Raw genomic sequence first — 121,896 nt, 5'->3', positions numbered from 1 at the left:
ACGGGAACACGGGGTTCGCATCCTGAACTGTCTCGTCGACTGGCTGATCCTAGCTCACTCTCGAGACCAGGTTTGCGAACACAGGGACCTAGTGCTCCGGCACCTAGCTCGTCTGGGCCTTCGGGTCAACTGGGAGAAGAGCAAACTCTGCCCCGTGCAGAGGATCTCTTTTCTCGGTATGGATATCGACTCGGTCGCCATGTGCGCGCAGCTTACGAGCGAGCGCGCGTAGTCACTGCTGACTTGCCTTCGTCAATTCGAGGGCAAGAGTGCGGTCCCACTGAAACTTTTTCAGAGGCTCCTGGGGCATATGGCATCCGCAGCCGCAGTAACGCCGCTCGGATTGCTTCATATGAGACTGCTTCAGCTTTGGCTTCGCGATCGAGTCCCGAGGTGGGCATGGCAACACGGCACGCTCCGAGTCCCAGTGACTCCGACCTGCCGTCAGACCTTCACCCCGTGGTTGAACCTCAGTTTTCTTCGGGCTGGTGTGCCCTTAAAACGAGCTTCCAGGCATGTTGTTGTATCAACAGATGCCTCCACCGCGGGCTGGGGCGCCATGTGCAGTGGACATGCTGCCGCGGGCTCCTGGACAGGTCCCCAACGCCTTTGGCATGTCAATTGCCTCGAGTTGCTGGCTGTACGCCTTGCCCTGCACCGCTTCCGGGCGTTGCTCAGGGGTCAACACGTACTAGTCCGATCAGACAATACCGCCACAGTAGCGTACATCAACCGTCAAGGTGGTCTACGCTCCCGCCGTATGTCGCAACTCGCCCGCCACCTCCTCATATGGAGTCAGAAGCATCTGAGGTCGCTTCGAGCCATTTATATCCCGGGAGAGCTGAACCGCGCGGCCGACGAGCTGTCTCGGCTTCGGCCTCTCGCTGGAGAATGGAGACTCCATCCCCAGTCGGTCCAGCTGATTTGGGATCAGTTAGGGGACGCTCAGATAGATCTGTTTGCCTCCCACGACTCGTCCCATTGCGACCTGTTTTATTCCCTGACGAGGGCACGCTCGGCACGGATGCACTGGCGCACAGCTGGCCGCGGGGCCTACGCAAGTATGCGTTTCCCCCAGTGAGCCTTCTTGCGCAGACCTTGCGCAAGATCAGGGAGGACGAGGAGCAGGTGATATTGGTTGCCCCGTATTGGCCCAACCGCACCTGGTTCCCAGAACTAGTACTCCTCGCGACAGCACCTCCCTGGCCTATTCCTCTGAGGAAGGACCTGCTTTCTCAGGGACGGGGCACCCTGTGGCACCCTCATCCTGATCTTTGGAACCTCCACGTGTGGCTCCTGGACGGGACGAGGTAGGTTTGAGTACCCTACCACCAGCGGTGGTGGCTACCATCACTTCCGCTAGAGCATTGTCCACGAGACATGCCTATGCGTTGAAGTGGAACCTCTTCGTCAACTGGTGTTCTTCTAAACATCAAGAACCCACGAAATGCCCGATCAGTGTCGTGCTTTCCTTCCTGCAAGAAGGGTTGGAGCGAAGGCTGTCTCCCCCCACCCTGAAAGTGTATGTTGCCGCCATTGCCGCACATCACAACGCAGTCGAAGGTAAGTCCGTTGGAAAGCACGACCTGATCATCAGGTTCCTGAGAGGAGCGAGGAGACTGAATCCTCCTCGCCCTCCTCTCGTTCCCTCTTGGGACCTCTCAGTGGTTTTAACTGCCCTGCAGAGTGCTCCCTTCGAGCCTCTGCAATCAGTGGAGCTTAAGTTCCTGTCGATGAAGACAGCGCTCCTGGTTGCATTGGCCTCCATCAAGAGGGTAGGGGACCTGCAGGCATTCTCGGTTGACGAAGCGTGCCTGGAGTTCGGGCCGGCTAACTCTCACGTGATCCTGAGACCCCGGCCTGGATATGTGCCCAAGGTTCCCACCACACCCTTTCGAGACCAGGTGGTGAACCTGCAAGCGCTGCCTTTGGAGGAGGCAGACCCAGCCTTGGCACTGCTCTGTCCAGTACGCACCCTTCGTGCTTACGTAGACAGAACGCAGTGTTTCAGGACCTCTGACCAGCTCTTTGTCTGTCATGGTGGGAAGCTGAAGGGAAAGGCTCTCTCCAAGCAAAGGTTGTCTCACTGGATAGTGGACGCCATTGCTTTGGCTTACCAGCAGCAAGGTCGACCATGCCCCCTTGGTGTGACGGCCCACTCCACCCGGAGTGTGGCATCCTCTTGGGCTCTAGCGCATGGCGCCACGCTAACAGACATCTGCAGAGCTGCAGGCTGGGCGACACCTAACACATTCGTGAGATTCTATAATCTCCGAGTAGAGCCAGTTTCTTCTCATGTACTCGCTTCAACTAGCCGGTATAGATTCTGCTCAGGTGTCTTCGCTTGCTCGCCATTCCTCTCCACGGACGGGATTCGTGCGATGTTTTCTCAGGTGAGCCTAATAAGCCCTGAGTCTCCTCCAGCACTGACGACGTCAACGCCAGAGTCATGCCACCGGCAGCTTTCGCGCTTGGCTAGGTGCCTCCATGTGCATGGTTCCCCCTCTGGGCGACCCCCACATGTGTATTTCCACTGTAAGCCTCTTCGAGCATGTGTCTTTCCCTTGGCAAGCCACCTTGCCACCCCTGGGGTTGAAATATTCCACCTGCGGTTGGACACCCCAGTGTTTCTCCGTATGTGTATTCCAATTTCATTGCCATAGGCTCGTTTTATATACTCGAAGATGACAGGCTTTCTAAGCGAAACCCCATTCGTCGTCATCCGACGTAACGTCTCCGTTCCCTACTCAGGGAACGAGGGTTACATACGTAACCGAGACATTGTGCTTTTCAAGGATAGTGCCAAGGGGCAGCATGTATAGGGAGAAATAGCAGGGGGCCAAGAACTGATCCTTGAGGGACGCCATATTTAATATCTACTGGAGGGGATGATTTAACTCCCAGTTTGACAGAGAATGATCTCTCTGTCAGATACGATATAAACCAGCGTAAGACAGGGCCCTGTAGTCCAACACTATTTTCCAAACGATCAATAAGAATACCATGATCGATAGTGTCGAAGGCAGCGCTGAGGTCAAGGAGGATAAGTAATGCACTTGATCCAGAGTCAATAGTAAGAAGGATGTCATTATAAACTTTAAGTAGTGCGGATTCTGTGCTATGGAGGGCTCTAAAACCAGATTGGAATTTATCCAATATGTTAAAACTCGTCAAGAAAGAGGAGATCTGCTGGAAAACTGCTTTTTCCAGAATTTTAGAAATAAAAGATAATTTAGAAATGGGTCTAAAATTTCTAGGGTCGTTGGGGTTAAGATTGGGTTTTTTCAACAGTGGTTGTACCACTGCGTGCTTAAAACCAGAGGGAACAACAACTGCTTGGATAGGATATCTCTGCTCTGAATTGCTTTTTCTACTGGCAATTGCCATAGGTTGCAGACCGGAAGAATGCTCCTGATATAATACAGCACCATAGCCCTTTTAGATGGGCATCTACATGGAAGATGTAGGATTTGTTGGGGTCTGCAAAAGCTAGGACTGGGGTTTTAGTGAGACTCTGAATGATCTGCTGAAAGGCAACCGTGCATGACTGGTTTCATCTGTCTCCGAAGGGCTCAGACTGTTTCAGGTACAGTAGGTTTTGGATTTATCTTTGTCCAACTTTTTACCTCGCTGGGTAGGTTTATAACCCTTTGTGAGCTCAGTAAGAGGTTAGACAATTGCAGCGTAGTTGGGTTTGAACCTACGGTAATACCCACAGAAGCCAAGAAAATATCTCAATGTCTTAAGATCCGTAGGCTGTGGCCAGGCGCTCATTGCCTTGACCTTGTCAGGGTCTGTTGCAATGCCATCAGCAGATATTATATGTCCATACTTTACTTTGGTCTGGCAGAATTTACACTTGTCCAATGACACTTTTAGCCCCAATTATTCGAATCTGTCCAGGACCTATAGAAGTTTTTCCCTGTGCTCTTCCAACGACTTTCAAAAAGACAATCGGGTTATCCAGGCAGACAAGGACCTCAATCCAAGCAGGATTGCAGACTCATATCACCAACAGCTTTTTCCATCAAGCACTGGAAAGTCACAGGGACCCCAGTAATGCCCTGTGGCATACACTCAAACTAATAGAATCCTAAAGGGCATATAAAGACTTTTTTTTTCATTATCCTCTTCAGACAGAGCTATTTGGTAATTGCCACTTCAGAGGTCAAGGACGAAAAAAAAAAACCATATACTCCTTGACAAACAGTCCAATGCATCGTCAATGTAGGGAGTAGTATACTGGTCAGGCACTGTTTGAGCATTAAGTGTGCGATAGTCTGTGCACATTCTTACGCTTTCCTTTTTCTTCTGGGCTATTACAATATGGGAGGCGTAGGGGCTTTGTGATTCCTTGATGATGCTGACTTTCATAATCTCCTGAATGCATCTTCGAACATCATCAATATCTGTGGGAGCCAAACGCTTGGAACGCTCATGAAAGGGCCTAGAATCAGACAGCTGAATATATTGTTCTACTATATCCCACCAAACCCACGTCCCACTTGTGTAGAGAGAACGCAGAAGCTCTTTCCGACAATGCCTGCTTAAAGGCTGATTTATACTTCTGCGTCGGACCTACGCCGGAGCCTCTACGCTGTAGGCAACGCGTTGGTTTTCATTTATACTTCTGCGTTGTTGTCCGCGTTGACGCGCAATTACACTTGCAGAGGGAGCATGTGAAACCCGAGGGAGTGGTCCCAGCAGACCAATCACAGCGCTTGCGTCCGCGTAGAGTTGACGCGTTGTTACATTTTTGGAGAGGTGCACGTCAGGGTACGCCGAAGGGTACGCACGCTACACACAGCCTACGACGTAGCTACGGCGTAAGTTCGACGCAGAAGTATAAATTGGGCTAAAGTCTCTGTTTCCATGTCTCAGGAATAGAAGAGTCTCCCAAGTTAATTTTGGTTTTGTATCAATCTCTCATCTTTGAGGCTAGGGATAACGGATCTGTTGGATATAAGTGACCAACCACTGTTCCTACCGGAATCACTGTGTCCTTCAAAGATTAATTATGCTTCAGTAGCAGGAAATGGTTGACATCCATTTCAGAATGTGGCACTACCATGAGCTGTAGTAACACTCTTATTAGCATGGTTACAAGATCAGCAGTTTAAGACATTCAATTTGTAAGCACATAACACAAGAATGAATTTGAAGAAATAATGTGTTTTAAAAGAGTGAGATGATGAAATTTAATAGAAATATATGCACTTTATAAGACCTGACCTAAACAAGCCATCAACAATTAATTTAACCCTTCTGTTGTTTCTTAGGCGGGGTTATTACATTTTATATCAATGCACAAGTTCAGCTAGAATCTGGAGGCACACTTGCTTTTGTTGTTGTCTTTGATTCGCTACCTGTCTCGTCGTGTCTGGAGTGACGTCTTGGGAAGCCAATCACGTTCGGGAGTGTCGGTGGATAAATGTCTCATGGCTGAAGTTTGAAATTTGAGGCTAGCAAAACTGTAAAGTCGTTGACTGAAGCTTTGCTGCAAAAACCTAACTTAGAAAACAAGTCTCTAAACGGAAAAGAAAAGAAACTAAGTAAAAGAAAGAAAAGTAAATGAGACGAGAGTAGTTAGATGACTTGCATGAAGCTGTTCGGTCTTAACCCATTTTCAGGTCTGATCTCAACTCTTTCTCGTCATCTCATCTTCTCGTCTTATACTGAGGTGTTTGACCAACCCTTCGGAGGAATTCTGACCAATTAGACATTGTCTTTAGTTCAGGGTGTTACTGTTTCTCCTCCCCTCACATTACATGGTTACATCTCTTAACTTTCCTGCTCTAGCAGAGTACAATTCAGACATGAATACATCTATAATACACCAAGTACAATACATTTGACAAAGATTTGATTCACACAATAATTTGAGAAATGAGAAATCAATCACGCACATAGTAAACAAGACACACTTCCAATCAACCATTCAATAATTATAACGATTGCATGTGTAACACATTTAAATTAAGGCAGTTAACAGACTCTTAATTTGAAACAAATGTAGTACAAGTACAAACTTTCCTGTAGCTCAAACAGTATAGTGTTGGTGCTTGCAACGCCAAGGTCATGGGTTCGATTCCCAGGGAAAGCAAGAACTGATAAGAATGTAAATGTGTACCTTGAAATGCAATGTAAGTCGCTTTGGATATAAGCGTCTACCAAATGCGTAAATGTAAGTCCGTCTAGAATTGTTTTGGAATTATCTGATGCATTTTGATATGTGACGGCAGTCTCTGTGGTTTTTAAGAGATTTTTACATCTCCGAAACGATCTGTCTTGTCAAAGTTGACATCTTAAGTGTCTCTTCTCTAGTTGGGATTATCTTTTACATGTGTTCTCTGTCTTATATGTAGAAGAGTCAGTTAGTTTCGAAACTGAATGGTGCCCAATTGACAAATCATCTGATTTAGGGTCCTGAGTGTTGATTTGGAATTTGGCTCTTTTTTACAGTCTGAAGGAGTCATTTCTGTTTGATTCGTTCAGTTACTACATAAACGCTTGAAAAGGTTAGTATTGGTGTCCAAAATAACAGTTTTTTTGGTCTGGGCTACATGGTCATGGATAGATCAAGGCTAAGACTGAAAGTATTTCCTGAGCTCCTGTGATTTTGGCAGGGAATTCAACGTCTACCATCACATAACTGGAAGCCCCAAATGGCCAATCCGGAGATGGGGTAAATGGAAACTTCTGACAGATACTATTTGTACCAGGCTTCGAAGATGTTGGTTACTTGCGAGCCACTGTCTAGTAAGGCATCACATGCCTGTCTGTTGACTTTCAGCTGGACAACAGACATTGTGCCAACCAACCCTTCTGGAACGGAAGTTGCCGTTGTTTTTGTATGTCTACTGCACTCCACTTGACTGAAGAGTCAGTTCGTGAGCTTAGAATTATAAGGTTCTATCTCCGTTTAGGGTAGTTCTGAGATATTGAGCATCAAAGTTTTTACATCCCAGCTGGCAAAACTGTTATGTAGTATAATCTACTATTATAGCTCAACAAGACCATCACCCTACAGGTACTTTGAGGATAGAATATCAAAATCCTGGCACATTTGGAAATGGGATTTTTTAAGATGGCCCAAATGGAGATAGAACCTTATAATTCTGAGAGCTCTGATTCTGTTTGGAATTATAAGGTTCTATCTCCACTTTTACAAATAAAACCCCACATTTCAAAGAATAAATGTATATAACCATTGATTTTAATAAATTTATATATTTATAATACAAGCACACAGCTTGATTGGATTTTTGATTTTGATTGGATATTGAATCTACTGGAGATAGAACCTTATAATCCCAACTCGGTTTATGTTTTTGTGATTTTTTTTACAAAAATAACACCACACAGGCATTAATAAACACCTAATGGATCAGATTATGTCAAAAACTCAATTTCGACCAAAAGTGGAGATAGAACCTTATAATTCTAAGCTCACTGAGCCTTTGGCTCAGGTGAAAGCAAATCTCTACCTTTTGTTTTTTTTAGTAACTGGATTAATCTTCGAATGACTTTGGCTTGATTTTCAGAATTGTCCACTTTCTCCACAGTGGTAGGAGTAATATTCATTCGCATCACTGGACGTAGTCTTCTTATATATATGCGTGTGTGAGTATATATATACCGGGACAATTTCCGGAAGTCTCCACAGGTAAGGAGGCAACAGGAGCAATGGGCTTTTTACTTTGATCTTTCTGCTGTAATCTTTTGATCTTTTTTTTTTCTTTTTCTTTTTTCAGTACTGTCACTACAGGGTCAGGACAACTTTCTAATGTTGTAGCTTTCATGACTGGACCTGCAAACACCTCTACTTATTTCACATCTCCATGAGGGGTAGATGCCATGTAAAAAGTTTGTCAACAAGAGTAAGTTTGAAACTCAAAAAAACCCCTGCTGTCTGTTTCAGAAAAACGCCTGACAACATTTACAACATTTTACATATTGACCTTTTGTAAATAGTCCACTTTTTCAGTCTTTTTGGGTATATACCTGTACATTGGAGTGCTCAAACTCTTTCTTATATTATCAAACTGAACCTATGTGTAAAACACTTAACGATAAGTTAGTGCTCCACTAGCCAATTCTTTTGGCAGATTTGTATCGTCATTTACATACAGTAGTTGTTTGAGAATCCGTGGAAGTTAGTGAGTGGCTACTGGAAAAGTACTTTCTGACAAGATCAATTGTTTCTGAAATTGTCGCCGGGAGTTGCAGTTCACAATATCACAAAAGTATAAACTTTGCAAATTGCCCTTAAGTTAATCCTGAACAGATGACCAGACTGTCTAGAACTTAAAGACTTAGATTCAAATATATCAAAACTCAAATACACTTGCTAATGCACTTGAAACACTTGACTTAGCAGATATTCTAAAGCCGAAATCGAATATATTTGTGTAGTTATACAGTAAATACACTGAAATTTACAGTAAAATGAACACCAATTCCTGAAAGAAAGAGAGCACAGAAATTAATTGTTAACAGGTTTATTGGAATCCCTTGATGTTTCTGCAAACACAGTTATGGCAAGATTTGCAACAAGATATACAGTTTAGAGGAACTAATTGCATCTGTCTTTTGCTCACGTTGAATATTTCTGTACTGAGGAGATTTGCTAACAAATATTGTACAAAGCACTGATTTAAAAAAGGGAAAAATCAAAATATGAACAGGAAATGCTCTTTTGTCACAAAAGAGATATGGCTTTGTCACTTCAAACAAATGTATAGCACACAGATTCAGGTTTATCCCCCCCAAAAAAGAAAAGTCAAAATCCATTAACACATGAGTGTTAATGTTCAAACAAACAAAATGAGATCTGTGGGTTTTCACTAGTAAGCTGCATTTTATTCTGTTTCAACATATTGGTTACCTTGACCATGCTTTGCCCTCATTTTGCACAAAGGTGCTGCTTGGTGGTAATGTGATTTGTACAAATGCATAGTTTTACATGTTAGACTCCCCAAAAACACATCTAAAATGTCTTATGTAGACTGTCAAAGCTGAAGTAACAAGCAACCCAAAAGCATCCAGTGGATCCACACTAACTTTTAGTATTTCAAGCTTCATCATTTGGTGATGGAGTAACGCAAATTGCAAACATGCTGCAACAAGCATGGCATTCTATATTCTCTTTAAGTTGCAGATAGACATCTGAATTAATATCAGGCTGTTCAGGTTCAGTTGTGCTCCCTGCCCTAGTTCTGTCTTTAGGTTTTTCTTACATAAATGTTTAATTTTTTGTATACTTTTTTAAAAATTCCATATACTGTTTAAATAATAATAATAATATAGAGCATTGCTAGTTCACAAGACATCAATGACTTGTGAAACACAGAAGAAAAAATATATATTTTCTAACAGTGCAAAACTAAAGAGTTAATTTTCAATGTTTTCTTGCTTGGTTTGATTTTTCTGTATATATTTATTTTAAAAATTCTGGGAAACATTTTTTTTTGGCAACCACAAGTACTTTTCCTTTCCGCTAAATGAAGCTAACCTCTGAAGTGAGCACTGTGTTGTGTTTTTTTGTTTGTTTGTTTGTTTGTTTGTTTGTTTTTTGTTTGTTTTTTTGTTTTGTTTGTTTTTTTAGATTTGTATGCGAAGCGATGGGTAAAAAAAACACAAACACATACAATTAGTTCACATTACTACAGACCAAAATGACAAGTTTAAAGTTAGTGACATTCAGGGAGTAAACAAGTCTCTCTTGCTGTGAAAAGTAAATAAATGATGTGAAAAATAAAATAAAAATGTGTATCCATCATGCTCTCTGGGTCTTGCTCTGGATTCTGATTGACTACGGTCAGTCAGTAACTGTTAAGGGGGAAATGTGTGACATCCCGATGGCCGACAAATATGTAATATAGAAATGTTCCATACAACTCAACATAATAATTCTCTGATTTATTTACAATAGATACTGTAAAATGGTAACTTTTGTGAGAAAAAAGGCACAAGTTTCCCTTCTTAAATACACTGTAAACATCTTTTCAAAAAGCATGCATAAACATTTCACTTTACAAAAGATCTCATATACTCTTTTTAGACAAATTACTAATATATTGTGTCCAGCAAAATAGAATCTCTCAAAAATACTTCACATCCTATGAGCCTTTTAACATCTATTCTTTTATATTTATATATCTGTGTATTTAAAAAAGGGAAAGGTTGGTTGGGGTTGGGGGGGAGAGACTACTGTAAATACCTTTGCAACATCTAGTTTGAGGTCCATAAAAAACTTTCAACATACAGTGTATTGACAGGTTGGTGAAAATAGGGTTTGCCTGGGTACCACAGATTGATTGATTTGTTCTTTTTGAACTATTATAATTATGATTTTTGTCCTCCAACAGTCGCTTACCACCAACCAGCTACATCACAAAAGCAAACATCAAAAGTTATTGGACCTTTCCAGTTCACAACCCTTCCATACTGACCCCCACCCCCCACCCAGAGCACATTACATAACCAACACAATAGCAGAACATCAAATATACCAATTATCACATTATCGTGTCTGTGCAAATCAAAATCAGCCAATAGCATCATACTAATCCTATCACAGAGAAAACCAACAATGCCCTCTCAAAAATGAAGCTTTCTTGTGGATTTAGGGAATTTTAGAGAAACAGAAAAACAAATACACACACACACACAAATGCACAAAACGCACACAAACCTTCATTGTCCTCAGACTCACAGCATTTCAGAACAAGCAGTACCTCTTTTGATTCCATCAGTAGCACAGTGGGGTTATGAAACATGAAACAGTGGTCCAAATTCCTTTTTTAGTTATAATTCACTCAAGTACTCTCAAGTCGACTGGTATTTTCCAAAAATAGCCAGGTTTTAATTGCAAGGTGGTTTAAATCAGAAACTTCCTATGTACAACGTTTGAAAAATATGCCTACAAGCCACAATTATAATCATAAGATACACATATATTGTGTTTATGAGCAGGTTACTGTTATTGTTGTTTACTAATATGAAAGCTGTATGCTTCAAAAAAGCTGATTAATCACATACTGTATCTAACTGTACATGTGCTGCTACTGAAAATCGTCTACTTTTTACGTTAAGAAAACAGAAGCACCTTGTTAGAAAATGGCTTCTAGCTGGATTGATTCTTTGAAACAAAACAAAAACTTTACAATCGTATAAAATGCCTTTCTCCTCTGGAACTGTAAATTAGTACTGCGTTTTCCTTAACGTCAAAAGGGAGCTGGTTTAGTAACAGCTTAGGTACAATTTACTAAATTTGCTACAGTCCTAGCTCGCACACAAAATGTGGCATGTGTGTCTGCGTGATCTTAATTTTTTTTACAAGACGAGCTATAATATTTGCTGTATTGCAAATGTAAAAAATCAAATAAAATTCTCCTATCCAATAGCATTTTTGTCGAGCTGCCATTTTTCAGCTTATCAATTATCGGGCCACCACAGCACTCCATCAGCGTGGCCAGGTCTCTCCATGTAAACACTTCAAGTCATCAAAATATACATTGATGCCATTTTTGCAGATAAATTTAGATTTGATTCTTTCTACAATAACTTTTATGCACCAATTAGTCACAATTCAGCTTAATTTTATGTATTGTAGCCCTTGATTATGTCCTTTCTCATTGCGTCTTTGCAAACACCCCAATTTAATCTTCTGTTTCTTGAAAGTGATACGGTGGTGGAGATATTTCTGTCTTAACCAGCTATAACGAGCAGTTTTGTTACTGAATCTCTCATTTTATGAGCGCCAAAATTTGAGAGAGTTACATAAGAATGCAATGGCATTTACTGGCAGATTGACAGGTCTGGGAGTCAAGGATATGTCTAGTATGTGGGCCCATATTACTGTGTGTGTGTGTGTGTGTGTGTGTGTGTGTGTGTGTGTGTGTGTGTGTGTGTGTGATGTATTCACATGTGACTGTGCACTATAGCTTTACCAAAGAATATGGCTTCATATCCATATAGAACATTGTCAGCATTGTCTTTGGGGGTAAGAAACGCTCAGTCACATGAAATATGAGTTCTTCTCTGTTGGCCGGGTACAGAGATCACTCTTTGCCTTCCCTCACTATGCAAGCCTTATATGGCTTTAAACCAAGCCTCACGTTACGCCTTGCTTTGTGCATAGCGGGCTTGCTCTTTTTCGCTCTCTGAGGGCTGGGAGTCCTCTGTTTTTCCTCTCATTTGATCCTTCATTTTTCCCTCCTTTTGCAAGCTTTCAGTCATTTCTTGTGAAAGTAGAGGGTGTTTGTTAGGCCTGACTCCACCTTTGGTATCTGGTCACTGATAATTTCCACCAACATCTCGGGAAACTCGACTTTTAGAGCCTGGGATTCACGGAAAGTGTAGAAACAAAAGTCCAACAGGCTCCCCACAAGCTGTAAAGAGAGAGAGGACACTTCAGTCAAGGGAACTGTCATATTTAATTCAAGATGACAGTGCTTATCATTAATGCTCTGGTGAAACATGAGTCTGGATAAACATGTATTGATGTATTAGAAAAGAAAAGACGGCTGAGCTCATTTATGGATGCTCCGTCTAACTGACCAAAGCGCTTTTAGGCAGAACTTGTTTCTCTTCATCTTACAAATTAATAAATCAACACTGCTGTCAAGTGTTCTTCGCCCTCAAGTGCAATTCAAAACGTCTTTTCCAGTACTTTTGTGTGCTATTACAAAATGTTGAGCTGGCAGCAATGCAGAAAGTGATTAGAAATGAACAGCTCTCAGAAATGAACTGCGGCTCTCATCTCTCAGTGGCATCATGAAGGATGGCAGTTTTTCATTTGAATGCACACTTGACATAACTCTTTAATAATCTGTAATATTAATATTAAAATAAATATCTGGAATATACTGTAATAAAGCTGTAATATTTTAACATCCAATGATTTTAAACATTAATGTTTTTCAGCTTCTATTGTGAGTCACTTCTTGAGGATGCATAAATATCAGCTCATTCTGATTTGTATTGATTTTTATTTTGTTGGACAAATATTTGAGGTATTTGATTTAAATAAGAACAGATTCATGTATTTAGATGTCTTTTTTTTTTTGTCAGAATGGGGTCTGCACTTACTACAGACACTATTAAAATAAAGCTGATGATTTCTACTACTAGAAACAAATTCTATAAACTATGTCCCTTTTATTTACAGTACATCTGGAGTTGTCAAACTGAGGTCCAGGGACCCCAAGGATGTTAACTTAGGATATTAAATAAGTTTAGTGCAAAGAATGTATCTTGTCATAAATCATGAGCTTAATGACAGCCTTAAAAACAAAGCTGAAATATCTTACATTTAATAGTGGGTAGAAAAAGGATAGTCAACTTAATACAAAGTATTCAGGATAATGATTTAATTTCTTTAGTGCAATGACAATACAAAAGCTGATTATTTAGTTTTGGCAACAATTATTATAATTTTTTTTTTTATATATATAATCTCTTGCTTAGTATTTTTCTCATACAGATCTTTTTTAAAAAAAATTTAAGAACCTTTAAACTGCTTTGCTTGAACGTTATTTAAAATTAAAATGAGCATAATTATGACAGACCTTCTGGAAATCAGATGAGGTATTGTACATGACAGGGATTAGTTTAGGGAGGTATAGTTAGGATTTTTAGATGTGTATGAATGCCTCTTAAGGGAACCGTTGTGAGAAACCAATGAGCTTAATAAATTACTCTGGATAATTAGAGCAGATTTGCATCTGACTTTGATCTATTAGCCGTTAACAGGGGAAAGTGTTTCGACTTACTTCATGCATGGCGTCCAATAGCTTGGTGAGCTGGAAGAAGCGCTGCCATGTCTGGCCGGAATTGTTAGTGGCTTTCCCAACTGAGCGGCGGAGCTCCTTGATGTAATTCACCCGCATCTCCTCAAATGCCCCTTGGTTCTTCAGACCATCTTTGGGCACTGTCAATAAAAAAAGGATGTCACTTTATTACAGTGGCCAGTACTCGCTATATGAAAGTGAAAGTGACATATGAAGGCCAAGTATGGTAACCCACTGAATAAGTCATTTAACCCATCCAAGTTAGTGCACACACATTAGGAGCAGTGAGTAGTGAACACACACACACACACACTGCAAACCGAGGACACACACACCCGGAGCAGTGGGCAGCCATTTTTGCTTTTGGGGGTTAGGTGCCTTGCTCCAGTCATTTCCTGCCGGTATTGAGAATCGAACCCGCAACCTTTGGGTTAACAGTCCGACTCTAACCATTAGGTTGGAGAGTTTAGGTTAGTAGAGAGTAAAACAACACTATTTCCTTTAAGATGCATCTGTCTCTATGTCAGTCTCTTTATTCATCCTTCCATCTAATCTGTCTGTCTCGCAGTCTACCTTCTCAGGTGATTAATGTCCCCTTGTGTAAAGTTATTCAGGATTAACTCAAAGTACTAAAAGCTACTTTCACTTTTGGCAGATGAGAGATAGAATCTCATTCAGGTTGAAGGGAGTAATTCTCTCCTATCGTGTAGAGAACAAGTGCACTTATGGCCAACAGCCAACCACGTGAAATGACATTCAGCTTCTGGACAGCTGAAAAAGAAACAGCTCGTCCTCACCCTCTTTCTACCCATCTTTCATCCACATGCAAATAACGTCTATTCTGATGAAATTAGTAGATTTGTTGCACCCCATTCTTTCATTTCTGTTTGTCTCAAAGTGATTTTGATAATAACAATAAGTTTTTGCAGACAAACCAGTATATGCTAAAAAAGCAATTACCCAGCAGCACCGTAAGGTTGTAGTGATAATTATGGAAATTATAAAAATGCAAGAACCAACATCATTTAATAATATTCAGTGTTGCCTTAAGGCACAAACATGTTCCCTATTCTTAGCACGGAACTAACAAAAATTCTGGCCAGTTGATAATACCTAGAATATCAAAATCAACTGCTGGCGGTATTTAACACCAAAACTTTGGAACAGTCTCCCTAACTTTGTCCGGGAAGCAGGCACACTGTCAGTTTAAATCTAGACTAAAACCGCATCTCTTTTACCTGGCATTCATATAGAACATTATATATTTATATTATTCAAATCAGTTAAATGATTATTAGGCTGCATAGATTAGGTCAGCCGGAACTGGGGACACTTCCTATAACACCCGATGTACTCGTTACAGCATAAGAAGAATGGCATCTACGCTAATGTTAGTCTTCTGCTTCCCTTCTGTCAGCCGGATCCGGGCCGTATCCAGATCAGATGGAGGACCTGCGCCTGGACACGACCACAACTCATCCCTGAAGTGCCAGCCTCATCAGCCCTGTGAAGGTCTCATCGACACCTCAACAAACCCATCTCCATACCGGCGTAATGACTCCAACCTCCAACCAGATGGAACTGGATAAATATTGTGAATGTTCTGATCCAATCTGACTTCTGACTTGTAATGCTGCCTGAATCATAATCATACACAGTTCGTTCGTTGGCCAGAGGAGAACTGGCTCCCGACTGAGCCTGGTTTCTCCCAAGGTTTTTTTTTCCTCCATTCTGTTTAGGGTTGGGTACCGAAACCCGGTTCCAATAGAGAACCGGTTCCGACGTAAACGGTAGTATCGAGACCGAATAAGAACGCAACTTTCTGTGCCTGATTTCGGTGCCTGACTTTTTTCACCGCCCCCTATAAAACATCTCGCTGCACAAATGATCCAATAACAAAACATATCCAGTTAACCAGCAGAGCATTCATTTAGTTCGTTTGTTAAATAAGAGACGATCTAGCGCTGAACTGTGTTTTTTTTTAATGATCAAAGTGCTCGTTGCCGCTGCGATCAGTGGCGCTGATACAGTGTTTTCTCTTGTGGCTCGCGCACACCGCACTTTCTTCACTCGGACGCGCGCTTCAATACGTTGCAGAGATCGATCTATTTATGAGGCGTCGTCTATATGAGTATGTGCGCGGAGAGTTTGTGTGTGCGTGCTCGCGTCTCAGATGAGTATGTGCGCGAGTTTGTGTGTGTGTGTGTGCTCGCGTCTCAGATGAGTATGTGCGTGAGTTTGTGTGTGTGTGTGTGTGTGTGTGTGTGTGTGCTCGCGTCTCAGATGAGTATGTGCGCGAGTTTGTGTGTGTGTGTGTGTGTGTGTGTGTGTGTGTGTGTGTGTGTGTGTGCTCGCGTCTCAGATGAGTATGTGCGCGAGTTTGTGTGTGTGTGTGTGTGCTCGCGTCTCAGCTGAGTATGTGCGCGAGTTTGTGTGTGTGTGTGTGTGTGTGCTCGCGTCTCAGATGAGTATGTGCGCGAGTTTGTGTGTGTGTGTGTGTGTGTGCTCGCGTCTCAGATGAGTATGTGCGCGAGTTTGTGTGTGTGTGTGTGTGTGTGTGTGTGTGTGTGTGTGCTCGCGTCTCAGATGAGTATGTGCGCGAGTTTGTGTGTGTGTGTGTGTGCTCGCGTCTCAGCTGAGTATGTGCGCGGAGAGTTCCGTGCGTCTCGTGTGTGTAGAGTTTGTGTGTGTGTGCGAGAGCGACTTTAAATGTGACGTTGTGCATTTCATATAGTTGGAGCATTCAGCAGTATATGTATGTATGACTACTTAGTATATGTGTATGCAAGCGTTTTATGTGTCTGTGAATGAAGTTCGATTTAGGCCCTAGACAGCGCCTCATAGCCTATATTAGTTCTGGTGAAATAAAAAATATATAGCCTAATGCACATAAAGTGTCCCTGCTTGATATACAACCACTGATGAGCATAATCGGTTTAAAAAAAACAACAACAAACAAACAAACAAAAAACTACGAATGCGGATTAGAACCCAAAACCTCTGACACTCTTGACTAAAGTTCAAGTTCAGCTGCAGTGTTCCTCTTCGGGTAAGTCTAGTATTTTAATGCCAACTGCAAATCTTGCATATCAAGTATGAAGTATATCAAGTATATTTATTTGAGGCTATACTATGTGTGTTAAATATTTCTGCTCAGTGTCAGATATTTCTCTGTTTTGTAAAAGTCTATAATATATAATACGTAATATAATATATAATATATATAAATAATATGAGAAGACAAAATTTTGATCTTAAGTGTTTTCGGCTACATCAGTAGCCTTTTAAACGGCACAATTTTTTATTTAATCAGAAATCAGAAAATCTTTTTCAGAAAACACACACAGGTATTATTTTTTTGATAAAGTGTGTGCAGTTTCGTTTTCTTAAGTACCGGTTTAAGAACCGTTTAAGCACCGGAACCGTTTGAAAAATACCGAGTAGGTACTGGTATCGGATAAAACCCAACCAATACCCAACCCTAATTCTGTTACTGATGGAGTTTTGATTCCTTGCCACTGTTGCCTTGGCTTTTGGCTTGCTTAGTTGGAGACATTTATTATTCAACAATATTACTGATCTGCCTTACTTCAGGTGGACGATGACGCAATTTTCTTCTAGAAACAAACTTTGTTGTATTATTTTCATGTTATCAGTGTGAAGCTGCTTTGATACAATCTGTATTGTAAAAAGCGCTATATAAATAAAGGAGATTTGACTTGACTTGACTTAAAAAGATTACACATTTTGTTAACATTACCAAATTACAACAAGAAGTCCTTCAGGATGGTTCAAGCTCTCGACTCTAGTGTGTTGGATGAAAAGCACCATCGTTCATCAGCAGGTGTGTGTTAAATCTACGGTCACCTCCCCCTGTTTTCTTCTCTCCCACTGACCCACATCCAGCCTCTTTAGCCACAGGCTGCCATTTAGAGCCCCACTGAATACAATGTGGGGTGATTACGCCACGCTAATTGGGGTCTTGTCAAAAGAAATACATTCTTCTGCCAGTAGAATCTGTCATTTTGTTGACATATCTGACAGGAAGAGTCAGTTAATAAGGCGACGATGAGTCAGTACACTGATTAATACACTGTGCTGTAGATGAACATATAACGGATGCTATTGATAGTAACAAATTTGGATGTGGAGATACAATCAAATTAAGGTCAATCAACAACACTTGTGGCATTATGTTGAATACCACAACAAATATCTTTGATTTGTCCCTTTTTTTACTTAAAAAAAAATCAAGGTAATGGTGAGGCACTTAAAATCGAAAAAAAATGTTTGTTTTTTTTGAGGTTTTAAAAACAGAAATGTAAAGCTTACAATATTATAACAAATACTTTGGATTTTTTCATGGCAACACTAAATTTGCGCATATGTCTTTACACAGAAGATTAGTACGCTTTTTTTTTTTTTCTTACTAAAACTATGTGCATATTGACTTGCTTATTGTTTATGTCTTGATATACTATTACACAAGTGAGTATTTTAACGTTCACGGATTGGCCACATTAACTGTAAACGTTTTTTTATTATTAATATTAATTATTATATTAATTTGTCAAAATAAAAAATTAAGTGTTGTCAAGTGAGCTAAACTTATATTAATTTAACTTAAAATTTGTAATTTTATCATTTAAAAGCTTAAACAAGTTGCCTGTCCTATCTCTTTCAAATGAATGCTACTTTTTGTTGTATAATGCAAAGACATAACATAAAATAAATAGCTGTCCAAATACTTTGACGTACACGGTGTAATTGCTGATGAAAAAGAATGTAAGATTCACTCAACAAAAGACTTCTGTCAAGGAAATTAACACTGATAATAATACCATCACAATGACACCTTGAATTTTAGACGTATTGCTTTTTGCACAAAAGCAGCATCTGTGAGAATATTTCTTTCCTAATGTCTGGGTCAACCACAAGCCAAAAAACAAAAAAAGCTTAACTGGACTTTATTGCAAAAAAAAAAAAGAGCCAAAAAACAAGAGAGGATTTAGTTTAGTGACTTACTCTTTAGCAGGTCAACACTACCATTGCAAATAAGGTCATGTGAGAGCCTGCAGGGCTTCTGAAACCTTAGCCAAGGTCAAAGAGGAATAACAGTCTCTCTCTCTCTCTCTCTCTCTCTCTCTCTCTCTCTCTCTCTCCTAAAACTACAGCAGCCCTGGAGCCCCACAGTACGAGGCATGACACAATAGCTATAGCAAAAAGGTTGATAACACATTACAAAGAACCAAAATAAAACATTTCTTAAAATGCTGCAATATTAAAATCAAAACATTAAGCTGTAATCATACCATAATATAACGTACACAATACAACAACATTAGTAGAAACAAAACATTTGCATATAAAGTAGATCATAATGATGTGCTCTAATCCACAATGATTTGTGTAATGGGTTGATTTTCCAGTGAAATTCAAATACCAGTTTATTTATAAAACAAAACAGCTCTTCCCAGCAGATCTCCTACATGTTGGACAGCACAGCATATGTCATTACCCCTTAAAACTGTAATGACATACATAAGCTCCATCAAGGGTGTAGTCCGCAAAGGACATCTAAGTTTTATTTTTTATGTTGATTTTGTATCAGGAAAGCTTAAAAAAAAAAAAAAGAATTACTCCATCAAAACCCTCAGCTCTTCAATTATGTACCATCCCTGACTACACTTCTCCCGTTCTCTCTTCTTCCATGAAGCTCTCTTTTTGGAGAGAAAAACACCAGCTCTTGGAGCAATGCCCATCTCCTGACTGGATTTTATTAAGTACAGCAGGGCTTTCTGGAAAGGCTCCAAGGGATCAGCAAGTGGTTGTGGATCCTAAAATCAGATCTCAAACTTTACCTCAGTTTCATATGCTGTAAGCCATGGGTGCGTCTACCTGATCTGAGTGTGTGTGTGTTAGGTGTGTGTACACTATATGAGAGCTAAACCGATCTAGCATCCAAAAGGCTGTATATTATATTATATGATATTATATTATAATCTATTAGCCTAGAAATCTAGACGCACCCTAGCAGCAGCAAATTTTATTTTGCAGCCAGTGTTGTCTAGCAACTCTCCGTTGGCTTGCGAGCTGGAAAAAACAAACTCTAGTCAGGCCAATCACATCGTGTATAGAGTTGGTGGGCGGGCTTAACATAATGACGGCAGAGTTGCGACGGTTCCGCGTGAATTCCCTGCTACTTGAAAACAAAGAAGATGGGTCTTTCGAATCGGCTTTGGGCCGCGACTCTGGAAAACTTGGAGTTAAGCTTTTCTATGAGAAAAGAACAAAGAACGGCACTGAAGTCATTCTTAAAAAAGGAAGATGTGTTCGGAGTTTTGCCGACCGGATACGGCAAAAGTTTAATATATCAACTAGCTCTGCTGGTGGGAAAACGCTCTGGTTGGTTGTAGCGCTATCCTATCCAGGGGGAATATGAAAGACAACCGTTTATCCCGCCCCTCGGATTGAGCCCTGCCAATGGTGAGTTCCCAGACCCAACATCTTGATTTGGGTCTGGCTTGTCAGGCTAATAATCTATTATATTATTAAATAATAATTAGCAATAATATAAGTAATAATAATAATTATTATTATTATTATCATTATAATTAATGAATTGATTAATTATACTTACTCTTACTATGTCCTCGTTATATATTGTCAATTATAGTATATCTCATAAGTACGGAACACTTTTTATACAGTATTAATTATGAATATACCTAAATATGATTTCAGCCACCCACGCTATAAGGAAAGAGAACTGTTTACAATTTGTTGTCTCAATTAATGTGATCCATCAAATGTCTCTTACCTCACACACCCACGTACTCAGTTCGGGTTAAAGGTAAACGTGGCGAGAGAAGACATCCATTCATTCATGCATTTGCTTATTTCCTTCTATTGTTGGCTGGCTCTCGGTATGTTGTGGCTCTTTTTGAAACACATGTGTAAGATGCACATCTGTGCGCACTATCTCACCTGTGCTGAGCAGCAACAGAACCTTCATGGCAAGGAACTCCTCGTAAGTTAGCTGTAGACGGACAAACTCCTGGCTCACCTGCCGCATGCCCACACACAGATCGTACATGGCTGACTGCCGCATACGTTCCCTGGGAGAGAATTTGAGAGGATCTGTAGTAAACAACCTCATTGTCACATTGTCAAAAATTGCTATGAAAATAGTTATATACCTAATACATAAAAGCTAATATGGATAATAATAAAAAATGTTTCTTGAACACCAAAACAGCATATCAGAATGATTTCTGAAGTGAGGAGCATAGCATTGTAATGCCAAGGTCATGGGTTTGATTCCCAGGCAATGCTTTATACCTTGAACACAATGTAAGTCACTTTGGATTAAAGCCTCTTCCTAATTCATAAATGTAACGAATTCTATCTTTGTGGCCTGAAATAAAGAAAACTATGTTCACAAAGGCTTAAATAGATCGCAGGATGAATCCATCACAATCTATTTTACTTACAACTTTTGGTTTCATCTTGACACTTTCTTGGCTGGTTAATAATTTACTTGATAAGATTTGCTGATCTGCCAGTTTGTTTGGCTCTAGGTGTGTATCTGTCTGCATACCTGACTAGGTGAATGCACGTACAATATCTGTCTTCCAAAGCCGTCTAACCAGCAGTCATTCTGTGATCAGGTTTGTCTGCCAGAACTGATTCTGTCTTCCCATTCTTCCAGTCCAGAGAGATTTTTATTTAATATTCTAACCTTCTGTTTTCAGATGGAATGAGAAAAGAGTTCAATTCCTTGTTTCAGCAGCTGTAAGAATCTCAGTTTATGGTTTCGTTACAATTGCTTTTCTTATTATTCATTTTATTTACACCATACACATTCTCTCATAAATGATCGATTTTGTTGAGAACAACAGAAGAAAAATGGCTTTTATCGTGACTCTTCTTTAAGTTGCTATGGAGAGTTTTTTATTTTATTTTAAGTGATGTTAATGAATATTATGAGAGGTGTGAAAGTTGGAAGCAGTGTGCATACACAGCAGATCACCATACATATGTGAACTTATATTTCTGGCTCCTTTTGACATACTTTTAGAGGACAGTGAAAAGTGTTGCAACTCGACACCTGGAAACTTTTGTTTAAAGGTAGACATACAATGTTTTCAATCAATATATTTTAAGGGCACTGCTGCGCTAGTCCTGCAGTGCTTCTCAACTGGTTTTGATTCAGGACCTAGATTTTACATTGGACATTTGGCGACCAACATGTCTTTAAAACCAAATATAAAAATGAACTTCATATATATATATATATATATATATATATATGCATGGTATATACATGGTATATACAAACCATGAATCTGTTTATAAATGGCATATATATATATCGTTATTTTTTTTTATTTTTTTTTTTGCAAATATTGTGGAGGGCTACACTCTGCTGCCTGCAGTGCATAGCTTAAATTACCTGGAGAACAACCCTTAGATTGTTGTCACAATCCCATATATAAACAGATTCATGTCAGGAGGTTAAAATGAGTTAAAATGCAAGTCTTTGGGACTGTGCTGAAGGACTGCTAATTGTTCAAGATTTAAAGCAACAGAGCTCGTTCAGAACTGTGTCAGCGTGCCAGAAAATATGCGTGACTGTTTGTCATCAGGATGTGTGGAAGTCGCACATAAGGTGCTGAGCATATATTAATATGTATTCATGCCAATTAATTCAGTAAAGACAACTTTTGCCCAAGTTCTTTCCAAGTCATTTGGCAGATACAATGAAGTACTCCAATTTACCTGCAGGGGTCACTGTGCTCTATTTTTCCTCTTCTCACACTGCACTCAATAAATGGACATTTAGCTTTGAAAAGCACACAATCACACTCTTTCCACTCAACACTTCTTGTCGATTGTGCTGATTATGTGCCCCATTGACCTAACTCTGCCCTGATAAAATGTTATCAAGAAGCGTTTATAGGGAAAATGTATTTCCTAGAGGAGTAATTGAAGTGACAGGTTTGAGGTCACAGTCGTAGGCTTGCTGGGAACATGCTTATTGAGTTTATCATTTTGTTTCATTATCTTAACTTGTGTAACTTGAAGCACCAAATTACATAGACAGGGTTAATCTAAAGCCAATGCTTGTCTGTGTGTTGTAGTTTATTGAAAATAAGTTTTTATTTATTTATTTGGTTCCATTTACTTAAAATGTTTGGATGGATTTTGAATATTATGGAAATCAACATCTCTAAATGAAGTAAACATGCATTGTGTGAGTTAGCTTACTCGTTGAAGACGAGGTCAGGGGCGAAGTAGAGCATTTGGGCGTTGGTGTGTTTGTAGGATCTCCAGCTGAGGGAGAAGGAGGAGAGACACATCCAGGAATACTGGATCAGCGTGATTTGGTCCTCAATGGGTAGACTGCGGAAACCTGGGGTGGGGGGGAAAGGGCAAGTTAACACAGAGCAAAGAGACATATGGGATACTCGAGGGCATGACTTGCCCTGAAGCAGAGCTATTGAGCCATAACTGTAGGCTCTAAGAAACAAAATAGAATCTACTATCCTGTGCTTTTGTTCACACAAAAAAACAGCTCTTGTTATATGGCAAAAGCCGCTTCAAAAATTGTAATTGTTGTGTTCCACAGAAAAATTACAGCATAAGGGTTCAGAATGATATGAAGATGAGTAAATAATGATAGAACATTCATACTGTTATTTTAAAAGAGACCTAGTGGATGTGGATAGTAACATTATGTTTGGAAAGAGCAAGTAAAGTCTTATTTACTTATTTAGTTAATGTACTGCGTGTGGCTGTTGCGAATTTAACAGTGTAAGGTTGATTCTAGAGCTGCTGAAATTTGTTCACAAATGAAAAAGTCTCGCAGTGCGCTCGGCACAATCAGATTTACATGAATCACTGAAGGTTTCCACTCATTGTCCTGTTGTCAAAGACCGTTACCAATACAGCAGACTGGAGTCTTGCCAAGACTCACATTGAGAGCTGTGAAGTCCCCCACAAGCTATAATTTTAGCCACACGAGGACACACTACAGTTTAAACTTATCGGTGAAGCATAGACTATTTTTGGCTTGCCTGCAATATGCAAATTCAATGTAATATTTCTTCCAGGCAATCTCTAATCCAGGCAATCCTTGTGTTATCCTTTCTTATAAATGATAATTTTCTTACATTATCCTTTTATAAACTGAAATTATTGTCAATGAAATTTGCACAAACTTACAAAACTTAAACTTAAGTGTTGAAATACACCCTATTTTTCCCCATCAAATTCTCATCCTTATCAGCGGTTTTTGACTCCTAAAGTGGATTAAAATCACATGTGAATCACAGAACAATGTGGATATAGAACAAAATAACTAATAATGAACATCTGCAAGTCATCACTTGTAGATTGGTTGAGCGTGTGATGCATTGACTGCCCAAAGCCTGACTGGGAAGTCTTTGAAAGTCAGTGAGCCAGTTTGCCCTGGTGTGTTTTCAGCCTTCTATTTATATATCCGGATATAGCAAGCAGACACCCTGGTATCAAATAATTGCAATACAGCAAATGACCGTCTTGTAGCAAGGTACCTTGAAAACTTAATTTGGAAAGGCAAAAACAGATTTTTATAAAATATTTAATATGAGTTGCGTGGGATGTTTTGTTGCATAATATAGTGCGATTTATGCAACATATGCTAGTGATTCTCAATCGGTTACTGTTACCACAGACAAAATCAACCTTTGATTCCTCTATATGATAAGGCAACCTACTTTTGACATGGTTTTAAAAATTAACTCGGAAGCTTGTGGCCATACACTACCATTCAAAAGTTTGGAGTCAGTAAGATTTTTTTACAAATAAATTCATATTATTATTATTATTATTCAGAAAGGATGCATTAAATTGACCAAAAGTGACAGTAAAGATGTTATTAAAAGATTTCAAATAAATGAGGTTCTTTCTAGCTTTCTGTTCATCAGAGAATCCTGGAGTAAATGTTTTCAACATTGATAAAAATAAGAAATGTTTCTTGAGCACCAAATCAGCGTATTGGAATGATGATGGAATAACGGCCAGCTTTGCCATCACAGGAATAATTACATAAAAAAAAAAAAAAAAAAAGTTATTTTAGACTGTAATTATATTTCACAATATAATGACCGGATTCTTGATAAAATTATCACAGCCTTGGTGAGCATAAGAGACTTTCAAAAGCATGAACAAATCTGACTGACCCCAAACTTTTGAATGGTGAATATAAAGGTCAACCCTTTCATTTTTCTCAAGTGAATTAAGCATGGGCTCAAGATATAGAACTTCATGATTTATGTAAATTGTCTTTTGAATTTGAAGATGACCACCTTACTAAACTATACCAAAGCACCTGACAGGTCAAGGATTGTGATAATGGTTTCTAAGCACATTTCAGAGACTAACAGCTCAACGAATACTTCACCTTGAATAACCCTGGCAATCTGAAAGTGCGGAAGACGGAATATGAGAAACAACCAAAATTTGCCTTGGAATCGTACCTGGAAGTACTTTGGCCCATTTGACCACTCGGATCATCTGTTTGCCGGCGAGCTGGTTGAGGCTGGTGAGCAGGTGGTCGGTTGTGTCGGGCTGTGTGTTGTCGTATCCAGCGAACACAACTTCAGGCTCTATGAGCTCCAGGACGCTACACACGGTTGGGGACAGAAACGGTGCTACCGTGGGGACGTGGGGGACGAGAGCGGTGGATGAGCTCAACTCTTTCTCCGAGGTCAGAAACGGAGGCCCTTCCTTTGAGTTCTGCAGGGAAGAATCCTCGCTAATGCTTTTCATCTTTCCCAACTTCTTCGACTTCCGCGCTGAGAAATAACAAACGTGTATTATTAAAGCTGTTCGCTTCAGCAGCCTGATCCATTTTATGAATAATTACAATTAATGTTAAACACTGAAGGTTCTTAAAATGATTTATAAGAGAGATAAATAATTTGAAATGAACAAGATATTAATGAAAAGACCCCCAGTGTAGTCTGGGAGCAGGTTTCTTGCAGTTTTTCATATCTGAAAGGAGCTGGAGCTGATAGAAGTAATTATTGAAGTAGAGATGGATCTTATAGCAGGGATCACAGTTTAAATCCCTGCTGTATAGATGTGACCTGTTATGTAGTTCAGCAGGATGCTGTTAATTGACTGTGTGTGTGTTCCAATTTGATATTAATTGCAAGATTCCTGTGCCAACAGATTTCATATCACATCAGTAAGTGAGACTGAAGGTGGCATATGTGCTAGTCCCAATAAATGCTCAAATTTTGGAACTTCAATAAACATTATTAACTAATGTTTTCAAATAATATGCTTGTATAAGAAAAAAAATGAAATGTGTCAGTAAACTCCATAGGGGTATATATATATATATATATATATATATATATATATATATATATATATATATATATATATATATATATATATATATATATATATATATATAGTGTCATTAAACTGGTTGAAAACCCTGTATTTAAATAAAGTTAATGCCCATGTTATTTGTCATCTATCCAAATAGGTAAAAAAGCAGAATGACCTCTCTCAAGTAATGACATCAAAGAAACACCATAATTCTCATTCTATATTGGAACTTTATGTAATTTCAGGTAGGTGAATATTTGTTTGTATTGTTTTCAAGATGCTCTTAAAGGAAAGAATGGACAGAACATAGATTGCAGGAAATCTTGTTTACTGAACTAAAGCTATTTACTCTGTTATTCAGTGATGATAGCTGGTTTAAGATAAACTATTTATGAGACATTTTTTAAACTTTATTTGTATTTGTATTTTATTTATTTAAGAAACTTTCCCCCAACAAACTGACATTTAGCAACCCAACCATGTAGACACGTGGCTTTGATCAGAGCTGGCCAAATGACTCTACTTAAAACTTTTTGTTTCTCCTGGTCTTTGTGCTTGTGTGTTTGTCCGTTTCTAAATTTGGAATCACTAGTTAATCTTTACCTAATGTGTCGTTTTCAGGAGTTTACATGGCCGTAGTGATGTACACAGGAAAACCCATAGTTTGTTGGGTTTAATAATAAGGTGGCTCTAAGTTTTCAATAATGTTCCAATAATCAGTGTGACCCTTGCCTAGCATTTGTTACACCAACAACCAAAATCTTTTTGAAATCAACCACACTATCAAAGTTTTAAACAGCTCCCCAAGTACACACTCATATTGTGTTGCAATTATATTGAAAACACAGATGTATGTGAAGTACTTTTCAATATGTTCTTTTAAGTCACTTACCTTTTATTAAAAAAACGTTTCTGTGGAACATTGTAAAGGCAAAGGCAGTGCCTCTTATTATAACATTCACAATAATATATATATATATATATATATTTTTAATCTCTTGGATATGTTTTATATATTTTAAGATTTATGATCTCAGGTGTGACGGTATAATTGTTTCATATCATTTCACAACAGCTTTTAGTCCCATAGTAAGTAAATTCAGTTACCCCCAAGATTCATCCCAGCTTGTAGACACTTCCGTACTCTGCAGGCTGGGCAGTTTTTCCGCCGAATCTTGTCAATGATACAGTCATTCCTCCCAGCACACAGGTAGTTGTGCTGACCTGCAAGAAGAAATAGAAAGTGTTCAAGATCTCTGTATAAATCTCTTTGTCTGTATCCTCTTTTTCTGTCGGAATTATTACAGAAATTAAGAATAAGTTCTATCATGGTCAGATGAATAATGAGCTGTCAATTTAACACCCATTTAGTACATTAAACATGTTTTTCTGTGGGGGCTTTTAAAAAAAAACTAACAAAAAAAATCTATATATTTTGGTTAATTTGAATAATTCATCAATATAATATGAATTTAATTACATTTATTATGGAACACAAAAAGAAAGATGTCAGTTACATGCATTAGTCAAAGTGGGACCTTCACAAGGACACAGTGATGCATTCTGGTCATCTCTATGTAAGTATCAGATGAAAAGAAGACAGCTGTCCTACACTTTACGCCCCTCACTATTATCATAGAGCACAAATGAGCCATCCCAAATAGTGTTTTTGAGTGTGTCATGGGTTGGCTGATGTCTTGGCGCGGGATACTACGACAGAGACCGTAACAGCCTGAGAATCCCTCATGCGCTGCCTTCATCAGCCAAGGCCACAGCTCTCGTTTCAGAGCACCATTCCGCTCCACTGGCTCGCCGCACACCCACGCGCTCCACGGGCCGGAGCAGTGCGCCGCAGGGCCGCATCCAGGCACTGTGGCCATGTACATCTCTCTTTCATTCTCTTACCCATATTCCACCCCCTCTTTCACTCGTGCATCATGGGAAGGACGTGCTACCTACATGAGGGCACTTTCCTTTAGCGCTTATGGACCGTGTGGCTGCAGACAGGCACGATGAGTGTTTTCGGTGGTGGGGAAAATGCTCAGCGAGTCTGTCTAAAAGCTGCCAAAAAAGCCCAGGATCTGCAAACGGAGCAACAGCAGCTGTAGCCTCGCCACTATTTCTGGCTAAATCACATGACCCCTTACATAAGCCCATTTTTCTTGCTCTAAAAAACCGTAAACTGCGACACAGGAAACACAACGAAGCCCTCCTCCGCCTCACCACCCAAATACAGACGCAAATCAGACCTGAAATCTGTTCGGCTGACTCTCTGACCACTCTCCACAGCTGCCCCACAAATCCTGTTAATCATTATCCCAACAGAAGCACTTACATAGACTGTATCGTGCTCTGTGTGTCTGTATCAGCGCACGTGTGTTCGTAAAGGTGTTTATGGACAAAGGTAGCAGAGAAACTGTTTGTGCGCGCCTGAGGACAAAAGAGGAACGTCAAGCATTGTAGTGTTTCAGCACACTGTAGGTTGTGGATCTATATCTGTGTGGTGTTTATGTTCATTGCCTTAAAGAATCACAGCAAGTGCATATTATGGTCTATCACAGTAGTATGTCATTGTTTAGCTATTGTTTTCTCAAAGTTTAGTTTTTTGGTTTCTGATTGTGTGCCTTTAGTGTTGAAAGTTTTAAGTTCTGTTTCCTTGGTGAGATAATACTAAAATTCAAATTGAGTTTAAAGGAATAGTTAACCGAAAAATATCATATCATATAATTGACTCACCCTCATATCATTCCAAACCAAACTTTTTTTCTTTCTTCTGCTGGACATAAAAGGAAATATTTTAATGACTATCCGTTTGGGTGAATTTAAGACAATGACAGTACACTGCGCCATAAGATTGCCTGTGTGTCAATTATCTTTTCACACTCCAGTCCAGTAAGTGGCGGAAATGCTCACCTGCTTCTTCTGGTGTTTCTGCACACCAGGGTTTTTTTTTTTTTTTTTACTGTTAAAATTGCTTACATATTGGGCTGTTTTTCACCGAAACAATCGGAGCAATTGGAAAATGTTTGGCGAGCCACATACACTTTTCCTGAAATTCTTGGGTGCTTTATTAAGGGTTAAAGTGAGTCACAATGTACTATATTTGTATTGAATTAACCCAACTTTTTTCTTTTCTTTTTTCCTCCTTTGTGTGTGTTCCCCCAGAAGAAATGAATGCAGGTTTGAAACGACGTAAGGTTGAGAAAAGTTTTACTGCTGATTTATTTAGCCACTTCCAGCCTGAAATGTTGTGGATCCAACAAATTCAACTCCTCATACCTGTACACATTGTACCAAATGTCATTAGTTTCCACAAAAGTGAGTTTAATAATCATTTGTTAACAAACAAGTATTCATTTTTTTCTGCATTAAATTATTACATTTCTGAAATGCATAACTTAGACAGTTGCCTCTAAATTGTAATGTCGATACATGCATTTTCTGTAAAGCTGCTTTGAAACGATGTGTATTGTGAAAAGTGCTATACAAATAAATGTGAATTGAATTAAATTGAATTAATATTAAGGCTGAATTTGGAATACTATTTCAATCATTTCAAATCAGCCTAAGTGTGTGCATGTGAAGTGCTAACATGGGGGTTCCTGTACAAGCTTGTCTACTTTTAGCCAGTTACGTCATTCATGATAGAGCGATGCACGGAAACCCTAGCCTGTCAGCTTATAAATGAAGCAGACATTTCAAAAAGTAAATCCATGTGAGACGCATATAGTGCAGTATTCACAACTTTTTATTTTTATTTTTTTTTTTAGCTTTCGTGTCCTTTCTGGCTTTAACTTGGACACATTAACTTCTCCTTCAAAGTCAAGCTTTCAGATCTAAATGTAGGTTAGATATGTGACACTGTATAACCATGAAAACTCATGGTAATACAGTGTCATATACCTAACCTACATTTAGATCAAGATGAATAAGCCGCCCCTTTTCACATTAGCCGTTAGCTACAACATGTAGCATAGAAAAACACAGGCCAATGAATCAGCATCTGTCTAGTTCTTTCACCATGTACTTCAAATCTCTTCCAAACATGTGACTCGCTGCATCATTAAAGGGATACTTCACCGTTTTTTCATATTAAACTATGTTATTCCCTTAACTAAGACGAGTTGATACATACCTCTCTCGTCTCAGTGCGTGCACTAAATCCCTCTGTCTTGCGGCGAAACTTTGTTAGCCCAGTTCATTTAATATGGGCCAAGCAGAGAAGATACCAAACACCTCCACGTTTTCCCTATTTAAATACAGTTACTCGCGAAGTGTAACTCGACCTAGGACGGTGACACAAAACAAAACGTTGCGCTTTTCTAAGCGTGTACAATGGATAACTATTTTGTATGGCGGAATACCATAGCAAGTGCTTGTAAGCACTTCGACTTGGCGCAGTAATATCTTCACTAGAGGGAGCGGGGGCCGGTGAGAGGATTTTTCACGAGTGAAGATATTACTGCGCCAAGTCGAAGTGCTTACAAGCACTTGCTATGGTATTCCGCCATACAAAATAGTTATCCATTTTACACGCTTAGAAAAGCGCAACGTTTTGTTTTGTGTCACCGTCCTAGGTCGAGTTACACTTCGCGAGTAACTGTATTTAAATAGGGAAAACGTGGAGGTGTTTGGTAGCTTCTCTGCTTGGCCCATATTAAATGAACTGGGCTAACAAAGTTTCGCCGCAAGACAGAGAGATTTAGTGCACGCACTGAGACGAGAGAGGTATGTATCAACTCGTCTTAGTTAAGGGAATAACATAGTTTAATATGAAAAAACGGTGAAGTATCCCTTTAAGGAAATCAGAGGTGTTCAGACAGCCATTTTCAATGTGACTCAGTGACCTCTGACCTTTAACAACCATCAGTGATGCGAAAAAAGTTGAGCTGAGCTTGACTAGCAAAGGGAGTTAAGAAAATGATCCACCACCCAATGCAGCACTTGCTTTAGTAGCTTATAGCAACCAACAGCTCCATGACCTCCACGATTAAATAACAGTGTGAATCCCCTTTCAGTATATGGCATTACCAATTTCAATTTATCAAGTAAGAGACTGATTTATTTCTGCTAAATGTTTATTTTTAATTTTTTTATGTAAACTGCAGTTAATAACTCTTGTTTTCTGTGTTCTTCCAGCACGACCAGATTCAGTCTTCAGAGGGATTATTGTATGAACAGACACATGAGAGTTAAATTACAGACCATAGCGCAGCTGTAATCATTTATGAAAATACTTTTTTCCAGTTTCCTCTCATCATTTGTTATTTCCACACGTGTACTTCCTGCACTTTGCAGTCCTCTGCTTTCCTGTTAGAAATTGTATCTGGTCCAAGGTTGAAAAGCTACAGCTTTATCTGTGTAGAACGTCAAACAGTGCTTTAATTTCCAGTGGAAAAACGTGCTATATATTTGTACTGTACATGGAAATTTATATTTGTTGCTGTGCATTAGGCTTAGAGCTGCCTTGAGGGCAACATACAGATTAATAAACTAAGATTGTTCAGAATCAGAATTAGTTGTTGTGGTTATAATGCTAAATCGAAACAGTAAGAAGCAGCTGTCATCGACTGACCAGAAAACAGCCTTTTGTAACCTCAGACATATAAAAAATACAGGGTCATGACCTATGTCCTAAAATATATTGATGTTGGAAACACAGATGCCAATATGTGATAGCCGTCATCCGATTTGCTTAAACACAAAGGGTGTCTCATTTTGCATTGATGTCAAAGAACAAAGGTATCACCCAGAAGACGGAAGAGATGGCAGATACTGAAAGCAGCGGTGCATAGGCAAACACAGAGGGTTATTTGAGGTGAGGAAAAAATGACACGTATGACCTGTTTAGTGGACTGTATTGTTGTTCGACCTGTTAACACTACAGTGCACGTCACTGACCAATGAAAGCACTCTGAATTCTGTCATATTTCAGTATGTATGTCTGTCAAACTCAAGCAAGACAAAGTGGAGTTTCAATTTTTGTCATTAAAAGCTTATTTCAAATGCATCCTTAGGGCTGTAAATTATGGAAGCCATTTCTGCTTTAAAAAAAACTATATCTCACAATTGTGACTTTATATGTGACTACAATATATTTATATACATGTACAAAAGTTTGATTGATAAAACAATGTATACTCTTCTATTTCAAATAAATGCTGTTCTTTTGACATTTTCTATTTATCAAAGAACCTTGAAATGTATCTCACATTTTCCCCAGAAATATTAAGCAGCATAACTTTTAAATATTGATAATAATAAAGCATGTTATTTGAGCACCAAATCAGCATATTAGAATGATTTCTGAAGGATCATGTGACACTGAAGACTGGAGTAATGATGCTGAAAATTCAGCATTGCCATCAGAGGAATAAATTACATTTTATAAAATGAAATAGAAAACAATTATTTTAAATTGTACTAATATTTATGTTTTTTTCTGTATTTATTTTGAACAAAAACAAACAAACAGTAAAAACAGAAATATATTAAAATAATGTATGTTTCTATAGTATATATATATATATATATATATATATATATATATATATATATATATATATATATATATATATATATATGAAAACTATAATGTGACTTATCTTAATATTTATTTCACAATTCACTTTTTTTATTTAATTTGTTTTTTTTATTCGAATATGGAAATATTTAGTTTTTCCCTTGCAAAGAAATCATTAAGGATCCTGGTAATTTGTACTTATTGGCATCATCAGATGCTGTGTTTTGCTGTTGTTGTATTTCCATGAGTTTCTCACTCACATAATGATGCATGTTTCTGTTCCAAATACAAAATACAAAATACACAAATAACTGTCATATATAGACCCATACATCATGTTAAAACCTCTGCAGTAGATCGGTGCAATTTCCATCAGTATTATAATTACAAAGTCACAGAAAAGTTTCAAAAACTCCTCTGAAATTAGGTCTCTTGTTTCATTATGGTCTAGCACAGTGTTTCTCAAACCTGTCCACCCACCACCACTGGGACCCCCTTTAATGGTCTAGCAAGTTCAATATAAGCCTATAAATGGTGAGTTGTGCAGGACTGACACTGAATATCATTAAACATGATGACATGCCAAGACACTGATGGCTTTTGAATAATAAGCATCTGCTGAGCTGTCAGAAAAATAATCACTGCACAACCCATATGGAAAAGAATCACTACACAACCCATATGGAAATCACAGCCATGCTACAGACTGTGGTTTGCATGGGAGTTTGAAAATGGACAAGTGATGAGGAAGTGTGTTGATGGGAAAACTGTAGATAGAAAAACTGCCTCATACTTTTTTTTTTTTTTTTTTTTTTTCGAGTAAGGACATCTCAAACATAAAAAACCTTGATGGTGTGGCATCACCTATGTTTATATATATGCCAATAATCTGATTATTGACAATAATCAGAATAAGAAATTACTCGCATTAAGATTTTACATGACTTGAGCAAACCTCTTTAAATCTGTTTACATGCCATTATTTTGATTATACTCAAATAAATGTGGTTGTTTTATTGGCATTGTACTGCAACTGTGATACATTTCACATCCCACAATACAAAATGTTAAATTGAAATGCAATAGACCGATTTGCTGCAAAACTCGCTTTCCTTGCTTTTTGTCCGTGCTAGGATATTGGGCCTCCCTAATTTTGTAGAAAATGCTTAAAGTGTATCCATTCTAAACGTTTTTGATCATCAATAATACACATGATGTCCAGTAAAACTCTAAGCATAAACTTTATTTCCTGAGCTCCCCAGTTTTCAAAGCAGTGCATGAGTGCTGTTCCCCTAACACTAGCATGTGCATTTCGTTTTTTTTCACAGAATGGTTCCAAATTGGGTACCAGCTCTGACACCAGCACAGTCAAAAAGGGTTGGAAACATGCCTTTATAAAGACGTCTAACACCAGGAACAGCTAAAACACTATAAACATTGTATGTGGATTCCTTTCATTTAGCGGTTGTCCCTCTCCATGCCGGAGGTCCCAAACCAGCTAAACCAACACAGTGAAACTCGTCTATCCCTAGTGCCAAATGTAATTACAAATTCTTATAATAAAGGAACAAATATTTTAGTGCTCAGACTGAACAGCTGTAGTGCTCCTAATAAAAGTCTGTTGAGAATTAGCTAGTACCATATGGCCACTTCACACTATTCCCACAGAAACAAGTGTTTATGATGGTATTAGTTATTATCTGAACAACTCAGCAACTACACAACAGAGGTTGTTAAGTGTTGACTGCAATATTTTCCTTTTGCGGTTTTCTTTCGTACCAGAGAGAGCACTTCAGAACTTTTCACACTTCAAAAAAGTGTGAAGAGTGAAAAAAAAGGTCTATCTACTTCCTCCCAATAGGAAGGTTATTCCAAAAGGTAGCATCTTAATTATGCTGCATTTGATAATTAATTGATAATCTTAATTATGATACATTGCTTTGGCCAAATTCTAAAGGTGTGGTCACATTTAACATTGTTAGTTAAATTTTACCGGTGAAATCCAGTCATTTCGAAAGAAATCCATGTGATCTGGAATTTCATGTGAGGGGATTTCAGATTTCAGAACAGGCTGCCATTGGTCATGCACATAATCTCTTTGTTGACCAACAGAAAAACTGCTTGGTTTAAAAGTGACCTCATACATTGCTACCACCATTGATACACAGTGACAATAAATGAAAATCGGTCACAGTTTTTTTAATTTTTTGTATTACAGAAATTTCACCAAAAGTTTTCTAATGTAACCACACTTTTAGAAAGCATCACATTTATACTTTGTGGCAAATGAGGCAAGAGAAACTCGTTAAATACTAAAGTGAATTGTTAAAAATTACAGAGTAAATAAGATCTTTTTTCTTTTCTTTTTTTTGCCAGTATTTGTGTTAGCTGAGTATTTAGAGTATGTTTTTTTGAGGCACACCAACAGTACACATTTTCGAACAATTCCTAACAAAAAAATGTATAAAATAACTCATCAGCTCTATAGTAGAGACTCCCAGGACCTGAAATGGCTGGCCCAGATAGGTGAGACATCCATAATGTGTACTGCTGGTGTGCCTCCAGGAACAGGGCTTGAAAACCTTGTGCTGTTAGCTTAGCAACATGCTAATGACAAATTCCACTGAAATCAATTGCCTGTCGAGTCTCCCTTGTGTGGAGCGTTATTTGTGTTAAATTACAGCCTATGTAAAGCATTCAAAATCTTTCTCTTATAACAGTTAGGATACTGCCTTAGAAGGCAGCTGCCCATTTAGGCATCAGGCAGCAAGGCTAGGTTTTAAAACAGACCTGTCTCTGTCTATTCCCTCACTGTGTCTAACGTTTTATCCGTTTCCAATCTTACTGCTCACTCTCCTTCTTCCCCTGGCTCACTCTTCACAATCTCTCTCTCTCTCTCTCTGCCTCCTCCCTCCACCCCCACTCTCTCTCTCTCTCAGATGGTAACTAGGCTGAGGTCAGGTAAGGTAATGGAGCGCACACTCTTACACAGCACTACCTCTGCTGTGGTGTCGGGAAAGCGGCTGCACTTCTGAATGCCCTTGAGGTGTGACCTCATTCAGGGCTCTTAGGAACAATCATGACATGAGAAAATGCATGATATAAACACACACGCTTTTCAAACGTTTAATAACTTCATCTATTACTATCATTAACTAATAAATTACTAAATGTATGTAATAGTGAATGTTACAGCATAATGTACATTCAGCTGGTCATTATCTCTGAATAAACCCTGACAGGATGAACAAGACACGACATGAAGAGTAAGGGTCTCGTATCACCCTGAAATGTTTATTTTGCAATTATGACTGTATTCATGCAGCAAGTTTTCATGCTGATTTACAAATAATAAATAAATGGACATGAAATGTGTCTCACAGGTAATGTGAAACTAGGTCATTATAAAAAACTATTTGACCCATCACCAGAGAGCCATGTATTGACATAAAGGAATAGTGAATTCCCCTATCCCCGCCCCCAAAGGAAAATTTATTTACTGATCCTCATGTCATTCCAAGCCCTTCAAACTTTTGATAATCTTCAAAACACAAGATATTTTGAATGAAACGTGAAATTTCTGTCCCTCCATTGAAAGTCCATGCAACCAAAATGTTGACACGTAAAAAAGTTCAGAGAGAAGTTGCAAAAGTAATCCATATGAATCATGCAGTTTAACTGAAATCTTCTGAAGAGACATGATCGCTTTATGTGATGAACAGATTTCATTTTTATTCACATATAAATATTAGTTAACACACATACAAATATGGAGCACTGTACTGGAACTGTACTTGCTTGATGTACGAGAACAAACCTCATTGGTTATTGCAGAATTAAACTGCTTGATTTATATGGCTTACTTTTGCAATGTCTTTATGAAATTTCTGAAGCATGACCGTTTTGGTTTGCATAACCATTCAATGGACGGACTGAAATATCTCAGGTTTCATTAAAAATACCTTTGGTGTTTCGAAGATGATGGTGGTTTTGGAACAACATGATGGCGAGTAATTGATGACAGAATTTTCTGCAAGATATAGCTTACTGTCTACTATATGAAAAACATGGAATATTCAGGGTTATTTTCAAATTAACATCTAGCTGTTGTTGTCTGTGTAATCGGCAGCATGCCATGGATGCTGTCTTAATTTACACTTCAAATTAAAAAAGTTTTGAAGTTTTGACAAGGTTTTTACAAGTTTTCTTCAGCAACAATATCTAGAGTACATACAGGTGTTTCTTTGAATAGACTCTAAAGATCTCTCTAGTCTGTTTGGCTGTTATAGATGCTCTGTGGAGTTTGGATGTGTCTGTTTGCTTAATCAGCAATTTGCACCTTTCTGAAGAGGCTGTGATAACAATGTGTTGGTGCTAATAAACTGAAAAGTCCACTGTAAGTTTCCTGATAACTGATTAACGCTATTTCACTCCTCTTATCAGATGTGAATTATCCCATAGGACATTGTTACCTGGATTTAGAGGGATAAAAATCCAGGCCTGGGTCTACTTTACCAAGTATTGTGCACAGTGCCGTCGCAGGTGGGGTGCGAGGCCCTGTGCGATCTTGAAGAGCCCTGCTCTTTGATGTGGATGCTCAATTGCGCATGAATAACAGTCACACGGACGTAGCTGTTGTAGTTCTATTGCACGCATAATCTCGCTGCAATACGTTTTTATCAAGTAGAATAATACAGCATAATCATGCACATAGTCTCAACTATGACTTTTTGCTATTTATATCAGAGGGGAAAAAAATCAACTGTGTAACGAGTGGCTTTACATCAAGTCAGCTCGAGAATTTTCATATGAATACATGCATAGATCCGCCTACTTAACCAGCGTGTGTCTTAATGGTCCAGTGGTAGAACTTTCGCAAACCGTGTCAGAGGTTTTGGGTTCTAATCCGCACTCGTATTTAATTTTTTTTTCTCATCAAAACCGATTATGTTCATCAGTGGTTGTATATCAAGTGATTTCACCAGAACGAATAGAGCAGGGGTCGGCAAGTAACTTTGGCCGCGGGCCAATATTTTTTTTAGCCAGTAGATGGCGGGCCAGCTACACAGAGTAGGCCTATGGATACAAATTAAATACTTTTATATAGGCCTATAATCGCGGAATATGATGGGTCCGTCACCGTCCATGGATCATTCGTTCAATCGTTTTTTCAAATTAAAACCAAAAATAAAAAGATGAAAAACGACTTGTTTTTCCATTATTTATTTCCTGAACTAAAATGAAAAAACGAATAACAATGGGTTTTCTGATTTTCTGATTGTGCTCAGATCAAAAATAGAAAAAAATAATTACTGGATTAGACAAATTTTAATTTTGATTTTTAATTTAACACCTTAGGCATATATCAAGGAAATCATTTTACACAGATCAAGTACTATTGTGGTAACAGATTACAGCCATTTTAATAAAGGTGTGAATAGCAATCATACTCATTCGCTTACAGTCCGACTTTTGAACTTTATTCCTTTTTTTTGTATTATTATTTATTCGGGACACACACATACACACCTAAGGTTTAAGGAGTTCTGCGCGGGACTGTTTTTTTTCTGTCCCGCTCCCACAAGGTTCTATTCAGCAACCGCTTAAAATACACTCGGTGTTCACCCGCTTTATTTCCCGACCTGACGGTTCCGCAAAATTTAGATCTCGTTTCCATAATCTCACATTCAAATGTCTCTAACGGCAAGAATGAGATTAAGTAGCCTATAATAAATGCTATACAAAAATTGTGTTCGTGTCAATATAAATATTAGGCTATTTTAACATTGTACTGTCAGCAGAGGAAAAAAATGCCACAGAAAAAAATTATGAAATATAAATAGCCTAACATAAATTAAATAGGACAAAGCCTATCACTCAAATTTCTAAGCAACATAAACGAAAATCATATTGCCCTACTGACAAATGAAGTAGGCTATTTTCTGCCGAACTATTTCAAACATCCTTGCAAAAAAAGAATGTTGTTGACTGACAATGGTTTCAGTACCAAACAGCTCCTCAGAGCTAGGTGTACAGGTGGTCAGAATTAAGTGCGGATACGCTGTCAAAAGATGTCGGGAGTGGGCTATTGTCAGTCAGACCGCCCGCTCCGTCCAAAGTACACCAGAGTTCTGACCGCTAACGTCTTTTGACGCGCGAATGGACACAAAGTGGTCAAGCGTATAACTAGACGCGGCAGGCGCGAATTTGACGCGCTATTCGCGTCCGGTGTGAACGCACAGTTATACTTTAAAATGTAATCCCGCCGCATACTGTGTGAAACACCCATAGGGAATCATGCGGCGGTGAAATCGCCGCGCGACTACGGCTTTTCTCAAGTAGTGGAAGAGTTTTGTGCAGCATTTAGGACTTCCAAAATAATCCGGCGGGCCAGAAAATATTGCTGGCGGGCCAGTTTTGGCCCGCGGGCCGCCAGTTGTCGTTCCCTGGAATAGAGTATCCGCAACGGATTGAAGCGCGCGTCCGAGTGAATACAGTGCGGCGTGTGCGCGAGCCACACGAGAAAACACTGTATCCGCGCCTCTGATCGCAGCGGCGACGAGCACTTTGATCACTTGATTTAAAAAACACATTTCAGCACTAGATCGTCTCTTATTTAAAAAACGAACGAAATGAATGCGCTGCCAGTTAACTGGAGATGTTTTATTTATTTGTAGAATTGTTACATTCGTGCCGCGAGATGTTTTAAAAAGTGGTGGGGAAAAAACCCCCCAAAAAACAGCAGGATTGCGAGGCCCCTTAGTGGCGCGAGGCCCTGTGCGGTTGCACCGTTCGCACAGTCTATGCGACGGCTCTGATTGTGCAGCAGTATAAGGTTAATATTAGTTTATCTCTACAGTATATGGGATTTTTCCCCCAGATATCCTTATTTTCATTTAGATTAACTATTAAAGAGTTGTATAGTACACTTGTATAGAGTTGTAATTAAATGCATCTCTTATAGATCTAACATATATATACACGATTATTTACGATTTAATTGAATTACGATTCAATTATATACAGTAAATATATATAATTGAATATATATATATATATATATATATATATATATAATTGAATTAAAACGCATATCTCGCCATCCAGAATGATTGCAATCTCTAGAACTCTATGAAATATTATGCATAAACCAACCAGGAATTCATACTGCTTTAAACTGGCCTTTTCAGCAAGGATTCATCCTGTTAATTTGACATAAAGACATTTCTCAACAGCAAGAGAGAAATATAAGTGAGAATACAGATGAGAGTCTTACCTTCTACTGCTCTTTTGAAGAAGACTTTGCAGCTTCCACATGTAACAACCCCATAGTGACATCCTGACGCCTCGTCTCCACACACCAGACACACTTTGGCTGTTGAAGACGTGTGTCTCAAAGACGCACTGAAATAAGAGAAAATAAAATGATACCTGTAAATTGTACTTGAGACATTAAGTGACAAACCACATTAATGATATAACGCAATGTTCTCATTATTAAAAATACAGTAGTTATGTCGTATGTGTTGCAGTGGCAGTTCATGGGTAACTGTAGAAATAACCAAAACAACTTAAAGCATTTGACATTTGAAAATATCTGGAAAATCCTAAATAAGATAAATAGAAGTAAATCAACACACATTTAATCAATGAACTGCCTATTTTATTTCAGACACGGGTAAAAAAAAAAAAGAAGAGGTTTCCAAGATAAAAAAGGGAAAATATATATTTTTTTTTTCTAGTTTTTGTAAAACCTTTATACCATTGTAAAGATTCAATTTAATAACTCTAAAAGGTCTTGTGATAAGTATATGATAAACATTTTATTTGACACTGAATACATGGGAGGGTAGACATCTTAATCATTATTTTCAATTATTAAAAATATTGCAAATTTCAAGGTATTTTTTCTGCAGGTTGGTTGCACAGAAAATATTCAATTATTATTATTACAAGTAGCCTAGTAGTAGTAGAAGTAACAGTAATAAACAATAAATTACTGTATTTATATAATTGCATAATTATAATTAATAGATTAAATTCATAAATTAACAGACCCAGGACAAAAAATAAATACCGCCATGTCATTGACCTGCCTATTTCAATAAAATAACCCATAAATAACACCCCAGGTTTGAGCTAAGTTTGTCCTGCTCTACAGGGCGGTTTGAGCCTAACTATTTTAGCACTGCAGAAATCACGTAATTCCCACATTGTTACTGGGCACCCAAAGGGCACGGCATATGTCACTGACTCATAACGTATGTCTCACAATTTTGCTCCAGATCATTCAGGAAGTCAGACTGTACAATATCTAACACAATTGCACCCATTTATAATATTCCGCTTTCAAAATAGTCAAATTATACCTAATCTATTGGAGTCTTAAAATACAGAAATAAATACTGAACAACATTAAGTGGCAGAAAATGGGACAATGTTGGAATCTCAAAAAGAGAGATTTTTATATCCACTGCCCTCCAAAATGAAATTGAAACATTGAAAATGAAGCACATACTCCAAATAGTCTGGCTGACTTGGCAGAAATCTGATTAAATTGCCCAGTGAAACCTGACATAGCCTGAGTGGGCAGAGCCTCTTATAAGGATGCCCTGCGGAGCAGGTGAAAGTCACCCTTTGAAAGACTCCTATGGCGTGCATAAAAAAACACACATAGCAGAGCTCATTTAAAATGAACAGTAAGGCTCTAACAATACGTTAACGACAAGATAGGCTTAGCACGTACCTCCCCCCGCCCCAACTTTGATAATGAGTGTGCTCTCGTTTTAATCAGTAGTGCACGGTAATTGTCTGGTTAGCATTCTGACAACATCCTTGAGTCTTAACAAGCCTCTGGGTCTCAGAGGCACGGCCCCTCTCAAGGCCTGGTGCGGGTAGTAACTTCACAGCGTCTTTCTGACACAGTCGAGAGAGTTGATCTAATTCTCCCTCGTCCATCTAAACACACATTCAATTTGTTAGCCGGTTAGCAGGGGTCTCCTGCGAGGGAGTCGATTGGCAGGCCCCGGTGAGCTAATCGCCCCGGCAGCACCGCAACGCTCGCTGTGCATGATGTGGAGAGGTCTAGCTTTATTAAACTGTTCAGCGAGCCCCTCTTTCTCTTGTTCTGCACCAAACGTTCTTTGCCATGGAGCAAAAAAGAAAAAGACAAAGCAAAGAGCTGACAAGGTGACTGCTTTTGCAGGAAGTAGGTCAGTGTTCATTGTTATAAAACAGAGCGCCCTTATGACCGGCATACTGCGAGACTGCTGCTGTTGTGTTTAGTGCTTAAAAGAAAAACACCAATTAATGATGACAAGTACTTTAGCTGGTGGCTATTACATTGGTATAGATAATGAAGTGAATGCCTGACCTGCCTCCCCTCTCTTAGAAGAAGTTAGAGAAGTTTGATTCCAAACTTCACTTCCGTTTTCGCCGTCTACTCAAGTGTGACTGTGTGTTATTGAAGTAACCCTTGTCTATGTGGTCAGTGAGTGAGTTTACATGTAGAACAAATGCTGATAACTATCAAAAACCTGCTCGATTAAGAAAACCTGACAAACAGAGTTTACGTTAGATGTTGAATGCTTTGAAGAATTCTTCAAAACATGAACATATTGGCCTTTCTTTGATAAAATAATCAAATGTCTTATATGTTATGTAAGATGGTGCATGTAAACAATGCTTGAAGTGATTCTCTGGAAACAGACAGGTAATAAGGAAGGTAATACAAAAAAGGTCTGGGGTAAAGTGAGGACAGATGCAACTATCAGATGTTTACATTTCTCATCCATCGTATCTGCAATTGCAGTCTAACTAGAGTGAATCATGAATTGAGATCATATGGCAATTTTTCTAGCTTTAGGTTTGATGTGTTTTTGCTTGTTTGTTTTTGCAAGAAAAACAAACAAAAAGCAGTAGATATGCCTTTTCATCTTCAGATTTCACAAATAATATTCAGAGATACCACTGTAAGCGAGTGGTTTACTCAAAATACTCAAGGATTCCGAAGCCCTGTTTTGATTGCATTAACAAAAATGCCCTGCATTAATATGACAATTGGGTCATTCCTGTTATGCAATGCCTTTTGAACACTGTAAACTGAATATATATAATAAAAAAAAATATGGCCATGTTTTGCAATTTAAGGAAGGGGGGGGGGGGCAATATATATATACAGTATATATATATATATATATATATATATATATATATATATATAAACAAAATGATTTGCACAAATTATTTAGGAACTGCCTTTTTGGAATGCAGAATAACCTATCAATTAATAACAAAATAAAACAAATGAGGGGAAATTAAGAGATACTTGGAATATTTGCATAATAGTTAATGCAAAGCCTGAAGGGACACAACAAAAATAACAACATCCACTCAAAACAAGTTTTATTTCATGTTAATTTAATTATGATGTAATGATAAGAGATTAATCTAGAACTTTCTATCTTTTAAAATTGTAAATTTCATATATAAATAAACTGCACAGTAGGAATGACCCAATTGCATTCGTTCAGCAGAAACTGTAGTTTATGTAAATGTCAGTGCAAGAGTCATAATACAGTACTTAATAACCAAGTTTCAAGGACAGACAGGAAGGATTTTCTTTTATTTTTTTATTTTTTTACGATGCTACACCCTTATTGTTCCCTGAGCAATTATACAATCCAAATTATTTCGAAGGAAGTAATTGTGAATTGAAACTGTAGTGACCACTTAACGGTCATGTACGGAAATAAGCATAATAATAATTCAACATGTTCAAGCCCAACTTGAAAACTACAAGAAGAAATGGAGTGCAAGGTTTTGGCATTTGCTATATTTTTTGGATTGTGAATATTTATTGCTGCTTACGTGCTGCAGCATCAGCTGAGATCTGCAGAAAGATACTGGCAGGGTTGAGAAAGAAGACTGACAGATGGATCAGGAATGCAAAAATAACAAACCATATAACTGCTCGAATGCACAGCGCTGGAGCTGTCACGTATCAATCTCAACAGAGCGATAAAGCAGCAGTCTTTCTCCTGGCTCTATGCAGAGCAATGGGCAGAAATAGAACATGCAGCGATAGTTACGCTGAATCTCTATCAGTTAAGGTGGGTGTTAAGTTATCAGACTTCACAGCACACAGATGTACAGATGTTAACCAAAGCCAGAGAAAATGAGTCCTGCTCAGCTTCAAGAGGATCACCATTCATTGTGCAAACAGTGACCGCTCTTACAGACAGCCACCTCCTCTTCGGGTCTAGAGTATTTATGTAACAAAACTTGGAATGCGGCAAAAGCTAAAGGTAGATTAGGTAAAACAAACAGGATAGAGGACAAACGGCTTACATAACCAAAGTGAGACAGCCTAAACATTATCACCGCACCCACTCCACGCACTACGCAGAGCGGCCTGCAGAGAATTATGGGTCCCCAGAGTGCTATTAAGACCTGGACCTACCAAAGGGTCAACTGCAACGTCAGTGAGTGCGTGTAAAATGCATTTACATTCTCTTAATATACCATGACCTGAATTCATATATTCTTCATCTGAAATGAGTTGCCCAATATGGCTGCCGCACTAATTGTGTTGAAGCTGTAAATTATGAAGAAGTGGGGGGGAAAAAGAATCTGTGAAACAATTCTTGCAAAAAGAAAAAGAAAAAAAGAAGCTAATTCAGGCATCCAAAAGAGCAAGTGATTTCTTTTAGGATTTTTTTTTTTTAAATGAAAATGAATACAATTTTGAAAATAAATACATTGTAATATATAGTAGGCCTATACTAGTTTGTGCACACACAATTAGGAATTATATAATATTAATTATGCAAATCATTAATTACAGCAGGCAAATAGCACTGCCTTGTGAATCATAAACATCATCCTTAAGAACAGAATTCTTATTAATTGCTATTTTCTTAAATATAAGTGAAGAATATTTTATATTCCCCAAAAACAATGATCATTTGGGGGTGATCAAAAAGGTAAATAACCTCTTAAATTTTGGATATCACACACACACACACATGTTGTGTTTTAATGTTTTAAGGGGACTTTCAATAGACATAACGATTTTTATACTGTACATACTGTATATCATATCCCCTTACACTAACCCTACCCCTAACCCTACCCATTACAGAAAACATTATGCATTTTTACATTTTCAAAAAACATCACTTAGTATAATTTATAATCTGTTTTTCTCATGGTGACCAAAAAATGTCCCCACAAGGACAAGGATTTCGTATATTGCCATCTTTGCCATTTTGTCCCCATAATGTAGGGTTTACCAGGCACACACACACACACACACACACACACACACACACACACACACACACACACACACACACACGGGCAATACACAAATGAATGCAACAGACCGCTTCATCTTCAGACAGGCTCTTAAAACATACCTATTTAAAATGCATGGTACATTAAAAAACACAACACAGAGTGCTGAACTCTCGTCAAGCCAGCAGCAACGAAAATAGTGTGCATGCTTATTATGATTATTACGGTAATCTGCAGGCAGAGCAGAAAAAAAGGACTTTGATGTGTTTTTCATTGAGTTGATCAGCAAGTCTTCCGCAAGAACCACCAGATAACATCAAAGACAATAATTTTCTCCTTGAGAAAAACAAAAAGATGTTTCTAAGAAAATATTTGAGAACGTCTTAAGACTTTTTCAAGAACTGCACTTAGAATTTCTCTCATGTACTTCAATGTGCCTCATTAGAACAGAAAGAGTGTAGAAGCTGTTATTGCTACTATAGCACATTGATTATTTAAATGCATGTGCTGTGTAAGATGTTCAGAAAGATTTGAGAAATAATTTTATAATATATTACTCCTAACCCAAACAGTATAAAACAGTGTTCATTTACAGTTAGTCAGATGCACAGTGCAAGTGATTTTCAAGGCATGAATATTCACCAAAATATGAAGCACACTTGATCTGACATTGGGTGGAGAAACATTTGGAAACATACCGTTTCCTTTACAATTACCGTCTGTCCACATGAGCTCTGCAGGTATGGCAAGACTGACAAAAAACAAGTAAACTATGAATCTGACAGTTGCACTTGGACGCCAATTATTAAGTTGTGTACTTTTTATTAATGTAAAAAAAAAAATGAAGAGAATATAGAAGAACTGCATAGACAAGGATTGTTGACTGTTGACATTGCCACATGTTTTATCTTCCCTAGGGCAGACAGCCTCAGTGAACTCAGTTTTATAACTTTGCTGATATCCAGTCTTCTTTTTATTCCCATCAGACACAACAGTGTAATTATTTGGTTTTGCGTCCTTAAGTGAGTGGTCCATATAATTAAACTATATAATGGATTATTTGAATAGAAAAAAAGTGATTGCTTTGAGCTAATCTTGTGCTTGTTTCCAGATGCTGTACACTGGTTATTAATGCCCTCTATAACAAAAAAAGGTTTTGAGATGTCCTGATCAATGACTTAGGGCAAGTTTATCTTGTGTTACTCACCTAACTAGTTCATCTAAATCAATTGATGTTCATTAGCATGAATATTATTTCCCTAGGCGTGACGAAGCCTGACAGAGAATGAACAGCCATCTATTAGCAGAGCCACGGAGACAGAATCTCATATAATACCCCAGTGGTCAACACCAGATGTGACAGTCTGAAAACATCAACAATGATGCAATGATGTTTTCTGCTGCCAACTTTATCTGTCATTATCTCTATTATCACTACGGGCAACGTTCAGTATATTAACTAAGACAACCACACAAATTTTAATCTTATATGCAAATAAAAAGAATTAGATAAAAAATCTTTTTAAAAGATTTGTGCCTTTTAGTCCATGTCTAGCATTAGATTTAAGGTAACCTACATGACAGTTTTATCCAATCAGATGCTCAATAGAATCACAATGCTCCTCCCACTAATACCACCAGTAGCCATGAAGTAAATCATTTTCAGTTTTTTTTTTTATAGACTAGCCCTTCAATATATATATATATATTCCAAACGTCTTGTTTCAAAAGGAAGTACATACACAGAGAAGAAAATAAAAAAGATCTTTCTTCATCTATATGAAAGCCCACTTTATAAGAAATAAAAATGTCATGCTTGGACATAAAAAGTTTAAATTATGAGACGCTAAATCATAATTATAACCATAAAAAATGGTTGAAATGATGACATACTTAGTAGTACATACTTGTAGCATACTAACTACAATCTTGAGCTAAAAAGTTATGATATAAAAAGTAATAATGATTACTTTTAATTTCATCATTTCAACTGTCATAATTTTGACTTTTTAACTGTGACCTAGTATCTCATCATTTTGACATCTTATGTCACGATTATGATTTAACTAAGCCTGTTTTTGTAGAAAAAGGCAGAAATGGGCTTCCATACTTCACCAGAAAGATTAAAAAAAGATAATCAGTGTTATAAAACTAGTGTTAAACAAAGCAATGATAACGTTTAAAATAATCAGATTTCTGTCTGATTCAGATAGGGGTTTACACAAATGTTAGGATCTTTCTAATATTTAGTTTTTTTTTCCGGCAAATAGCAACAACCAGCCGTAGCACCTAATTCATGTATTAAAACCCATGAGGTCCTGTTTTCAGCACCTTTGGAATGATATGCAGCACAATTTACACTAATCTGGCTTATGTTGAGCCTGGAGATATAAACAGACCTTCGTGAAAGCCTGTACACATACAACTGTGCAAAAATGCCACAAATCCGTTGTGTTGGTGACATGGGTGAACTTGTGAACTCACAATGAGCTGTTTCCACTGAATCCAGTGGCCACCTCTTTGCCTCTGGTGGCCTAGTTTAGGCACAGACTCAGAAACATGGCCCTGATTCACTAATGACCTCCAGACTGGGTTTATGTTGACTAGGACAAACAGGAAGCTAAATCACTGAAGTGTGTTAGCTTACCTGAAGGAGACATACTGATGGTCCTCTATAACTAGTCAGTCACTAACAATAAAAAAAAATTGTCTGTTATATTAAATCCAGATGGATATAGATTTCATTCTTCTGTAAGCTATGCCAAAAATTTCCCTATAAAAACTGTACAAAGATTATTCCTATAGTAAATAATGATACAAATAAGCAGAATTACTTGGCCAAGCCAAAACTGGCAAAATAATTTTAATCTCAAATCACTGGTCAGGAAATTATACTGCAAAAATGCTGTAGATAAAGTAACTTTTAAAAGTTAAGCCATGTGGGCAAACTTGTAGACCGCTTTTTACAGGAAGAAGAGTGACCCTGTCCCAAAAGGCACCCGAAACACTAGCAGTCTTCCGCACTTTCGTGACGTAACGCCGCTTTGACTGTCGGGGAGAAGTCTGCTGCAGAACTCGCAACAGTGTGGGCTCAACAAAAGTGCGCATCGAGGGCTCATATCAGCTGCAAACCCCTTCTGAAACCCTGCGGTGTCATGGACTTAACGGACACGCGCACACGGCAGCCATTGTAAGTCCACAAGACCGAAAGTGCATATGAAAGTGCATTCGTACTTATCAGACCGCTACCATTTTGTCTGTTTAAATGGGGAAAAATCGAAGATAACGTCAGTAAACTATGGAGTGCCGCAAGGATCTGTGTTAGGCCCTCTGTTATTCTCAATATATATGCTGCCGCTTGGTAATATTATAAGAAAACATGGAATTAATTTCCACTGTTATGCTGATGACACTCAATTATATATTTCATCACGACCGGATGAAAACAATAAATTATCTAAATTGACAGAGTGTGTTAAAGATATAAAATACTGGATGACGTGTAATTTTCTGCTATTAAATTCAGATAAAACGGAGGTATTACTTATGGGTCCAAAAAACTGCCCACAAAACCTCGCACAATGCAACTTCAATTTAGAAGGATGTCCTGTTACTTTATCCACTACAGTAAAAGACCTGGGGGTTATACTAGATCGCAACTTGTCTTTCGAAAATCATATTTCATATGTTACAAGAACAGCCTTTTTCCACCTTAGAAACATTGCTAAGCTACGTAATATGCTATCTGTCTCTGATGCTGAAAAGTTAGTTCATGCATTCATGACCTCGAGACTAGATTACTGTAATGCTTTATTAGCTGGTTGTCCTGCATCCTCAATAAACAAGCTACAGTTAGTCCAAAATGCAGCTGCTAGAGTTCTTACTAGGTCAAGAAAAGATGATCATATAACACCAATTCTATCATCTCTACACTGGTTACCTATTAAGTTCCGTATCAATTACAAAGTATTACTAATGACCTATAAAGCCCTAAATGGTTTAGCTCCTGGGTATTTAACGGAACTTCTATCGCCCTACAATCCATCGCGCTCTTTAAGATCACTAAATTTGAGGCTTCTGGTCATTCCTAGGATATCTAAGACCACTAAAGGAGGGAGGGCATTTTCACATTTAGCTCCTAAACTCTGGAATGGCCTTCCTGATATTGTTCGAGGCTCAGATTCGCTGTCCCAGTTTAAAACTAGATTAAAGACGCATCTCTTTAGCCAAGCATTCACATAATACTTACCTTTTATACTACAGTTGAATCAGATTGAATGCATTAATATTATGAACAGCAGCTACGCTAATTATTTCCCATCTGCTTTTCTGTTGTTATCTCGGGACGCTAGTTTAGGGCATAACATATCGCCGGCGTCGAGTCGTCTCCGGCGATATGTTATGCCCTAAATTAATGCATGATTAACTAACTGTATTTTTCTATGTACATTTCTGAAATGCACTTTCTGTAAAGCTGCTTTGAGACAATATGTATTGTGAAAAGCGCTATACAAATAAATTTGAATTGAATTGAATGAATTGAATATGAAGTGTGCCATTTGGGCCAGTACAATGTTAATGGTTTCAAACAGGTCATAAGTAGTTGAAAAATGTCTCCCAGTTTGTTTGAGATTAGGTTCAGTAATTTCACTTTAATGGCAACGAAAAGGTTATTAGTCAGTAATTGAAATGTCTTATTTTGAAAAATGTCACTTTAGTCAATTCAATGGTATTTAACAAATTTGATTATGCTAAGTCCATGTGTGCTTTTTTGCAAAAACCTCTAAGTTCACCTCTTTGGACAAGACATAGTAAACAGTCTCACCTTGTCATGTGTAATAGAGCTGTTCTTTAATGTAGATTATGTCCGTTTCTGTCAGTTACAGCAGCACAAGAAACACTGTTGTGTTTATATGCTACTCGCGAAATCATGTCATTGCCACTTTAATGATTTTCTTTAGCCTTTTAGAATGGGCAGAATTATGATGTTGATGATGTTTCATTTTGCCACTGAAACTACCACAGGTTCATCCATACTCCTCCATCTTGTTTAATCTAAAACAGGATAAAAACTTGCAGCTCGACAACTGAAAGCTGGCTCATACGCACGCCGTCATTCATCTTGAAATTATATGATTCAATTTGCATCTTCTGGTTGGTTGAACTTAGAGGCTTTTGCTGGCAAAGGGAAGTGGTGTTTAGAGGTTTCTGCCAACGAACCGGTATTTCTAAATGGGCTGAGGCTAGAATTTAGCGGGTTTGAAGCGAAAGTATTTGATGAACATATCCTATGTGTGGAGAGCATTCGCTCAATATCGTTATCTCATTTTTGATGGAGGTGGAGTTTAGCGTCTTTTGCATCTGAAGTCTTCAAATATTCACTGTAGGGTTCAAATCTGGACTCAGTCTGAAGGACTTGTTCTCAAACCACTTCTTGGTTGTCTTTGCAGTTTGGGCAGGAGCATTGTCTTGTTGAAAAATAACATCTGATCATTCCTCTTTAGATAAAAACTTTTTATTAGTGGGAAACAAATCATTCTGCAATATTCTCCTGTACTCCAATGTTCTTTCACAGTAAACACTTTTCACAGTAAAGTAGCTAACCAATACCAGCAACTTCCTCCATGTTTTATTGTGGTAGAGATACATTTATTATTATATTTTTCAGCAGATTTTCGCTATTCAGCATCGCCATGGAACTTATGTTTCATTGTGATTCATCACTCCACACACAACTTTCCATATTGCAACAAAAACTTCATTCTGTCTTTGAAGTTTTTCTGAGACAGCAATGGCTTTTTAAGTACAGGTAGTGCATTTGCTTAAATTCAGCTAATTTCATTACCAATAATTTGTGGTTAAGACAATTAAAAGCTTAGTGTTTATAAAGTACACTCCTGTTCAAAAGTTTGGGGCCTGTGATGGCAACGCTGAAATTTCAGAAGTCACCATTAGTCTAGTCTTCAGTGTCACATAATTCTTAAGAAATCATTCTAATATGCTGATTTGGTGCTCAAGAAACATTTGAAGACTGCATTCTGGCTGCGTGTTTATGTTATGAAACAATAAACAATGGAGTTCAGGCGGGGCCATGACTCTGCTGGAGTCGTCTGACAGCCGGCCAAACGATTCAGAGCTGCATTTGGACAGTGTAGCAATGCAACATTCTGTGCGTGCTCACCGTAAACCGTCCGGCCTGAGGCCAAAGTCACACAGCTGTAATGACACACTCATTGAACAAGGCTTGCTCGAGGGCAGCAAGTGGACACTTCGACTGAGTTATAAGGTTGAGTTTGCAGTCTTACTAAGAAGAAGAATCAAAATATCATACCAGCCCTTATCAGCAACAGATGTGCTTTAGAATGCTTGAGTTATGAGTCATTTGACATGCTGAATATGTCTTTGCAGACATGACAGGTCAAGCTGTTCAATGAGATACTAATTAACACCTGCTTTTGGTGTTCACTCCTCAAAGAGTTTAATTCTGCCTATACAAATGAATGAATAGTCACCTGCTTTTGCTTTATTAACTCAAAGAAATAATCCTGGGTTCAGTACAAGTTAAGCTCAATCTACAGCATTTGCCAAAATGTTGATTATCACAAAAATAATTTTGATTTGTTCCTTCTTTGCTTTTTTTGTTGTTGCTTTTTTAAAGCAAAAATCTTGAGAAGTGAAGGAATTATAGCGTCTGTAAATGTTTTCAGAAGTATAGCCACAAGAAGTAAACAAAATATGTTAACATGATTTTAGTGTGGGGGAAAACATTTTTTGCCAACATTTTCTTTGTAAAGTTATATTCAATTTTACAATGTTTTTGCCGTGACAACGTAATGGCACAAACCGTTTAAAGGGACAAAATTCAAATCCTGTCATAATTTAATCTTCATGAGGTGTTCTAAACCTGTATGACAGAAAGTTTATGTGGAGCACAAAATAAGATATTTTAGAATGTTGGTAATAAAAAAAAAAAAAAATTAAAAAAAAGACAGAGATTCTTCTCAAGATATCTTACTATCATTTTATGTTCAACAGAAGAAAGTCATGAAGGTTTGGAAGGACATTAGGGTGAGTAAATGGCTGAACTATTCCTTTAAACCCTCAAACGTCAGATCTTCTTTTTTTAATCTAAGGGATGAGTCAAAATAATTGATTGCATTTTTCAACCACATTATGCCACATTTACTGTCGATTAAGCTTGTATTATTAAACCCAGAAGAAGCGAAATTGAGCTCTATCTATATCTCAACCCTCTGCCAACTGTGTTTAAGGCATGCATAGATAATGATCAGTGCCTTGCTAAGAGTTACTGCACGTGAAACCATGACACCCCCCCCCCACCCCCACCCCCCCCCCACCCCCCCCACACCCCCACAGACACACATAAACATAGCCGTGAGAAGGAGCACCATTGGACTTAAGCCATCTAATTCGCAGCATGTGAGCCAACTGGCTGTGTACAGTCTCAAGTTCGACTGTACTTGACTCATACAATATAGCCACTGGGGCGAAAAACCAGAAATAAAAATGTGCCTGATAACCAGGTTTATTATTAAAATTGGAAATAGGATTTGGTCTCACAAGTTAATAAAAGCATGTGTGGATATCAGTCTTGCAGAGATGAATATCAGCTCTACAGATGTAAAACTATAATTTATGTTTCCCTTTGTATATATTTGTCCCATGAGTTATGATTTTTCTCATTGCTGTCTATATTTAACACAATTTCAGTCTGTAGCAAGATGCATAAATCCTAATGGGGTATTGTTTGAGTCGAAGCACAAAGGGTTCTGAGATTACGGTACAAAACGTAAAAGAACATTATCAGAACATCACACACACATGTCACTTTAGACCACCAGTGTCCTTGTTTCATGACCTTTTTCAGATGTAGTATGTGCATGATGGAGGATTACTGCACCATATGGAGGTTTAAAGAACAATGCTACACCTGCACAAGAAATCTCATGAAGCATATACGTACAGACCACTAGAAAATCTCAAAATAGTTCTCGTTGCTTACTAACAACAATAAATACTTTTTTGGTTTAATTAAATACTGTTCAATAATCATTATTTTGAGGACAACATAATTTGAAAGCGAAATCTTACTTGGAGAATCAACCTCATTGGAGATTTCATTGGATCCAAAGCACTTTTTACAAAACTAAGGCATCTAAGGCAATTTGCAACAAAAATAATTTTAAAGGCTGCCTTAGTTAATGTGTGCACTACAAAAAATATAAATTATATATGTTTAACAATGATTTTCTTCACCAAACTGAATGATAATTCTGTTCATTTCTGCTTTTTAACAACTGGCCAGAAAACATGATGATTTTAATTATCTTATTCTATTAAAAAACATCTGAATATAGTTCCCTTTCGAAAGGGAACTCGCACTGCATCGATGACGCTATGGGGAACGCCCTCAACGTGAACCGGTGTCTGCAAAACTATCCAATCACGGCAATCGATATTGACCGGTGACAGCCTATGACGTCACATTTTGTTTGTAAGCTTCAACCTGAAAACTTCAAAAGGTAACCATGGCTTGTGAAAAACACTACAGGAAGTGTGTGGATCCGTGTCTAAGATATTGACTCTTGATGACACACACAATGACACAAGCACGATCAGTTCTTGAGGGGTACCGAACACGAGTATGTGTCGATGCCTCAATTGACGAGAGGTTTGCGAACTATCTCGCGGTTGGAGAGGCATCAACAATCTGTGCTCTGTGCTCTGGCCCTGCCTTTTAAACAAACATTGCTCTTAAATGGGCTATGCATGCCTTTCCCATAGGCCTCCTCTGATTTAGAGTCATCAGGCTTATATAGTGGGGTAGTGCCAATCTGTGGTAGTGAACAGGTTGGCCTTATTATCCGGAAAATTTTCTAGTCAGGCCACCGTTCATCCGAGCATCAAACAGACATTTCTGCGTGAGATGGCTTCCTCCCTATTGGGAGTTTTTTCTACTGAGGCCACCGCTCTGTCAAGCTCCAGATAAAACTACAAAATCAAGCGTTGGCCCTCGTCAGGCCACCTTGAAAGCCACCTTATAGCAGTAGTTCTCCTCTCACTTACTCACTTAATTTCCATCTGAAATTATAGCACTGACCTTCAGACATATAATATTCGTGTGCCTCGATATCTGGCTTAGGCTTAGTATCTAGGATTTTAGGTGGCGGTCTGCTAAGCATTCTTGCCTCGAGCCTCTCAGAGTGCAGTTTCCTTAGACCATCAGGAGATTTAATTCCTGTAAATCTAGAGGTCTGTTCTAAATCTGTTTTTCCTAGTACTAGCCTCCTCTTACTCAAGAGTCGTCTGGCCAAGGCCCGCCTTTTGCATTATGCTAGTGGTGTAACAGGGTAGATAGCAGCATAGGTAGCAGGCTACCTTCGAAAAGCCTCCCATGCAGATTTATATGGGTGTTGTCAGGTCTTTCTCTCTAGAGAGTAATAAGCAGTGTGCTCAAGCCTCCGCTCTTTACAGCATCGAATGTAGTAGCTGGCAGGATTTTTCTTCTGAGCCCCTTATATATAAGAATTCAAGTCATAAGGTCGAATGTCGTTGGCCACTTACTGAGGCCTCCATTCCCTTGGGTTTAGTAGAGAATATAAAATCTGTCTAGTAAAATTACAAGATAATAGGCCTCGACCCTGATACATCCTTCATGCTGATAGTGCTCCCCTTGTTACGGTCATTAATTAGAGCTACCCATAGCTCGTATGTTATCACCTTTCACCACCCAGGTTCAGGTAGAGACAGATTGGTTGAGTATGCTCCCTTAGAGCCAAAGCACTGCCTGACATTCGAAGCTGTAGGCCTTACAGTTGGCCTCCTCAATACTACGGTAGCGTAAGATTGTACTCTCCTTGCTTTAAAGGATCGATAGCACTTCTGCTGAGTACACTGCCTGTTGGCAATGTTAAATAAGTATAACCAGGCCCACAGAAATGTCTTTGAGAGCACCTAGGCTTCTGAAGGCTAGCTCTGCTAACATCCTCGCTATCAAGTAGTTAGGCCTTAACAGGCCTCCTTGAAGGCGGCTACACAACGAGTTGGATGCTTAGCATTGCAAAGGACTTAATGCCTAAAGGCCCCATGGACTAAAGGCCCCATGGAGCCTCCCTGATTTTAGCCCAGAGCCTGGTCAGTACATATCAGTTTGAGCATAGTGCTCCAGAATCTATCTGATGATCGCTCTGTTAGAATACTTAACTCCCTACGTCTGGTCGGATGGTCGAAGGACTCTCACAAGGCCTCCCTGTTAGATCAGTCCAAGAGCTGGAGGCGCCCCCCTTATTAGGGTCCCTTTAGAGTGCCCAGCCTCCACAGGGCTTTGAAGCTCTGTGTAGATCCAGGATCGAGAAGAGTTACTCCCCTCTCCAGGATGCCTGTCTCTACGATCCGGTTTGTGAGTGAACTACTGCCATTAATTGCAGTTTTTCCCTATTGGATTTTGTGAGAGACTCTGTTCAGGAAACAGACAGGTTGTTGGCAAGACTAGGTCAGTCAGTTTGACCAGGTCAGCCTCCCTGGTGGCATGTGGGGTTGACTTTAGGTCCCCCTCAGAAAGTGACTGGACAGGACTCCTTGCGGACCCCCTGGCCATATTCCCTTAAAGGAACCCCTTCCATGGAAGCTGTTGGTTCCAAGCCTTTGAGCGGCCTTGGTAGGCCTTCCGTTGTTCGGAGGCCACTTTGAGGCTTATAGCTTGGGCAGTGACCATAGGGAATAATGTCATTGACACTGTATGTGACCCAAAGGGGGAGTGTTTCTTGGCATTTTCTGTGAAAATACTGCCATTTCTGACGTTTCTGTCACAAGCCATAATTGGCATGCACTCCCCTCAGTTGTATGTCATGTCTGGGATTGTATATTGTTCCCCATAGCATCATCGACGCAGTGTGAGTTCCCTTTTGAAAGGGAATGTCTAGGTTACGACTGTAACCTCTGTTCCCTGACAACAGGGAACGAGACACTGCGTCATTCGCCTTGCCCTGGTGATGCCTGCTGAACAGTCCCTTCAGACAATGTCTGAAGTGGATGACATGTTATCTAGGCGCCCCTTTTATACTTTCGGGTCGCACTAGTAGTGACGTCAAAGGCTGTTGCCGGTCAATATCGATTGGCGTGATTGGATATCTTTTCATACACCAGTTCACGTGGAGTATGTTCCCCATAGCGTCATCGACGCAGTGTCTCGCTCCCTGTTCTCAAGGAACAGAGGTTACAGTCGTAACCTAGACGTTTTGTATTAAAAAAAAAAAATCTCACTCAGATACGCTGTCAACTATCTTCCATATTTTAACAGTTTGCTTTAGTACAATATAAAAGCTAATAATTCTATTTATTTAGTTGTCTTTACCATATGACTTTAAATATTTTACCTCACATAGTATAAATGTGTTGTGTTTATGCATACAAATATAGCTGCCTTTGTATTTTATGAAGGAGTCCCTCACAATCATATTTTGCGATCCTTGGTATCAAAAAGTGTCTTCTGAATTTAGAAAATGTTAAAGTCTACTTGCTGCCTTACATTTTTTATTCAAATAAAAGTGGGTCCATCACCAACTGTGGTGAGTTCATTAGACTTTTTGACCACTTTGATTTTAATGATTTTAATTTTTGATTTAAACTAAATTAGTTGAAGCCAGTGTGCAAATTATACCTTCTTTCAACAGGGTCAACTGTTTTAAAAGATTTTTTAATGGCATTTAAATTAATATATGTTTTACCATTACTGAACATTGAACCCCCCTGTTAAAATGTAATACATTACTTCTTTAAAAAAAAAAAAAAAAAAATTTCACCGAGACCAAGGTTTATATATTACCACATGAACCACAATTTTACAGTGAGGAGAAAATACCAGATATTACTGTGGCAAGTTTAACATGAACATTAACAAAACTATAGCAGCGGGAGATCTGTCCTCTTGCAGCAATGCCACCCAGTCTGACAGGCACTAAGGTCAATGCCCCATCCAGTGCCCGCAGCAAACCAACCCCACCTGATGTGTCACGCTCTGCGTCACACACTAAGACACGTGTAAGCCATGTGCCTGAGACAGAATCTGGATGCTTTCTAGGAACATACTTGCTGCTCTCCCTCATTTTTTCACTCTGATTTTATGATTCTGGTTCCTTTTTCGGTGCATCGTTTTCTCTCCTTCTCTGTCTGTTTTTCTTTCTCTGTTTGAAGCATAACTCTGATTCAATCTAAAAATTAAAAAAATAAAACAAGTTACACTGCCAGTGTAACCTTGAACCACCTTAAAACTCGAGCCTGTCGATGTATATTTAATAAGGTGAAATATTTGCGGCAATGCACTATCTGCCCTTTGCTGGGTAGACATGTCACCTTGGATAAGCAATTTCTAGGTGATGTCAGCACCAGAGCGCCACTAAATCTGAGCATGCTCACTGAGCCCCACTCCATATAATGCCTCTGTAGGTCAGATTGCACCAAAACCTACATGGACACATTCACATTGATTTTGCTGTGAATACATGGTTAGTCTAAATGACTTTCCGGCACATTTCTATAAATTATGCACCCATATAGCCACCAGTAAATGTGAGCTGTAATGAGAGGTTGCATGTTTAAATGTTTATACAGACATCAGCATCTGCTAGTTAAAGGTAACATATTATGTCCCTTTTCACAAGATGTTATATAAATCTATAATGTCCCCAGAATGTGTCTGTGAAATTTCAGCTCAAAATGATGTGTGAACAAAAATGCGCTGTTTTGTGTGTGTCCCTTTAAATGCAAATTAGCTGCTGGTCCCCACTCCCCCGTTCAGAAGACGGCCAATCCTTTACACAAGCTTCGGATACTCCGGCAATAACAAAACATTAAATACCAGTAATCCAAAATCTCAGAAATAACCAGTAGCGTAGTGCAGCCTTACGGGGAGACTCAGGAAGAGGTTGCAACTTTTAGACTGCACCTGGACGTTTCTGAATGGTTAGTGGATACATTTATGTAGTTGTTGTGGAGTTACATTGATTAATCTCATGGACTTGCATGGACCATCATGTTTAACTTTTACACAAGTTGACACAATTCCCTGATGTCTTTCTAAAACAGCTGTGACATTTTTAGGTCAAATAGTGTTCTGTGCTCGTCTGTGCAGCCAACTACAGAACTGTTTGCATGCTTTTGCTCGAACTTTTGCCATTGCGTTAGAACTGGTTACACTGGCGGCAAATGGCGGCACCATGGGTGGACACGCAATTTCGAGTTTATATATCGCGAATCTGACTTTATATCATGCAATTCCGAGTTTATATCTGGCAAATCTGACTTTATATCACGCAATTCTGACTTTATATCATGCAATTCGGAGTTTATATCTCTCAATTCGGACTTTATATCTCGCAATTCCGAGTTTATATCTCTCAATTCCGAGTATATATTTCTCAATTCCGAGTATATATCTTGCAATTCTGACTTTATTTCTTGCAATTCCAAGTTTATTTCTCACAATTCTGACTCTTTTCTCAGAATTGTGAGATATAAACTCACAATTATGAGAAAAAAAGTCTGAATTGGGAGAGAAATTCACAATTACCCTTTTTATCTGTGGTGAAAACAAGCATACACCACAGCCCACCAGCTACTACTACATACAATGTTTCTTGTCAAACCACACTTAACAAGAGCAGGATGCATTACACAGGATATTTTCTTGCATTAAAAAGCAGACAGAGCAAAAACAAAAAGGGGTATTGAGATGTAAGTTAAACTACTTTTGCAAATGTGTTCATGGTGCAACATGTACGGAGCCCCGCACATGACATGCGGTGGGGAAAAAAACTTTTCTTGTGGCCATGAATTAACTAAATTAAAAATAAGTAACAAATTAGTACAATGCGGCCATGATTTAGGCCTACATAAAATAAGGGAACAAACGTTGCCACAAATGAATTAGTTGTGGGAACAAATTCTTAATTCATGGCCACGGTATCTATTTTTTTTTCAGCATTTCATGTGCGGGACTACGTAACCATGCACTCTCAGAAAAAAAGAACAAAAGTAGCCTTTCAAAAGATACTAAAATGTACTATTTAAGTACTGATATGCACCCTTTAGTGGTAAATAAGGTACAAAGGTGTACCTTTAAAAGGGTACCACCCAGTGACATCTTTTTTGACGATAAACCGCAAATAATGCAGATGGAATGCAAACACACATTCTGTTTTAGCATCCCCTAAGTCTGCTTCAGAAAGACTGACAACTAAATTGCTAAAAGGATTATTGTGGATTGAGTATGCAATTAATAGAAATTCACTTAATTAATTAATCAACACCGACACCCCTTATAATAATTTAGCATGCAGGAGTCTAAGGGCGCTTTCACACTGGCAGTTTAGTGCGGACCGGGGCACGGTTCGCATGAAAAATCGCTAATGTGAACGCTGTCATCGGACCCGGGTGCGCACTAGAGTACCGAACCCGAGACTACCTGGAGGAGGTGGTCTGAGCTCGGTTGCTCCCGAACCGTGGCGCGGTTCGCGTTAATGTGCAAGCAACACGGACTCGGGTGCGCGCTTGTTCAGGAAGTATAGTATCCCGCGCATGCGTATCACTGTTGATATCATTGTTTCCTCACACACGACAACCATGAGTGGCAGGGGAACGTTGTGAAACACGGCGTCCCCTGGATATGTGCTGAATTACACCATGTAATGAACATAAACGTAGTTGTCTCTCACTATGTTGCGCATAATAGCACCAAAAAAACAGACAAATTACAGCTATGCTCAGTCGAGTTGTATTCTCCATGCGTTTTCCGTGTGCGTTTGCGATGACGTAAGACCACTGCAAACGCACCTGGGTTCGATACAACTAATTGAGTGTGAAACCAGACCAATGCTGCGGGGGGCGCCGGGAACTAGCGCACTCGGGTTCGGACCGCAGCAAACGAACCCAGTGGAAAAACGCCCTAAGAAAGAGAGTTACAACTACTATGGTTAAGATCAATTTCTAGGAAATATTAACTACAACTGAAATGGCGGCTGAAATGAAGCCGATGTTCATACTAAAGAGAGGCAGTTAGCTCATATACATTGTGGACTGAGATAAGTTAATGCAGTAATGTTACATTATGTTAGTGTCCTTTGCTCTACATCAGATAGGACAGGTAAATGATCAGCTAAATATACTCAGATGGGTTGGTTTACAACAAGGCTCTATCATTTTGAAACAGTTTAATAGTCTCTCAGTACCTGTACCTAATAACGTTGAGCAAAACTCACATGTGTCGTATGTCAACATGATAGAAAGGGGAAGGATAGATAGGTGGAGAAGCTCTGGTTGCAATAGCACTCTTATCTGACTCTAGACACCACAAATAGACTGAGTCAGAGAGACCACAGGAGGGCCGGTTACATAACAGAGAAGGGAAAGATGGGATGGCTGCAGATTGCCTCTCTACCCCTCCATCTTCAAGGATGATTCCATCGCCACATATTCACTCTGAATCACGCTGAACTTTTAATGAATCCTAACATGGGAGCACACAGCTCAAACAAAGAAGAGCCCAACCAAATACACTCCAGGCTTTTAAATATTTCCCCATATTTTCCATCCTGGAGGATTGTGGGATGAACTCCAGCCTAGTTGTACTATACTGTGCTAACACTGTGCCTCCTTGTTTGAGGTATACTAAAGCAAGTCTGCCAATGAAGGTAAATACACAGCATCATCCGCTCCTCTCATAAATATTTAGGCACCGGGACAGGCCTTTGGTACGTCTCGCTTTGTTTTAACAGAGTGGAGGAAAATAAAGCATGGGCTTTGCTCTAGACACCCAGCACCAGGCTTTTAAATTCCAACCTTTTCAGGAAAAGGAAAAAAAAGAGGAAGAAAGTTCCCCTAAAAAAAATTAAATCTTGCGGTGTAGTGGTTTATGTTTCTTTTTTATTGCCTTTGTAATTACCTTTTGAAGGTTTGGAGCTATTTAAAGTGCTAACATAAACAACAATAACGGGTTTCTTTATTTGATGGTGTATATTATTTTCCTATATATTTTCCCTTAAGGGAAAATTCCCAGTGCGAAATGAGGTTTGAAAACAAAAACACCACACATTTCTTGTTATCTCCTTGCATGCTGCTTCTTGTATACTGTGAAATCCCCTGTTTAATTAGTAGTTGTACAACAAGGTGAGAAGTATCACTATTAGACGAATGCTGTAAACACACAAAAAATGGGAACATGAGACACTTATCTTTATGCAGCTTTTTCCTAACCTTACTTCACAGGCTTTTTAAAGTAGAATTTAATCTCTTTTTTTTTGCACATTGACATGCATTAGTCTGTGGACTCATCTTTGGTGTATTTAGCCTCATGGGAGCTGCCCACACCCACAGACTTTTATAGGAAAACCTAACACATTTCTTGAGGAAAAACAGCCAATTTCTCTGTGAGGTTCCCTGCCAAAGAACACACTGGTTATGACCAGCCTCCAATGAGGTGAGGCTGCCCCTTGGAGCACATCTCCCTTTGCCAGTCTCCAGGGATCAGACGGGAATTCTTTTCATTTAGCACCTCCAGACAAGCTTTTACGTTAAACCTCAAGTCTGTCTCATCCATACGGAACTGGCTGTCAGATCTTAATCTCTGTCTTTGGCTAACTACGGGAGTCTCCTGGGATATGTCTCTAGCATATGTGACAGCAATTCAAAGGCAGATGACCTGGTACTAGATCTTTGGGAACTCTCTAAAGCTGGGCTGTGCACAGGCAGCCTTAAAGCCAGCCTGCAGGATCCACTGCAGTACCTATTGTCATAAATAAATAACCAACTGGCTAGACACAGTAAGAAAAAAAGAAGAAGGGAAAAAACAGCCTTGACTTTCTAATTTCAGTCCAAGAATGATATATAAGAAATGCTATGTGAAATGCAACATTATGTAGTTCCTTAAAATTGACATGAAACGGAAGTTGTCATAGTCTTGTCTTCCCTATTGTGACGTATTGTTATTAGAGAGAAACGGCTTCTCGAACAAGAAAAAATGTAGGACGGGACTTGGTTTTGTCCATCGGGAATTGATTGGATTGTAGTGCTTTGCTATTGCTGATTCATGTGAGTGACAGGTTGTCAGGGTTCTGTCACTTCTGTCTAGTTTATTTCTTGGTTTTGTGATAGAGCTCTGACACTCCTGTTTTGTCATGTCTTTGTTGTCTTTGAGCGTTCTCGAGCCGTGCGCTCTCTTGTCTATATGACTTGTTACATGTGCTGGGCGTGGTGTTTGGATCCCGGCACGTCAGTCTAGTTTGGTTTCGGTTCTGTGTCGGGATTCGGACATTCATGCTCTGCGTGTTTGTATTCTGTTGTGAGCGCACAGGATGAGCTTACGCTCGTTCTCGTGCGCTCTGTCTTGTCGTGTGAGCGTGCGGTTTCGAGTTCGCTCGGACCATACGCTCTTCTGTCCGCGTGTGTTGTTGTGTTTTGTGTAGCACGCGTTTCGTGTTTACATCAGCCGAGTGCTTTCATGTCATGTTTTGTCTTGTGCTTTCATGTTGTCATGTTTTGTGTGAACAAGTGGCTTATGACCACTTGCGTGTTCATGTCATGTTTGGTGTGAGCACATGGCTTGTCATGTGTTTCCTTGTGCCATGTGCTCTCCTGTCAATTTGTCTTGCCCCGCCCATCTTGTTACCTGATTATTGATTAATTTGCCCGTCAAGTCAAGTCAAGTCAAGTCTGTGTTGTTTTCCACCCCGGGGTAGTTATTGTTTGTATTTTGTTTTATTTTTATTATTAATAAAAAAGCCCTTGTTTCCTGCACTTGAGTCCTCGCTACTTCCACCTTCCCAAAACCTGACACAGGTTGCATCATCAAAAAAAAAAAAGAGATGACGTTGCAAATTTGAGGCCAAGTTATTTTGATTAAAGATTACTAGGGCACATGAAATAAATAAACAAAAAATATATATAATGATGTACACAGATAAATATTTTTTTTATAAATAATGCAATATTCTATAAAAAATTAAGAATGGTCAATTTTGATTCCATGTTGACTTAAAATTGCATCTTTCAGTGCAGCATATTAATAGTTACAACAGAGTAAAATTGACACTAATTGATGTTCCTTCTAATGCACTCCAAACGCTGACCTATAATACCAAGTGCATGCAGTTTCTCATTTTATTTTATCTAAATAAGGGTCCGCTGAATCTAAAGCTGTATCTGTGCTTGATAAGTCATGGCTGAACTATTTTAAAACCAACATTCTATTGATTCTTCCATTTATTTCTTTTTTTTCATTTCCATTAAAGTGCCAATAAAGTTTTTGTTGAGCAACTACAGCATTTCTTTCCAAATGTGTTCCACTTATTCGCTCCAATTTCTACTCTCTCCAGCTTTGCTGTTTTGTGTATGTTGCATCTGTTTTGACTCTGTTTCGCCCCTTTCAACCCAAAGTCCTTAGATATAGCACGCCTAGCATACAGATCTTCTTAAAGTTGCTCGATCAGACCAGTTTTCATTTTTGCATTTAACTCTTTCCTTATACTAAACTCACTGAAGTGCTCTGAATCCTTTCGTCGTTCATTCAAACATCATTCAAACTGCTTACTTAGACCCATCCGACCCAAAGCATCAATAGCATCATCTGAGATCACAATAAAATTAGCTGTCAACTCTTGGTCAGATAATAATGGTGAAAACTCCATTGAAGTGAAAATCAATGGTAGGAATAACTGCCTTGAGTTAATTTGGTATAAATAAACTCACTGATAAATCATATTCCAATATATTAAATACCTGCAATCATTTTTTGCTTACAAAATGGCCATCATAGGAATAACAGGTAGTGTGATGATGTAGTCAGGGCAGTGGCAAACTATAGAAACTAACCCCCCCCCCCCTCTCTCTCTCTCTCTCTCTCTCGGCCATTCCCTTCCGTCTCTTTCTCTTTGCATGCTAAAGGAGTGCTGATTCTCACGAGAGCCGACTAAAGAAGGTATCAACCCTGTAATTGGTTTACATGCATAATCTGCAAACAAACTGAATAAGATGGAAGACAAGGATCAGTGTGGAATGCTTGTGTATTTAACCTGTGTAACCTGAAATTTTAAAAATGATAAAGACAGTTATATATGTTATCTGTTAAAGACAGTCACAATTTCCATGTGATTCCTACCAAATTTCTGTTTTAGATTGATGTTGAAAATGTTTTACATTCACATTTTATCTGCCAACAGAAATGAAAATGTCCTAAAATTTGCATAGAAGTCTCTCTCCTGAGTTGTATAGGTTTGCATAAATACAGTGTGCACGAGAGCAGCGCTGAGGACAAAATAACACAGTCTTACAGAAACACTTTGAGTTAACAGGCAATAATAAAAGCTAGTTTCTTCAGCATAAGTGTAAAAAGTGTAATGGTCTTCTATATGAATATTTCCTTTAAAAAAATGTTTTGTGTCAATTAAGAACAGTACATATTGATTATGATCTCATATTTAACTCTGTCTTGTAGCGCAAATGCCTCTAGTTTGTGGTGTACTTGTAGATTCTACAATGATTTTTGATGAGACTGGACTTGGAAAATAGCAATCTCGATGGTGGCACCCATTGGTTGTTCAAAAAAGGTGTGTGTGGTCCTGGTAAACCCTACATTAAGGGGACAAAATGTCCCCACAAAGATGTCAATATCCAAAATCCTTGACCTTGTGGGGACATTTTTTGGAGTGTGTAAAAGGCTTCCAGGCTCGAGGTTTAATTCCACTTTGTTGCGTTCCTCCTTCCTGGCTAATTAGTTTGCTCATACCCTTGATAAGAGATTATAATCTCATTTCATAGTCATTTCAGTGCTGCAACTAATCTATTCCTAATCTCCTCAAACACAGTAATCTAGACAAACACGGCAAGCCCTTTCATGTGATAGGTTTCGAATACTCTCAGCAGCCAATCTTCATACAGCCCATTTTTACTGTGATTCATGCTTAGAGTGAGAAGAAATTAAATATGTCTTGTTGAAGGCCAAAGAGTGTCGTTTCTTTCAAAACTCATGTAAGGTGGATTTTTTTTTAGGTCAAGTGAATAAGTATTGTCTCGGCCTAGAATACTTTCAGATGAAAGAGAGAGTGAGACTGGATAAAGTTTCCTTCCTTAAGTTGTCGAAGAATCCTAAAAAAAACAAAAAACATCTCAGTGCAAGTGAGGAAGGAGAAAGTCAAGGCGCTTAACAGATGGAGATAAAAACACAATTGACTCATCAAAAAACACTCTGACAAAGTACTACAGCATCATTCTGTGGTTGTAGCCCACCCTCCATCTTTTCCCAAAGCCTTTCACAACAGCCCGATGGATTTGAGAGCTTAAATGTCACTCATCAGATCAGTGTCATTTGCATTAAGCGTCCTAAGCACAAAACAATGTGTATGTAGGCCAACGAGTGGGCTTCACTCAATCCAATTAAGCGCAATGAATGAAGTCTCAAGATATTTGAGATTTGTATTTTCATACATGAAATAACAATTGGCACCACTGGTGATTTGTGGAGCTATTTGTGTGGGCTTGGCACATCTGGAGCCTGGTAAAAATTTTATTGATAATGTTGTGCATGGTTCTTTTCTCTCAAGGTATGTAAGTGACTGCAGGTGGACTAAAGTAATAAGACCCTCCTTGTCTTTGTCTTATTATGTATTGAAGTGATATGGCCATCGTGATCACGTCATATGCCTGTCATATGCAGTGGATTCAGAAAGCAGAAAGGGTTTTTATTTAATTTTATTTACTTTTTCAGGTACTTCAGCAAAGTACTGAGTTAAGGGTTACTTAAGAAGAAGAATACTTCTGTCAATGTGCTAATTTAGTTTATATATATGTAACCCCTCCACCCGGGTCCTACTCGCCCTGCTCTGTGCGGTCCTCGAACCCTGATCTCCAGTGTGAAAGTCAGGCGCTCTAACAAGGAGGCTAAAGACTGTAGCCTCTAGCGTCTGTCGCTAGAGCGCCTATTGAGATCAGAGGAGTGGGGTTTACTCGTACATCGACTACTAGCTGGCCTCCGTTACACTCACCCCCATCCAGGTCACGGTACCAATGTAACCCCTCCACCCGGGTCCTACTCTCCCTGCTCTGTGTGGCCCTCGAACCCAAGTCTCCGGCGTGAGAGTCTGAGGCTAAAGGAGGCTAAAGACTGTAGCCTGTTGCTAGCATCTATTGAGATCAGAGGAGTGAGGTTTACTCGCACAGCGTCTACTAGCTGGCCTCCGTTACACACACACACACATACACATACATATATACATATATTATATATATACACAGTACAGGCCAAAAGTTTGGACACATTACTATTTTTTATGTTTTTGAAAGAAGTTTCTTCTGCTCATCAAGCCTGCATTTATTTGATCAAAAATACAGCATTTTTTTTTTTTTATTGTGATATATTATTATAATTTAAAATAATTGGTTTTCAATTTATTATACTTTAAATTATCATTTATTTCTGTGATGCAAAGCTGAATTTTCAGGATCATTACTCCAGTCTATCACATGATCCTTTAGAAATAATTATAATATGATGATTCATTATCAAAGTTGGAAACAGTTCTGCTGCTTAATATTTTTTCATAACCTGTGATACTTTTTTAGGATACTTTGATGAATAAAAAAAAATAAAAAAAGAATAATAAAAAAAATAAGCAAATGTTTTAAAAATAGAAATCTTTTGTAACAACAATATACACTACTGGTTTTTATTTTTTTTCTTTATTTTTTTTAAATAAATCAATACTTTTATTCAGCAAGGATGTGTTAAATTGATAAAAAAGTGATAGTAAAGAAGATTTATATTATTAGAAAATATTTTTTTATTTTGAATAAATGCAGTTCTTTTTAACCTTTTATTCATCAAATATATTAGGCAGCAGAACTGTTTCCAACACTCATAATAAATCAATAAATCATAATAAATATTAGAATGATTTCTAAAGGATCATGTGATAGACTGGATGTCACATGTGACACTGAAGACTGGAGTAATGATCCTGAAAATTCAGCTTTGCATCACAGAAATAAATGATAATTTAAAGTATAATAAATTGAAAACCAATTATTTTAAATTGTAATAATATATCACAAAAAAAACAAAAAAAAAATCTGTATTTTTGATCAAATAAATGCAGGCTTGATGAGAAGAAGAAACTTCTTTCAAAAACATTAAAAATAGTAATGTGTCCAAACTTTTGGCCCGTACTGTATATATACACATTGCTTTTGTGTACAGGGTGTAGCTTGATGTGATGTGTAAATAAAAAAATATAAAAAAATATATTTAAATTATTTTAAACTAAAGGTCGCAACATAACAAAATGTGGAAAATTAAGGGAAAGTCTGAATACTTTTTGAATCCACTCTAATTTAAACAAAAGAAACATCTTGATATCGGGGATAGTTCATCCAAAACTGAAAATTCTATTATCCTTTCCTCACCCTCATGTCGTTTCAAACCAGGGGTGCGTTTCTCGCACAATGACATAACTCACTGCTCAACCACTAGAGTATGATGCATCGTTGCTGAAACTAACTATCTAGTAACGACTGTTTCCCGAAACCAGTCGCACCTCTGTCGTTTGAACCAGTCTAGTTCGACAATATAGGACTGTCATGATTGACGTCACATGCAGGTGGTGGAGTAATAACTTCTGCTAATTAATCAATTCAAGATTGCAATCAATGTATTAAATATTACTATTGTTCATTAACATGAACAACAGAAAGCCTTTTTTTAATTACATTAACATGCAGTATTTGGCGTACACTTTACTCCCGTATAAATGCGGTTCATTCAGTCAGCGGCTTTCTCCACGTAACGTATTTTTTCTGGCATGCTGCTGTAACGAACTGAGTATTACTTCACTGTTTTTTTGTTCCCTTTTTGATGTTTGATTCATTGCAGGTTCCCTCGTACGTCATACTCCGGGTTCCCTTGCGCATTCATACACATGCACACTCCTCAAAATGGCACTGATTGTTGACATGGTAAAATGTATAGATTAAAATGGGGTGAAAAATATTGTGCCCTTGCTTATTGTGCCCAAAAGCATGATCTATTTAAGTCCACATGTAATTTCACCTAAAAACGATGTTTCTAACCACAACGCAGTTTGCAAATGTTCGTTGGAACTTTGGTACCAACATTCTTCATAATATCTTCTTTTATGTTCCGTAGAAGAAATAAAGGTTTTGAATTGATACAAGGCTGAGCACATGATGTCAGAATTTTTTGGTTTTGGCCTTCTTGGATATTTGTGACTGACCTTGATCAAAGTGAAATTGTATGATTGTGAGTGTAAGGATTGTGTTTTAGCACCTGTTACTAAGGACTAGTTAAAGTGGATTATCCATTGACTTTGACCTTTATCAATGCATGACTCAGCAGTTGTAATTTTATATAATTTACAATGCTATTTCTATTCATGTCAAACTATCGTTGTAATGCTGCTGATAGACTCACACACAAAAATGTTCCTTCCAATTATTTATAAAAAATAGCCATAGACATAATCTATGGATGAACAGCAGCAGTATAGGCACATTTCATCTCTAGTGTTCCGTCTGTTGGGCATTTGCACTAGATCTAATCTTGTTAGTGCAGATTTAATGAACTGAATGCCCAGATGGTTGCTAAAGAGAAATGCGAACAGTCTGATTTGCTCACATAAGGCAAGGATAGCTGGCCGTACTCTTTATTTCCTGGCTAAACGTCCTGTTGATTCTATAAATAGATTTAAGGTCTGTACCACACAGGTTAGTTAGAGATGACTTACATGTACAGTAATCCATGTCAGGTTGTGAATGATTATGTATATTGTGACACGGCTAGTGCTCTAAATTTTATTTCCTTCCCTTCACCACATTCACACAGTATAAAATAAAAATCAAATAAATAAACAATCCTTTCTTTCTTTTATAACAATTATAGGCATAGATTTGGGAAATAGAGGTTCAAAAACCTTGCCACTGCTTTCTATGCCTCAACCAAGGTAGTTTAGTTAACTCATGTGTGCACCACGTTGACTGTATTATTATGAGATATTAAATGATTATAATATTGCAGTTCAAATTTATTTTTGTTTAGTTTTCTATGCAAATGCCCTCCCTACAAAATGACCCCAATATTTCTATATTATTTGATTGATAATTTGTTCCCCCAAAATAGAGCCATTCAAGTCATCTGTTGAAAATTCCAGCATTTTTTAATATCGTAATATACTGTATATTGCAGAAAAACTAAATATTATAATGTTATTTTCTTTCAATCTGTGCAGCAGATACTGCTGTTAAATACCTGGCAAACTTGTACAGTACTTCACTTTGTATCTTTGTTTTTATTTGCTCTGTGTTACTTGCTTAAAAATGACTATTACTGAAAAAAGTTACCTGTCATTGTTGTCATATATTTATTTATTTTTATAGCTGTATCTATATTTACCTTTAAAAAAAAAAAAGAAAAAAAAAAGGGAGTTTATAGTTTTTGATGTTACATAAAAACTGGTATTGAGAATCCTCTATATTTTAACTGGTATTGAGATTGACCACTGAAATGTGACAACCCTGGTCAGGACTACCTAAAGTAAACACTAAATTTAAGCTATTTACACTATAAAATGTCATTTTTTTAAAATGTCAATTTAATGGCATGATTGAAAACAGATTATGCTGAATTTGTTGGTCTAAAACAGCTACCATACATCTTATCCACTGACCAAGGCTAAACTAAACTGCTCCCTCAGCTCTTTGTTTCTGCTACTCTAAGTTGCTAAAGGTTACTTTCGCAGAGCCTTATAAATCAACAATATTTCAGTGGTGTGAGTTTAATTTTTAAGGTTTCAAGGGTGTTATTCATCTCTTTGGAGCAATAAGGAAATTTCCCTCTGGCTATCGATGATAGTGTAAATCAGATCATCAATTTTATATTGCCATCCTAATAAAAAAGGATGACACACAATGCCGTATAACCATCACTATCATATGCGGCAAATAAAACACACACTTTAGAGTTCATAAGTGTCTTTGTATATGTTCCATCTCTGTACACCATCTCTTAGTTCCCATGGTCGACCAGTGCAGGACACTGGCAGTAATGAAATGATTGCAGAGTGAAAACCCCTAATAAATGCTGCTCCTCTTTTCTCAAGTGCAGGCCAATTACCTTAATGTGCTGCCATAATATCACTTTACAGGCGTCATGCTGCAACCGTCCCAGTGAGGAGATGATTAAATGTTGCCAAATTCCAGTAATTTCACTTCAAAACTCCAAAATCTGCAACCTGCAGCCATGTTCAAGCATATCATTCATTCATTCATTCATAGGATTCGTAAGATTATGTTTTTTTACTTGAAAACAAGACAAAAATACTGATTAAGAAAATTATGTTGTGCAATGTTCAAAAAATTATTATGAAATGTATACATTGCTAACAAGACATCACCTTAGTTTTCAGTTTCACTGCAGTTGAAAAACACTGTGCCCTGAACACGACAAAAAAAAAGAAGCTTACCAAGCATTTTTGATACCACTAAATAGATCTGACATCCATGGCTTGACAACAATTGCATTGAAAGAGTTAACATCGCAAGAGAAAGAGATCATGCCTAAACAGCACACCAACTGCAGCAACTATTATGTCTCAAGTGCGACGTTAAGTGCTAAAGAGAATTTTTAAGGGCTCCCGAGGGACCGCAGCCCCTTCTGCAAGATTCCAACATGCTCTCGTTTCCAGTGCTGATGATTCTCAGGGGGGATCGAGACCGAGGGATCCAAACTCCTCAGCGTGCTACAACCCTTGGACAAAATCCGACTCCCCGATATCTAGTGACTCAGCATTCAGACAGGGCAAGGCAAATTCCAAGACATATTTTTCATGGCATCTTGTCACTACACCACTAATAGCAGGTGGAGTGAGCCTGATTATCCATGAAGCCCCTTCTCAGGCCTGTGTGTCATTGCCGATGGTCTGTTTTCCTTGCTCATTACAAAGGAAGTTAGTTAAAGTCATTAAAAACAGCCTCAGGTGCAAATATAGAGGCACTTGATTAGACCCAGCATGTCTGCTCTTAGCTCCCATGCTAGTAAGGTGACTTTCATTTATTTAATTTTTTTACCTCTAATCTTAATACTGCTTCACATTTTATGATGCCATATTCAAGGAAGATAAAGAGTCTCTGTTTTTTCTTCTTTACACTAACAAACAGGGTCATAGATCCTAAGACCTCAGCTGCTCCAACTCAATGGGATAAAAAGTGTAATTCACACAGTGCTTTGCTCCTTTTTTGCACCTTCCCAATTAAAAAAAATGAAATGCAGCTTTGTGTCCAATTTTGATGCACAAATTTGATTAGTGCATGTCTAATACAACCACAAAGAGAAATCTAATAAACATTATAGCACCACAGAGAAAACAAGAAGATATTAGATGTGATTGTGTTTGTCTAGCTGAGGTTTGCAGAGACAAATGGGATATTATCTGATGATCTAACATAAAATAGTGCGCAGCTGAGAGTCTGTTTGAGAATTAACCTGCAACTGTGAATCCCAGTGGTTTTGAAATATTGAAATGTGCCAAAAGACTGAATGAAATGCAATATTACTCAGCTTCATTTAACTGTTCTTGTGTCATGTGTATGAAATATAGTTTACGAGCGTCTGGATAAAAGAGAGCTTGTTCATTTGGCAAGGTCCATGAAGTACTTTAGTTTTTACTTTATATAGGCTAATTAAAATAATAGTTTGTCAAAAAAAAAAAAAATCTGTCATTATTTACTTGCATTGCCTATATAGCTTTCTTCTACACAAGGGGAATTTAAAATATATATATATATATATTATCTAGGCAGCTCTTTTCAATATAATGAAAATGGGTCAGGACTGGGCTTATCAAGCTCAAAAATCATACAAATAGTTTGATTCAAAGTCTTCTGAAGCAGTATAGTAGTTCTGCATGATAAACAAACCAGAATTTAAATAATTTACTGAAAATCTTGACATTTGCCCTCCATCCAGCTATTTTTGGTAAGTTAATGAAAGCTAATGAGAGAAATTCAAATGTCTGATCGATTAATATCATTCTTTTGAGTCGAATCTTTTCACCGAAAAATAGATCCAATTCACAAAGCCGGTCTGAATGATTCATTAATGAATCAGACTGATCTGATTCTTCAACTCAGTTATCTGTTTGCAAGACTGTCAGTGAATAAAAACGTACATTTCAGTCTCTTCCTCACTAAGCTATCATATTGTATGTCTTCAAAAGACTTGAAATATAGGACAAGATTCATATGGCCTACTTGTATGATACCTTTATGCTTTTTTGTAGTTTTTTCACTAAGGCCGTGTATCCACCAAAGAGTTTTTCCCCAAGGCTAGCATATTTTTCCAATTGTTTACAATGGGAGCGCTGAATTTTTTAACTAATTTTTCCAGTCGCCAAGAATGTTCAACTTTGGGTAATATGCAGCGCTTATCACTGTCACTTTTTTACCCAGCCGTCCAATCACAGTGGAGGAGGGGTGGGACAAATACCACACTCTTTTACTTAGAAGGCGGGATAGTTTATTAATGTATATGAATCTTAGTTGATTATAGGCTATTAGAGCTGGTTTGGTTGCTGAGAGACGGAGACGCGCAGAGACGGCAATTAACACGCTGTTTGATTTGTGATCATGCTGTGCTTATTATAACCATTCATTCGAGTATCATATTGTACAAGGCTTAAATCATTTAAATATACATACAATAATATACAAAGCTCTGATTTCTGAGAGATGCACGCATAGACAGATTTGTGCTACCGGTAATTTCATTTTTACTCTCACTCATTCACTTCACTCATTATTGCATACATTTTTCAGATAAGGTATTTGGCTTTCGGGAACACCCTTAATCTACTCCAGTAAAACAAATCTGGAGGATGACACACCCAAATTTGTTTTGCTTCTGACGCCCATGTTTTCTTCTAAAAACTTTTGTGCTCCACAGAAGAAAAAGTAAAATACCTGTAGGTTTGGAATGACATAATAATAAAAAATAAAAAAAATGTATCTATCCCTATACTTTGGCAAATTGTTGTCACTCTTACATGAGCGCATCCAGCATGTGTGTGTGTTCTTTTATATCTATGGACATCTTTGTGATGCATGGATATGTTGGAGTCTCTGCTGTACTGTACATTAAAGGAGGATCCAGCTCAACCATTCTTCCATGTTTACTGGCAAACAGACATTAAGAATGGTGTGCTCATAAACCACCCTGACACACATTCCCAAAACATGGCGCATGGTTTTTAGGTATCGGAATGGAGGAAGCACTTGAGGCATGTGAAACATGTCAATAACAACTCGGACAGAGCTCCTTCTACTTCTCAAAAGTTTTTAGCTTGGCCAAACACGGCTTTGCAACAAAGTGCAGGAGAGTAGAACAGAGGGAATACAAAGCCTTATTCAGATGACTTGTGACATCAATAAAGTGGGTTAATGGGGAGGCTGGACACTGTGAATTGCCATAAAAGCAGCACTTTTTGTCCTCAACCGCCCAATCGTTTATCGTTTGGCTGATGAACACTGGTGGGGATTTGACCCAACAGTTACACCACTGGCCTTGCTATTGCTCTACAGAACAAAGTAGGAAATCTAGGTCATTACTGCAGTCTGGGTAGTGAAAACTTCCCCATTAAAAGCATTCATAATTTCTCCTGCAGTGATGTCCTTTTTTAAAAAATAGTAGATGGTACGCTGTGATATATTAGGTCCTCACAATAATTTTATTTTTCTCATATTTTTGTGGCTGTAGTAACTGCAAAAACATATCATGGTACTGGATCTGAGCGTTTCTGGATCATGGTACTGGATCATTAACTGTGTGTTTCATTAACTGTTGGTCGGTTACTAATACCACTATCATCCGCTCGAACAACTTGATGGAAATGCATCTAATTCACATGTTTTTTTATTTGTTTTTTGCAAACTTTGAAAAGATTTGCTTCATGTTTGGATGGAAACCCAGCAAGTGACACTGTTTTCTTTTATAACTGCTGTACAGCCGAAATGAACTCTATTTACATCATTAAGTATGTTTCCACCCATTGTATTTTGGGATATTGCATTTAAAAAAACAGTGGATGGAAATGCCAAAATGCGCATAAAAAAATGTATGCCCTCAAATGAGTCGGATACACTTTTTATCCAATAAAAAAACATGCGCATAATTTATGATGGAAACACATTTACTAAATAAATTCCTCGATGTGCATCAAAAAAGAAATGTGACTTTGCGATAGGACAGCATAACTAGTCCAACTAGCGGACCGGTCCGATCTTGTTGCACAGCATCTGAAATGCTGTTTTGGTTGTTCTGAAATGCCTGAGCAAAGTCTGTCATCAAAATGGTTCAGTATAATTACCTCCCAGTCCCAGAACTGTCTTACTGCGTTCCCAAACAGCAGGCATCTGCCTTCGAAAGCAAGATAACTTTATAAGATAACATTTCAACTTGTAATTTATCATATACGAAATTATATTATACAATGGCTTTTCCTACTGCAGCAACTTCCATTTTTCTTAGTGATATTTAGCGCCAGTTTGTCAGGAAATGACGATTTTGTTCTCTTTGGCACACGCACTGAACGGAAATGGTGCTTTATTCGCAAATGTTTTGAGCGATAGTCCAATTTTGCACATAAGTTAAATTCACAACTTTGGATGGAAACATCTGTTGTATAATTTTCTGTAAAGCTGCTTTGAAACAATCAGTATTGTATAAAGAGTTTTACAAATAAAGGTGATTTGACTTGAGCCCCACTGAGTTTCATTGTATGGACAAAAACATTCTTCAAAATACCTTCTTTCATGTTCTGCAGAAAAAAGTTGTACATATCTGAAACAATGTGGCACTGAGTAAATTATGACAGGTTATACATTTTTGAGTGAACTATCTCTTTAAATGCTTAATTAAATATTCCTTTATTGTAACACAAGAATTAAATACTCCATTTCATGATGAAGATGTAGTCCACAGCAAGGGTATTACCAGCAAAGACATACTTTCCCTCCCTGACAGGTCAGGAGTTTTGAACTGCTGTAATGACGTGCAGATTTTTTAAATCACAAACTGTGGTCTCTTTTTTTCTGCATTGCTCTCCAATCCTCTTACTTTTCTTTCTTCAAACAAGGAATTTATATCTAGAACATTCCAGTTTGCAATGTTACAAGAGACTGGCTGCTTAATTTCCTTAAGACAAAACAAACCGCCACACGTTTCGCTCTCTCTGATTAGGCAAATACAAATCTCACACAAAAGAGAGAGTGCTTGTCCCTAAATTACTGATGACAGTAGAAACAAAGGCTGGCAGTAAACAGAACGTGAACTTGCCCGAATACAGTGTGGTGAAATGTGGGGGTTCGGCATACTCAGCCCCGGGCAGCCTCAAAGCTGTGCATCAGGTGTTCAGAAACAACACAACATAGCCACAGGCTCTGAATACACTCATGAGTATGAGGTTCAACATACAGGTGGTTATATTCAAAAATGAAGCTTCAGCATAAGTTCTGCCAGGAAGACTTAATTACTACGTCACTATTACCTTCACATCTATCCAATCATGTCCTTATACTTGCTGTATAAAAGATCGGTACTTACACATGTTTGAGTTCGCAGATGCTGACGCAACAATCACCTCCACCCTCCCCACCACACCACCACCATGATGGTCCTGTCTATACCTTCCGGGGGGTCGGCTGCGCCCCTGCCTTCGTCTTCAGGCAGGAAATGCAGATCCGCTACCCTCGGATTAAGCACTACGGACGGGGCCTACGCCAAATAACTTTATAAATAATTGCTTGCTGGGCTGTCGATAAATTTATGCTTTGTTACATTATTATTTCTCCCGAGTCTTTCTGGTAGAACTATTACTATGGACAGAAGTCGCTATTGAGATATTGAGGCAAACTTCATACCCCGTACAATCACATGATTCACCTTAGTTCACTCTCCATATACATTTGTTATAAAAATATATAGATTATTACCTGACTCCTTTTAACATGATATTCTAAAATGCACGGAAGTAATTTTCTGCCTCAGAGCAAAAAACTAACAAAAAACAAAACAAAAAACAAAACAAAAAACAAAACAAAAAACAAAACAAAAACAAAACAAAAAACAAAACAAAAAACAAAAAACAAAACAAATAGCTTAAAATAAGATAGTAAACTGTGCAATAGTGGGATGTACAGTGAGCTGCAATTGTGTGAAATCAAATCGTCGTTATCATGAGAAATTAATTTTAAAATTTTGCAAAACAGTTACATTAAAATAAATCATCACAATTGTTTAAAATTAGAAATAGGCCAACTGTGAAAAATAAAGTTGCAATTGTGAGATGTACAGTGAGTTGCAATGCGATAAGTCTTAATTATGAGAAATAATTTTGTAATTGCTAGTTACATAATGAGAAATAAAGCCGCAAAAGAGAGAAAGTTGCAAGAGTGAGATATTAATTCACACTGTTGCAGCTACAGTACAAGAAGTAAAACTGCAGTTGTGACAACTTGTGAGATATAAAGTTCCAGTTACGTTTTTGTTTTAGGCTACTGTAAAGCCAAAAGTATACTTAGTTTTTTTAATGCAGTTTTTAATGTTTAGTGCCTAGCCTTTCAAAATATACTCCATTTGATGGCGTGCGCGAACGCAGGCGGTCGAAACATGCGCTCTAGAAAGTTTCATCTTTGTCCAGCAGTGTCTGTGCTATTTTTCTCCAGAAGTCATAACCGATAAAAAGAAATTTTATAGTATTATTTTAAACTAAAGTTTCGGCTATCTCATTACTCCCACACACAAGAGTTTGTCAGTGCAGGCATATGTTGCAGTCTCCTGTATTTTGTTGTTGTTGTTGTTCTTCTGTCTCTTTAATTTCGTTTCTACTGTAAAACAACAGCCTGCAAGGGCCAGTGTTGCCACCTTGTAAAATAACTGATTAGTGCTAAACAAATTCAATACACCACAATGTGTGACCTGAACAAAACAAAACCAAACAAAATTTGTGTTACGCACACTGTGCGCGAATCCTCGCTTAACTGTGAAGACCAAAGTAGCCTATACTTCAGCCGTGTGTGCGAGAGTGAAACATGGAAAATGAAGTATACCCGGGGCTTAAAAACCAAAATATACATTGGGCTTAAGGGAACAGGCTTCCATAAGGCTGTGCTTAATACCTGTAAATATTCACACGGTGCTGATTTAACCCCACATACCATTTTTCTTTTCCTGTAATAGAAGCCACTGAACTTCCTGCTGAGGTTTACTCTTGTATTTGAGACTGCACTGTGGATGTGTTCACTTGATATAGTGTCTTTTCTATAAAGTGCCACCTGACACCTCCCCGTGTCTTTTTACCTGCTGGTTCTGTGTGTCACTGGCTGTCTCCAGGGCATGCAACGTTTATTTGTGGACCCAGTGCCTTATAGCCCAGTCACGTCAAAAAGGCTTTTCATTTTCTGGGTGCAACTCAAGACCCAACAAAGCTTAACGGAGCTTGTGTTTGTTTCCCACAAATGCGTTCAGAGGGAGGTGGGGGAGCTGAGTTTGCTTTCTAGGTCATGTCTGATGCCACAGTGTTGACCGTTTTGAAAGATTTATCAAGCATACTAAAGGTGTGGTCAGTCTATGCGAGTGTAGTGTGGTGAAATGCATTTAGACAGTGTCATTGCTCTCCTGCTCTCCCCTTTTTAACTGAGCTTGACCTATTTTGTCAACAGCTCAGGCTGAAAAATTAACAAATTAAAGTGCTTTTTGATCAATGGCTGGCGAATTTGCCAATCAATCCGATCTATATGCCTGATTCACCTGTTTCCATCCACAATCCTTTGACAGTGCTGAAGCTTTCCCACAACACTTAAGCAACCTACAATTTGACGTGAATGATCAAGTTACTCTTTTGTTTGTGCAGTCATGCACAGCTAACAGCAGAAAACAGCAGCGCTGTGACGCTCCGTGAGAAGTATTAGAGGTCACATGACCTGCCTATGCAGCGCTATTGATTCAAATGAATCAAAGAATGCATTCAAATAACACTTTGGATTGTTTGTGATGGGTCTCTGCTTGAAAGATTTTGTTTGTACTCTCCCCTGAATCCTTGTGAGGAACAATCATGTGTATAAATTCTTAACTCAGATCATATTTTTTATTAATTAAAGATCTGACACTCATATGTATATTACAGAATTTACTTAAAGGTGCATTATGTAAGCTGTAGACAGAAATGCAATATAATATACATAACTATAATGTTTTCAGTGGTGTATAAAGACCTTACTTAATGAACCGTTATGTTTTTATTACCTTAGAATGAGCCATTTCTATCTAAATACACCGCGGGTCCCCGAAATGCGTCGACATGTTTCTACAGTGGCCCTAAACGGACAAACGCGTTTCGTCACTATGTTGTTCTTCGTGCAAAGAAGCTAGCTAAAGTCAGCGAATAAAACACTGACGCGATGATGAACAAGTAACAATAATATTCGCAATAACATATCGTTTTACTGAATAATAAAGTAAACATCATTTCTTAATTTAGCTTTGTAAAGAAACCTCATTGCTTTGTAACCTCACCACTAGATGCCGCTAGAAATCCCACACTGCACCTTTAATGCACTCTATGACATTCAATTAAGTCATTCTGAATATAATGGCCCATCTGCCTTAATATCCCTAACCTCACAAAAAAATAAAATACACAATCATTTATAGATGCTTATATATACACATAATAATAATTAGGATGAAAGATACAGATGATTTACATCTTACTGTCATGATTTTTCAAGGGTTTGCTGTATTATTTATAGTGTTGCTTGGCCACATGCTAGTAAATAATAGAGATTTTAATCAGCATGAAGAATTGGTACTGTTGTAATATGGGAAGGTACGGCTACCTTGAAGAAACCTAGCCCAACAAATGCTGTTTAAGGAAGAAGTTCAAATGAGGACAGCCATTACAGACCCAGAATCCCAAGCATACAGTAGCTGCACTTCTAATAGAGTGCAAAGAAACCTTGTGTGTTCAAGAGAATTTAATTTGCCTTTTCAACATCCCAACTATTAGTTTGCCATTGCCAACATTCTAATGGAAATCAATTCAAGTAATTGGAGAGCAAACTCTTAATTTTCTACATGTCACCATCAATTGTGATACACTATCATTGTTCAGAGAAACAGAAGCAAGAAGGCAAAATAATTATTTATAACTTGTTTGTATTACATATTTAAAATACTTCAAACTTTGTGACTAATATTTGATTTGAAATACATAATATTGATGGATATAATAAAATAAAACCTGTCTGTAAACATCATACTCTAAATTCAGGCAAAGCAGAGATCCGAACACTTCTGTATCATAAATGCATTTGTTTGTTTTTTGTCATTGCTGGATTTGTTTTAATACCCACTGTTATGAGATTAGGCTAAAATGAACCTTAAAGGGATAGTTCACCCAGGTCAATCCAAACCTGATTACATTTCTTTCTTCAGCCTAACACAAAAATATATTTTGAAGAATGTTGGTAACCAAACAGACTTGCGTTGTATGGACATTTCTCTTCATGTTCCTCAGAAGAAAGAAAGTCAAACAGTTTTGGAAAGTCATAATGCTGATCACAGAATTTTCATTTTTCTGTGAACTATCCCAAATTGTAAGGTGAACTGCACCTTTTTAAAAGTTGACAGTCTTTTTATTAGAGTAAACAGGATGCTGAAGTGGTATTTCTTGGGAGTCAGAGGAACACGTAATGACTTCTTGACACGTTTTTAAGGTTTGGGATTGAATCGACGGGTAGAACTGTAAAGCTGTATTCATCTCCACAGGCATTTGTTACTCCCAAATAAGCAGCACATAGTTTCCAACACTGTTCTCTCAGGCGCAGGACTCAGAGGAAACTGTCCATACTCCCCAAACTTCCCACTTCCATTTCCCACCTCTTTCTATTCCTGCTCACCGTCACAAATGAACAGAGGTGTTGCCCCTGTCAGCAGCCTATCGTGCAGAGGGGCAGCTTTTGTGAGGTTGGGATTTAATTGGTTTATTAGTATCCAGCCACGTCCAAATTTATCAAATCTATGCTGGCCATTAATTTTGTAGAAGAACATACAATTAAGAGCTCATTAGTGCTCTCACAGGGATATGCCCTTTCATCTGCTGGAGGAACATTAAGAGTTGGCCCAACTCCAGAGCAAAGACCTCTCTTCCTCCTGTACTGCCGCTTCCTTAACATACCTCATCTGGCATACTCAGTCCAGCCATATGAAATTCTGCTGTATAAAGGATTTTTTACCATGCTCTTTCAACATAGAAGCCTATGTATGGACAATGTGCTATTTGATACGTTTTAATTGTGTTTCTTTTACTTGAATGACTACGCAATATGGTATAGAGTCTCTGTGCTTCAAACTAATTTCAGCTTGTCTGCAGCTGGAAATAAAACTTCATTCAAAACTGCATGCATACATTTCTGCACTCAAAATGCCCTAAATAAGCTAGAGCAAGTTTTGTAGAGTAAAAATACATTTAAAAATAATAATTAATTGTTCTCATGATGAACATATCATTTGTTTATTTTGTTTATTAATGTTTTTTTATATTATTCATATAAATATTGATTTATTATATGCATACGTGTGTGTGCGTGCGTGCGTGCGTGCGTGCGTGCGTGCGTGTGTGTGTGTGTGTGTGTGTGTGTGTGTGTGTGTGTGTGTGTGAGAGAGCGACTTCTGCTCTGAGTAAGTGTAGCTTGAAATTCACTGAAAATGCTAGTGGTGTGACCTGCTGCCCTATGCTATGCTGCATCACTCAATTGCATTATTTTGGTTAAAGGGGATTTCCATTCCTCTCTATTAATACTCACTGTCAATTTTCCTTATTGTATTCAGACAACAAACGGCTTATTCTTTCATTCATTATTTAATAAAATGCATTCTACTGGTTGCATCCAGCAGTAGCTTGATTGTAGTTGTTTTCATCATTATAATATTTTACTTATCAATAATTGTTATTTCTACTTTATTTGATGGGATGTCAGTTTCAGCTAGATTGTCAATATTAATAATTAAATTCTGAGTGGCTCAAAAAGTTGTAATGAACATAACACTGCAGGTTGTCGTTTTGGCAGCACTTTTTACAGTGTAGGAATAAGAAAAACAAAGGCATGAAGAGATTTCCCTTACACTACCATGCACAGCTTGAAGGCACCAAAAATGTCTCTCTCCCCACCCCCCCTTTTCTTCCTATGTCATTTTCTCACTTGCTTTTCTCTTTCAGCCCTTCTGGTTGATTTTGATATATATATATATATATATATAGACATATTTTTAATCTTTTAACGTGTAATTGATTCAATAATGGATTATAGTTAATGTGGATATCAAAGATCTGTGTGAGTACCATAAGGCTCCTATGATGAACCTAATGGCTTATGAAGGAGGCGGCAAAAAACAGATACACAGAAAGAAACATTAGAGAAAGACTAAAAGAATATAAAAGTAAAACAGAGAGAAAGAGAGAGAAAAAAAAAACATACATATTGACTGACCAGGCGTAATGCATGATGTTGAGGGCCAGCTGGGGCCAGCGTGGCAGTGAGCCATCCCACCTCTGACTGTCATCTACTCTGACATTCTGGCTAAGCTGGATCTCATTAGGATGAGGGTGACTTTGATCCTGTCAGCAGTGATGTGACTCCCTCGATATAGGTTGCCTTCAAAGTAAACCGCTGTATCATTGTATCTTTCATACCTAGTTATCTATATTTGTAGTCCTTTTTTCTCTTACCTGACTGACATCCCCCTAAAACCTGAATATTAACCTTTCAGTTACAAAAGGAAAAATAAGGTTTTAGATCAGTGCCTCTCACCTCTGTCACTCACTCATGGTTTGTTCGGTGTATTAGTTATAGATTTAAACTTGGTGACAGCTCAGAACCATTGAGGCAGCAGAAAAATTTTGAACATTTCTAAATGTTGCTATACTATATATGCCAAGGTTTTGGGTAAAAAATAAAAATGGGTTTCTCTTGATCAGTGGCGTGCAGTGGTGTTCTGAAATGAGGAGGCAAAGTCCTCACTGTTTTTTGTTTGTTTGTTTGTATGTAAATTCCTGTTCCAGTTACACTTAATGCTGATGCTTTTTTCATCATTACTTATTCTATCAAGAAAATAACAATGGAGAATACTTTTACAGCATTTATTAATCTTTGGTCATGTTAATATTTACATTTAAAGTTGCATTAATTAATTAAAAATTTTAATTAAAATAATGTATTATGAAAGTAACATAAATTAACATGAATTAGCACATTTATTAATTAATATTAACTTAGGTTAATAAATGCTTTAAAACGCTTTTCTTTCTAGTTCATCTTACCTAATGTACTAACTGAACTTTATTTTAATGTTACCAAAAAAAATCTATTTTCTTGACCACACCTCCCGTAACCTCCTATATAAAAAGAACTGTACATTAACAATTAAATAGCACTAAGACAGTATGCTATGTAAATCATAAACTTAAATAATTCACTGCAGCCTAGTAGCCAGTCAGAAGGGACTGCTCCATAATAGATGGTGCTACAGTGGTGAGCTCAGCTTGAATCTGCACTCTTAAGTAAACAGACTTTTAAAAAATGACCTGTTTAAATGAATTATGGAAGTTAGACTTAAAACGAAAGCTCTTTAGCTGAAAGATACATGACAGAAAGCTACAAACCTATAGACAACTGACATTTACTATATCTCATTAGCCAACTTAGCGTTACATATTTCCTGATATCATTAGTGTGGTTAAAAAAAAAGAAGAAAAAAAAAAGATTTTGAATGAGTGCTTGGCTGACTGTTTCAGAGGACATCTGGGATGGGGTGAAAATCATTAGCTATACTGCTAGAGCTCGGCTAGCTGTAATTGCCTCGTCTCAGAATAGCATCAAATGAACACATTCTGAAAAGGGGGTTTAATGCATCACTCAGTTAACTCAGCAAACATCTGACTCTTATAAAAGTTTTGCCTGTCAGATGGGATATGCTTTATAGATTAGAACTGTTTAGGGCTTCCTGTACTTTGCAAGCTTGTTAAAGAAATTATGCAACCAGATAATATAAAGTCTGGTAAGCAAACATTTATGACTTCAGTAACTGGCGAGTATTTCCAACGGCCTGTTGCGGTTGATTCAACATTCATATTGCAATGGCTATAGTGACTATGGTGGCTATAGTCACAATCTCAGTTTCAAAGTTTCGCCCTAACAGTCATTGTATGCTATATATCCAGTTCAGCTTTATTTGCTTTATTTTTTATTGAGCATTAAGCACTGGCTTAAAATCAATCAGTTCCTTGTCTCAAATCATTAATTAAGCAACTTTCTGTCTTCTTCGATATCTCCCATTGTTTGTTTAAGAGCCTTTCATAAAAACTGCTTGTTTATCATTGTTTTTGAGAGAAAGGTACTTGACCTACTATTAATTATGTATGATGCTGCTGCATAATGACTGGACTCAATAACAAGATATATTTCATTGCACAATATCTGCCAGGGCCTTCTGATAACAACACAATAACTTATGTTTATGTTCACAATCACAGAAAAAAAGCCTGATAAGAAGGAAACTTTGCTTCCCTCCTATAGTGGATCTTAGTAGAACACTTGCCTTGTAATGTTGGGTGAATTTTAAGTGAAGACTTAGTGCATCACAAAAGTGGCAAGCCATTAGAAAAAAGAGGATGTTTCAAATTCGAGCCATTTGTCTGTCAATTAATATTGATTGTTAGCTCCCAGATAAATGTAATTGAATTAGCCTAATTTTAGCAAATTTTCTCAAAGAGATTGCAACTTTTGCTAAATTCTCAAATGGTTTCATGTTTTTCTTTTACTTTGGTACTTTTTTTGGGATAGGATTAAACTAATGTTTTCGAGAACAAGAAAATACAAGACAACATTTTTTAAAGCACTGCCTCATCTTGTTGCATAACACTAATAAAAACTCCCTGCTGGTGTCTTACCTTTCCATGTTTTCAGTAAGGCAGACTGGGCCTGGATAGCCGTCCCCCCTGGCAGAGAGAGGCCCCTGTGACAACCCTGGGCGAGTTTTCCACGTCTCCATTAATCCAGTAACTGGAGAAATTAGATTCAACAAGGGGTTCGTCTGGTCTCTCAAATTGTGGCGTGAAAACGACATTGTTCCTTGCGCTCCGATCTGGTAATGAAATGAATGTCCACCTGAATTAACGCCAACAATAGCCGACGTGGGCACATTATTATTCTCTTGGTAATAGCTGCCATCATTGGTTTCCTGTTTAATCCCCTTGGGCAGGCCATTGTTAGGAAACACACCAGGTTCATAGTTGCCATTCAGAGAAGAAACAGGAGGTCCCAAGATCCCAGAAAGACTATATTCGTCAATATTATCCCTCAAAGACAAGTATGTGGTCTCTGCAGAAGGAAAGCAGCCCAGAGAGTGCTGTGGCTCAACAAAATGGAGGTTCGAACAAGTCACCTCTCTGTTTGGCTCTGTCTTAATGTGAGTCACGAATGGAGAGTGTGGCATAGCACTCTTGCTGCTGCCTAGGCACATGCTCCTGTAATCAGTGCCAGGTTCATTTTTTATGTATTTGGCCACTCCCATAGCATCCAATCCGATGTTAAATATTTCCCCATCCACGTTCTCTACCTTCGGAAACTCGAATCCCTTGAAGTCATGCTCTCGGCTCTCAGGGCTGTTGACGTCATTTTGCACTAGGCCCAATCCACTGGGAGGGCTAGAGACAGAGAAGCCCCTTGATGAGTTCCTGGGACTGGACATGGCCATGCTTCCAACAGTGGGCGGACTGGAGATGGATGGTCTAATGTTACAGGTATTGCCTCCATTTGTTGTTGGACTAGAGACGGATGATCTCATGTTGGTGTTACAGGAAAGTGGTGACCTCACACTACCTATACTACGAGGGCTGGAAACCGGAGACTTCATAACACTGAGTGGACTAGCCAGTGGAGGTGACCCCACCATGCTGGATTTTACAGGGCTACAGGTGTTGGGGCTGGTGTGGTGACCTTGGGTCAAGTTGGTGCTGGCAGAAGCCAGCGACGGACAATCAGAATCAAAGTAGGTGGGGCTGGTAGTGGATGACACCATGTTGTGTCCTGTAGGACTAGACATGGGGCCAGACCCATCAGTGCTGCAAGAAAGAACGGAGGCCATTCCAGAGGGCACTGAGGCAGAGACCACAGCACACTCCTGAGGGCCACCATTGGGTTGTTGGGACCCAGGTGGGAATGAAGCTGGGGGAGCTTTCATCTTTGGGCTCCCAGTTGATCTGGGCTGGCTGTCTTCAATTGCTTTCCCACAAAGAGGATACAGTTTCCCTGGGCTACCCTGCCCACCCACAGTACCATGTTGGGAAAAGCCAAAATCTGCCTCCCTGGCAGCATTCATGTACAAGCCCATAGACTCAGCAACCGTTTTGGAGAGCTCCTTTGAATCTGTTTCTGACTTGCGGTTGTGGAAGGAGTTGTTGAAGGAGGGAAACGGTAATGGTTGATTCTGGTTAACTCTTAGCACTGTTGTCTCGGTAGTCTTAAAGTTGTTGTCCTTGCACACAGATGGCACATTAGGGGCATTGCTCGAGTTTACAATATCCATGAGCACATCACTGTTTGTCAAACTATCTTCTGCAGAACAGCAATACTCCATGGTGTTTGGCATCTGTGCCCATTTGTTTTCTGGAGTTGCCCCTTCGGAGTAACTTTGGTATCTTTTAGTCTCCATACCTGGATCATTTGATAAACCTAATGGGCCAATAAATTAGAGACATTTAGACATTGCAGTCAAAATGGCACTGTTTTGATTAGTACAAAGAAATCTCATTAGTTAGACTGTCAAACCAAATAGCACACATAATCATTACTGGTTTAGTTTGAATATTTTTGGATATGCATTATAGACATCCTATTTTAATAAATAAATATTTGCATTTTGTGATTACAAAGAAATGTATCATTTATTTATAGGATTCACTTGGCTTTACAAATGTCAAATGGTACATTTTTCACCTAATACATTCATTATTTTTGTTTTTCATGACCAATTTCTATCCTCAGATTTAAATGGGCCGCTTTTTGCTGCTTTGTGCAATTGCCCTCTTCTTCCTAAATGTGGGGGCCGTGCTGTCTCTTGTCAATCCACGGTCAACCCCAACCTGAAAGGTTTTCTATTTGACAAATTTATTTTAGATTTCCCATGTGCTTTACTATGTTTTCACCACCACGCTGTGTGAATCCACTAAATTAGTAAATCTGTAAATTAACTATGAAACTCTTTTAGCAGTGCTGGATCCTGGCACTGCCTCCGCAGACATCAAATGCAACGCTCTTCATTCGAGGTAGTTTCATGGGATCCACTCACCCCTCTCATTGAATATGAATTGTGACCTAGCAGGTAACTTTTTCTCAGCAACTCCCTGTGCTTTACTTTGCCGCCCCCTCTAACTTCAGCTACTATTTGTCTGCACCATAAAAATGTCCTTTACCTGCTAAAAGACAAAAAATTTAGGAGGGATGATAATATCATACAGATCAGGTCAAGTTAATAAAAATGTTACTCCACCCCCCATATACATCCACTGACATATAGTGCTATATTTATGCTTACTCTGGATTTGAACCTGAGACTTCTACCACTTATTCACAGTGTTCACGGCCATGTGTACTGTCAGGCAGTCTCATTACTGGTAATAGCCATCTTTTCTACAGTATTTATAGTTTAATATAGAATCTTGAATTCTTTGTTTCTGGATTTTTATATTATTTATATTATTATTGTTTTTTATTTTATGTTTAGAAAAGTAGAATATGGTATAAAAAATATTTATCTTCATTATAATTATACATTTGGTAGCCTATGTTTTAAAAACAAAGAGACTCCTTTTGTCCTTCAGATGTTAACGATACAACACAAGTAGGCTACATTTTAGCAGTGTTACATTTAGTTGGTAAAATGACATATGTTTGCACCTTCTGAAATCCCAAATGCCCCCTTAAGTAATTCGTCCTGGTGCTGGCATCCTAAACATGCCTCCAAAAAAGCAATAGTGGACTGAGACTTGCAATGCAGAGACGGAGTGAATGCAAAAATAACTGATATCTGAAAACAAACGACAACAGCTGTCAGGATTCAATGCATTGTGTATTTATTCATGTTCCCCACAAATAAATAAAAAAGGCGAGCACAAAAAAAGAGTGGCTGATAAATTTCAGCAAAAAAAGTTAATTTCCCATCCTGTTGCAACAGGCACCAAGAGGAGAAAGCAAAGCCGACCGCTGTGAGTTTAAACTATCATTCATGTATAGGCCTACAGACTTATTTCACCATCCATACCAAGTCAGTCATAAGTAGCCTAGCTCTTCTCTAGCGAGATGCAGTTAGTTCAGGCATCGCACTTTTAAAAGCAAAGTTAAATGGCAACGACAATGTTGCTTTAAACGTTTGACGTAGTTCTTTGTTTATGTTTTGTTTTTTCCCCCCTATCGTCTTTCTTCCCACGATACCGTGCTTAAGCGCGCAACCATTGGACAGAAGCAGACACACTGTCGCCAAGAGTTTATCACGCCACTCACGGATTGGTCCCGTCGATCTGTCAGTCTTTTATTTATAAGCTTTTTAGCCACAAAACTGCTACGACATTCTTTGTAGAATTTAAATTAATAACTTTGCTCTATGTTTAGCCTATAAAAACTTTACGTGTTAGTTCAGACGCGTGATAATTCATGCTGCATTGCAAAGCTAGCGACCTCCAGAATGATGCGTGTGACGCAGTTGATTCTTTTGCAAAATAACTCCTGACTAAATATCGTTGCGATGCAGTTTATTCATCACATGACGTCACGTGAATCAAGCATGCTTAAATAAGTATGAATGTTTGCATGCATTTTCACAAGAATACATCTTACTCGCCGCTGTTCTCACTGTCTAACCAGCCAGAACATCACTGGTAATTATTGTGCCCCATCTGTCTGACTTCAGTTTCGCTCAACTCTGCACTGTACTTTAGTACAGTAAATAAGATGTGTAACGTTACGCGAAATAAATCATATACGCTATATCCCATTAAGAACTTGTCGACGGAACGAAAGAGATTAAGCTTTGATATAACAAGCTATACCATATTTTATATTGGCTTGATTTGATATTTGATATGCGTTAGCATAAACGATACTGATGAAAAGTATACACTTGCATAAATCCAGTCGGTTGTGGATTTATCTAGTTTAGCCGAGAAAACGTCAAACATTTCTGATGCAAAGGATGTCTGTGTAGGATACATTGATAACTGTATTATTGTTACTATGCAGTTGTAATTATAGGCCTATTTGTTTATTTATGACATGTTTCTTTTCATCGCTTTAAAGTGGAAATGCACTTCATGCACAGCACAGGGATCCTGTCAAGTTAAACATCAAGTTTTAGACAAGTTTTTGTTTAACGCGTCTGCATTTGCAGTAGTTCATACAGTTTGTTCTTCAGTGAGATCATAATAATATTAAGACATCTTACCGTAGTTATGACATCCAATTTTGACAGTTATCTTTACTGCTGGCCACTAGTAATCCGATGGACAAAACGGAGAAAATGACACTAAACAGTGCCGTTAAGTTGTGTTTAGAAGTATTCCCAGTGTTGCGACTGCTTGCATACTAGTTTCAGTTGTGACAGCTGAACGCATCGCACACTGCCGCGCGCATGACGCGAGATCCTTAACGACAGCGCACTGTACGCGTACAACGGTCGACAGCGACTTCACCGAAACGTCCTGTCGACAGTTTTCTGTTTACGTGCACATTGCTGCTAGATTGTTGAAGGCGCCCAACTGAAGACTAATACAAACAGCGGAGGACTCAGACAGACTTGCGTAGCGACGTCATTGTGTGCACATGGACCCTCCTACTGCAATGAGAGCTCGAGTAGGAGGGGGCGATGAATGCGCTCAGGTATATACGGCTCTTGGTCCAGAAGTAGGGCAAGGTAGTTTGATTGCGCAGGCGCTAAACTGTGCATCTAGGACAAATGGATGATGTGCAAACATTTAAGTGCATGACCTTACTTGCTAAATGTTATTCAGTGGTATATCATTTAATCATCATTATAATCTAATTAATCCATGTTGGCTACTGCAATCCCAGACTTATATATATCTTTTTTTTTTATATATGTTGCAGAATTAAGGGAAACAAACTGTTTGTGTACAGATTTAGAGGAGAAGAGCAGATACGTGCAATTATAAATGTTGTCTTCTGTAGATATGGAGCATTGGATATTGACTAAGGCCTATTGGGAGTCGGACATCAAGCATTAAATGACAAATTGTTGGATGTGTATGCAAGAAATAACAATGTTGGATGTGTATGCAAGAAATAATGTTTTGGTCCCCTACTCTCATGTCATCCTCCAGTGGTCAGTTAAAGTTATGCAATTTTCAGATTTTTTTAAAATTTAAATAAACAGAAAAGTAGGTACATTTCATATTCTTTTTAGGCAGGTTAAGTCCTCTGATCTTGAAAGCACTTGAAAGCTACTGGATAAAGTCCTTGAGACTGTCCTTTGGAAGTGGTGTTTGTGAATTTCAGGCTTGAGATGATCGCATAGGAATGACCATCTAATCTGCTTAACGTGCAGTCACTAACTTTTTAACAGGCCTGGAACCAAAATATGAATGTCTGTACTAATTAAGCAGTACATGAATATAAAATAATATTTGTATAGGTCCTCATTTCTACCAAACATTGATTTAATATAAAGGCTCCTTTTAAAAAGACCTACCACAAGGTGGTGCAGTTTTTGTGATTTTGTTAGAATTTGGTGACATGGAAATGGTCTTTAATAACCCGTGCTTATGTAATACTGATGAAGGGGTGATCATTTTACTTATATTCAATACCTGTAGTATGTAATATACAGTTACAGCAATATGTGTATAATTACAGTCCTTCTTATTCCTGTCAATACATGACAATTACACACTAGCCTCAATTGCATGGCCTTGTGTTTATCTGATTATGTTGAATAAACTCTGGCTTCATCCTTCTTATTTCCTCTAAGTAAGTAGCGGAGACGATTTCTGTCAAGCAGAGATTTGTAACCTTTGAGGCTTTAATGTTACCAAACCTGCAGTGCTTAACTTGTAATCTTACATGGTCAAGCACTTGTTTTAAAAAGCTGAGAGCTGAGCTGAGTTTTCTAGAACCAGCAGCTCATAGATTTTTCTGGAGAGTGATTATTAGTCACCTGTAATTCTGTCTATTAGTCATCTGTTATCAAGTCAAACTGTCAGATCTGTTTGGTTTGATCATAGGGCAAATACTTGTAAAGTAAGTATTTGCTTATTTTTTGATTCACAGATCTGTAGAGTAACAAAAAAGCAGTTAATTATCAGCTAAATATTATATTGAATACATTTCTTATTACTAAGATTTTCTTATAATGAAAGCAATCAGTCATGATCAAAATAATAGGATTGCCACAATGTTCCTTTTATACTATTAATTCAACAACAACTTCAGCTGATGTACAAATATATAGAAGTGGGTAGATCCCACAGTGTGACATTGCTTACAGCGGGGATCATGTTGTTCATACAGTCTGACAAGCAACAGTTGTAAAGGAGTATTATAAATCGTACAGTGGGCAGTGTCCGTTTTCTTTGTCACTATTTGTCTGAGTTCTAGTCATTCATGTTATTGTCGTTCATTCTACGTAATGCATCTCTTAACTTGGATTTAACCACACGCAACCCCTGACAGAACACAATACTTTTTACTGCGAAAATGGATATTCCCTCAGTGAAACTCGACCACTCTCTATGCGTTTTCTATATATAGCTATATCAGTTTGACTGATTTAATACTGATGAGGAAGTATTATGTGATGTGCTGGATGAGCTCCAAGTCGTTACTGGTTAAGCACAGCTCCAAGTCTTCTTCATCATCCAGCACCAAGTCTCCTTCGTTGTGAATGGTCCCGCCCAGCCTCCCTCTCCCTCCTCCACTGGCAAAGCCATACAGTTCCTCTGCCTTGTCCCCGCTGTCTCCCTTCAGCCCCTCGGCTCCTCCAGTGGTTCCACTCTGCTGCACAGAGGCTGAGGCTTCCCAGTCATTAGCTCTGCCTTGACTTGACTTTTCATCATCGTCTTCTCCCTGGTCATCGTCTTGTTGGGTGTCTTCCTCTGCATGCTCCGCGTCCTCCTCCAGAGAGCCCTCCCTCCCTTCCTCCCTCCTCAGTTTGGACTATGGTTACAGCGTGAAGATGTGCTTTTCTTTTCTTTTATGTCACAGTCATGTTCTGTTTCACTGTCTTGTTTAATTTCTAGTCTTTTTTTCTAGTTTTTATTTTCACCATTTGTCTGAGTTCTAGTAATTCATGGTTGTCATGGTTTCTCCTTAGTTCCCCTGGCAAGTGACTGGTCTGTGTTTGCAATTCCACAAACCTAAATGACCTTCTGAATCTAATTAGAAGTCTATTTTATTTAGAAAGGAATAAAAAAGATTTTAAAAAAATGTTGTAGGGAGACTTAATGAATTATGCATAATTTACAGCCATTGTGAGAATAACATAACATAAATAAAAAGTAACTGTAGTCTGATTACAAATATTAAAAAATGTAAAACAATCTAATTACTAGTAGTTTATTTTTGGAATCTGATTACAGTTTATTTTTGGAATCTGATTACATTATATATGTGTATACGTATATATATATATATACTATATATTACACATCACCAGTTTTTTAATGGATCGTGTAGCTTTTTGCATTACAAGAAAAAGTGCACACATTGACCCAAAATCTCACGTTATGGTTAGATGAATATGAGAGGAAAATAAACCCATACCTTGCTTTATTTCCCCCACCAGTATACACACTTTTAATCATAGATAGGTAACTCATAACCATCAGCAGAAGACATCTGGCCTTGATGTTAATAAATAAATCTGGCTGCAAGACCATACAGCCACCGGCGGCTAAAATAACTATAGTTCTTAAATGTTTAATAACTTTTGAACCACTAATCCAATCTTTATGCTTTAAAAAGTCATTTAAATAGGAGATTCGCGGCTTTTATGATCATATCGTTTTTTTTCTTTTGGACATCAGAGGCTCCGTAGTGAATGTGATTGCGTCATCAAGTTTTGATCAGCATTGATTCGTCAAAGAAACCCAATACTTCTTAAATAGTTTGTGAAAATATGTTTGTATTTTTGTTGCACAAGACAATATTCACAATTGTTTACACTACTTGCTGCACTATTTGTGTCTGTTGTTCATGTTCAGATTGAATACACACACACACACACACACACACACATAGCCTACACACCCACCCACACACACACACACATAGGCTATATATATATATATATATATATATATACACACTCACCTAAAGGATTATTAGGAACACCTGTTCAATTTCTCATTAATGCAATTATCTAATCAACCAATCACATGGCAGTTGCTTCAATGCATTTAGGGGTGTGGTCCTGGTCAAGACAATCTCCTGAACTCCAAACGGAATGTCAGAATGGGAAAGAAAGGTGATTTAAGCAATTTTGAGCATGGCATGGTTGTTGGTGCCAGACGGGCCGGTCTGAGTATTTCACAATCTGCTCAGTTACTGGGATTTTCACGCACAACCATTTCTAGGGTTTACAAAGAATGGTGTGAAAAGGGAAAAAACATCCAGTATGCGGCAGTCCTGTGGGCGAAAATGCCTAGTTGATGCTAGAGGTCAGAGGAGAATGGGCCGACTGATTCAAGCTGATAGAAGAGCAACTTTGACTGAAATAACCGCTCGTTACAACCGAGGTATGCAGCAAAGCATTTGTGAAGCCACAGCCTTGAGGCGGATGGGCTACAACAGCAGAAGACCCCACCGGGTACCACTCATCTCCACTACAAATAGAAAAAAAGAGGCTACAATTTGCACAACCTCACCAAAATTGGACAGTTGAAGACTGGAAAAATGTTGCCTGGTCTGATGAGTCTCAATTTCTGTTGAGACATTCAGATGGTAGAGTCAGAATTTGGCGTAAACAGAATGAGAACATGGATCCATCATGCCTTGTTACCACTGTGCAGGCTGGTGGTGGTGGTGTAATGGTGTGGGGGATGTTTTCTTGGCGCACTTTAGGCCCCTTAGTGCCAATTGGGCATCGTTTAAATGCCACGGCCTACCTGAGCATTGTTTCTGACCATGTCCATCCCTTTATGACCACCATGTACCCATCCTCTGATGGCTACTTCCAGCAGGATAATGCACCATGTCACAAAGCTCCAATCATTTCAAATTGATTTCTTGAACATGACAATGAGTTCACTGTACTAAAATGGCTCCCACAGTCACCAGATCTCAACCCAATAGAGCATCTTTGGGATGTGGTGGAACGGGAGCTTCGTGCCCTGGATGTGCATCCCACAAATCTCCATCAACTGCAAGATGCTATCCAATCAATATGGGCCAACATTTCTAAAGAATGCTTTCAGCACCTTGTTGAATCAATGCCAAGTAGAATTAAGGCAGTTCTGAAGGCGAAAGGGGGTCAAACACAGTATTAGTATGGTGTTCCTAATAATCCTTTAGGTGAGTATATATATATATATATACATAAACACACACACTGAAGCAAGTAACTTATAAATATATTATATATTATATAATTATATTATTGTCACGTGTCAGAGTGTATGTTTGGACTTTTGGTTTGTATTTTGATTTGTTCCTTTTTTTCTTTGTTCTTTTCCCGCCACTCCTTCGTTATGTTTACTGTCATTATCAGTTCAGTTGTATCACCTGTTTAGTCAATCTTCATCATCTGTATCACCTGTGTTCTGTTAATCAGTGTTATCTGTGTTTGTATTTAAGTTCCGTCTGTTCAATCTATCATGTTCCGATCTCCGTTATATTTAGTGTGTGTTACCTGTTCTGCTGTCCTGTGTTTAAATTACATTAAACCTTCGTTCTTGGAAATATATCTCTCGTCTCCGTCGGCGTCTGCCTTCCTGCAACCACCCGTGACAATTATATTATTATATATTATATATATATATATATATATATATATATATATATATATATATATATACCATAAAAGTCACTTTTGCTTCAGTGTTCTATTATATAACAATGTTTCTATTTATTTTGGTTCCTGAACGTTTTTGGATACATTTACATTCAGTGACATTCAGTGATATGGTCAGTAGCTATATCACCCTGTAGCCCAAGACTGGTTGCCCACTGAAGCCAAGCAGGGCTGAGCCTGGTTAGTACCTGGATGGGAGACCTCCTGAGAAAACCAGGTTGCTGCTGGAAGAGGTGTTAGTGAGGCCAGCAGGGGGCGCTCACCCTGTGGTCTGTGTGGGTCCTAACGCCCCAGTATACTGATGGGGACACTGTCAAAAGAGCACCGTCCTTCGGATGAGACATAAAACCGAGGTCCTGACTCTGTGGTCATTAAAAATCCCATGGCACTTCTCGTAAAAGAGTAGGGGTGTAACCCCGGTGCCCTGGCCACATTCCCTTCAATGGCCCTTCCCAATCTTGGCCTCCTAATAATCCCCATCCACTGAATTGGCTCTATCACTCTCTCTCCTCTCTCCACCGGTATCTGGTGTGTGGTGAACACACTGGTGCCATCGTCCAAGTGGATGCTGCACACTGGTGGTGGTTGAGGAGAGACCCTGACATGACTGTAAAGCGCTTTGGGTGTACAGTAGTACAAATGAAAAGCGTTATATAAATGCCTCATTCATTCATACATTGTCAGTAAATTTAACTTTTCACTGAAAATATAATAATGTTGTAATAATCACCTATAATAATGTTGTAATAAATGGCTATAACTTGCTTAGGGATTGTTACATGTAGACAAAATTTCACTGGAAATATGGAATATCTAAGTAAAACTTTCTAAAGGAAAAAATCCAAACTTCAAGGAGGTGTTGTTTGAGTTGAGTAAAAAATAAAATAATAATTGCTGCCGTTTTTCTTAAATCTGGTATATTCATCCATTCTAACACAAAATAAATGTAAAATTGGAAATTTAAATGAGCTAGATTGAAACTTTAAGTTCTCCTGTCTAACATGATATATGGCACTTGATGCTGACTGCTATAATGGGTTATAAAAACAAAGAAAAGAACAGGCGAGTCAGGTGCTCCAAAAATGTTCTAGGTCTTTAAGGGTAATTTTGCACCAAAATTTTAAGCAGCCCTTTTTACTCTTTTAATAAAGAAGCTTGAACCTTTAATCAAATATTCATCATTAATAATTTTGGTTAAGGTGTATTATTTAGAAGGAGATGTTCCCCTCAGTGCTTGCATCTTTAGGACATGTGATCCTATAAGAAGGAGGAGTAACTATTCTGCTAGTCTCCTTAAGTTGACTGAGTGTGCTAATATATATTGATATTTAAGTCATCATGAAGGAACCTGAAAGACAGCTCTGAAAATGCAGACTTAACAGCTTTACAAAGAGATAAATTAAAGCAAACGCATTTGAGAAAAGGCTACATAACAATAGCCAAGCTTTTGGATGTACAGGTCTCTGCTGGTTCAATTTGAAAGTGGAATATATACGCAGTCTGAAAAAGTTTTCTTGCAAAACTTTCTGAGTGGACCCATTTACTCAATACTCCTTACCTACTGAAGTGGTGATGATGGTGTCATGTAATGCCTTCCATTAGCCTAGGTAGTTTGAAGAAATAGAAGGAAGAATAGATGGTACAGTACATACCACAAAACACTCCTGATAGAAAACATGTATCAATTTGCAAAACACTGAAGCGCTCTAAATGAGATTATTTGCACATTGATAGCACAATTTGAAAACTGAGGTGAAGTGGTAGCCTATTCAACTAACCAGAACAACCCAGAGCATGGAAAAATAGGTTAGAATTACGTGAATATGGTGCAATTTACCTTTTAGACTTTTATTGCTGAAAAAAAGTTACCCTTTTTTCTATATAGAACCTTAAGGGGTTCTTTCAGGAGCTTCATATATAGAAGCTTTTAGAGGTTCCTATCATTGGATCATTTTGTGTATTTAGTTTTAATTAATTAATTTAGTTTTAAAGCTACAATTATGTAAAAATATTTCGCCACTAGGGGTCGCTAACCTCTTACAAACAAAGGCGTAGGTTGATGACGCAGTGATAAGCGAAATTATGGAACTTGCCGTCATGCCGAAGGATCTAATAATGTTTATGGATGAGTGAATACATTGATGTTTTTAACATGACTGTGGTATGAAGCAGGTCGCGATTGCTAATAAGAGACAGATATCAGCGCCACACGCGAGTCCCACGGGTATAAAGGAATAAGGACATTTCATTCTACCGAACTACCCGCAAGTGCTGAATTACTACTGTAATGGCCTTTCCCTTTAATTTGTTTTGCTTGGCGTCACCACTAGATGGCGAAATACATTTATTGGATATAAGGGAAAGGAAACAGAGCAAGAGTATTTCACATTTGTTCTTGAGCTAACAAGCTTGAGAAAATGGTTCAAACTTTAAGCTTTAGTATCCCTTTGGCAAGCAGAGTGAGGTATGTTTAGTTTGTTTTCTATGTATTTCTTTGGTACCATTTGTTGATTAATTTGAACAATGTTAAATATGTGTAGTGAATGTGTGTTTGTTTGTTTATATTGTGAATGTTGTTTGAGTTTATTTTGTTTTGATATTTATGTATTGTTTCTTTTATGTTTTCTTTGTAGTTTTACGGTGCCACCGTGCTGTGATCCGATTGTTATGGTGCTATGAAGTCAATGTATAAACAGTGTTGTGATGCATGGAGAACATTTGCAACTAAGAATTGAGACAACGAATACTTCAGCAATGAAGTTTATAAATAAATTGAAGGCACTCGTCGAAAACTCTGTTTCTTTTCTTCGAAGCTGAAGGGCCGCTACAGTAAAATTCGCTGCTACACATGAGGTTTTCATCGTGTTGCTGTTGTTTCATCACATGAGTGGGACATTGGACTTTGCATCTAAAGCGCTGACTGAATCGCGTCACGTTAGTACGAGACGGATACCTCATCAGGATTGTAAAATCATACAGTCAGCTTGGAGCGCAGCTTGTTTGGATGGTGATTGCATATCAATGTTACTGTTGCAGATGAAAAGGTAAAAGAACGTTAAATGAACCAAGACTGCAAATACAACTTCCTGGACTGTGTGAGTTGAAACCTTTACAATTAAAGACACTTTAGATGTTTATAAATATTTAGAATTTTACAGAGAATTGAAGTTTCAAGATATGAAGTTGAATGAGTTGTGAAATCTTGATTCATGATGTTGAAGTTATTGATTAGAGTATTCCTTTACAAGGTATTGACTGCCACAGGTTAATGCTGGGTTTATATTTATGGTATATGTTACAAATAAGTGTAAAATGTTGAATGTCAAAGAATTTATGATTGTGTTGCATACAATTTGACTTATTCCATTGCTGATTATTTGAGTGTCTAAATTATAGATGTCTGATAATATGAGTAATTAATTGCCCTCTTAAGTTTGTAGACAGACAAAATGGAAGACACAGTTGAGCAAATGGCAGCGCAAGCAAGTCAAAAGTTAGTTCCTGATAAGGATTTAAATATTTATACAGAAATGCAACAGGTTAGATAAAGATCAAGTTCTCGAAAAAAGAAATCATACAGAGAAAGGCCTAGAGATGCATAAACAGGAGACAAGGAAGCAAGAGAAAGCTTTTAACAAAGTTTATGACTCCTGGAAGCAGACAGCTAAGGAAACTAGGTCTAAATTGAAAGCTTTATGCACATATGAAGAGCTTGAACATATTTTAAAGGACATTCAAACTAGACATGATGTAGTCACCCAGCATTATGCTCCCTTATTGCGCAGTCAAACAACAACTGCAGAGATTGTTAAAAGAGTAGATGGTTGTGCCACACTGACTGTAGAAATTTCTGATTTGGTGAGCAAACGAATAGAAACTGTTGAGCAGATCCAAAAAAAATAAAAATCATAAAGGAGAGAGTAAGGCAGATATTAAATAAAGAGGAGTATGCATCTGACTTTGGTTGCACCAACACCGATACCATCATCTCAGATTCATCACAAGCTTCAGAAAGCCTAACAACATCTGAGACCTCTTCCAAAGCTTCCAGTAAACGAGTCAACGCAGAAGCAGAACTCGCAGCCAAAGTAGAGCAAGCGAAGGCTATGCAAGAAATTAACAATCAGCAGGCCAGATTACTTGAGATGGAGAATGACTGGAAGCTGAACGAAGCAAGAATGCTAGCAGGGATGAAACAGAAAGAATCAGAGATGTGTCTAAGACTAGAAGAAGAAAGGACTAGGCTGCAGATGCTACAAGCAGATAAAGAAGTCAAGGTAGCCGCAGCTCGAGTGAAGGCCTACAATAATTGTGAGAGTAATCTTGAAGAGGAGGAGGGGAGAGGTAATGTAACGGGGTCTGGAGGGAGAGAGGCTGAAAACCAACTCCAGCTGAATCCTCAGGTAGAGTCTTTCCATCCTCAACAAGTATTACAAGAGGTAAAGACAACTCAGGAGACTGAGAACTCTCTAAGCATAAGTCAATTACCTGTCCCAGAGCCAACGACTTTCACTGGTGATCCTTTGAAGTTCATTGATTGGAAAATCTCCTTCACAGAACTTATTGATCGTAAATTAATTTCAGCAAGCGAGAAGATGTTCTACTTGAAAACCTATCTTGCTGGAGAAGCTTGAAAAGCTGTGGAAGGTTTCTTCTATAGAAATTCTAACGATGCATATCAGGGCACCTGGAAGGTCCTTGAAGAGCGGTATGGAAACCCGTTCATTGTTCAGAGATCCTTTAGAGAAAAACTCATGAGATGGCCTATGGTGGGAGTAAATGACCCACTTTCCTTGCGAGAATTCACTGACTTCCTACAAGGCTGTTGAAGCTATTCCACATGTCAAAGGTTTGGCTATTTTGAATGACTGTGAGGAAAACTATAAACTACTCAAGAAGTTACCTGAGTGGATTGTACGTAAATGGAGCAAAATTGTGGTTGAAGAGTTAGACATGACTGGCGATTATACAAGTTTTAAATGATTTGCAGAGTTCTTGCAGAAGGAGTCCAAAATAGCTTGCAATCCATTCACTTCTCCACTTCTACTGAGTTCTAAGGTTTCAGATGAGAGATTTCCCAAAAGAGCCAGAGCTTTCAACACAAATGCTCAAGTTAAAGATTCAACAAGGATAGAATTCAAGATGATATCACCATGTTCTGTCTGTAAGAGTGAAACGCATAGTATCTCTAAATGTCCTATTTTTGCAGAAAAGCCCATGGATGACAAAAGGTCTTTTATTCGTGAGAATCAAAACTGTTTTGGATGTCTGAGAAAGGGGCATATTTCCAAAGACTGCAAAAGATGGCATATTTGTGGCACATGTAGCTTTCGCCATCCAACTTGCTTGCATGAAGATAAAATCAAAGGGCCTGTGAAGGTATCAAGAACGGGGTTAACTCCTACAGAAGTGCGCACAAATCAAGAAGTTCAAAAGGTTATGTCTCATACAGTAACACAACGTGCTTCTGCTACCTATAGTATTGTTCCTGTTTTTATTTCAACAGTGGAGGAGCCACAAAATGAGATTCTTACTTGCGCTTTACTTGACACACAGAGTGATTCGACTTTTATCTTGAAAGATTTTCTTGATGAGCTCCAAGTAAGCAGTCAAGCAGTGAAGCTGAGACTTAGTACTATGACGACCACAGATACAGTCACCCCAAGTAATAAGGTTAGTGGCCTGCGAGTTCGAGGACTCCAAGGTGGGAAATGTACAGCAAGCCTATACTTGTGACTTTACTCCTGTGGATAAAGCTTATATTCCAACTAGAAAGACTGCGTTGCAATGGCCTCACCTCAAGCACATTGCCAATGAGTTGCCACCACTCCAGAGCTGTGATATAGGATTGTTGATTGGATATGATTGTCCTTCAGCATTAGCTCCCTTAGAGGCCATTATCGGCACTGAAAATGAGCCTTTTGCACAGAAAACAGAGCTGGGTTGGAGAATCATTGGCCTTTGTAATCCCCACCTCGACAGACAAGGAAGTCAAAGTTTCATTCATCGAGTTTCAGTGAAAGAATTGTTAGTTCCATCAGCTATTGATGTCTTAAAGGTATTAGAGTCAGACTTCAATGAGAAGGGTTATGAGGATAAATATGTGTCCCAGGAAGACGTCCGTTTTATACGTCTTCTTAGTGACATCAAACATAAAGAAGATGGACATTTTCAACTGCCCCATTGATCGAGGAAGCGAAGGAGTTGATTGTCAAAGCTCAAACTCTGTGCAAGCATGGAGGGTTACGCCTCCATAAGTTTAATTCAAATGAGAATGAAGTTCTTCATAGTGTGAATTCCGTGGGCAATAACTACTAAACCTCTTAACCTGACTCCTGAAATAACAGGATACGTTCTTGGCATTCAGTGGTCTACGAAAGATGACACATTCAGTTTTGACATCAAACTGAAAGACCAGCCTGTAACACGTCGGGGTATTTTGTCAATTGTTGCTTCCTTGTTCGACCCTATTGGGTTTGTTGCTCCTTTCCTTTTGAAAGGAAAGTGCATTTTACAGGAGTTGTGCCGTAGAAATATTGGATGGGATGATCCTCTTCCTGATGACTTATTCCTACGGTGGGAGGAGTGGAAAAGTAGTTTTCAGGACTTGAAAGATTTCAGCATTCAAAGATGCTATCATTCGCCATCTTTTAGTAACATTGTCTGGACAGAACTGCACCATTTCTCTGATGCAAGTAACCTGGGGTATGGCGCTGTCACGATACCACATACAGGAAACAGGGGTAGATCCAATCGCAGTTTCAGGTCCATGAAGGGGAACAGAAACAGAGGGTGACGGCTTAGCCGTCGGCCAGGGAGAAGCAGACGACCCATCGGGCGGCCAGGAAGGAGACGACAGTCCATCGGGCGGCCAGGGCGGAGACGACAGTCCATCGGGCGGCCAGGGCGGAGACTTTCCCTCGGGCGGCCAGGGCGGAGCAGACAGTCCATCGGGCGGCCACGGCGGAGACGACCCCTCGGGCAGCCACGGAACAGGGACAGACACGGGCTCAGGAACAGACACGGGCTCAGGAACAGACACGGGCTCAGGAACAGACACGGGCTCAGGAACAGACACAGACACCGGCTCAGGAACAGACACAGACACCGGCTCAGGAACAGACACAGACACAGACACAGGCTCAGGAACAGACACAGACACAGACACAGGCTCAGGAACAGACACAGACACAGACACAGACACAGGCTCAGGAACAGAAACAGACACAGGCACAGGCTCAGGAACAGAAACAGAAACCGGCTCCAGCACAGTGTCCGGGGTTCCAACTGGACTGGAGGCTGACATCTTGGTGGTGTGTGCAGCCCAGGCACGCAGGACAGCAACCATACAAAAAGTGAAGACAGCCCTCTTGGCCGTGGCAGAGCTGACGGGTACAGCCTCCGGCACAGGAACAGTCTCTGAATCGGCAGACGTGACGTGAACCGTCTCTGGATCGGCAGACGTGACGCGAACCGATCGGCAGACGTGACGCAAACCGTCTCTGGATCGGCAGACGTGACGCGAACCGTCTCTGGATCGGCAGACGTGACGTGAACCGTCTCTGGATCCGCAGACGTGACGTGAACGGTCTCCTGATCGGCAGACGTGACGTGAACAGTCTTGGGATCTGCAGACGTGACGTGAACAGTCTCTGGATCGGCAGAACTCATGTGCTTCCTCCATGCATGCAGAAACACCAATACATAAAAAAGGAAGACCGCTCTCTTGGCCGTGGCAGGACTGATGGTGGGCTGCTCCGGGGCGACCTCCGGGATGACAGCGGGCTGTTCAGGGACGACCTCCGGGACAACAGCGGGCTGTTCAGGGACGAGATCCGGGACAACAGCGGGCTGTTCAGGGACGGCCTCCGGGATGACAGCTGGCTGCTCCAGGACGGTCTCAGGGACGACAGCTGGCTGCTCCAGGATGGTCTCAGGGACGACAGCGGGCTGTTCAGGGACGACCTCCGGGATGACAGCGGGCTGTTCAGGGACGGCCTCCGGGACGACAGCGGGCTGCTCCAGGATGGTCTCAGGGACGACAGCGGGCTGCTCCGGGACGGTCTCCGGGAAGACAGCGGGCTGTTCGGGGACGTTAGGAAGCCAGGAAGTCTTCCTTCTCCCCCGCCGTCTTCGAGAGCGAGTAGCCGCTACTGCCTCTCCAGAATCCACAGGGAGCACAGTGGTCTCCTCAGTGATTCAAGCCCACAATGCAAAACACTCGAAAATATTCATATGAGGCGGAACCTCTCCAGATTAGGAATTCCCCCTCTGCTGTCTCCTCTCCCTCTCGGTGGCTGGGGAAGAGACACGAGAACCCATACCGCTGGATCTATGCATGATGGAGTCCTTCTGTCACGATACCACACACAGGAAACAGGGGTAGATCCAATCGCAGTTTAATGGGTAATCCGTAAATCATAAAACCAGTCCAGGCAAGGGTCAAAAACCATATAAGAAATCCAACACGAGAAACAAAACAAGAACAGGCAAGAAAACAGACCTCCAAAGTGGTGTGACGAATAACAAGGACTCCGTGACAAACACTGAAACAAACAGGGTATACACACAGATACTAACAAGGTGACGGGAAACAGCTGTGTGCAATGATCAATGAGTGACAGAACAGGATGATGGGAAATGTAGTTAAGAATGAAAGACACCGTGGGGGAAGAGGACCTCTAGTGGTTACCCAGGGAACACAAACCAGACACTGTGACAGGCGCATGTTCCTATCTTAGGTTCCAGAATGACAAAGATGAAGTACACTGTAGTCTCGTAATGGCCAAAGCTCGAGTTGCACCCACAAAGATCAAAAGCATTCCGAGACTAGAATTGTCTGCTGCTGTAGTTTCAGCCAGAATGAGTGTAATGTTAAAGGCTGAACTGGAACTGAAGATTGATCAAGAGTTCTTTTGGACTGACTCGCAGGTTGTGCTAGCATATGGGATAACGAAGCCAGAAGGTTTCATGTGTTTGTTGCAAATCGTGTGCAGCTAATCAGGGAAATCACAAATACACACCAGTGGTATTATGTCAATACATCTGAAAATCCTGCTGATCGTGTTTCTAGAGGTCTTCTTGTCTCAGACATATCTTCAACAAATTGGATGTCAGCACCCAAATTTTTATGGGAATGAGAAGTGTGTCCGCCTCCTAATTCCTCAAATAATCTACTCGTGGGAGATCCTGAAGTCAGACTAGTTCAAGCATTTGTGACGAAGGGTGGTGTTAGTTCTGACTTTCTTGAACGATTTAATCACATTTCTTCCTGGAGAACTCTCATTAATGTGATTGCTAGAATAAAAAGGCTGGCCTCAAGACAGAAATATCTTAATGACATTGTGACTGTGGAAGAACAAGAAAGGGCATCCGAGGTTGTTATCAAGCTCGTTCAACAACAGGCTTTTTCCCAAGAGATAAGAGCAATTCAAGGAGGGAAGGTTCTTCAGAAATCAAGTGCACTTTTTCATCTCGATCCTATTTTGAAAGGTGGTCTTTTTCGAGTTGGAGGAAGGTTGAAACAGTCATCTCTTAGTGAAGAGTTCAAGCATCCAGTGATTTTGCCTAAAGACAGCCACATCACCAAACTTATTTTGACATACTACCATGCCAAAATCTGTCATCGAGGGAGGTATCAAACACTCATGGAACTCCGAGCAAATGGGTTTTGGGTTATCGGTGGCAGTAGATCTGTAGCTAAATTGATTTACAAATGTGTACAATCTAAGAAGCTAAGATGGCCAGTAGAGGAGCAGCAAATGGCTGAGCTTCCTAAAGAACGGACTGAAGTCTCTGCCCCTTTTTGCTACTCTGGTATGGACTGTTTTGGCCCGTTTATCATAAAGAAGGGTCGAAAGGAGTATAAAAGATATGGTCTTCTCTTTACTTGCCTTTCTTCTCGAGCTGTCCATATCGAAATGTTGGAAGATTTGTCAACAGACATGTTCATTAATGCTCTAAGATGTTTCCTAAGCCTCTGTGGAGCTGTACATCAACTTTATTGTGATTGTGGCACACATTTTATAGGAGCTAGAAATTATCTCCGAGATGCTCTTAAAGAATGTGACGCAAACACACTGGAGGCATTTCTTGCTGAAAATCAGTGTGAGTTTGTCTTTAATGCTGCTTCAGCTAGTCACTCTGGTGGTGTCTGGGAACACCAAATCAGGACTGTGTGAAATGTGCTGAATGCCACGCTTTCTCAGTGCTCAGGCAGACTTGATGACTCTTCTCTTAGAACATTGTTTTACGAAGCGATGGCTATCGTTAACAGTCAACCATTAACTGTAGATGGAATAAATTACCCCAAGTCACTGGAACCTATAACACCAAACCATCTTATCCTAATGAAATCTAAGATCGTTCTTCCTCCTCCTGGGAACTTTCTGAAGGAAGACATGTATGCTACAAAAAGGTGGCGCAGAGTCCAGTACTTAATTGAACAGTTCTGGAGTCGTTGGAAAAGGGAGTATCTCCTGAATATTTTCCACACGACAGAAGTGGCACGTACCTCGACGTAATCTTGAAATTAATGATATAGTCATCATCAAAGAACCAGTGGCAGTTAGGTAGAGTAGTTGAGGTCATTCAAGGGAACGATGGCTTAGTCCAAGTTACTAAAACTAAAGACTAAGTTAGGGCATCACACTAAATCTTCAATCATTGAGCGACCAAAAATTTAAAAATAATAGTGACTTATCAAAAATTAGTGGTTCTACTTGAGAGTGAGTGATTCATTGATGAAGGTGACTCGTGCATTAGACAATTAGGTTAAACACAAGGTTTAAAATAATTTTTTGTGTATTGTTGTGTGTTATGTTGAAAAGGGTCATTGAAGTTTGAAATCATGTATGATATTTGTATGGGTTTGTTTTGTTAATTTATCATAACATGATTGGTGGGAGTGTAATGGCCTTTCCCTTTAATTTGTTTTGCTTGGCGTCACCACTAGACGGTGAAATACATGTATTGGATATAAGGGAAAGGAAACAGCAAGAGTATTTCACGTTTGTTCTTGAGCTAACAAGCTTGAGAAAATGGTTCAAACTTTAAGCTTTAGTATCCCTTTGGCAAGCAGAGCGAGGTATGTTTAGTTTGTTTTCTATGTATTTCTTTGGTACCATTTGTTGATTAATTTGAACAATGTTAAATATGTGTAGTGAATGTTTGTTTGTTTGTTTGTTTATATTGTGAATGTTGTTTGAGTTTATTTTGCTTTGATATTTATGTATTGTTTCTTTTATGTTTTCTTTGTAGTTTTATGGTGCCACCGTGCTGTGATCCGATTGCTATGGTGCTATGAAGTCAATGTGTAAACAGTGTTGTGATGCATGGAGAACATTTGCAACTAAGAATTGAGACAACGAATACTTCAGCAATGAAATGTATTGCATCTTAAAATAAATCGAAGGCACCCGTCGAAAACTCTGTTTCTTTTCTTCGAAGCTGAAGGGCTGCTACAACTACTCACACTAGGGCTGGGCGATATGGCTGAAAACTGTATCACGATATAAGTGTTTCATATCGGTCGATATCGATAATTATTGAATTTTTTTATAACATATTTAAAATAAGGACCAGTCCAGGAGACAAATATATTACATTTAAAGATTTTTTTATTTTAAACTTAACCTACCTCTGATTATAATCCCATCAGTTAAAAAGGCAGAAATGTCAACACGACCATGGAAAACTCAAAAGTCTAAAATCACAATGAACACTTAACAATTATCTCTTAACATTAAGGTGCAAAATTAAAGAATACGTAAGAAATGCTTTATAAAGGGGTGGGCGATATGGCAAAAATATAATATTACGATTTCTTTCTATAAATTATATAAATCTATTTCTTTCTATTTTCTATAAATTATACATTGATACTTATTAAAGCTATTAATAAAGTTATTAGTCAAGAGCAGTGAGTGATTTTCTCTTTACATTTTGTTGTTTTATTAACATTAAAGGGATAGTTCTCCTAAAAATTCTAATTTTCATAATTTACTCTCTCACGTTGTTTTAAACTCGAATAAGTTTCTTTCTTCTGTTGAAAATAAAAGTTATTTGGAAGAATGTGGGTAACCAAACAGTTGATGTACCCCAGTGACTTCCATAGTATATTTTTCTCCTATGGAAGTCAATGGGGACCAGCTACTGTTTGGATACCCACATTCTTCAAAATATTAATATTAGAAAATATTAGAAGGCAATTAATACAGGTTTGGAACAACATTAGAGTGCGTAAATAATGAGATAATTTTTATTTTTGGGTGAACTATCCCTTTAAGGACAAGCGGCAGCGTGTTTACTATTACTACTGTCTCTTTAAGAGCTGCGCGCGACGCGTCTATTATACACGCATTTGACAAGCAGATTTTCTCTCAATTTTCTCAAGTTTGCTTTCACTTTAGACATATCCGACTAGTTTATGTAAACCTTGTGTGTATAACAGTATTAGCAAAATAAGACTCGAAAGATAACTTAGTATTCAGGCGCTGGTAGACAGGCTTTTAGTGCATGTGAGCTTCACATGTATGCGCTGAGAAACGCACACGCTAGAACAGCGCATAAGCACGCGAATAACAGAGAAACTGACGACGGTCTTGCATAATCTGCAGACGACATTGGTCTGACTACGGTCAGACTTTAAGTCAGGCGAGCTGACTTTTTCTGTTTTATCTAGTTACTAGAGAGTGAGTGCCTTTGTTCATGCAATCAAACTTGCTTTGCTGGTTTCTTCCAACGAAAAAAATAAATAAATAATTATCGAACGTTTTATCGAACGCATTTTTTATTGATATTGATTACGTGTCTATCGCGATACATATCGTTATCGTTTTATCGCCCAGCCCTAACTCACACATGTCAGTTTATTAGACTAATTAAACTTGTGAGGTAATGCAGCGCTGTTTCATTTGTTCTAAAGTTACACTATCATACTAAACAGCATTTGAGTGTGTTGAAAGTTATAATGTTATTCTATGTGTTCGTTTGTTGCCTATATGAGACTAGCAGTAAGCTAGATCAACATTAGAACATACTGATCATATTCTAACATTTCATCATGTTGAGCTATATAACACTGATTTGTTTTTGTACATTTGCTCACCTGTCTAATAAAGTACATACAAGAGCGTCAAGTCGTGACTTGTGAAGCTCTGTCAAGTCCAATTCCAAGCTCTCAGCATCTTGAAAACACCAAGCTGATATTGATCCTCATTTTAGTTCTCCTTTTGTCCCAAAGTCTGCTTGCCATGGTCCATAAAGTTTGAACGAAACAACAACAGCATGCCACTAGACGTTACGCACTATGCAGTTGTCCACGTCTGTCGCCATGGTTACTATGGCAGTACAAGCGGAAACCAGGGATAACACGGATATTGCGTCATCGACAGGCGACAAGTGAACAAACAAGGACGGGCACTTTTTTAAATTGTGAATTTCTCTGAATTTTGTGATTTTTCAAATTATCCTAAATACTTTGACCAGGTTTGATTAGGGATGGAGCTAAACCAACTAGACGATTTAAGACATTTCTCCTATATATAACCTTTTTGGTATAAAGGGTTCTTTAAAATTGAGCCAAGAGATATAGAAACCCATCAAACTTTTTTCACAAAAAAACAAAAGATTTATCATAGATTTGCTTTGCAGTGTCAAGTTGATTTTTAATTATCATTCAATTACAATATTATTACTATACCTGAAAACATTATGCATCTAGGAGATATGCTGGCATTCTGTGAATAACAAGTACTTTATGTCTTTATCAATTTCATGGCATTCAGTGGTTGCACTATATAATTTTGATGTTTATTCCAAACAGCATTAAAAATAGCTTAAAATAATCTAATGAATTGCATGGCATTTAGGAACACAAATCATCCAAAATTTATAAATATGATAATCTAATATCGATCTAGCAATAAGTGTCTCATACCAGCCACAGAGATAACCCATGTAACGTTATAACACAACTTTCAACACATTCAAATGATTTTTTTTTTTTTTGTATGATTATTTTGACCAAGTAAAGCAGTGCTGTATTACCCCACAATTTCAAATTGACAAATAAAGTGACCTGTGTGAGAGTAATTCAGCGCTTACAGCTATATTTCATTAAAATGAAATAAAATAATGTGAATTTAAGTGATCAAATGTAACTGTAACAAAGTTCAAGTTTGTTATTGTTTTAAATAAGAAACCTTGACAAGCGGCGAAACTTACTGTGCCTTTAAACAATTGCCAGTTAAACATAGCTTTCTGGTTATATATGTTTAAAAATGACAAATTAAAAGGGATGAAATCCAGATACAACTACAACATGATAGACCAAGTATGCAAATATCAGCTACAGGTTTCTCTCTCTGTTTTTGTCTCTCTTCTCCCACATATCTGACCTCCACTTCCTTGCCACACAATCTTTAAACACCAAGATTTACTCTCATTATTTAGAGGCTCAGGCCAAGACCAAAGGCAGACTTCACTTTAGCACACTCTTGCACACAAAGCATAAATGCAATTGTCTCTCTGCCTTTTCATCAAAGGTCACAAAAAGGGAGAAAAAAATAAAGTACCCAAGCCCATAAACGGGTGAAAGTAGTATGTTCATGAACACCCAGTTTACATACCTAAATAAAGAACCTTAGGTACACCATGCACATGCAGCCACTTGTATTGAATAATGTGTTTATCCCATTAACGGCTCTGATGCATATTCAGTAGGAACACTAAATATGAGCGATGGCCTGACTCCACATCAGCGCATTACAGTGTCTGCCTTTTATGATAGAATAATGTGATGTTTGACGAAATTGTGTCAAATAGATTACAAATTAATATGCTACGTGTCTCCTAGCACACATTCTGTGCAGCCTCGCCAGTTCCAGATGCCAGGGTAGCATTTCATTCGGATGACAAAAAACGCGATCCACGCTGTGTGAAAACAAGTGATCATCAATATTTTGCATATGTCTCTGCATTGACCCATTAGGAAAGCTTATAGATCTTTGTACAGCCATTAGTTGCTGTTCTAGATTCTGATTGGCCGAGCAGTGTTCCAGCAGTATTGCAAGTAGAATAGCAATTTATAACCTCTCATTTGAGAGAAAAATGTAGTCATGGTTGCGAGTTATAAAGTCTGAATGGCAAGACATACACTTGCCAATTTCTCCTCAGAACTCTGAGAAATAAACTCAGTAATTGAAATTGCGAGCAAAAAAGTCAGAATTGTGAGTTAAAAAGATGCAATTACCTTTTTTAATTGTGAGCAGTGTTGGTCAAGTTACTTGGAAAAAGTAATTAGTTACTGATTACTGATTACTTCTCCAAGAAAGTAATCCAGTTACTTTACTGATTACTTATTTTCAAAAGTAATTAGTTACTTTACTAGTTACTTTACTAGTTACTTTTCAAAAACATGATGCACGAAATGAATACGCTATAAAAGCAATAGACCTTTCTGCTTAATTCTATTCTTTCTGCATATTTCATCATCTAAAATTGAATCAAATGAAACATTCTTTTTTAAAACTTGTTTTATTAGTTTCAGTATTTTAACTTTATGCACATTGCATCAATGACTCACTCATTAAGATGGTCGCCTGCCGCCTCCTACTGGTGGTTTATAAATATTATTTCTATGCACAAATAATATTTCTTATTTGTATTAGGGCTGTCAAAAGATTAATCGCGATTAATCGCATCCAAAATAAAAGTTTGTGTTTAAATAATATATTTGTGTGTACTGTGTATAATTAAATTTGTATATATAAATACACACACATGCATGTATATATTTAAGAAAAATGTGTTATTTATATATAAAAAAGTATATTTATATATCTATCTATAAATTACAGAAACGTCTGTCTGTCTGTGTGTGTGTATGTCTGTTAACCACATATCTCTCGAACCGTTAGTCCGATGGATTTCAAACTTGACAGGTGTCTCGCTACGGTCACGAGTAAGTGCAGCGCCAAGTTTGACGTTGTTTGGATGAGAAATGCTAAAGATTATTGTTAAATATATCATTTTTTAAAGGTCAGACTGATCTCATGAAATGGCGTATGTATGACACGCCAATTCGTATTTCCATTTTTGGCGTGTTATCAACACGCATAATTGATTTCCAGCGTGTTTATCAACGCCGGTGACTTAACATTACATTACTGTATATATAAATATATATGACCTACCCCAACCGCGTCCCTAAACCTACCCGTCACTGGGGTTAATACCATTTATGAGTGTTCCCCTACCATCCTAGGAAAAAAAATATTGCTCCCCAGATGTAGATATACATTTTGCTCAGTTTCGCTCGGACATTTAACGGCGTACACATACACGCGGAATCACTCTGACGTTTAACGGCGTAGACATACACGCGGAAGATGACGGTTCGTTTCGGCGTGGACATACACGCGGATAGCTCAAAATACGTATAAATAACACGCCACTTGACTTGAAAGTGGCGTGTATGTTTACGCAAAGTCATGATGTCATGTTGCAGAGGTTGTGGTTTAAAAATAAACATTCTGACATTAGAGGGTTGTATCGGTCAAAGAAGCCCCAAGAAGGTTGTGGTTTAAAAATAAACATAGTTTGGTTCCTTCTGAATATTATAGTTTGGTTCCAGAATGTGATAAATCCATTTTGATTAATTTGAGTAAAAATGTGTTTTCTTTACAAAGAAAGTGGCAAGATGAAAAACACTATTTTCTGGTTCCAGAATGTGATAAATCCATTTTGATTAATTTGAGTAAAAATGTGTTTTCTTTACCAAGAAAGTGTCAAGATGAAAAACACTATTTTCTGTTTAAAACTTTCACATAGTATCTTTAGGTTATAATATCATATAAAATTCAAATCCAGATTTGGATTTTCAAAGATCTATTATAAAAACGGATTATTTTCCCCCAAAAATGCAATAAATTCATGACACTTTTTTTTCAAAATGCTATCATATTGAAACTGTTGAAATCAGCCATCACTAAGAAATATCTCCTGAACTTTTTTGACGGCGATCAGCTCACAAAAACTGATTTTGCACGGGCACTTTGCACTGCTCCCTGAATCGACGCGTTTATTCATTTGTGGATGTTAACAGAATCTGTAAGTCAGCTATGCTGTTTACTTCTGAATATTATATTTCATTCTGGTGCGCTTAAAGTTATCGCTACTGTGTAACGATAGCCTATGCTATTCACCAACTAAACATATCCTATTCAATGTGTTCACAGTCTCTTTCACGGGCATCATTTGTAGTAGCCTATTCACAAGCTTCCCCAAGCATAGCGTTTTCTCGGAGTTCACTGTGTGCTTTCTACCATGCACAAATATGTGTGTAATTGTAACAATGAGCACTCAAACACACCAAACCAACAATTACTAAAAACACACTCAAAAACTGATTTTGCATGGGCATTTTGCACTAGCACTTAGAAGGTTGTGGTATTCATAAACACTCAGTCAGCTACACTGTTTACTTCTGAATATTATAGTTTATTCACAGCCATCATTTGTAGTAACCTAGCCTGCTCCCTGAATTCAATGCGTTCACAGTCTCTTTCACAGGCACCAAACCAACAATTACTAAAAACACACACAAAAACTGATTTTGCACGGGCATTTTGCACTAGTAATATAAATTATATATAAATATTAGGCATGTGCCGGTATCAAATTTTCATGCTGCGATTAATTGATTGAGCTTTTATCACGGTATACGGTATTATCACGATATTTTAATTGCTCAAGAGAAATGGATGGATTGGGGGGAATATAGAAAAACAACAACTTGCATCACAATAGGTGTAATTGTGATTGTCTAAACATTTGGCAACTAAACAGAATTTTACACAATTTTCACGATTTCAATTAAATTCTTGAGATTTGATTTCAATCTTGATTCAATATTGACTCTTCGGATAAATATTAGGTAGGCTACAGTAGATAGCCTACATGTAAATTTTTCGCAAGAAAAAATATATCTCACATAATGCTGCAAACATACAGAGAGCCCTATCAGCTGGTATTATTAAAGGTTAAAAATTATTTTTTGGTTTTCATTATAATAAGAATTGTGACACAAGTAAAAATATAATACAAATGTAATATAGTGCACATATTTAGCAAAATACTCCTCTCTATAGCTATTTTTTTATAGTCAACTATGGTCATTAAATGGCATAATTGTTCATCTGCAGCTTTATTGACCTCTTTCCGTGGTTGAAAAACACTGATTGATCGATATTATGTATGAGGCATAAAAACCTTTCGGTAAGTTGTACTGTATCTTTAAATAAAAAGTAACAGATGATCGGTTTACTTGAACTGAGGCGCTACAGCGATCGGTCACGTCACATTTACAAGCACCAAAACGGTATTTATTGTCTGAATTTCGTAATAAAATGGACAGAACCTGAGAGCTGAAAATTTTTTTCATATCAAAAGTAACCTGCTCTGCCTAGTCTGTCGGTGTCCTCTTTGCTCCGCGATTTTTCTCTGCGTGAGAAAATGGATGTGTGGCGCGAGAGCGTGTGAAAAGTGTCGATTGCGTGAGTCTCACGCTGAATGCGTAGAGTTGGCAGCCCTGCTTTTAGAAGGGGGATAAATCGACGGCAGCGTTCCTCCTTCCGCCATGCTTCTTCTCCATGTGAGGATTCATTACATTAGACTAGAGTGCGCACGGCGCCGCATGCACACAGTGCTTCTACATGTGGGGATTGTTTACATCAGAGTGCGCACGTGTTTCGCGCAGCATACGCAGTGTTTGTTTAAGCGGTTGATGGAAAATAAGCTAATGCGCGTTCGAAAAATATAAATTCTGATCTATTATTTTCACGGTATTTTGAAGTGCCCGCGATAACAATATCGTGCTTATTCATTACCGCGATTTATCGCATTACCGAATACCGGCACATGTCTAATAAATATACAGTATATGTATGCAAATATTTCTTAAATATATACATGCATGCATGTGTATTTATATATACAAAATATTTATACACAGTACACACACATATATTATGTAAACACAAACTTTTATTTTGGATGCGATTAATCGCGATTAATCTTTTGACAGCCCTAATTTGTATATTCAAAAAATATTTTAAATAATCTCATTACATTATTTAATGCAGTTTATTTGATTGGTAACAGCCCTTTAGCATCTTATTATTCTATTGTAATTTATTGATCAAATTTAAGAATTTTAAATGAAAGATGAAGCAAACGGTTAGGGAAAAATGCCCTTTAGAAAGCTTAAAATATCATAAATATGCCGATTTATATATGTTAAAGCTGACTGAACTGATGAGAATACTGATTCGGAATAAATTATATTTACAACACACACACACAATATCACATTTTTTTCCTGTTCAAACAAATGTTTTTACTCAGACAAGTGAATGACCGACCGAAGGACAAATGAAAAGGCTTAAATGTTGAGCCCTGGTATATATTTTTTTATTATTTAAAATTTCATTTATTTACCCATAAACCTGTCTTTAGGAAGCCATAAGTTACAGTGGCAAGAATAACTTTGTGAAACCTTTGGGGGTGGTGGACAGGGTTTACATTAAGACAGGAGTATGCCTTAATCTAGTTGATCATGCATTTCTTTTCTTTTATTCCACAGCTGATGTGTGCAGTTTTGTATTGCTTGCATTAAAATTATTTTCTCTTGTTTTGTTTTTTAATTGCAGTCTTTTTCTTCAGCCATTCATGCTTATCAGCTCCATGCAATCTTAAGCTTTTCTTGGTTCAGCTGCACACCAATCTAATTACTGTTTTTGCAATAATAATCCCTTACTTTACTCGTTACTTGAAAAAAGTAATCGGATTACTTAACGCGTTACTTCTAACGCGTTACTGCCCATCAGTGATTGTGAGTTTATATTTCACTGAGAAAAAGTCAAAATTGTGAGAAACTTGCAATAAAACAAGCCATTAGATTCCTAAACAACAACACATGAAACACTAACTTCCCATTATCGTCACTGATACTTTGATTGTTGCACAATGCATATTTGCACTTTTTTTCCCTTTTTTTTCCTTATCTTGTGAAAAATGTTAACAACAAATGGTAATTCCCTTTCGGATGGGAACTTGCACTGAGTTCAAAGACACTTTGGGGAATGCCTCCGGCATGACGATGTTTAAAGTACGTGTTTTAAACGCGACAATGACCTTGGCCTGCGAAAGCCCATGACGTCACCCTAGCGCAACCGTAAGTATAAAAGGACACCTGGAGTACTCGCATCAGCTTTTTGTCTTTAGTTAACCGTTTGTTTTGAAGCATGTGAAGGCGATTTACTTTGCAAAATGAATGGGATTCAATGGGATGCTAACAGCAGGTGAAGTTCTGCTACAAGATGGTGGCACGCGGCCGGCTTCAACTTCCGGTCGACTTCCTTCCCGCTTGCTCGGGATTCATAAATTTTGGGGCATCTCGCAGATTTCAAAATGCTAAAAAGTACTAAAATAATATTTACAGTACATTTAGTTTTGAAACACAAATGCTGTCCTGCAGTGTGACATAGGATATTAGATTTTTGTACTGGCAGTTACATGGACAGCCATAGGGGTCCTTTAGTCAAGCCCCCTACCAGGAAGTCCCCCAGATGTTTGGATGTGCTAAGGAGGTTAAAATGTGAGTGTTAATCTCTTATTAATTTGATATATTTGATCATTTCTGTCAGACCATGAACGTGTCCATTTTTGATAGTCCTGTGGTGTGACTGATCTAGACTGATCTAGTTCGAGAAAAAATTTAAATATTTTAAAAAAAGAATCATATTCAGGTTTAAAACAATGAACTTATTCAGTTACTGTAATGCCCAAGGTCAGTCTTGTATAGCAATTACTCAAAATGGCTGCAAAGGTGAAAAAGTCCTGTGGTGTGACAGCCCGTCCTGTAGTGTGACATAATTAAATCAGATGTCTAGCTAGATTCTCGTCTGTTATGTTTGCAATATTAAACATAAATATAAATATATCTCTGTCTCTATATATATATTAAACAAATATTGTAAATATTATATATACCTATATTATACATATATTAAACATAAATATATATCTGTCTTCATTATACATAATATACCTATATTATACATATATTAAGCATAAATATATATATCTGTCTTCATTTGTTTGTTGTATGTGTATGTTAACAGTCACTGATCATTGTTTTTAAAGTGATTTGTCAGTTTTTAGGCATGAGTAAAGAAAGGACAAGGAGGTACAGGGAAATGATGAAGTCAGATTTCTCTTGTTCACTGGAATCTTTGTTCAAAGAGCTGAATTGATGATTTTAACATGCTTTTAATTATTTTAGCATGATTTTAATGACTTTCCCCTGAGAAACAAGATATTTGTTTAGTCTTTTAAGTTAAAAATAGAAATGAATGGTCTTTATGACTGGGTCTGATCTGACACCTCCAAAATGTTAATTATTCAGTATGTCTTGTTCACTATGTTTTTAGTTCAAATTCATACACTAAGTAATAAGATTGTACTGATATGGTGGATTTTCATTAATGTTCAAATAGAGATGCAAATGAATTTGTTTGTTACAAAAGTATTCAATAGCCTAAATTTCACCATAAATGTTCATGCAGTGTCTCATTTTGTCCTGTGGTGTGACGGGATGTCCTGTGGTGTGACATCACTTCAAACACAATTAAACGACTTTAACTATGTTAACTAGCTTAAATAATTATATGCATTTGAAAACATTGCATAATATAACTATATAAAAAAATAATAAACATTTTCAAATATTTTTTCTCATTTTAAATAATATTTCCACTGGAGTGAGTGGTAAAAGATGGCACAAGCAAAGAATATAATCGAAAAACAGCTGTGAAAAAAAAATATATGCAGAATTTTAATGATCATTCTTTAAGAGTACTTGTTAAACATAAAACATACCTGATTTGTATTTGAAATTAATAATATTTCAATATTTGAATTTTATAGTAATGTCATGTCACACCGCAGGACATATTTTGCCTGGAGCTGTGAGAAAAGCTTAATAAATTACATAATGAGAAAAAAAATCTGCTAACCTCTAACAGTTTCAAAAACAACAGTATTTGTACTTTACATATTCATACAATTCTTAAGCAATTTAGAACTTTGTTTTAAAAAATGCTATTTCACCCTTATTTGTCATCTACCCACAGTATACATTTGATCAGTTCATGCATTCCCTGGGAATTAAACCCTTGTGATGAGGATTTTGTTACAAGCTAAATATGTATTTGAGGCTTTGTAGCTTGTTGTTTTCACCACTAGGTGAAATGTAGTCACAATGATGGTAGCAAAGCGAGGACTCCTGCTAATTTAACACTTTTTTTTTTCCTGTGCATTTGAGAATACAGATGCCATGTTGGATCAGGACTGCCAGATGTACCCACACAAACATCCATGTGTGTAACTTTCTCTTCTCGATACTCTCATTCATCCAGCACAACACCACATACACTAACCAATATCCACCCACACAGCGACAAGCTCATCCAAACACACCTTTAAAACGGAAACTTAAAACTAACGCGATTAGTGTGGGCGGGTTTAGTGGGCTATTGACCCCAGTTGAACCATGCAGAGCCCGCCAGTGGTGAGCAGACTGGGAGACAAAGTGGGTCAGTGAGAGTGTGATGTAATGTTAAAGCAGAAGAGAGGGAGAGAGGATTGAGAGGATTAAAGCAGTCTCTTTTTCTCTCTATCTCTTTTTCTATCATTCTCTTTCTGACTGTCTGTGTGACTGATTCTCTACGTAGTGTTTGCCTATACCTTTGATTATTTCTTTTTATCTTCTCCTTTATGTCTCTTTAACTCAGTATTTATTTATTAACTCAGTGAATGGCTGGAGAAAATTTGAAGCCCACAAAAGTGCATCCATCCATTATAAAAGTAATCCATATGGCTCCAAGGGGTTAATAAAGGCCTTCTGAAGTGAAGCCATGCGTTGTGTAAGGAAACTACCCATATTTAAAACTTTATAAATTATAATCACTAGCTTCCGACAGACGCATCAATTTACGGTAAAAGACTAAACCCTGACCCGACGCATAACATAATGACTAACAGAGGAAAGAGCAAAACAAAACACCGGTCCCGAATTAGTAATTTTTAAGAGAAATGTCGGAGGATTTCTATATAATAGAAGAGGAGCTTCAGTTTGTTGCACAGCCCTATTTGTTTAAACCGCGAGAGGCGTCAAAGCGTACAATACTTCTACATCGTAAGTCATACACACATCACGGGTTACTCTCGTGGCTCAAGTCGACTTGTGTAGTATGCGTACGGTCGTCTGGCGGAAGCTAGTTATTTTAGATTATAAAGTTATAAATATGTTTTGTTTTTTTTTCTTACAAAAACGTACTCGGTTACTAACGTAACCTCGGTTCTCTCTAGAGAGGGAACGAGTACTGCGTAATAGCTTATGCTAGGGGAAAAACTTAATTTGTAATGTTGTAAAACGCGTTGCGGCAGCGTGCAGACATGGGCGAGACGGCTCGCGCGCCCATTGGCTGCTCTGCGGCAACTGCACCAGCCAATTGAGCGAGACCGCTCATGACGTCAGATCCAATGAGGGCGCTTCGCGCCCACTGCGTCACGTCCCGCCGAAATGGGCGGGCCTTGGGCTATAAATATAGGCTCGGGAGGCTGGTCTAACTGGTTTTTCATCGCCGAAGCGAACCAGAGCGTGATGCATGCACGGCAAGATACGCAGTACTCGTTCCCTCTCTAGAGAGAACCGAGGTTACGTTAGTAACCGAGTACGTTCTCTTACGAGAGGTTCTCTCGTACTGCGTAATAGCTTACGCTAGGGGAACACAGTGTAAAACGCTGTGCGTGCTAAGATTCAACACTAAGATCCCAAGGGCAGGTGCCCGGGGCTCATACAGTGCATAATCATAAGGGACTCACAGAGAATCTGGGAAGAGGGGCTAGAATAGCATCATTCCTGCAGAATATAACGCTCTATTAAGAGCAGATATATCAGGTGTTCCAAACAGCCAGGGTGAACTTGGCCTGAGCTGAAAAGTATTAGTGGACTTACATACTGCCCACAGAGGTATGTAGTCGATCAGTGATCGATGCTCTAGCGGTTTCAGCATCCTGAGCCGATAGCATCGGGCAGACAACACCGAATTATTAAGCCGAGAGCAGCTTGGCTTGAAGAGCGGGAACCTCTAGGTTGTAAAACCTTATAAATGTAGACGGGGAGGCCCAGCCTGCCGCCATACAGATATCTTGTAAGGCAATCCCACTAGACCAAGCCCACGACGAGGCCATGCCTCTCATGGAGTGCGCTTTGACACCTAACGGGCACTGCAGGCCCTTAGATGTATAAGCTAGCGCTATAGCATCAACTATCCACCTGGATAGACTCTGTTTTGACGCAGCTAGTCCCTTAGAACGCCCGCTGAACAAAACAAAGAGCTGCTCCGTCTGTCTAAAAACAGATGAGCGAGACACATAGGCTCTTAACGCCCTGACCGGGCAAAGGAAGCCTGCGTCCCCTTCCTCTTCAGGGACCAGCAGGGCCGACAGGGAAATCACCTGTGCCCTAAACGGTGTGTTGAGGGATTTAGGAACATATCCGTGCCTCGGTTTGAGTATGACTCTTGAGTCATTGGGCCCAAACTCCATACACGTCGCGCTCACTGAGAGCGCTTGCAAGCCCCCTATGCGCTTTACTGAAGCGAGAGCCAGAAGAAACACTGTCTTGAAAGATAAGTGCTTTAGGTCTATTGACTGAATTGGCTCGAATGGGGCGCCTTTCATGGCTTCCAGAACCGTGGAAAGGTCCCTAATGGGAACTGAGGGAGGTCTGGGAGGATTCAGCCTCTTAGCTCCTCCAAGGAAGCGAATGACGAGATCATTTCTTCCCAGTGACTGGCCAAGCGCTGGTTCGGCGAACACTGCTATGGCCGCTACATAAACTTTCAGCGTGGATGGGGCTCTGCCCTTATCCAGTAGCTCTTGTAGAAAAGAAAGAACCTCCGACACCCCACAGTCTGAGGGCGATATGTCACGAGCTGTACACCAGCTAGCGAACACTGACCTTTTCGAGGAATAGAGCCGCCTAGTAGACGGGGCTCTAGCCTGCATGATCGTGTTTAACACTCCCGCTGTGAGGTTAGCGGGTACCCGTTGATGGCCCACGCATGTAGGGACCAAAGCTCCGGGTGAGGATGCCAGATCGAGCCGTTGGCCTGCGAGAGGAGATCCCTCCTCACTGGTATCGGCCATAGACTGTAAAAAAAGATGGACGACGCCCCTTCGCTCTCTTCCATTGATGAGAACTGAAGCCTCCAGTGTCCCGATATGGCGCTGACATATTGGAACTTGAGTCTGCGCAGTAGCGATCTCGGGACCAGACCTGCGCAGTAGTGAGCAGGAAGTAAAGCTGCGAAATCAGCGCTCCGTCCTCACTCTCGCAGAATGCACTCAGGGAGAGTGGATTCTGCACAATTTTTTAAAAATTGATTGCAGTACGACAAGAGGCTCGTTAAAATAAAGTAAATACAATCTCCTCAGTCCTCCGAAGATCTCGAAAAAAATGTCCGTTGGTGCTTCAGTGACTACTTCGCTCAGAGAACCTGTCAATCACAGCTGTCAATCATGACGTTACACCACCGCATCACGTAACTAACTAAAAACCAACTTATTTTTTAAACAGACACTTGAAATTACATCAGCATGATAAAAACGACAACAAATGAAAGAAACCACCTTTGGAAAAAAGATATTTGAAGTGTAATTTAATTGTTTAGTTGGTCTCACGTCCCGTTGAATAACACGGGGAGGCGGGACTTATGACCTATACTAGGACCAGTCACCGGGGGGCGATCGAGACGTTTTGGCTTCACTTTTCAGGGCTTGTGCGGCACGCTTGGTATCGGCCATGGGGCGGTACTCGTCAGCTGCATGAGAACTGGGAACCAGGCTTGGTTCGTCCAGAATGGGGCCACGAGTAGCACTGAGCATCCGTTTTCCCTGATCCGCTCTAATACCTGGGGTAAGAGCGTGACAGGGGGAAACACATAGAGCGGGCAGCGGGGCCAGACGTGGGCCAGTGCATCCCTGCTCTTGGAGAAAAACTCCGGACAGTGAGCGTTTTCCTGAGACGCAAATAGGTCTATTTTCGCTCTGCCGAATGTTTTCCACAGCAGTTGAACTGTCTGTGGATGTAAAGACCATTCTCCTGCTGGAACAATGTTCCTGGACAGTCTGTCTGGTCCCACATTCAAGTGACCTGGCACGTGCGCTGCTCTCAGCGAGCGCAGATTGTGCTGAGCCCAGACCAGGAGGTGTTCCGTCAGCCTGTAAAGGGTTCGGGACCTGATACCTCCTTGGCGATTTATATAGGCCACCACTGACATATTGTCCGAACGGACCAGGACGTGATGTCCTTTTATTTGGGGACAAAAACGCCTCAGCGCGTTGTCGACTGCCATCATTTCCAGGCAGTTTATGTGTAGAAGCCTTTCCCATTCTGACCACTGGCCGAAGAACGGTCTGCCCTCGAGCAGCGCTCCCCATCCCAAGGTGGAGGCGTCCGTAGACACTACCTTGACACTCGAGGAAGTCCCCAGGTTTACACCTGACCGGTACCAGTCGGTCGCTGTCCAAGGTTTCAGAGCTGAGACGCATTTCTGATCAACTTTGAGGCGTAAGAGACCGGAGGTCCACGCTCGACGCGGTACTCGCGTTTTTATCCAGAACTGCAACGGGCGCATGCGAAGCAGACCCAGCTGAAGCACCGGAGATGCTGAAGCCATAAGACCCAGCATCTTCTGAAACTTTTTGAGCGGGACTAAATTGCTGTAGCGAAAGGTTTTCGTCATGCGCTGAATACTCAGTCTGCGCTGTGGCGTCAGCTGTGCTGTCATGGACAGTGAGTCCAGTTCTGTGCCCAGAAAGGATATTTTCTGACAGGGAGACAGCAAACTCATCGCCCAATTGACTTTGAGACCTAGATTCTCGAGATGATCGAGTAATATGGTCCTGTGTTCTATGAGCTCTGAGTGTGATCGAGCTAGAACCAGCCAATCTCCAAACGGCAGGACTGTGTATTGATATGCCTGGCCCTCGAAGGCGAATCTCAAAATCGCCTGTGACGTGACCTTCAGATCTATCGACATGAACCAGTCCCCTTGGCAAATTTGCGAGAGGATTTTCTTGGTCGTGAGCATTCTGAACCGTCGTTTCAGAAGTGCTTTGTTTAGTCGTCTTAGATCTAGAATGGGTCTGAGACCCCCGTCTTTTCTGGGTACCAGAAAATATCTGCTGTACATGCCCCCTTCGCTCTGAGCTTGTGATAAGGGTTCTATAGCCCCTTTGCTCAGTAACTTCACTATTTCGGCTCGAAGCAGGTGTGCTACTTCCTTTTTCACCGTAGTATCGATTCGCGCCGCTTTGCGTTGCGGGCGTCGACCGAACTGTAGCGAATAGCCTCTTTCTATAATGTTCAGCACCCACTCTGATACCCCGGGGAGCTCTGCCCACGCTTTCGCGTGAGTGGCTAGGGGTAGAATGATATCTGGGCTCTGGTCGCGACCTAGTGGCGAGCGGAGAGCAACGGTGTGCTGTAACATGAGCGCCGCGTTTGCAGCGTGTGAGACTGGGGGGGCGCTGATCACAGCGGGCGCTCAGTTCTCCTG

General features: G+C 38.8%; 1 protein-coding gene and 2 long non-coding RNA genes across 3 annotated transcripts; 1 reads left to right on the top strand and 2 right to left on the bottom strand.

Annotated features, from left to right (window-relative positions):
• Positions 1 to 7,553: 7,553 nt before the first annotated feature.
• Positions 7,554 to 17,519, top strand: LOC309494061. Its single transcript, XR_014204203.1, has 2 exons — positions 7,554 to 7,880; positions 15,214 to 17,519. It is a non-coding gene; the product is annotated as an uncharacterized lncRNA (long non-coding RNA).
• nr3c2 (nuclear receptor subfamily 3, group C, member 2) lies at positions 8,486 to 89,042 on the bottom strand. The gene is made up of 9 exons (XM_082163218.1): positions 88,625 to 89,042; positions 84,078 to 85,860; positions 39,983 to 40,110; positions 27,291 to 27,407; positions 25,319 to 25,636; positions 23,067 to 23,211; positions 20,784 to 20,914; positions 13,779 to 13,936; positions 8,486 to 12,395 (listed from the first exon to the last, which is right to left on the bottom strand). The coding sequence occupies exons 2-9, from the start codon at positions 85,838 to 85,840 to the stop codon at positions 12,240 to 12,242; spliced, it is 2,916 nt and encodes a 971-aa protein (XP_082019344.1). The 5' UTR covers positions 85,841 to 85,860; positions 88,625 to 89,042; the 3' UTR covers positions 8,486 to 12,239.
• On the bottom strand, positions 73,079 to 78,626 carry LOC309494055. Its single transcript, XR_014204196.1, has 2 exons — positions 76,210 to 78,626; positions 73,079 to 76,126 (listed from the first exon to the last, which is right to left on the bottom strand). It is a non-coding gene; the product is annotated as an uncharacterized lncRNA (long non-coding RNA).
• Positions 89,043 to 121,896: the final 32,854 nt, after the last annotated feature.

Source organism: Leuciscus leuciscus (genome assembly GCF_965113295.1).
Source record: "Leuciscus leuciscus genome assembly, chromosome: 3".
Lineage (NCBI taxonomy): Eukaryota > Metazoa > Chordata > Actinopteri > Cypriniformes > Leuciscidae > Leuciscus > Leuciscus leuciscus.
The sequence above is the reverse complement of the archived record's forward strand: the minus strand, read 5'-3'. Positions and strand labels throughout refer to the sequence as shown.

Excerpts from the sequence above, each read along its gene's own strand:
- nr3c2 (XM_082163218.1), bottom strand. The coding sequence starts at position 85,840 with ATGGAGACTAAAAGATACCAAAGTTACTCCGAAGGGGCAACTCCAGAA. Across the intron at positions 40,111-84,077 it reads CTTACTGAAAACATGGAAAG|TGCGTCTTTGAGACACACGT; the intron begins GTAAGACACCAG and ends CTCTTATTTCAG. Across the intron at positions 13,937-20,783 it reads TCTGTTGCTGCTCAGCACAG|TGCCCAAAGATGGTCTGAAG; the intron begins GTGAGATAGTGC and ends TTTTATTGACAG.